Here is a 122,921-nt window from a genome sequence, read left to right on the forward strand (position 1 = left end):
GACTCTGACCTATGGGGCTCTTCCCTCTCACTACGCTCTGGTGGGGAAGCTGGCCCTGATTTCCAGCTACTGCTTTGGGAGTCTCTGCTGGCCCCCTGCTTCTGGTGTGTCCCCCCTGGGACCCCCCTTGCCCTGACCATCGGCGCCCCCTTCTGGGAATCTTCTGATTCACTGGAGAGGCTCATGGAATCTCTCGGGTCACTGTCATTCTGCCCTCCGCTGCCCTCAGATTCTTCCCCTTCGCTCTCCATTTCCTCTCTCCCCTGCGCCTCTGCTCCTGAGCCCCTGACAGTGGGTTAAAGGAGCAGTGGACTCAAAAAGGCTGAAAACCTCTGGTCTAGAGGCAGGAGTTTTAATGCTACATTTTGTCATGTAAGAAGACCACAGGAGGTGATGAAATGGTGTACCTGCTGGCTGCCCAAATATCCTTCTGCTAAGGAACAAGAACCCTGTCCTTTGGCACTTGCCACTGCATTAAAGTGTCGCCTTTCTCTGTATCTGAAAATTAGGCGCTTTGTTTGCTTGATGTAAAATTCTCTGTACCCTGATAGGCCTGCACACATCTCCCGCATCAGAGTTGGTCCCCAGAAAAATGCTGTGGCTAATTGATGTCAGTGGCACGCTGTCTCCTGCAGGGGGTGCTGCAACCCAGCTCTCAGGAGGCTTTGTTCACAGGGCAGCTTTGATGGAGGTGGCGCAGTTCGCTCTCTGGGATTGCAGCACACACAGAATGATGCTCCTCTTATAACATGCATGGCTAAGAACCCGAAAGCGATGCTGGACTTGGATGAAATTCCTGAGAGGAGTGATGGGATCAACTTGGGAGATTTTATTAATGGAGTGAAATTAGGACCAGATAAACCATTTGTTATGCTTAACAATAGCAATCTCCCCAAATAATATACAATACGCATAGAGAATGCATACATTCAGATATATGCATTATCTGTCGAGCTGTTGGTTTTTTTAAAAAAAGTTTTATTTTGTAAACCACTCTAATATTTTTTTATAAAGAATAATACAGTATATAAGTTGAATCGATGATTCAGTGAGTGAATAAATAATCTCAGTAATGGACTGCTGGAAGGCCGTGGACTGCTTATCTATTATCTGCCTTTGCTGCTCAGTGGGTAGAGCATGAGACTCTTAATGTAAGGGTTATGGGTTCAAGCCCCATGTTGGGCAAAGTATTCCTGCATTGAAGGGGGGCGGACTCGGTGACCCTTTTGGTCCTTTCAACTCTACAATTTTATTATTCTATTATTCCTTTCGACGACCTTGTAAGGTAGGACTGCTTATCATTGTCTGTGTATTACAGGGAATGTGGGAAGACAGATACTAGCTTGCTTAATGGTGTGGTAGCAGCTCAGCTGAGATTCAAAGTGTGGATTCTTTCATGGCTCTTAATCAAAGCACTAAGTTTGTTGTTTATAGTAACAGTCAGGTTACAGACACTTCAGGTTACAGACTCCGCTAGCCCAGAAATAGTACCTTGGGTTAAGAACTTTGCTTCAGGATGAGAACAAAAATTGCGCAGTGGCAGCGGGAGGCCCCATTAGCTAAAGTGGTACCTCAGGTTAAGAACAGTTTGAGGTTAAGAACGGACCTGCAGAATGAATTACCGTAAGTTCTTAACCAAAGGTACCACTGTATGTCTTTCTTTCATAGAGCTTACAGTGGTGTTTTTAGCCTCACAATAACCCTGAGCAGTAGGCTCAGAAATAGTCTGTGGAATGTACACATGATGCATACAAACCATTATCAATCTGCACTTTTCATTTGAGCGCTAAAACATTATTTCTGCTTCTCAGGTGTGTTTGCGTATGACCCTTTTCCAAGATCATAACTGAAGAAGTGGAATATTCAGCAAACTCTTTTTTCTTTGCAGCTGCTGTAACCCCTCTTGTTCACAGGATATAGATTCTGGAGAAATAGAAATAATGTATTCAAGCTTGAATGAACAGGGCAAATGGACAATAAAATACTTATGGTAATATTTCATAATTTTTGTGTGCAGCAGCCTAGGTTACGTATATATGGTAGGTTAGGCAGCCCATGCTGAATGGAAGCCTTGCTGAAGTGTAATTATCTGACAGTGACAGTGACCCTTTGGCACTGGCAGCAGATGGCTTTTCCTCCCCTTCAAAAGTTTCTCCCATTTCAGAACTGGAGGCCTGACAGCTCTGATTGGCTGTGGGGGCAAAAGGAGGGAGAGGCGCCCAGCTCAATTCAAGCCATCATCTGGCACGGGATATTTTTACATACAAGGCACAAAGTGAGTAGAAGCCAATTCCCCTTACTAGATCCCCCTTTTTAATGCAATATAAACCAGTTGATATGACCTTCATATATATACAAAAACAAGGACAAGAGTGCCTGGTGTGCTCTGGTCCAGGGGGTCACGAAGAGTCGGGCACGACTAAACGACTAAACAACAAGGTGTTGTTCCTGTTCCTCCCCTTGGTTTGTGTGACTAAAGATGGGCTTTTCTGTTGTGATGGTGGTGGTGGCACAAGGGCATGGCTCACTTCCTACTCTGGCATTCTCTCCCTTTTGGAATTTCATCCTTAAGTTTCTTTTAGGAGTCAAAATCCAAATTACTCTATCAGATGCAGGATAATCTCCCCCTAAAAAAACAAAACAAAACCCACTTTGAGGCCGGTCTCCTGGCTCTCCTTGCTGGCAGACCCAAATGCTTGAATATTCGTGGGGGAAAGAGAAGGCAACCAGGAACTGCAGCTGTAAATCTTTTGATGTGGCCATGGGGAAGAGCTCAGAACTACCTGGGGTCTTGTAGGAAATGTGGACAGTCTTCTGTCCTTGAGAAAGGCCATTCAGTAGCACACACGTGACCTTCCCCCAGAGTGAGTAACCCTCCCTGACTGCTGCTGTGCTTACTGTTGCAGCAAAGCTTGTAAATTGACTTGACCGTGACAAGTACAAATCTCCCAAGCAGATTCAAGACTTGGGACACCTAATGTATAAGACAGCCTGCAGAACTTGGGACCCTCTTGGTTGCCCTCCTCTGCACACTTTCCAGCTTGTCAATATCCTTCTTAAATTGTGGTGCCCAGAACTGGACACAGGACTCCAGTCAACTTCTGATCAAGGCAGAATACTTCCCTTGATCAGGACACCAGACTTCTGTTGACGCAGCCTAGAATAGCATTAGCTTTTTTTTGTTGCTGCATCACACTGTTGGCTCATGTTAAGTTTGTGGTCCACTAAGGCACCTAGATCCTTGTCACATGTACTACTGGCAATCTAGGTGTTCCCCATCATATTTGTGCATCTGGTTCTTCCTGCTTAAGTGCATTTGTCCCTTTTAAAATTCATTTTGTTAGTTTGGGCCTAGTTCTCCAATCTGTTAAGGTCATATTGAATCCCAATTGTGTCTGCTGTGGCATTAGCTACCCCTCCCAGTTTGGTGTCATCTGCAAATTGGATGATCATCCTCTCAATTCCTTCATCCAAGTCGTTTATAAAGAGCTTTGGCCAGCCTGACATTCACCCTGCAACTATTGGCTTCTTCCTTTGTGATTTTTCCTTTCTTCCATTTCTTATACATTCTGGTTCTGGGAGGAGGGAGGCAAGACACAGAGATGAGTCTGGCTGGTGAAGAGTCACAGGTATCCCCCCTCCTGCTGTGACAGGCTCCCCCCCCCCAAGGGACTGAAACAGGTGGAGCAGCAACAGGCTGCCTGCAGCAGGGTTCAGCAACCTTTTTCAGTCATGGGCCAGTCCACTGTCCCTCAGACCTTGGGCGGGAGCGGACTATATTTGGGTGTGTGTGTGAAATGAACGACTTCCTATGCCCCACAAATAACCCAGAGATGCATTTTAAATAAAAGGACACATTCTACTCATGTAAAAACACGCTGAATCCTGGGCCAGATTGAGAAGGTGATTGGGCCGCATCTGGCCCACGGGCCTTAGGTTGCCTACCCCTGCAGGCACACAGTCTCTTATTGCTTGGAAAAAGAACTGGAGAGGAAGATGCATAGAGGGCTGGGGTCTTTCAGTCTCAGCAACTGAGTTCATAGAGTAAGACCTACAGGGAATGAGCTGCTGTGCTTATTAGGCTAAACACCCAACCAAGTCTGTGAAGATAGGTTTGGGTTTTTTGCTAATAAAGTGTTTCTAACTTTGGATGGTGTGATTTACTGGCTAGCTTGCTCTGTGACAACAGGCATGCACTTCACCTCTCCCCTACTTCAGACATCGCTGGTCCTCCTCTCCCATCATCCCTGCTGCCCATGGACCCTGCTGGCCGGAGATATTGGGAGCTAGAATCCAACAGCATCTTGGCTGCTCTTGCTATAGTAGATTCTCTGCTCTCTCTGCCATCCTGTTTCCCTAATGAAGGCAGCTGGGGGGGAGATGCTAATAAAACTAATGTGAATAACAAAACAATGGTAAGCAAAAGGGGGGGGGGGAATCAGAAACAGGAGACTTGGATGCCTGACAACCACATACTGGGCAAGAACTGCAGGGAATGGATCTTGGCACCAGGTCTCCTTTGTGAAATTCCCCATGGCATCCCTGTTGTTTCTTTTGGAAGACAAAATGCTGAACGGAGTGGCCCGCTAGTCTAATCCAGCAGGGCAGTTTTTTTAATCTTCTGGTGAGCTCTTTGTTTTTTTCTTTTCGCAAATGTTTTTTTATTGTGCACGTTAAGCAAATTTGGGGACACGGTGGCTCCAGTTAGGTCCTAGTGCAGGAGGACAAGAACCCCTCAGAATTTGTATCAAAGTTGCTCCTCGCTTAAGAGTACCAGTGATCCTGTTTCCGTCAGCTGGGCTGTCAAGAAATATTTGGTGATGAGCTGACCTCTGATTGACAGGCCTGTTATATGTACATATATGTGTGCTTATATGTACATAGAAGTGTGGATATTGTGTGGATAAAGGGGTCATGGCTCACTTTCCCTGCTTTCCTGAGCAACCTCTGAGGCAGGAAATCCATGCCTGGGATAGCTGAGATAGAGGCAGCTGAGGGGAATGGGTCAACTAAAGAGTCAAGCTAGCAATGAAGAGCAAAGAGGGATCGTTGCTGAGGTTTCTGGGAAATCCAGGTCAAGGGGTAACGGGTGGGAAACACTTTACTTGACAAAAGATACTGAGTGCCTTCAGCTCCACTTTCCCTGAAGGCTGACGTTCCCCTTCTGTGTGATAGGGTGCTGACTTTTCTGCCAGCCTCTGTGCTTGTGCCCTTTACCTGCAGCAATGTGCAGGTGATAATGCTCACCTCCTTTGCTGATGTGAAGAGCTTCATCCACTGTTTAAGGCCACAGCTATAGAACTAAAATGTCTGCAGCTGCAGCACATTGGAGTTGGCAGCACAACCTTTTTATTGAGCATTCATGCTGATTTGGTTGCGGGACTTTTGTTCATCCTGCACTTTTCAAGGCGCTTTCCTGTCACTTTCCTTACAGCAGAAAGTCCCTTTTAAAAGAAAAGGAAAGCAGAGCACTTCCGTCTACTTTAATTGTGCCTAATTTAATTTAATTAATCTAATTTAATTAATACCTAAAATTACAAGATGTGTTTGATTCCCTCCTGCAAAATACTGACAGTGTGGAGACAGTCATAGAGTAAGCGACAGAAAGGAGAAGGACTTCTGCGAAGAGCCAGATCAACTCTGGGAAAAGCCCAGAGCTGCAGAAGCAAGCAGTCCATCCTTTAAAAGGTAAAGGTAAAGGGACCCCTGACCGTTAGGTCCAGTCACAGACGACTCTGGGGATGCGGCTCTCATCTCGCTTTATTGGCTGAGAGAGTCGGCATACAGCTTCCGGGTCATGTGGCCAGCATGACTAAGCCGATTCTGGCGAACCAGAGCAGTGCACGGAAACGCCGTTTACCTTCCCGCCGGAGCGGTACCTATTTATCTACTTGCACTTTTGACATGCTTTCGAACTGCTAGGTTGGCAGGAGCAGGGACTGAGCAACGGGAGCTCACCCCGTCATGGGGATTCGAACCGCCGACCTTCTGATCAGCAAGTCCTAGGCTCTGTGGTGTAACCCACAGCGCCACCCGCATCCAGGCCTGCTAATCACATGTCATGACTCAGCAGGTATCTAGAGCAGCCTTTCCCCAGGCTGGCATCTTCCAGATGTTGTTGGACTCCCATCAGTCCTATCCAGTATGGCCAGTGGGCAGGCAGGGTAGAACCTGTGTCAGCCAGCAACATCTGGAGAGCAGGATGCTGGGGAAGACTGAAGGCTCATACACACTTCTGCTTGCCTCTGGGAAAGCCCTGACTCTAGAGACAGACATATAATTTTTTTGTACCAGAAACAAAAAATCAAAATGACATGAATTCAACCTTGTAAATAAGTTTTGATGGATGTAATGATGGAATACTGAATGGTATAGTTTTTGTAAAATATGCAGGGATTTATGATTTGTAAAATGAACCATGGAAAGAGAAGAAGGGAAGTCATTGATACCTTAAGGATGTAAAATGCGTATTTTAAATTGTAAAACAGAAATCTCCCTCCCTCCCTTCCTCTCTCTCTCTCTCTCTCTCTCTCTCTCTCTCTCTCTCTAAATGATACACCCAGCCACACATAAATGACACCAGCTTTTAATTTTTCTCTCAGAACAGCTAAGCATTCTGTATATGAACTTTTGCATGAATTTCCCTACTTCTGCACATTTTTGCAAGCAATTTCCCTGAATGTAATATGCTTTGGTATGTTATATTTACTAATATCTGCTGCTTTCAATTTAAATATAGACATTTTTGTACATATCATTTGGTTGGAGAACAGCATTACAAAATTTGGAGCGGTGTGGATTTTGAAAAATAGCTGTGTTTTGGTTCACATACTGTTCCAGGGAGTGTGAACCAGAGACTTCCACGTTAACATGTTCCCTATCCCTAGGTGGGAGGGAGGGGAATTAAATGCAAAAAGAGCAAACAGTTATTACTACCTGAATGCAAAATAATTACAGCAATTAACATGGCAGAATTAGGGGAACATCCTGGCTTTGGTGTGCTAATTAACACATGTAGTGCAATTTTAAAAAAGGAAGATTGATTTGCTGATGACAATTCTTCTGATGACGGTGCTATGGGAGCCATTTAGCCTGTACTGCAACACACTTAGCATAACAGTTAATCCAGCCCTGGCCATGTCTAAAGATCCTTTTCATTGCACAGGCTACTTTCTGCTTCTCGCCCTCTCCTTCTTTTCCATCTTGCTGCTTTTCAGCTGAAGAGCTCTTGTGACGCAGGAACCAGTTCCAGCAAGGTCTTCAAGGGCCACTTTGGTTGGGGGTACTCAGGCCATCAATTTGCTCCTCTGTTAATTGGGATTGCTTTACCCAGCTCCACACATATCAAGGCAGCGGTTTTAAAGGGGCACGTTTCTTCATCCACTGTAAGAATGGCTTTGCCCCACTGATAAAAATAAGTAAACCCAAAATAAACAAACTGGTTGTTGTGCCAAGGATTTGATTCTGTCTGGCAGTGATCTCCTAGTACATGCTACTTTTCGGATGGCTAAAAGGTTCCCCTGTGCCATATCTGCAGCCTGGCAGACTGAGCAGGGTTTGGGGAGTGCTTTGTACAGTCATAGAACTGTAGAGTTGGAAGGGACCTTGAGGATCATCTAGTCCAGCCCCTTGCAATGCCAGAACATGCAGCTGTCCCTTACGAGCTATTTTAAGACCAGGTGTGCATAATTATTCCCCCCCCCCCAATGTGCTTGTGTCCAATGAAGTCACACAGGGATATCGCAGAGTTGCTCTTGGTTTGGCTTCCTGCAATGCAGGGCTTGTGCCGCTGCAACAGCAGTGGGAGGGAAGTTGTTAAACGGAAATAATTAAATGGAAATAACTGTACATAGGCTTTGTTTCCCCACAATGGGTGATCAAAGGCCCACAGGCACCACCCGGCCCTCCGCACCTCTCCCTCTCCTGCTCTGGAACATCAGGAAATGGGAGGAGTGGTTGCAATGTACTTGGAGCTGGGGGCCACCATTGCACTGCATGGAACCGCTCTCTGCATTGAGCTATGGGAGCCTTTCTCTATGGGCAGCACATGGTGCTTTGTGGAGGGAAATGGATTTCAGTGGCCCTGGCCACCGATAAGCCATATGCCAATACAGTGGTACCTCTGGATTCAAACGGGATCCATTCCGGAGCCCCGTTTGCATCCTGAAGCGAATGCAACCCGCGTCTGCGCAGGTCACGATTCGCTGCTTCCGCACATGCATGTGACGTCATTTTGAACGTCTGTGCCTGCGCGAGCGGCGAAACCCGGAAGTAACATGTTCCGTTATTTCTGGGCCGCCGCGGAGCGTAACCCGAAAACGCTCAACCCGAAGCTACTTCAACCCAAGGTATCACTGTAGCTGCTAGCTGACAGGAGCAGGCCAGAAGAGCGATTTCAACACAGAACGATTTGGTGCTAACTCTTTATTAGCAAAAACAGGATCTGCACAGGAGCGTCAGGTCTAATGAGCGCAGCAACTCATCCCCAGTAGGTCCCTAAGAAGCAGTTGCTGAGGCTGAATGTCCCTGCCTCCCCACAGCTGCCTAAGCCCCCTCCTCTCCAGGGTTTGTTCCAAGCAATCGGAGACTAAATCTATATGTCACCAATCTCTCTTCCACCCTTTTCATGTCTCTTCTGGTTCTGGGAGACAAGGAGGGAGGGGAGCCCATCAGAGCAGAAGGGGAGACGTCTCTGCCTCTTCACCAGTCGGATTCATCTCTGCCTCATGGCCACCCTCCTCTCCTGCTTCAGCTTCTGCCTCTGAGTCTGGGCTGCTCTCTGCCACAGACTCCCCTTGCTCACTAAGCTCTGTTACCTCTTCCGACACCTCCTCTTCCCAGTCTTCTCCCTGTGACCACTCATTGCCATCTTCTCCTGGGCTCTGAGCCTTCTTCCCTTGGGGTTTCCTACCTGGATCCTCTCACCATTCCTCGTGTGTCCAGGCAGTCTGTGACACTAGCCTCAGGCGGTTGATTGAATGGTAGCAGAATCATTTGATGGGGTGACAGGGACCCATTTCAAAAGAAAGAAATCTGTTGCCAAGTCTCCATTCCCTATGGTAGGTGGCTTCCCTAAGGCTGTAAGCCGCAAAGGGAACTAAGGTTACGTGGAATGGGCAGGTTACAGGTTTGAAGAGGCGATGTAGAGGTTAGAGCAGAGTTCCCAAACTTGGGTCTCCCAACTGTTTTTGGACTACAACTAGCAAGAACAGCGATCAGGGATGATGGGAACTGTAGTTCAAAACAGCTGGAGAGCATTTGGCTGGGGCCTGGAGAAGCCTTTTGCAACAGGCATTACAAATGGAAAGCTTAAAACTGGACTGGCGAACCTGCGGCCCTCCAGACATTGATGCGATGTGACATTTCTGTGATGAAAATAGGGATGTTCTATATAATAATAATAATAATAATAATAATAATAATAATAATAATAATACCCAACCCATAATAATTATACCTCACCCATCTGACTGGGTTGCCCCAGGCACTCTGGGCAGCTTCCAGCATATAAAAACAAATTAAAAAACTTCCCTATGCACAACTGACTTCAGATGTCTTCTCAAGGTTGTATAGTTACCGTATTTTTCGCCCTATAGGACGCACTTTTTCCCCTCCAAAAATGAAGGGGAAATGTGTGCGCGTCCTATGGGGCGAATGCAGGCTTTCGCTGAAGCCTGGAGAGCGAGAGGGGTCGGTGCGCACTGACCCCTCTCGTTCTCCAGGCTTCGCGCAGCTCTCCGCAAGGCGCGGGAGCCCGGCACCGGGCTCCCACAGCTTGCGGAGAGTTGCCTGTTCTGGGGGCTGGGGTGGGGGGAAGCTTGGGCTTCCCCCGCCCCAGCCCTGCAGCTGGGGGGGGGGAAATAAATCCCCCCCTTTATTTCCCCCCCAAAAAACTAGGTGCGCCTATAGGGCGAAAAATACGGTATTTATCTCTTTGGCTTAGGGGGGGGGGTTGCAAAGCTCCATACCCTTCAACATTTCTCTGATGAAAATAGGGACGTCCTGAGGAAAATCGGGACGGCTTCTTTAAATCCAGAACTGTCCCTGGAAAATAGGGACACTTGGATGGACTTCAACTCCCATTATTATTTACCCATGGCTGCTGGGAGTTGTAGTCCTGCAACATCGACAAATGTGAGAAGAGCCTTCTGGCCCACTTAGGCCAGCATCCTGTTCTCACAGCGACTGACCACAAGCAGGAGCCCTCCCATGGATAGATAGCCTTCTCCTCCACAAATTCATTGAATCCTCTTCCTGTGGGAGCGAGTGGGGGCCACAGAATCCCCACCCCCACTATAGATTAAGAAATAGAATATGGAATCGTTCAGTTGGATGGGACCCGGAGGGTCATCTGTCCCAACCTTCTGCAATGCAGGAACCTCAACTGCAGCATCCATGACAGATGGGCAAGTACCTTCTAACACATAACTTACATTAGCTTGTGTCAAGGCTTCCTGTTTTCCTAATAACTTCCTATTAATAGTTTTCTTTTGATTGAGCCATGGAAGAATCATAACCCTCAGAACTTGGGAGGTTCCCTCCCCCCTTTCCCTCCCCACCCCCCCTTTCCACTACCCATTTCTGCAGGGTTCTTTTAACCTCCTTGCAAAGGGTCTCCATCAGGAGCCCTGGCTTTGCCCCAGCTCTGTTGCTATTTATATCTGCTCTCTGGCTGTCCCATTGGACATTTTTGACAAATGGCCTTGCCTTATGACTTTCAGGCTATTGTAAGGAAAGATAGGCAGGCAGCTGCTTGCTTGTCGAAGGGTGTTTAACAAGTGAGGTGGTGGGGGAGTGTGACAATGAGGGGTCAGGAGGCCAGGGAGGGGCTGCAGAGCGGAGAAAGGCTTACGTGCTGAGACTGGACTCCGGGGCACCGAGCGGAGGCCCGGATGGGCTGCCCAGGAGGAGAGGACAGGATGGACCTGCCACTTACTTCCCACCTCGTCCCTCTCCATTCCCAGAGCTGGCAAGCGCTCCTTGGCCGCAGACTCCAGCAGCTGGCAACAGAAGAGTTCCTTTGAACTGATTAAAGAGCCCATTGTGTCTCTTTGGTGGGTTAAGTTTCTCCAAATGGAATCTGAGCTTACCAGGAAAAGAAAAAAAAAAAAGTGATAGTTGTGGGCCAAGGCAGCAAACTCCCAGCACAGAAAGGGCTTCTCTGCTCTAACCATTAAGCACAATTATTTATTTCCATCAGCACTGGCACATGGTTGATCACATGCAGTCAAGGGGCCACATACAGCCACCAGGGATTTCAGGAGGGCCTCATCTTTTGTCTCTTAGAAATCAATTAATGCTGCACCATAACTTTAAAGCACATGGCTTCACCCAAAGAATCCTGGGAGCTGTAGTTCGCTCCTCACAGAGCCACAGTTCCCAGCACCATGATTCTTCAGGGGAAGGCTTGCATTTTCAATGTGCTTTAAAAGTATGGCAGGTGTGGAGCTCCAGTTCACTTTAACATAATGGAACAAAAGGAGCTGCAGTTAGATGTGCCCATCTCATTTCTCACAGGGAAAAGCCACTTGCAGAAAAATACATTTCAGAAGACTCCTGAAGGTTTTAAAAAGGCAAAAGTCAGTGTGTGTGTGTGTGTGTGTGTGTGCGTGCGCGCGCGCACTAAATGGAAGCTGTGCTGTAGCAGAGCGGTGCCAAGAGAGGTCCAAACAGTAATTGGGTTTGCATGGAGTGAATGTGACTAGACAAACAGTATGAGGGTGTTTCTCCCTCTGTCCACCCTATGGAAAAGAACTACTCTCAGTAGACTAGGGAAACTATGGCCCTAATAGGAGCCGACTTCTAGGGGCCAAGGTCCCTTCGTACTCCCCAATAAAATATTTGAGGGGGCTGGTCCCCCCAAAATTGATAGGCATTGCAATTCAAATGGTGTGGGTGTGCCCTGTCATGTGATCAATTATTCGGGGCTGGGCTTACCTGCCCCCCAGTATTTTATTCTTGTTGGCACCCTGATGGCCCTCCAGATGTCATGAACTGGCAGGACTTCGGGGAGGAGGAAGAGGCTCCCAGCAAGGGGTGCAGCTGAGACTGGGTCACATAGGGGCAAGCTGGGGATGGGGAAGGAGAGGTTGGTGTAGGTAGTACTTGCAGGGGGCAGAGGATGACGAGGGGTCAGTGGCCAGTGCACACGAAGCCAAGCAACAGGACCCCTCACCAGACCCAGAGAGGCCCCTGTCCCCATGAACACGGTGAGTCCTGAGATATAGGGAACAGTGGGCGGGCGCTCCAGGAAGCGGGCCAGGGCCTGCAGCCCAGTTCACTAGCTGGCCAGGTGGGGAAGGAGGCATGTGATTCCTCAGCTGAGCAGGTGAGAGTCACAGGGCTTATCAAGGCCAGATGCTGCAATCAGCAGGCACAGTGTCAGAAGGCAGCAGGGCTGAGGGGCTGTGTCTGCTCAACTGCCCTCATTGAGGAACCTCGTTTTGGACACTCCTGGACCTCCATGAGTTTTACTTTGGGCATGACTCTGGACTGCATCCTGACTTTGGACTTGGATTGACCCTGAACCTCATTTTCTGACTTTCGGCCTTCGACTTTGGATCTCAGACCGTGGACTTTGCGGATGCTTATCGACCCTCAGATTTTGGTCTTGGTCTTGGCACACTGTTGGGCTGCCAGGTAGGTCAGGGGATCAGGACATCAGGTGTTCCTGGACTACAACTCCCATCATCCCTGACCACTGACAAGTTGGGGCTGACAAGATTTGCATTTGTACATCTGGAGGGCCATGGGTGTCTCAACCCTGCAGTAGAAGAAAGACCAAAGACCTTTTGGGGATAACCTCAGAGCTGGCCCAGACGTGCTTTTCCATCCCTTGACAGTGGCAGCGTTAGGGGGCCATGACATGCATGTTGCAAGAAGGCGTCATAGATCTGCCCCACAGTCAGACAGCACTTCTGTAGCTAACGCAACGCTTGCCAGTGATTCAGACCACACATTCCGCTGCCAGCCATCAAGTGCTAAATAATAATCGAGTGATGTCCTTGCATGTGATAATCAGCCCTCGCCTGACCGTACATATACCTAACACTGTTTCCCCTTTGTTCTCATAAATGCAACATAAACATGCTGTCCATTTCTCAATGTGTTTCTCAGGGGGGCTGTGAGGTTGAACCTACCAGGCCGACGCAGCGCGACACCCCCCTAGGAACCACCGCAGCCTATTCTGGCCTCTGCGTCGCGTGTTTGGGCCAGCTTCCTGCCCTCGGACAATGGCCCTGGGAGGGGGAATGAAGACGACACCCAAGTCCAGGCCCAGCGCTCCACACCCCACGGTCACCCTGGCAGGCTGCGAGCTGCCAGCTGGCCAGGAGCCAAGGCTAATCCTCGGAGGCCCATCCAAAAACACAAAAACCCATCCGGGAGTGATCCTCCCCGCAAAACAATGAGAGACTGAGAGGGAGCTCCCTGCGGTGGGATTCGGGACTCAGGCTGACAGGACGTGCAGAGCCAGCAGGCCAGGCAGCCAGCCGCCGAGATAAGACGCCACTGGGAACAATAGAAGGAATTGGGAAGGCTGCAGGCTGGGGCAAGCACCACCCAGACTTTGAAGAATGAGCCTTCTTGGCGCTGGAAGCTAAGTGGCCGAAGCAGGCTGGGGCTGGAGATTTGCTAGTGGCAAAGGACGGTGGCAGTGGCGTGGCCACGGCAGCCGGCCACACCTGGGCAGCTGCACAGAGCAGCACTTTTGCAGGAGCATTGCTGGGGGGGGGGGGGGGTGCGGAAGCAGCTCTTGGAGAACCAAGCCACACTGGGGACATAGAAACTTAGAAAGCTGGGTATGTCTAGCATAATGACTAGTGGAGTCTCTCCAGGTGTTGCTGTCTCCAGCTGTGGAGGTCAGCATAGTTGTCATGGCTAGTAGCCATCCATAGGCCTCTCCTCCATGAATTGGTTTTAAAGCCAGCCAGGATGCTGCCCATCGTTGCCTCCTGGGGACGCAGGATGGAGATGCCGGGGCCTGAACCCGGGACCTGCATGCAAAGGAGATGCTGTGTCACAAGCTGGTTGAACTTCAGGCTGGGGAAGCAGCCCATGCTTCACTGCTGTTAGGTGAAGAAAGGAAACACACACAGTTGTGCAGTACAGTAGAGCAAGAACTGAGTCTGGCTGTGTACACATTGTAGCTTTAAATCGCATTTGAAGCACATTCGTTTCCTCAGAGAATTGTGAGCGTGTCAGTTTCAACAGCTTACAGTGAGGTATGAGTGAAGCGGTGCCAGGAGTATTCGTGGGACTGCGCCCGACTCATTTCAGATCAGCTTCTGGGGTGGGCAGGTGAGGGGGACTTGCCTTCGCCTGCATTGGTTGGAGGGAGAGGGGCAACATGAAAACCAGGAGGAGTGCACCTGGCAGTTGGTGGGTGACATGCATTAGTTGAAGCAAGGGTTGAGGAACAAAATGCATGTATGGTTTGGGCTGCAGACTGGAGACAGGTGCCAGTGTGGACCTGGTGCACCTCCAGTCCCATTCCAACAGTTCATTCCTCTGCTGTGGATAAATAATAATACTGTAGTGAAAAAAGTACTGAGAGAGGCAACAAGCAGGAGGCGCCTGGTTTAGTACTTAGAGGCTAGGAGTGTATCTTCCATGATTCCTCCCCCCGCCCTTCTACCATCACCATGTCCCCTTAAAGAGCCTTGTCGGGAAGGCTTGAGCTTGGGAGAGGGGGGTGGCGCCATCGGCTGGCGCCGTTTAGCTGTTCTGTCTGCTCCCCTGCTTCTCTCCTGCTGGACCCCAGCAGCTTACCAGTGCTGTGTGCCCTCAGCTTGCACCCACGCAAATAATAGTTGCTGTGTTTGGTGTGGTGGAGCTAAGAGAGAAAGCTGGAGGGGGGGGGCGGGGAGAGAAGCAGAAAACCTGGAGTCAGAGCCTGTGCTGAGCTGGGACTATGGGCTGCCCAAAAAAAGCATTTATTTTGATAGCAGCTCTTGGCCCAAGATGCTGCTTCAGCGAGAAGGTTCTGTTTATAGAAAGGGATTTTGCTCTGGTGCAGGTTACGCAAAGGCCAGGCTATCCTGCAGGAGACAAAACAAGTCTGTAAGGGCAAATGTGGGGACTCAGGTTAAACATGCTGCCAAGGGAGTTTGGTCTCTACGAAAAAAGAAGAGAAAAAGAGCCACCGTTTGTTTTTGTTATAATAGAGCATGTTTGAAATCACTTATCATGAGTTCCATACCCCCTCCATTCATTTTGACCACCCTGTAGTACTCACAGCTCAAGAGTGGGAAAGAGGAGGTTTATTTCTACTCTGGGACGTAGTAAGATACCTGATATTGAAGTCAGACCACTGGCCCATGTGGCTTAGGGCTGTCTCCTCTGATTGGCAGTGGCGTTCTAGAGTTTCAGAGAGGGAATCTTTTCTGGCCTTGTTTGAAAATGCCAGGAGTCAAACCTGGGACCTTCTGCATGCAAGGCAGACGCTCTGCTCCTGAGCTCAGACCCTTCCCTGATGGGACAGGGGAGAGCTGCACTCTTGGTTCTGTGATTGTGAATTAGGAATTGGGGGTGCAAGCTCAAATATCCTTTTATGCCAGGGCTGGGAACCTCCAGCCCATGGGACAATTCCTGCCTGCCGGGGGTCCAAGTTAGCCCAGGAGGCCTGTTCCTGCAAACCATGCTCATCTGTGAAACAGCAGGTGTCAACGGGGGTTCATTCACACTTCCAAGCTTTCTAAGTCTCAGCGGTTTCACCCATGCCCTGCTCCCTTCCTAGGGAAACCCCACTCTTTTGTGCTAAATCGGAGCAAACATCAATCCAGAGAAAACCCAAATTGTCATTTGCTCTGATTGAGCACTAAAGAGCAGTTTTCTCCAGGTGGGGTGGGGTGGGGGAAGTAGTGGGAGAAGAGGAAGTGTTGATAAACCCTGATGGACCAGGAGGCAAGGTTAAATTCTGCTAAGTTCTGCTTTGCCGGCACATTCCCCGTGCAAAACACGCTGGCAAAGCAGACACTTGCAGCCAGCAGATTGAACTCTCTGCTCACCAGCTGAGAGTAGACCCCCCTCCCCACATTTCTGTTACTTTACTGCGCATTCATTCTGATTCATTTGTGGGGCACTTTCATCCTGCATTCTTCTTGATTTCTGGGGTGTTTATACATCTTCCAATTAATTTGTTTGTTCATCCCACACATTTCAGTGCCTTTCCCTGTCACTTTCCTAACTGCAAAAAGTCTGGGTTTTAAAAACTGAATTTGTTAGGATCATTGAATTGTAGAGTTGGAAAGGACCCCGAGGGTCATCTAGTCCAACCCCCTGCAGTGCAGGAATCTCACCTAAATCATACATGACCGATGGCCATTGAACTTCTGCTTAAAAACCTTCAAGGAAGGAGAGTCCACACCCTCCTGGGGGAGACGGTTCCACTGTCAAACAGCTCTTACTGTCAGAAAGTTCTTCCTGATGTTTAGCCAGAATCTCCTTTCCTGCAACTTGAAGTCACTGGTTCGAGTCCTACTCTCCAGTGCAGGAGAAAACAAGCTTGCTCCATCTTCCATGTGCAAGCCCTCAAGATATTTGAAGATGGCTATCATATCTCCTCTCAGAAGAGTGAGCATTAACCCCCAAATCTTCCTTTCTAAGAAGTGGGATTTGGCAGCCAGCTAGTGAGGAGTTGTGCTTTTCCAGGGATGGTCAATGTGGTGCCCTTCAGGTACTTTTGGACTATGACTCCCAGCAGCCATAGCCAGTGTTCAGGGCTGATGCTAGAGCAGCAGAGTAGTTTAATCCACCTTAGGTGCACAAACCTGAGTTTCTCAGCATGCGCTTGCATCCATCCAAGGTGCAGAAGCCTTGCACTCCTTTTCACATGGCCATCCTGCAGGGAGCTTTTGGTTGTGCCACCTCCACAGGTGAGTGGACCTCAGCAGGTGCCTAGCTTTGCCACCCCCTGATGCCAGTTCTGATTTAAAGTAAGTGAAAGTACATTCTTGGACAGAGTTGCTTCCTACTATTTTATAGCATGGTTATGTGCATATTTTGGAAAATGGGATCATTTCTTACAAGAATTTAGTTGCAAACTGCTCCCCAAAATGCCACCAGCTCCCCCAGCTCACTGAGCCCGGTTACCTCTTCAGCTTCTGACACCTTCTCCCCCCAGTCTCTCCCTCTGACCGCTCATCATTGTCCCGCCACCATTCCCTGGCCTTGGTGATTCTGCAGCTGGTCCCTTCCACCATTCCTCTGCGTCCAACCAGTCTGTGACACACATACTTGCATGATGCTGAGACACCCCATGTCTCCACCAATGTCTCCCAATGTGTACCATTAAAGGGAGGGCTTCCTCCTAGATTGCCCCCAGCAGCAACAAGCATTTCACAACCATGAACTGCTTCAGCAGCTGCCACTGCCTCCAGCCCAGCACTCTGTCTGCTGCATTGGCTTGCCAGGTGTCCCAAAGAAGTTCGTGAGCACAGAAGGTCCCTGTCTGAGGCCATGCCCAGGACCCAACAATCTTCTGCATGCTACCTCTGCTCTTGCCTGCTCCTATCTTAACACCAGTCATTGATGAATCTACATTCCTTGACTTTATCTCATCCTTTGGAAAAGCCACGTGCTAGACCTTATCGCAACATCCTATAGTGATGGATTCCATGGGTTAATTGCATATTGTGAAGGAATACTTCCTTTGGTCTGTCCAGCTGACCTCTGTTGAGAGCTAGTACAGGGCAGATGTGCAGAGAGGATGATAGACTTGGACTGGGTGGGGTGACTTGGGCTGAAATCTCTGCTCACTGGGTGTCCTTGGGCAAACCTCTGTCCCTCCAAGACACTTCACAGGTTAGTTGGGGAGATAAAATGGAACAGTATGTTCTACGTATGTTCTTGTAGGAAGGGCAGGATGCAAACATGATACATACATAAAATACTGCTAATCGCTTCAGTTGGATGACGCTGAATTTGCAGAGAGAATAATCTCTCTCCATTCATGCCCCGTGATTATACTCTGTCAAGACCTACCTAGAAGTGACATGAGAGATCCCATCCTTGTTGGTTCTTCTATTTTGCATGAATGCTGCTATGTGGGTTCTTGGTTTGGATCTGAGCTGCGGTGGTCATGGAGTGTCTCTTGGGGGTTCAAAGGGACCTGGGCTACTTTCAGCTTTTGAGGCCCCAAGGTATAACAAAAAAATTAAAATGACGACACACAAAAACAAGCAGAGGCATTTTAAATTATTTAATATGACAAAAATCTGTATCAGTATCCAGAATTGGGAGGGGGCAGATGGATTCAACTAGCCTGTTCCATGAATGGAATCCAGAGCAAGGTGCAATGGAACTTCCCTCTCTCATCCCCCCACCTGCACTCTGCACCTCACCAAATCTGTCCTGGAGGGTTGGGAGAACCCCTGAGGATCAATCTCCTTAGTGCTACGTTGCAGCCCACCCCAGGTCTTTCCCCTAACCACCTCTTATGTGCTTAAACTTGCAGGCCACATTTTCGTCTGGTGCACATAAAAACAAGTTGCAAAACTTATCAGATGCCAAAAAATAAACAAGTGTCTACGTCTGAGACCCCCTTTGAGCTTGTGGCTCAGGCCAAATCCCTCTGCCCACAAGTAAGTGGCCAGGGCGTGACAGTTTTCCCAATGCTGTTTCCTTGATTTCAATCCCTGCTTTCCAAAACTACTTGTAGCCAAAGGGGTAGGGAAGTCAGGGACGGTCTGGTGCCTAGCTTTGCCCCTCTGCACGGCTAATAGCAGCTTCAAGTAATGGCTTAGATTTCGTTTAGGTGTATGGTATGAAATTATTACTATTTTTTGATACTCATTTCTTGATCCTCCGTTGTATGAAGGGACATAGTTTTCAAACGGGCCTTGGCTTGTTTTGTTTTTTCTTCTCTTTCACCCCCCACCCCCCACTAAAACAGACAGACAGACAAACAAACAAACAACCCATGGTCCGCTTAGGAACAGGAGCTCATGCTGGAAAACCAAGGGAAATGGAAAGATAACAAAGGACAGTTTACTATATTGTTCCAACTAGGGAAGCGTCTGGTAATCAGGGATGTCTAAGGGGGTGGGAAAGCCGTCCTCATGCATGACTCAGAGGGCACCTAGAGCCTCGGTGCCCTGCACCTGACCCTTAGCACCCTGAGCTTCCGCCCCCTTCCTGCCCCGACCCACATTCTGCTTCCCAGAGGGAGGAGAATCCCAGCTCCCCAAGCCTTGCGATTGGCCAGAGAAGTCAAGCCCAGCCAGGGATAAAAGGTGACTGTGAGCATCCTGCCTGCTTGCCTGCAGCCCATGTCAACATGAGCAACCTGGCCTTGTACCGTGGCATCTACACTGAGGAGCGCTTCCAGCAGCTTTATGGGACGCCCCCAGAGCCAGAGGGCAGCCTGGCAGGGACGCTGAAGGGCAAGCTGGCCCAGGGGTGCCGCTGCTCCAGGGCTGCAGCCTCACACTTGCTCCGAAGCAGGCTTCCCATTGCAAGCTGGCTGCCCAAGTACCAGCCTAGGAAGTGGCTCCTGGGGGACGTGGTGGCAGGGCTGACCGTGGGCATTGTGCACATCCCACAAGGTGAGTTTGTGTGTGAGAGAGCATGTGTAGGGAACGCTGCTGAACTGAATGTCAGTGGTGATCCTGGAAGACATAGCACAGCAGCCAGAGGCTGAAGGGAAGCCTCTTCCTTTTCTGCACAGAGGTTTGTTGCAGAACATACGGCGGTGGTGGGCATTCTTCCCTTCCAGAAGTATCCAAGGAGATGGGGCAGTGGTAGAGATGAGACGCTTTGGAAGGGGGCAAACCTGGGCACCATCATCCTTTCTCCTTTCTCTATCATCTCCCCTTCCCCATGAAAGTCTCCAAGGATTTCTGATCTTTACTGGTGTGGATCCTCCTCCTCCTTCTCCTCCTCTCAAGTCCTACCTAATTTCTTCTCCTCACCTGGAAGATCTTCAAAGATCCTTCACCCTGGAGGCTCTGCTTGCTGACTTGATGCCCCTGCTCTCTATGCAACTGTTAAGCATTTCTGTTTCCTAAACCTTCCAGGGGATTTACTCTCAGTGCCCCTTATGCTTTACTCTCAGTCTCCCTTATATTTTTGTCTGCCCCCTTCCACACACACCACAAGAGTACTGACCTCTTAGCCACTTCCTCAAGCCCTCTCCCCGGTTCACATACTTTTTTAAAAATCTGTGACCAGCTTTGCATCTTCCTTGTTTGAACAACAAGTCTTTTGTTTTCTGGTTTTAGTCTGGGATTTCTAAGGCTGCGCAGTCTGTGCACACTTACCTGGGGAGTGAGCCCCATCCATTGGAGCTGGCTCTGAAGTAAACACGCAAGGGTGGGGGGCTGGCAGCCTGTCTTGCTTCAGGAGCTGTTTCTCACTAATCTCTGAGGCTGTGTGGTGGAATGGCAGGGGGGTGGGAGTCAACTCCTGGATGTCTTTCCGCCCTGGAGGCCCCAGGTTGGACTCGTGCCCTGCCTGTCCTTGTTAAGGTGGCGCTTCCCTTTCCTCCAGCGGCAGCCCAGGCGTAAGCAACTGGGGTTAATGGAGTGTGCATCAAGGGGTTTCTGGTCAGGGCTGTTCCTCCTCCAGATTTTGACAGTGGAAAAGAAGGAAGGTACAAAGAGCATTGGAGGGAATGATTTCAAAAATGTACGCAGATATGTTGGACAGCCTATTTTCTTGCTGAGAGGTGGCGTTTTCAAAATTCTATTTCTTCTAAAAATTAATTCCGAGGGGTGGCTGTGTTTGTGTCAAGACCCTGACAACAAAACAGTCACGTGACACCTTAAAGACTTGGCAGATTTATTGTACAGTAGTGCAAAGCTTTGGTGGATTGGAGCCCAGCTCATCAGAGGGATGACATGCTGACATGCTTGTCACTCATGCTGCTGACTAGGAAAGTGAATCCTAGTGCATGAACCCTATTGAGCATTCATCCCGATTGAGCATTCATCCCGATTTGTTTGCAAGGGGGTCAGATGATGTTGTGCCACAGCAAGGGTTTTCGCACACTTTCCAGTTGTTCCTTATTGCAAAAAGTCTGTTCCTTTGGGGGAGTGGGCTTGTTGCACAAAATTTCCTAAACAACTGTAATTGTGCAGCCTAAGTGGCATTCCCCCCAGAATTCCTAATTTCATAAATGCTCTAGTGGCAGTGTGAGATATGGGATGTTTCTGGACTGGATTTTTGGGTGGGATACAATCACATGCTGGCAAATTCAAGTTTGCACAAGTAAAGTTGATTGGTGAGAAAATACACTGGAAACAAATCAGAATGGATGCTGATGTCATCTAATCTCCTGCAGACAAATCAGCATAAAAGCTCAGTAAACAGACCACCTGAAAGGGTGCATTCCCATACCTTCCTGCAAAATACCGACAGTCTGGAGGTGCTCTGAGAGGGAGGGTGAGGTTTACATGTTAGTGAGGCAGACACACTTCATGTGTGCTCAAAGAGAGCTGGACTCTGGGTTCCAACAAAGCCCTGAGAGGGCCCCTGACCCTTTCAAGGATACCATCCCACTAATTCTGGGGTAGATCCTACATTATTTGAATAGCATCATTACCACTTCCATGTGGCTACTGAGCTAGAACTGACCATTGTCAGTTCTAGTGGCTCCTAGGCACCAGTGACATTGTCAGTCCTTCGGCAGGGGAAGCGGGGCCTACCAGTTACAGGTTGTGCTTCCGAACGTTAGAACTCTTGTCCCAGCCGCTTGTTTGCACTTGGCCTCCCAGCCGGTGGGGATTTTGTATAGCTCGCTCTGTTTGTTCTTCCTGCAGGAATGGCCTTTGCTCTGCTCACCTCAGTAGCACCAGTCTATGGGCTCTACACTTCATTCTTCCCTGCCCTGCTGTACATGCTGTTTGGTACGGGGCGCCATGTGTCCACAGGTAAGTGTGCTGCATGGCGGAGTCAGGATGCAGTCGCCATAGACGGGCACCTGGGGCACTGCTCTTGGGCTCCGTGACTTAACGTCCTCCGGGCAGATCTATTATTATTATTATTGTTGTTGTTGTTGTTGTTGTTGTTGTGATTTATTTATATAATTTATGAGCCCTGACCCTATGAACTATCTTGAAGTGATGTCACAATACAGTGTATATATATATATATATATATATATATATATATATATATATATATCCATACAGTAAAAAGTTAAAGCAATTGCATATATAAAAACAAATTGAAACCTAGTTCAGATAACATTTGAGATAAAGCCTTGTTGAAAGAGGAAAGGCAGACACAGAAAAGGCAACTAAGATTACAGTTATATCTGCACCAGTATACTATTACTGATACTACTATAATGGATTATATACAATGTTAGTCATACTCAGAGTAGACCCATTCAAATTAATGGACACAGCTAAACTAGGCCCATTCATCCCAATGGGTCTGCTCTGAGTAGAACTTTGCTAAATATAATTAAATGTGCTTCAGATCTGGCACCTTTTTAAAGAAGTGGCTAAGCCAAATAAGGAGAGGAAGAAGGCTAAGGACAGGATAACTTGAGGAAATAATTTCTGCCCTGTCTGATTTCTCTCTCTGTATGAAAATGTGCATCTGTGCGCTATAATATATTACACACATAACAAACCCATACATGCCGGTTTCCAAGATCCTGTCACACAATGCAGTGGTTATGCAGATGAAGAGAGGGCCAGCCCTGCTTCTTAACCAACTGGGGCTGCCAGGGCAGGTTTAGGCCCACTGGGTGGCATCCCTGAAGGCAACGTGTTACTGTCTCCGCTCCGATATAAGTGCATGGTCACTATTCATTTTTGCAAAGGAAAATAATGTGCTGCCTTTGGAGATCTTGTGGTGGTGAGGACAAAACTTCACCCTTGATTCTTGGACCAGTCCTCTCACACATCAATCCTGTAGAGCAGCTTTCATCAACTTGCCCTCCGGATATACAATTCCTTTTCATCACACATGCACACACTTCCAGGCTACCTGTTATGATAGTGGCTGCATTGCTTGTTCATAATTTAAAATTTAAATTTAAATTATTTAAATTGGGTACATTTATAAATAATGAATTTCAAATGTTTGATATATACCCATATTTTTCCGTCTATAAGATGCCCCTATCTATAAAAAGGTAAAGGTACCCCTGCCCGTACGGGCCAGTCTTGACAGACTCTAGGGTTGTGCGCCCATCTCACTTAAGAGGCCAGGGGCCAGCGCTGTCCGCAGACACTTCCGGGTCACGTGGCCAGCGTGACATCGCTGCTCTGGCGAGCCAGAGCCGCACACGGAAACGCTGTTTACCTTCCCGCTAGTAAGCGGTCCCTATTTATCTACTTGCACCCGGAGGTGCTTTCGAACTGCTAGGTTGGCAGGCGCTGGGACCGAACAACGGGAGCGCACCCCGCCGCGGGGATTTGAACCGCCGACCTTTCGATCGGCAAGCCCTAGGCGCTGAGGCTTTTACCCACAGCGCCACCCGCGTCCCTGCCCCTATCTATAAGATGCCCCTTATTTTTGGGGACTCGGATTTAAGAAAATGGGGGGGATCTATAAGTATAAGACGCTCCCAAACTTTGGACACTGTTTTTTAGGGGAAAAACCTAGTCTTATACATGGGAAAAAACGGTATATTCTGCAACATTTGAAATGTAAGAATGCCCCTCAAGCTGTGTTTGCTTTTAAAGCTCACGTACTGGTGCATTGGACTGAAAATTGAGTTTACTAGCATGCCACGTGGGTGTGGGGGAGAGAGAGAGATCCTTCCACTGCCATAAAGCTCACTGTGTGGTCTTTGTCATTGTTTGTCAGCCTATTCTGTTCCACCCATCCAAGACCCGTAGGCTGCAAATGGAGATTTTTCAGCTTTCTGAATGTAGAGAGAGATCCAGTGTATTGTTCAGGCGGAAAGTAGGAATTGCTGCCACCAGAATCATGAATGAATGTCAGTCACAATGCCATGTAACCGAGGTCGCTATTTTTGGGTGGGATTCCGTTACATACTGGCAGTTATAACTGATTTGGAAGTACAGTGGTGCCCCGCAAGACGAATGCCTCGCAAGACGAAAAACTCGCTAGACGAAAGGGTTTTCCGTTTTTTGAGTCGTTCCGCAAGATGAATTTCCCTATGGGCTTGCTTCGCAAGAGGAAACGTCTTGCGAGTTCCTGCGAGTTTGTTTCCTTTTTCTTAAAGCCGCTAAGCCGTTAATAGCCGCTAAGCCGTTAATAGCCGCTAAGCCGCTAATAGCCGCTAAGCCGCTAATAGCCGCTAAGCCGCTAATAGCCATGCTTCGCAAGACGAAAAACCGCAAGACGAAGAGACTCGCGGAACGGATTAATTTCGTCTTGCGAGGCACCACTGTACTGTATATTTGCAACAAACTTGCTTCCACAAAAGAACAGGCAATGGGAAATGTACTGCGATAACACTTGCTTTGATGCAATGGCATCTAACTGCCCCGTGAACAAATCAGAATGAATGCTCACTAAATAGCCAATGTTGTCCAGCTTCCCTGCAAACAAATCAGGATGAATGCTGAATAAAAAGGAGACCTGGAAGCACCCCCAGTATACTGTTGAGGGGGAAATAGGAATGGGTGGTACTGAGTGCCATGGTGTCATTGTTGCCCAGGATGGGACATGCAGAGATTTCATTTGTTCCTCTCTTCCTGCTCTCCCAAGGCACCTTTGCTGTGGTCAGTCTGATGACGGGCTCCGTGGTGGAGCGCTTGGTTCCTGAGCCCCTGCAGTCCAATGGCACCATCCCTGCAGAAGCAGCTTTGCTGGAGGCGCAGCGCATTGGTGTGGCGGCCGCTATGGCCTTCCTTGTAGGGCTGCTCATGGTGAGTCAAAGGGAGACGCTGGGGCAAAGGGGCTCCTTTGGGAAGGCTGAGCACATCACAAAGGGGCCAGAGCCTTGGAACAGTGCTATGGCTGTCGTTCTGGGAAGATTTTGGGGCTGCCCTTGGCTAATAGGAAGGGCTGATAAACTAGGGGTTTATGAACATGGAGGCTTCGGTCTTAGCTATAGAACCATAGAATTGTAGAGGTGGAAGGGACCCTGAGGGTCATCTAGTCCAACCCCCTGCAATGCAGGAACCCTTTGCCCAATGTGGGGCTCAAACCCGCGACCCTGAGATTAAGAGTCTCCTGCTCTCCTGACTGAGCTATCCCAGCTCTCTTGGCTAATAGCTTTTCTCATATCTCTCCTCCAGCAAGCTCACTTGATCCCCCCCCACCAAAACCCTTTAAAATCCTTTTTAAAAATCCAGTATTTGTCTAATCCCCTTGAAGAGCCATCTGCTCTAAAGTCCATCACCACCTCTTGTGGCAATGAATTCCATGCTAATTGTTTATTGTGCTGAGAACAATTTTCTTTTGTCTGTGTTGTGCTCCTGATGGCACCGTGTTATATGGCCTCTGGAAAGCTTCCTTGGCAGCTCCTCTGGCTTTTGAGATTTTGGTAGGCCTAGCCCACACATTTTCTGGCATACTTCCACAATTATAAGGACTAGAAACTTGCTTTCTTAAAAGAATGAAAGCTGAGGAGGCTCGCTTCTGCACCCAGCACCACAATCTGTGTTTTTTCTGCCTGTCTCAGCAAACACACAATTCACGCAGCTACTACTGCCACCTTCCCTTCTTCCCCAGACAGGGATGTTTACGCTTCACCTGGGCTTCCTTTCCACCTACCTCTCGGAGCCTGTCGTCAAGGCCTTTACCTGTGGTGCTGCTTTGCACGTGGTGGTGTCTCAGCTCCAGAGCCTCCTGGGCTTGCCATTACCACGTCCCGCTGGGTGCTTCGCCATCTTCAAGGTATGTGGATCCACATTCAGGGGGTGGGGGTGCAGACATCTCTGCTTATGAAGCCACCAGAAATGTAAATGCAGGAATTCTCATTCCTAGACATCTGCTCCTGGATGCAATCCATAAGATATTTTGTTCCTCTGAGCTAATATGAGTGTCCTTGTTTTCTTCACTGCTTCTCTCTCACACTCCATGGTGCTTTCACCAGTTTGAGTGGGGCAAATGGGGCGCTGCCCCACCAACCTCAGCCTGGCTTCAGCCAGCCCCTCACTTACCTGCCTTCTTGCAACCATTCTAGAGTGTGTCACTGGCTGCCAGTTTAGTTCCAGTGCTGCCCTTGCAGAGGGAGGAGAAGACTGGGGACAAAGCTAGAATTAGTTGACTTATGGTTGGCCACTGTGAGGACAGAATGCTGGACTAGAGGGACAATTGGTCTCATGAGGTGACCAGGCAGCAGAATCCACAGGGCCAGCAGATCCCAATATAGATATTTATTCCCCTCTTTTTCTGATGTAGATCTTCCCTCACCTCTTCTTCCCTGGTGGGGAGACAGACATTGTTTCGTGGTTCACCTCAGGGGCCAAAATATCTTGGGCCAGCCCTGAATTTGACCTACATTCTTATGGCTTTGTCACTGTCTCTGGCTTCACCTGCTGTTGATCTTCCTGCCACTGGCCCTGCCAATTCCACTGCACACCGGCCACCCCCTGGTTTGCTGAAACAGGCTGCCGATGAGTTTTGATAGCTGCTAGAAGGTTCCAATAAGCCTAGCTGCTTCCTCCTCCCCCCAGGCTGCTAAAAGCATTCCAGTCCACCCCTCGGACGGAAGACCTGGCTGCCCTTTGTGAATGCCACGCCAGATGTCCGTGTTTCTGCATTTCCCCCTAGACACTGGCATCTGTTGCGGAAGCCTTGCCCTTAACCAACACAGCGGAACTGCTCATCTCCGGCTTCTGCTTGGCTGTGTTGGTGCCCATCAAAGAGATCAACAACCGCTACCGGAGTCGGCTGTGGGTCCCCATCCCGGGAGAGATCATCATGGTACGTTTGAAGTCTTCGTCAAGGCTGTCTTTTGTCATTCAGACACCTGGTGACTCCCTGCAAAGGAAAGTCACATTTTAACACTTACAAAGAATGTAATTTCAGCTAATTTGCTCATACTTCCTTTTTTTCCCTTTCACTCCAGATCTTTTTATTTTAACAGTGTTCCAAGATACAAAACAAAACAAAAAAACCCCCCAAAACGTAGTATCTAAAGAACTCATCACTTTCTTACCAACTGTGGCAAGGCGGTCCATTGTCCAACCCTGGAAATATTTTGATAACTATACAATTGTATAGGTTGTGTGCAACACAAACACAATTGCAACACAAAATGTGTGAAACACTGCAGTTTCAGTACAAATAACATTTAGTTTTAAATTAAGCTCAGCCACTTGCTTCCAGGTCATTCCGCAAGAGGCCCTGATTCTTCATCGTCCGCCATCGGTCCTTGATCGCCAAAGGCGTCCGGTTCTTCAAGGGGAATGCCTTGCAGATGGCTTTCCACCTCCCTTCCCCAAACCTCTTCACACCTTCCTTAATCCACTGAGACTCCTCTGAAGTCCAGATCTTCTTTTTAGAACCCAAGAGGGAAGTGCTGCTGCTGCTGCTGCTGCTTTTTTCCTTCGATCCCTTTGTTTATTTCTTCTTCCAAGTCTGAGGTCATCAAAAGATTTGGATGGGTGGGTAGAGCAGGGATGAAGAGTGGTGAAGAATAAAGTGTAGATGAGGCAAGGAAAGGCATGGATGCTGAAGATAGGTGGGGGGGGGGGGAGAGATATAATTGTGGCCGGGGGGGGGGGGGGACAGGAGCTGAGCAGGGCACTGTGGATGAAGGGCTAAATTAGATCTGTCATTACATGCATATTTTAATTCAACATGCACATTTTTTAAAAGAAAATACAAATAGCAGTCAATGGAAGAGGTGATTGATAATTATTCAGATTGTAGCCAGCGAGTTCAAATCTTTCATTCTATTCTGTAGTGCTGAAGAAAATACTTCTTCATAGTGATTATATGCTTTGGGAGAAAATTTCCATCAGGATAACAGCAGAAGAGGATAGGCTTAAACAGGCCTGCCCCACCTGCTGCAATCCGTGGTAATTATCCCCACCCCAGCTGTAGATATTTGAATTTAAGCAAACAAAGCAAAATATGTAGGAAGATGCTCTTTAGCATCCTGTTTAGTTTTGCCCTGATTCTGTGGCCCTTGGAATGACTGTTCAGAATCATTTTTATACTTTTGGTGGTCATTGCCAGTGTATTCAAAAGCTTTTTTCACAGCCATGAGGGCTAAAAACTTGGTTTTTAATTGACAGACAGAGGAGATTTTCACAATGCATCGTTCTGTCGGACAGTAGTTGTCTTGCAATAAATAAGGAACCACACAGAGTCAAAATGCAGAGTCAAAGATTCACAGCAAAGGCAGAAAACTTTACTGAGGCAAACAAACAAACTTTATTAAAGCACTGTGCAAGCGAAAGTGAGCAAAGTAAGAGAGAGCGCGCAGCAGGTATTTATCTCTCCTGGCTCAGCGTAACCTTTACGTAGTCAAAACAATATTTGCATAAGAAGTGAACCTGCTAGAATTTTCCAGCACTTTCCTGCTTCTGCTCTCAAAGACCTTAGTCGCTATGACACATTCTGATATTAAATACGGTACCATGTTACTTGCTTGTGCAACACATGTGAGTTACAAAATATGCAAAACCTGGGCCAATGTAGTTCAGTCAAATAGCTAAAAAGGGATTTCAGCATACATGTTCCAAACTGGCCTGACCTCCTGTTTTCTTACCTGTACCAGGATAATAATCCCATGACTGGTCCTGCTCCGCTTGGTATAGAAAATCCCCCCTTGCTAATTCACTCAGACCTTAATTCTTGCAATATTTGGAGACTTTTGACCAACGTGAGATGTCCCTTCACAGTGAAGTATATCTGAAATACATGAGGACACACTTTGTGGAGATTTAATATTTGGAGCACCTAGCGGGACAGCGGCTATAGCAGAAGTTCTTAAAGGCAAATGAGGAGGTTGTTTTTAAAAGCCACACAGCTTACAGGGCTTTACACTGGCGCTGAGTCTGTTTGTCATTTTTTGGCAGGTACTGCTGGCTACTGGGATCTGTTTTGCTTCCTCCCTAAACACTCACTACAAGGTGCAGGTTGTTGGACACCTCCCTGCAGGGTAAGACCCCCTTTCTCTCTCTCTCTGTCCTCCCCATTCTCTATGCCGGCTGAGGGTCAAGTCACCGCTGCCCTGCTGGCATGGCAACAGAAGTGCGGCTTCCAAACTCGGCCTGACCCTGGTTGTTGGGGAAGGGCAGGGCATGGTCTCTGTCCCCGGGGCACACGGTGACTCCCATTCCCCCATTCTTTCATGCAGGTTCCCACAGCCCCAGCTCCCAGCCCTGCATCTGCTGCCCCAAGTGCTGGGTGACACGGTGGCCCTCACGTTTGTGGCCTACGCCATCTCGGTGTCATTGGCCATGATCTACGCTGAGAAGCACCACTACGTCATTGACCCCAACCAGGTGTGTGTCCAGCCTGGAGAGCTCAGGGTCCCCTCAGGGTGGGGAGGCAGGACCTGGACACATTCAGTCATGGAGACTCTTCCCTTTGCTTGCCAAGCCGCCAGGCTCCCTAGCACCTCCTGTTGTGTGGGAAACAGAGTGCTAGGTTAGACGGGCCTTTGGGTCTGATCCGGAAGGGGCCTTCTTATGTTCCTGTGACTCTCCAGCTTAAAAATTGTCTTTGTTTGTAGTGGAGACTCAGCTTGAGAGTTCTTCATTTCTTGCTGGAGGCCAGGGATAGTGAACCCCTAGTCTTCCAGATGTTGCTGAACCACAGCACCTATCATCCCTGACCATTGACTGTGCTGATAGGAGTAGGGGATCCAACAACATTTGGGGAGCCACTGGTTCCCCATCCCTGCTCTGGATACACCCGCCCACCCCTTGCTTCAAGTTCAGCCGGCTAAGACCCTGCTCTCACTTTGCCTTCCTCTGCCCTCCTACAGGAACTGCTGGCTCATGGCCTCTCAAACCTGGTCTCCTCCCTGTTCACCTGTTTCCCCAGTTCAGCCACGCTGGCTACAACCAACATCTTGGAAAGTGCTGGTGGACGCACACAGGTATAAGGCTGATGTTTCGGGAGCACTTTGGAGAGAGGTGGAGAACCTGCGCTCCTCTGGATGTTGTCTGGACTCCAGCTCCCATCATCTCTGACCATTGGCCATGCTGGTTAGGGTGGACGGAGGTTCAGCAACATCTAGAGGGTCACAGGCTCCCCATCCTTGGGCTACAAATGGCCTTTCTTACCACCATGCCACTACATTTACATTTGTTGCTTGGAAATGGCAGGGAGCAAAGGGCTGGCTGCTCTAGAAAGAAAAGTGGAAGGCAAGACTGTTTCCAGCAACAGTGGGAAGGAGAGGGTTAGCTCAGTCGCTGGTTCCAAAGCATTGTCAGCCACAGTGGTCCATTGGGATGAAAGCACCCTTTTTTCCTGATAGGGCTCCTTTGCCTTTTATAACTACACAGCAAGCAGATACGGATTTGCCTGCTGTTAAATGAGACTTTTCCAGAATAAATAATAATAACATACGCGCCAACATTTCTCCGGTGAAAATAGGGACGTCCTATTCAATGATGAACGGGACGCGGGTGGCGCTGTGGGTAAAACCTCAGCGCCTAGGACTTGCCAATTGCATGGTCGGCGGTTCGAATCCCCGCGGCGGGGTGTGCTCCCGTTGCTCGGTCCCAGCGCCTGCTCACCTAGCAGTTTGAAAGCACCCTTAAGTGCAAGTAGATAAATAGGTACCGCTTTATAGCAGGAAGGTAAACGGCGTTCCGTGTGCTGCTCTGGTGCCGGCTCGCCAGAGCAGCTTCGTCATGCTGGCCAAGTGACCCGGAAGTGTCTGCGAACAGCGCCGGCTCACGGCCTCTAGAGTGAGATGAGCGCACAACCCTAGAGTCTGTCAAGACTGGCCCGTAAGGGGAGGGGTACCTTTACCTTTTTATTCAATGATGATGATGAGGAGGAGGAAGATAACTACTTTATTATTTATACCCTGACTGGGCAACTTCCAACATATATAAAAACATAATAAAATATTAAACATTTTTTTTAAAAAAAACTTCCTTATATAGAGCTGTCTTCAGATGTCTTCTAAAAGTTTTATAGTTTCTTATCTCCTGGGCTTGGGGATTGCATAACTCCATACCCTCCAACATTTCTCCGATGAAAACAGGGACATCCTAAGGAAAAGCAGGACATTCTGGGATCAAATCAGAAACCAGGACGGCTTCTGCAAATCCAGGACTGTCCCTGGAAAATTAGGGACACTTGGAGGGTCTGTAATAATTAACAAATGTATTTTGTGAGCTGGAGGTTTAAACTAGGATAAAGTGTGAATAAAAATGCATACATTAGTGAAAATGGTGTATGAAATGCAATATAAGGGGAAATTGTGTTGCAAAATTGTGTGTATTAGGCAAAATTGCATACAAAATCATGTATATCAGAAGAAATCACATGAAAATTTTGGTGAATTTTCACGAGGACATTTTTTTAAAAAAAACATGCAAACAGATGTGGAAATGTAGAGAACTGAACTTAAATGGGGAATTCCTATTCATTATACTCATGTATCTAAGGCTCACCTGGGTAGCTGGAGGTCCACTCTTTAGAGTGCTCATCATTATGGGGAATACAGGTGTTTATTTGGTACCACTGCTATACTAAGGCAGAACAATGTCCCTTGGTGGACTTTAAAGTCCCTTCCGTTATCTTGGCTGCAACTAACCAGCCTTCCTTGCTCACAGCTCTCTGGCCTCTTCACCAGCGCTGTTGTCCTGGTGGTCTTGCTATGGATTGGACCTCTCTTCTACTACTTACCCAAGGTGAGCTAGTTGATACTATGTGTTGTGGGGAGGATAGGGGTTTATTCAAAGGGTAGCTCGTTATGCTCAGCCAATCCTGATACAAAATTAAATCATGTGCTCTAGGCATCATTGATATATCTTGGTACCATATTTTACACATATTTTGGGTCCCCTGGGCATCTTCATCTACTTGCTCTTAGCACAAAGGCTTGACTCACATGCCATATATTATAAGCACATCTCCCATCAAAGAATCCTGGGAACTGTATTTAAAGGGTGCTGGGAATTGTAGTTCTATGAGAGGTAAACTACATTTCCCAGCTGTATTCTTTTGTTCGGTGTTCAGAAGAGACACGCTTTAAACATACGGTGTGTGCAGTCATACACTCTTGCTACACATTTTGTTTCCATGCCAGCTGTTCAGCCTGGAATTTACCTCCTTAGTTTTTATAGAGAATCAGGTGGCTATAAGTTATTGTTGCCAACCCATTTCTTCCCACTGATCTCTGCAAAATGGTAATGTACACTTGCAGCACCAGCCTGTCCAATGTGGACTAAGAGCATGCTATGGAAGCTGTTCAACGCTATTTGGCCTGTACAGTGGACACTTGTGTTACGAACGAGATCCGTGCAAGGATGCATGTTTGAAATCTGCAGCGTTCGCAACCCGCAGCGGCGCATCTGCACACACGGGGGTTGCGATTCAGCGCTTCTGCGCACGTGCAAAGTGCGATTTAGCGCTTCTTTGCATGCACGACCGCCGAAACCCGGAAGTAACCCATTCTGGTACTTCTGGGTTTTGGTGTGGCTGTAACCTGAAAGAAACGCAACCTGATTCGTCTGTAACCCGAGGTATGAGTGTAATGAGAAACTTCTTCCCTGCAGCTTCTGCCTCCTGTTCAGTGTGACTGCTCCTTAATTGTTTTATCAGTTCTTGGTGAGCTAAAACTATCAATTCTTGGTGAGCTAGCACTATTTCACAATAAAACATAAGAAAGGAAACATAAGATAGGAAACTGGTAATTAAAGCTCCCCCCCCCCCCAGTGAAGGGAACAGGAATTAGGGCTTTATTTTTTAAACAGTCAAATGTTATGTAAATGTCATTAATTAAATTATTATATATACTGAAGGACCAATTAAGGAGGTCAGCAGTGCTGCATCCCTGCTGAACAGCAAGCAGGCCCAGGGTAGAAGGAGAAAGCTTCTAATGAAAGTTGTAAGGGGGCTTTACTGAACTGAATTTTAATTCTGTTTTGAACTAATCACAGAAAAACAGTGCCTCCGTGGTGCTCAAGAGCCGTGGTATGGAAGTAGGACAGTATGTTAAAGAGACCCCTCATTTCACACCTCTTTTCTCTCTCATGTCTAGGCTGTCCTGGCCTGCATCAATGTCACCAGCCTTCGGCAGATGTTTCTGCAGTTCCAGGACCTGCCCGAGCTGTGGAGGATCAGCCCCATTGACTTCGTAAGCCATGACAGCATCTGAGAATGGACCAGTTTCTAATCTAGTAGTTGGAAATTAAGAACTGAATATGTTCCTCCCCTATCAAAAATGTTTACATTGCTACCAGGCTTTTGCAATTGGAATGGATAGGTCCACAGTTTTCAGTAATGGCCAATAGTAGGGATGAATAATCTTTTTTTCTCCCCCACCCATATTTTGTTGAACTACAACTCCCATCATCCCTGACCATTGGTCATACAGACTGGGCTGATGGGAGTTGGAGTCCAGCAACATCTGGAGGGCCACAGGTTAGTCACCCCTGTCATATTGGCAGAGCCTGTGGCCCCCATCATGCCAAACAGCCATGGCACTGGGGAGCTTAATCTGAAGGCCATACGAGCCTGTCTGTTACCTTGCACAGTGAACTGGTGTGAAACTGCCTTGTGAAAGGGTCCAGTCCTTAGCCATTGTAGCTCCAGTTTTCTGAGAGGTCCTCCTGGCCTACTGTAATAGTTCCTTGCATTAGGCCAGTTTCCACCCGGACTTCACCAAGCCTGCCAGAAGTGTGTGCTTATGTGAATCAGACCTGAGTCAGCAGAGGGCAGGAGGAAAGGCTGAGCCAGTGAAGGACTGAACAGCAGGAGTTCCACGCTAAGTGTCAAAGCTGGTAGTCAAAGCCGAGCAGTGCTGGTTGCGCCTCAGATCTGTCGCCTCAGGTGCTCAGCTGCTCTCCTCTCAGGATTCCTTGTGATTCTGTCCCACCCTTTCTCATCCATTTCAGACGTTGTGGGTGGTCACGTGGCTTTCTGTGGTCGTGCTCAACGTGGACCTTGGCTTGGCGGTGGGGGTTGTGTTCTCCATGATGACTGTTGTTTGCCGCACACAGAGGTATTTGCTTGCCTGTCCTCTGCTTTCTCCTCTTGTTGAATGTTAGATCACGCCCAGCTGCTAGGATTAGGTCCCCTAGTTGGGATTGTGGGGGGAGCCTGCAAGGCTATAAGATTAGGGGGAGGAGCTTCTCTCTGCTGAGGGCTGCATTGCCAGTGGTGGGCAGAGTAGAGACCTAACAAGGCAGAGTCTGCAGCACTGAAAGGTTTCATACCATTCCTGCCCCCTCACTTGCTACCCCATCTCTCCCTCTCCACATCTCTCTGCTGGGGGCCACATGGAATTAAAGATGGGAAAGGGCTACGGCTCAGTGATAGGGCATCTTCTTTGCATGCAAAAGGTCCCAGACTCAGTCCTCAGCATCTCCAGGTAGGACAGGGAAAGACTTCCTATCTGACACCCTGGAGAGCTTCTGCAAGCCATTGTAGCCAGGATAAGGAGCCTGCGATCCGCCAGATGTTGCTGAACTACAACTCCCATCATCCCTTGCCATCTGCAGCTGATAGGAACTGCAGTTCGTCCACATCTGAAGTGCCTGAGGTTCCTCGCCCATAGTGTAGACCCTTCTGTCCCTCCCAGAAACTGGAGCAGTACTAGCACAGAGGGGGAACTGCAACGTGGGCTTCTGCCACGTGGCCTGAGGCTCCTGACATTACCCTGGTGGTGCATGAATGAGCCGTGTCACAGCAGCTCCCATGCAGCAAAGGTCCCACGAGAAGGAGCCTGCATTGGGGGCTGAGAGGGGGCCTATGGTTCCCTACAACCTTCTGCCTCCAACCATGTTTGCTGTATGTTGGGGGAGCTGTGTCCAGATGATTGCCCATTTGCCCTTCATGTCGCTTTGTCGTTCTTACAGGGCTGAGTGCTCAGTTCTGGGCAGGGCAGGGGACACAGAGATCTACAAGCCTGTCAAGCACAACAGCAAGGTAAGAGTCGTGAGGATTAAGAGGGAGCAAACAAACATAGGAACACACGCCACGTGCATGTCTGAAATTGCAGCCCCAAAGCACCCACTGCAGGGAGCATGAATCTCAGCATTGAGATTGGTGGGGCGACTCCAGTGCAAGGGTGCCCAATCCACACTAGTTGAACACACACATGCTAATCCCTTGATAGGCTATTTATGGCACAGGTGGGGCACCTGTGTCTCTCCAGAGGCAGCAGAACTACAACTCCTCTCATCCCTGACCATGGGTCATGCTGGCTTGGGGTGAAGGGAGCTGAAGTCCAGCAATATCAGAAGGCTTCCCACCCATGCTTTTGAAGGATCAGAACCTGCGGGTGGGTGTGAAGTGAGGACTCATCCCACTGCTTCCCCCCTGGAAAACCTGATTACTGTTAAATCAAAACAAACGTCACTCATTTATTCCACGGACTGAATTCAGCAGTAAACAGCAGATCTTCCCGGGGAAAGTGATGGGACAAATGAAAGCTCCGGACAAGTGGGAAACCTCTTGGACCCATGGTTTCTAGGAGAGGGAGCAAGCCTCACTGTACTCAAGGGGGCCTGCCTTTGAGGTGAGATGTGTAGGGATGTGGTGGCAACTTAGGCTGTCATTCAAACCCCACTACCTGTGTGTAAGCCCCGTTGAATTCAGTAGGACTTACTTCTGAGTAGGTTAGGTCTGTGGTTTAATAAGGATCAGAAATATTTATTACAACCATTTGTGCCCCACTTTTCACCTTTTTCGGGGAACAAATCCTTCCTAGGATTAAACAATATTAAAATACATTTTTAAAACACACTATGAACATTATCAACATATAAAAATCCACCAGGATCCTTCCCACAACTAGTGTTCAAATGAATGGCCCTGTGGCAAGGTAGTCCTGCTGTAGCAGCCCCTGGTGCCTTCTTTGCCTGGTTCCCTCTTTCTACGGGGATCCTTCCCAGAGTTTGTGGTCAATCACTCTAGTGGGTGGTGGGGTCACTGGAGCAGGCAAGGTGACACCAAAATTCAGCACACACACCCTGCCTCTCGCCTTCCATTCTACATCGTTCCTGGTGAGAGGGGCATGGCTTGGGCAGAGACCATGGAGGCTCCATGCCCTAATTTCACCTCTGCTGTTGCTTGTCTGGATGGAGGTCTGCCTATCCATGTGGGTGTATAAGTCTCTGTTTGCCTTACATTGCCTTTGTCCACAAAGGAAGGCAGCCCTTGGGCTGAAAGAGGTTCATCGCCTCTGCTTCAGCCAAAAATTTGAAAGATGATGGGGTTCGTATATTCATTTTAGGATGGGGTTAATTTTATTAACTTGGCCACCCTAGCCAGGCACAATGATGCATCTGTACCCCATTTATCCACCCATCCCTGCTTCTTAGTGCTTTGAGATCCCAGGTGTGAAGATTATAAGCTACCAGGCTCCCATCTACTATGGGAACCGCAGCTTCTTCCGCGACACTCTGAGCCAACTTGTGGGACTCAACCAAGACGGGGAGAAGCACGAGGACCAAGCTCCAGGCATCGAGCTCAAGATGGACATCAGCACTGTGGTAATGTGGCAACCCAGGGTGGGAGGGGGGCAGAAAAGAGGGAGGGAAGTAGAGTGGAAAATTGGGAGTGGAATTCAGAATTAGCCAAGAATTAGTGCCTAAGCTTGCTTGCATTTTTCCTCTTCCTTTTGTGTGGAGACTGGTCAACTGTGAGCCTGAAGGCAGGGACATCTTCTCACTGATATTCATAAGCCACTCTGGGAACGCTTTCCCAGCTGAAGAGCAGGATAAAAATATTAGTCATAAATAACAGAATCAAGTTAACACAATTCTTGCTAGTCAGAGTGGGAGCCAATGGAGTTGGCCTCCATCCGTCTTGGGAGATAATGGAGGAGTGTGCCTTTCGGGGAGAACTCAGACTGTTGCAAGGCTGCAGCACCTGCTGTGGCTGTAGAGACTTATACAGGACAAACATGTTTTGTTGCAGCTGGGGCAGATGAAGGCGTCCATTGATGTTGCTGCAAATGCACCATGGCGTTTCTTCTCTCTGCGCTTCTCTCAGCAGTCATTCCTCCTCTGGTCACTTCTATATCTCCATGACCTGTCTCCAGGCACTGTGGTCATCTGCAAGGGATTCCCACAGCATGGGGTTGATGTTGCCAGCCTTCATGCCACGTTTGCAGACATCTTTGTAACCCAGAGTTGTCCGCCAACAGGCCTAGTGCCGGAAGCCAGCTCCTTGGAAGGCAATTCTGTACTAGATACAGACCACTTGATTCAGTAGAAACAAAGAACTAAGCAAGGCCTATTGAGCCACGGACCAAACAAGGTTTTGCTCTAAAGCAGAGGTTTTAAAATAAATATAAATTAAATGAACAAACCCAAGGCTGGAGATGTTTTCACTTTGTCTGGAGTTTAAATTCTTCTCACCTAAGTGGAGATTAACTGCTGTTTTTCTTCCTAGGAGAGCAATGTCTCTGTCCTGGACAAAAAGCCTGGCTCAGGTAAGCAAAGGGCAATTGCCTTCCAGTTCCTGGTAAATCTTGCTTAGTCAACATGCATTTTGAACTCTGCAAAGTGGAAAGCTGCTTAACTGCCCCTTTCCTGTATTCTGCTGAGGATACTGAATGAGTGTGTGTGAAAGAGACTTGCCAGGAGTGTTTTTTCCTATGGAAGGACCAAGTTCCATTCACTTCTGGTACTCAGAACAAGTTCCTGGGTTCAGAATTCATTAGTGCTCTCTTCCTCTCTGTGTTTGTGTGTCTTGCACTTGGTTCTGGATAGTGGATCTTGGCGTTCCTGTAAAAATCAAATTACTTCTTGTAAGCCTTCAATCTTCCCACCTTTGAGCAAAATGCTGGATGTCGTGTTTAGCTACACTAGACTGGTGTGGCAGGAGTTGATAGGCAGGTTCTCTTCTGTGGACATAGAAAGATGCTTTACACTGAGTCAGACCACTGGCCCATCTGACTCAGTATTGTCTACACTGACTGTCCGCTGCTCTCCAAGGTATCAGATAATAGTTTCTTTTCAGCCGAATCGGGAGATGCCAGAGGACTGAACATGTTGGGCTGGGCTGAAGAAAACAGTTGTGATTGTGCAGCTGCAAAGTTTCCCATATGGAAAATGAGATTTATGTTTCCCCTGTGAAAACTGGTTGGAGATGGGAATGCTTCTGAGCATGTGCAGAGCAAATTGTCATTGATGCTGCTGGGCTCTGCCTGTTGGATTCATTGCAGATTGTGGTCTGTCTACTTTGCTCTTCCAGGCACGTCAGTACAGGCTGTCATTCTTGACTGCAGTGGAGTGTCCTTTGTGGACGCAGCTGGAGCCAATCTACTTATTCAGGTACAAAAGGACACATATGTATGCGTACAGGTAATGAAGTGGTGCACTTGCCATCAAAAAGTCTGGGTGCTGAGACTATCTGGAAGCCAAGCTCCCAGTCTAGATTGCCTGCCTTGTTTTATTTATTTCACCTGTATTCTGCTCTTCCTCCAAAGAGCTCAGGGCTTAACTTGACTGAATGTTAAAGGCATTTTATGCATTTAATGTGCAGGGTGTTCGATTGTTTTAAATGCAAACAGCATCCACCCAGGTAGTGGAGCTGTTATAATGTGGGCTAAAGAGGGAGCAACATAACCTTTCTGGCAATCCCTCCTAGTTGCATTAGGAGGAAATTATTCCATTAGTGCCAAGTCCAGTTTGACTCTTAGAGTAAGTTTCATCTGGCTGCCTTGTGACTTCCCACTTAGGAAATCTTTAGAAAGCTCAGGAAATGGACTGCTGCCTGAGCATAGGCGTAGTCAGGATTTATGTTGGGGGGGGGGATAGAACGAAGATATCTGTAATGCAATTGGTCAATTAGTTAAGTATTTAATTACTTGATCAGCTGCCCCCCCCTGCACCCACTAAGCTGCGTCCATGTGCCTCAAGCAAAGGGCAAGGTGGTTCCCCACCTCTGTCCTCATTCCTTGTACAGGAGTCAACCAGGCTGATAGTTCAAACTTACTGCAACATTGATGATGGAATAATATCCTCTACTCTGTCCAAGGGTAACAGGCTAGCTTAGGCAGCACAAGGTGGGCAAAAAGGCACATACAGCTCTGCCAACCAACATGTTGCCACTACTCTTTGCCTGTCAGCATTTGCTGCCTGAGGCAGCTGCCTCACTCTGCCTAATAGTAGGGCTGGCTCTGATCTGATCAATTTGTCAGCCAATGTTGTTGGGACCACAATTCTCGGTCAGTTCAAGCACAACCCTTGTTTAAGTTAGATCTTTAAACTTACAGGTAGGTGAACAAACTGTGAGCAGCCGTGTCCCTAAGGATCTGTATTGAGTCCAGTTATTATTTATGTAACTTACCAATGAACAATTTGGAGTCAAGATTTTCCATAATGGAATCAAAAACAGTAGCACAGACATGATACATCCCAAAATGGATTACAGAAATAGTTCCCCTGCCCCCCCCCAGTTGTGCAAATATCAGTAGCAAATTAGAAGATCACAGCATAGCACCAGGGACCGAGCTATAATCACCGAGGAAGCTTGCGGTTAAAAGGCAATGTTTGCAATTCTCCAGTAATGGCTTCCTGTGTCTTGCAGGTGTGTGTAGAATGCCAAAAGGCAGGCATGCAGATACATTTGGCTTCCTGTAATGGTAAGTGAAATTAAAGGTGCCACCAGACCTCTTTATTCCCCCATTGATTTCCCGTTGGTTGTTTTTAAAATGAAGTTGCACGTACCGTATTTTTCGCACCATAGGACGCACTTTTTCCCTCCTAAAAAGCAAGGGAAAATGTGTGTGCGTCCTATGGAGCGAATGCAGGCTTTCGCTGAAGCCTGGAGAGTGAGAGGGGTCGGTGCGCACCGACCCCTCTCGCTCTCCAGGCTTCAGGAAGCTATCCGCTAGCCGCGGCTAGCGGAGCGCTGCATTAATCCCGAAGCTTGGGGCGCGCGGAGCTCAGCGCGCCCCAAGCTTCTGGGTGCCGGCAAGGTCTCGCTAGCCCTGGGAGAGCCCCGCGACGTTGCGTGGCTCTCCCAGGGCTAGCGAAGCGCCGCGCTAATCCCGAAGCTTGGGGCGCGCGGAGCTCAGCGCGCCCCAAGCTTCTGGGTGCCGGCAAGGTCTCGCTAGCCCTGGGAGAGCCCCGCGACGTTGCGTGGCTCTCCCAGGGCTAGCGAGGCGCCGCGCTAATCCCGAAGCTTGGGGCGCGCGGAGCTCAGCGCGCCCCAAGCTTCTGGGTGCCGGCAAGGTCTCGCTAGCCCTGGGAGAGCCCCGCGACGTTGCGTGGCTCTCCCAGGGCTAGCGAAGCGCCGCGCTAATCCCGAAGCTTGGGGCTTCGGGATTAGCGCTCCGCTAGCCGTGTCTAGGCTGCGGATAGCAGCCTGCTTCCCGGAGCGCCGGGCGCCCTGAAAGCAGAGCTCCAGGCGCTTGGGGAACACATCCGCAGCGTGGGGAGGCTTGCAGGAGTTCCCCACAGGGCTCCCCACGCTGCGGATAGCAGCCTGCTGCCTGGCGGGTGGGGCGCCCTGAAGCAGAGCGCCCCTCGCGCCAGGCAGACATCCGCAGAGTGGGGAGCCTTGCAGGAGTTCCCCACAGGGCTCCCCACGCTGCGGATAGCAGCCTGCTGCCTGGCGGGTGGGGCGCCCTGAAGCAGAGCTCCCCGCCCGCCGGACAGACATCGGCCAGCCCCACAAGCTTGGGGGACAGCAGGGAGGCGCAGCGCCACTATCCCGCTGTTCCTCGACCTGGTTCGGTTTCCCTGACCTGCTTTTGGGGGGGGGGGAAATAAAGGGGAAAATTTTTTCCTTTATTTCCCCCCAAAAAAACTAGGTGCGTCCTATGGTCCGGTGCGTCCAATCGTGCGAAAAATACGGTATATAAAGAAAGAATGTGTGCTATGTTCTGTTCTGACGTATCTTAATATTGCATGGTTGTTATAATATAGAAAGATTAAAATCAATATATTTAAAAGGCAGATTGTCCCAATGCACACATTACCCAGAAGCAAGCCTGGGCTTACCACCAGCTGTACACTCAAGCAGGGAGCGGCCGATTGCAACCCCTGGAAAGTAATCTGAGATGTGCATCTGATGTGCTTTCTGTAGGAGTCCTTCTGCTGTCTCTTCCTCAATCAGCCACTTCAGCCTGCATGACTGAGGGCCAAACTAGAGGAGGCAACAGAGATATGTGATTGGGTCTCCTGTTTTCGTTTCTCTACATTTTTGTAAAAAACAGCAATGGGGGTACCCAATTCACATCAAAAACATAGCATGGCGGTAGCACTCCCTATGGGAGCAGACGACATGGGGGGGTTGTTGGGGGAAAAGTGCAGGGGAAATGGCCATTCCTGGTGCAGTAATTCTGCTCTGAATAGCTATGGGAAGGGACGAGCTTTTACAGAAATATAAAGAAATGGGAAATCCATCCACAGCTCTGTCATCATCCTGACATAGGCCACATCCATACCATGCATTTACAGCACATTGCTTCCCTCAAGGAATTTTGTGCCCTGTAGTTTACCCTTCAGAGCTGCAATTCATAGAAACGTAGAACTGTAGAGTTGGAAGGGACCTGGGGATCATCTAGTCCAACCCTCTGCAATGTAGGGATATGCAGCTGTCCCATACGGGGATCGAACGTGCAACCTTGACATTATCAGCACCTCCCTCTGACCAGCTGAGTTATCCATTCCTAGCAGCATAACAAATCACCATTGCCAGAATAACTTAGGGGAAGACACAGTTTAAAGGTTTGGTGTGGATGTGGCCATAGTTAGGCCCAAGACCCAAAGATCAGAAGTGCATGCTCCCCTCTTGACTTGCCACTGAATATGTGAACTGACTCAGTTGAGGAAGCCTTGCATACAAAATGAGAGGTAAATCCTGTTTGCAGTGGTTTTGAGGGGTGGTGTCTTCCTCACACATGCAGGTCACCCCTCGAGGAACATGCGCCTGTAGAATCAGACCTCACCCATATCCATTTATTTCCTCCTTTCCATTTAGCCGGTGTTTTACAGACCTTGAGGTCCTGTGGCCTTCTCCATCATCTTCCCCCACAGCAGATTTTTGTCACTGTTCACGATGCGGTTTCCTACCTTCAGCAGACTATGGTAAGAGGCTGAGGGTGCAGACAAACAATCGGTGAGCCTTTGCTCTTGCTGGCTGCAGGCCTGGCCCCTCTGGAACCAGCTTTGCAGCCCTGGGGAGGAGAGGGCCTTACTTGGGAAATAGCTCCGTTTTCCCCAACAGCAATTGTGGGGTCATGGCTGTACCCATTGAGACTGAAAGTATAAACTCTTATCGCTGAAATATTCCCAAGTGAAAAAGCTTTTTCTCCATGTCCAGCCTAGCCTTCTCTCTGGCATGGCCATTTTCTATGTGCAGGGAAATTATTTTTCTATGTGGGAGCATTCCATCAATTGAACCCCCCACCTAAATGGACTAATCCAGACACAGATTTACCACTGAGCCTTCCCCTGGGGGCTTCAATGGAGGTTTATTGTGGAATCAGTGCTGTCCACATATGCAAGTTTCCCACACTATCTACGTGGCCTTCCCATCATCAATACCTGTACTGTTTTTAAACATTTAATCTGGATTTTTCTCTGACTGCAGGAAATTTGTTAAGTAACATTATAAATCTACAGTCACCACTGGTGTGGAAACCCATCAATGAATTCCCTGCAATAAAAATGTGTGTAGGGTGATGTTGGGGTGGGGAGTCTCTATTGCCATACACCTGGAGCTATTTGCTCCTCACCTGAGCACAAGCTACCCACTCTTTCCAGTGGCCAAAATGATATTTGTATGCCTATTTTCAAGCATTTTCATGAAGGCATGTTGGAATTTCAACAACCCAGTTTACAGCAGCTATTCTCAAGATCCCCAAAAAAGATCTCATGGTGTGGGGGATTACCTGGGAGTCTGTATTATCAGGCATTTAAAAATTACTGTTTCAAACAGAGAGGTCTTAGGTAAGACCTCTTTATTAGAGTATCAGTATAGCTAAAATGTCATTATTGTGCAAGGCATGGGTAATAATTTTTAAAAACCCACCAAAATGGAAATGGGGCCCAGCCACCTCATCCCCCAAACACAAACCTCCATTGTGAAACATAGTAACTAAGGGGCGGGAATACTTGCTTGTGCACATTTTGTACCTTTTTTTTTTTTTAAGTACACATGCGAAGTATCTGAAAAGGTAGTGAAGCATTGGGGGGGGGGGCGCAGAACCAGCAGTGCGGAAACGTTTCTTCAGTGAGTGCCCATGCGTGTGGGCAGGAAGCAATGGAACACTTATGAAAAGCAGAAGAAAAAGTACAGAAGTGTGGCAACCACAAAATGAAAAAACAACAACCCACGTCTCAGCCACCCACTTAGTAGATATTGCACCAATCCAGATGCATACCCTTTTCAGGGGAAAGTGGCTTTGGCTGGATGACAGCTTGCTTTTCGTTTTGCAAGCTATTTGTTAAGAGGTACCTCTTGTAGTAACATTTAAAAAATGAGAGTTCTTTCTGGTCCCCATGCAATCCCACATCTGGGCTCTGTGTCCGTGCGGAGCTGGAGCTGGAGCCTTCTGTAACAGGAGCAGCCAAGAGGGGGTCCTCCAGCTGTTGCTGGACTACAAAATTCCTGACAGTGGGACATTCTGGTAGGGGATGATAGGAGCTGTCGTCCACATCAGGACAGCACACTGGCTATCCCCGTTCTGCAGAAATAGCAAGGGAGCTGGTGGTCTTTCTTCCATTCCTAAAGAGCATACACTGAGAAGTGTGTGGGTGCCTTCCCATTCCAGTCTCTTTCAATCCATGCGTTACAGGAGGGATAAGAACAGCCTCTATAAAGTCTGCTGCTCACTGCTTCACAATACCATTAATACAGCATGTTTAAGGTGTCCAAGGCACTTGACATACATTATCCCAATCCTTTCTGCAGCCATCATGCACCTATATTGCAGATAGGGGCTAAGGCAGAGACTAGTGAGCAAGGGTGCCTGGGAGAGTCCTGTTACACAGTATACAGCTTCATGCAGAATTCTTTCTTTTTTCTTTCCCTGCTCAGGAAAGTACGGAGATGAAGGACCCAACCATCTGGGTGTAACTGCCTCTGTATCAAATCAATCCATGCGTACCAGGACAAGGACTAGCTGAGATCACAGAAATGCTAGAGGCAGCTGGCTGCCTCGGAAACCAACAAGGCCCTGTCTGCTATAATGGAGGGCTGTCCTATCAGGAATGGACAGAGAGACAGAAGAGAGAGGAGGCAGCAGGACAAGACAGAAGCTCCTTCTCTTGCCAAGACCTCTTTGGCCAGTTGTGGTCTGTATTCATCTACCACCACACTAAAGGAGGGTTTGATTTGCACTCAATCCTATTCGATCTCCATCTCTTCTGGGCCCTTGTCAAAAAGTTTCGATACACCAACAACCAGAGATAATTTTTTTTGTTGAAAAAACCAACACCAAAAAAACCTTTATTCCCTTCCCCAAATTGTTTCCTTTATACAGGGAAAAAAACGTTTGAAGTAACCACAGGTAAAGTCATTGCCAACAGGAAAGGGACAATAAGCTCGTAAGATGAAAGGAAAGGAGCAGCCGCAAAACAGCAGGTGGCATCCAGCTATGTTTTACTCAAGAGTACACCCATGGAAATTTATGGGCCTAACTTCATCATGTTCTTTAACTTCAGTGAGTCTGCTCTGAGCAAAAGTTAGTGGACTTCTACTCAATGTGAGTGAAAGGGCTGTGCAGCCTGGAATGAGAGGTCTCATTATAGCTGCTGCAGCCCCCACAGCTGGAAGCAAACAGGACAGGAGGATGGGGAGGTTGGAAGATATTATTTCATGCAAAGGCTAACACCCCCCCCCAATGCTGCCACTGAAGAACTTGCTTGCCAAATCTATAGCTAGCCACCCTAAAGACTGATAAACTGCCTTTCCCTCCTCATGTGGTTGGGCAGTAAGGCAACACTGCAGGGCTGTTGGGAGAAAGTCAGGAATGGGGATGATGTTCACCTCCTGGGCAGCTTCCCTCAATGAGGAGGGGTTCTGCTTTTAGTTTTAATTCTCCTTCACATCAGTATAGTTGACTCTTCAGCCTAGTATCATGATCTGAATTCATGCCATGTGTACCAAACTAAGCATTTGCTTGTTTAGGCTGAATTAGGAACAGGCTGTAAGCTTTCCAGTAATAGTTCCAAATCAATATGTCAACATTTTGAAAATAACTCTTGCTGTATCTGAGAGTGTTGTGGGGTGGGAGAATGTGTAGGGGTTGAATCACTGCCCCATTTAATAAACAAACAAGCAAATAAATAAATAAGTGGCATGACAGCAAGAGAGAGAACCCATCTTATTTACATATCAATATGTAGGCTAAAACTAAAGGGGCTTCACCTGCCCTACCTTACATAGGGAGAGCAAGTGAAAGATTCAATGCCTTACCTTTTAGCATGTATTCTGCTGAATGGATAAACAGAGATGAGAGACTTGCTTCTGAGTTAACAGTTGTGCTGTAAGTCCCACTACGCTCAACAGGGCTTACTTCACCTTTGAATGGGACTTCAGCAGCCTCTGTTACAGCCAACTGACCAATCTAGCAAATGCCTTATTTGAGACCCAGTTCTATATTTGAATCTTTTTGAAACTAGCAACTCAGACATAATGCATCATCCTGGAACAAGAAGCAACTCTATAAAAAGCAAGAGAGCTAGGCTGGAGGGGGAAGGTAGGTAGAAGGAAAAAACTAAGCATCAATTCTTTACCTACTGAGGCCATTGCTTATCTGATGGTTGTGGCAGAAAAGCACAAGAACACTCTCAGGAAAGCAACATGTTCCCCCTTCTGAAGAAAAGCCATTTGCTCTGGGTCTATTGACATGACCAGAGGGAACCTTTAGGTCATGGAGAGAGCGAGAGAGAGTGTTTGGAGGAAGGGGGCGCTATGGTAGTACAACAAATATATTTGAACTTCACAGCTAAAGGGCAGTGATCATCAGTCCTGCTCCAACCACATTGACTCTTGCAATTTCCATCTCTGTCCCCTCAGCATCACTCTCCCTGCTGCAGAAGTGCTTCAGTGCCTAGAGCTGATTGGCTAGTGCTATGATTGCCTCTCTGTCTCAACACCTCTGCAGTCAGTTGCAGATGAGCACTTCGTAGCCAGGCTGCCAGGAAGGAGTGCACATCATATGGGGGATGGGGTGGGGAAAGCGTGTCATATAACAGAGTGGTCTTAATGGCTGCTGCTTACTTGCTGTAGGACCAATCCCATGCATTGGAAGTAAATATGCAGGAGAAACTAAACCCAGCCCTGCTTCATAAGCATTTCACACACCCCAAAACAAGCAGCAGCTGTAGGAAGAACAGTAATACCAATTACGCAATTGGGACCAAGAAGGCAAAAGGAAGCAGGGTTCAGGGATATGGGGGGAAAGACTTGTCAAATGGATTTTGTCTGAAATAAAAACATTGCAGTCTGTTGTACACAAGTCTGCCTTCTTCAGCATATAAAAATCCTGCCCCATTAGAAAATCAGCTCCCAGCTCCCACCCCACTGTCTATGAACACAGGCCACTTCTTCTGCAGGAGTGGACAAACCTGAACTTGTCTGGAGTTTTGAGTGTGCTGTTTTATGGCCCCTGCTGTCCTCCTTTTCTGTTGCTTTGCAGCAATTTATACCTCAAAGCTTCCCCCTGGTGGCTGCTTTCCATCACTGTAGTCTTTGGCACTTCAAAATGTCCCAGGATGGCACCAGCTTGAGGATGCGTGAGGGAAAGAAATTGGGAAGAAGGGAGCACAGATGTAAAGACTTGGCACAAAAAGTTGTGGCACTGGATAAAGTATTGTGTCTGTGTGTGGCGAGATGCAGGGGGAAGCCCAGAAAAAATTGTGGTTGCTTCCAACTAGGAAAGAAAGAAAGTTAACTTCCAGCGCTCTCAAGTATCACACCCCATCCAAGATTCTCCAGTTCAGAGACATAACAGGGCGAAACAAACACAGGAACAGGTCACATCCTCCTGACCACTAAGGCTCAGAATCAAGCAATAGCACAGTCTCTCCATCCTGCTAGAAAAGACATTTTTTCTTTTTTTAAAAAAGTGGTCATGGCTGCCCATTTCCCAAACTGCTCTTTAAGCCTGAGGCTGCTGAGGCCACCCTGAGTTCTGGGGGTTTGGCTAGCTGACAGACAAGGCCATTTGCCTGGGGCTCTGGCCAATTGCCAGAGCAGGCTGCCTGAGATTGGTAAACCCAATTGCCTGAGGACAAAGCCAGTTGTCAGGGGTGAAGCTAAACTCATTAGCACCAGAGACTAGTTGCCGGTCATGCATTTGAAACGGTTCTTGAAGTAAAAGAAGCTCTGTTTGGTGGTCAGGCTGTTGTCACTTGAGTTGGGATAGCGGAATTTGGCATACTGCTTCTCACTGTCTGTCTTTAGCCATGGCAGCTTAAGCTTTGAGGCGTGGTCCACCACCACATCGGAACAGGAACCGACATGCAGAATACCCAGGCCATCAATGAAGAATTCTGGAGAGAGAGAGAGAGAGAGAGAGAGAGAGAGAGAGGAGGAGGAGGAGGAGGATTAGCACGGTCTTCTGGATTTTAGCCAGGAAGCCCTCATGCGGCCAAAAAAACAGCTTAGTCCAGATATGGTCACTGGTCCTAAATTATGCTCCAAGCACCCACTGCACTCACAAGGGGTCCCGAGTACATCACTTGACTTGTACACTGCATACACTTTCCCCCGCCGCCTTGTACAAAAATGCCACCCCTAGAGTTAAGCCAATGCTCCTTGCCTACACATGCGTAGCACCACTTGGACTGTGCCAGCATGACTCACCGAGGTGGGCAACACGACTGAGGCGAGGGTCAAAGCCAACCTGCAGAACCTTCTCGGTGCGTGCCAGGAAGAAGTTGATCACACCATCAGTAACCACGCAGTCAGGAAAACCTTCAATGACGTGATGGTAACCCTGGCGGATGTGCAGACAATCTCCATCTTCACCACCAGCTTGCACGCTGATCTGCTGGCGGTATGTGGTGGTGTAGCTGGTGATCTCTCGCACTGCTCCACCCACCTGTGAGGCACAAGAGAGGACATTTGGGATAGATGCAGAGATGGAACAGGGTTTGGGCCAGACATACAAGGGACAGTCTCTATTGGCACAGACGTGTGGATTTACGCAAGAATTGGCCTTGAGGGTCTTAGACCAAATGCTGTCTCCAACAGCAGCCAGCCAGCCTGCTTCCCAGAGGTGCAAAAATGGCAACCAAAATTATCAAGGAATAGAGAAGTTCCCCCATGGTCCCCCTCAAGACCATAGAAACAATTGTGCTGGATCAGACCAAATGCCCATGTAGTCCATCATCCTCTTCTCAACCAGATGCTATGGAAGCCCACAAGCAAGACAGGAGCACAACAGCACTCTCCCCACTTGGCTTCTCCAGAAACCAGTATTCAGAGGCATACTGCCTCCAATGCGGGAAGATCAGTAAACACACAAATGATTTAAAACACCTGAAAATATATAAAAACAATTCTTAATACAGATGCCGACTGGGAAAGATCTATACTTAAAAAGTTTGTTGGAAATAGGAGCCAACTTCAGCCTAATTTAGACTAGGTTCCTTCCTTACTGGCTCTCCCTACAAGCCTGATTTGGACGTCAGACTGTGACATGTCCCCAGCCCTGCCGCTGTCCCCACAGATCCCTTCAAGTGTCATGGCTGTCAAGGGGCCCCATTGCGAGCATCTTTCTCCAATTCTAGAAGCGGCATTTTGCTGCCATATTGTATAACAGGTATTAGAAGGTTTGGCTGGAGAGATGTCAGTCCGCCTCTTCAGACCAAGGATGGAGAACCTGTGGCCTTTCAGATGCTCCTGGATGCCCACTCTCATTATCCTGCTGGCACAGCTGATAGGAACAACATTTGGAGGGCCACATGTTTGTCACCCATGAAAGAAATGGGGAACAGGAAAAGCAACTACAGGAAAGGCACTCACCAGATCCAGGGTAGTTTTCTCAAGGACATCTACCAGCTTCTCCACTTTGGTGCGATGTGTGAAGATGAAATCATCATCCACCCACAGAACATATTTTGTGGTCACTTGGGAAATGGCAAGGTTTCTGCCGGCAAACCAGCCCTAGAAAAGGAGGGAAAGTTCTGCAAGCACCGTTCGCAACACTGCTAATGTCACTCCCCTTGCCCCAAAGTGAAACATAGCCATCTTGCTTTGCCATGAAGCATCTTATTATTTAATATCATGAGCTCAATCACTGGGCACCATGCTTCTCCTTGGGCTCCAGGAACCCAAGTGTTGCTTCTCCCTCCCTAGACCCCTGGCTAGTAAATAGCTTTTCATTCTACATTGGCAACTAGGGGGTCAGGTGGTTCCCTACAGAGTCCCAGATGAGACTTGTAGGTCTCCAGTTGCTGATCCCCATACTGTTCTCTACCAACTTTCTCCAGCCTGGGGTTACCTCAGCATTGTGGCCTTATTCAGCCACTACTCCACTCCAGTCACCATGTACCATGAATACAATACTGCATTCTTGTATTCCATTTTCTAGTAATTCACATTGCTACCCCAATGTTGTAATCATTAATGTGGAGTAGGCTCACGTACAAGAATACATTTAAACTCTTTACTCATCCTGATTGTTAGTGTAGATACAGTTAATGTGCGATGAGGAGTTAACTGAACTGGTGAGAGGATTCCCACTCATCCCCCATCATGAATTCTGGAACACAGAAAAGTGAAATTCCCCAAGGGAAAGTGACAGTGGAGTTTTCCCTTCTTAGTAGGTGTCAATTAGCCCCATTCCACCCCCATCTCTACTTCAGGAGCCTGACCCCAGAGCTGGTTGCCCTTAGATAGCACATCCCAATGGAACCCAGCAGAGATTCAGAAATGTGCCTGAGCCTTCCCACAGCTAGTCTCCACACCTTGCCAAAGGGCATAAAGTACTGTTCAATGTGGGGTCCCTGCACATGTTCAGGGGTCTCGCTGTCATCAGCAATGATGATGGTGACGGTGGGATAAAACTTGCGGATGCTGCTGATCAGTGTCCGCAGCTTGTCATAGCGCAAAAAGGTCTTCGTTGCTATGGTGACCAGGGCACTGATGTCGTATTCTGCAGAGGAAACACAACACAGGAGAGGTTGGAAAGGTTCTGCTGAGGGATGGCTCAGAGGGAGTGGCTTGAGAAGCCTGGGGCAGAAATGGATATCCTTCACGGTTTCCAATGTTGAGATTAAAAGAACAACTCATCCAGCAGCTATCTGCTCATTTAGAGGACTTCTATATCACCTTACAACAATGCTTCCAGGTTGGTTTCCAAGGAAGAAGGCACCAAAAAGAAAGATAGAAATGAAACAGCAAGGGCACCAGGTGAACCACTCAGGAGAGAGAATTCCACAAGGGCGGCACCACAGCTGAACAAGCACCATGGGATCCAACTCTGTTGCAGTGGGTTCTTGGGCTACTAGAGAGCAAGAGATACCTTGAAAAGACATGCTCCTAAACACAATGCTTACTATGAACCAGGATTACTATAAACTAGTTACATGACTCCTGAGCATGGTTACCGCTGCTCTAAGCTGTTGCCCTTATCATATAGCACACAAATGGGGGTGGCACGCAGGTGGCAGTGGTGGCATGCAGCCCTGTGCAGGGCTTCATCTGAGCTCTCCCCTCAAGGCCCGTGGTGAAAATCAGAACTTAATCCTGGAACAATTTGAGACCAAAAAAGACGAGAGAACCTCTAAGGATGTGATGAGGACAAAGACTGGGGTGGGGTAGAGTGTTGGGGAAAGGAAAGACTCTTACTTCTGATCATCCCAGTCTGAAGTTGGACACAGCAGATGGGCTCAAAGGCCAGGCCTTCCCTTGGAACATTTGTCTGCTAGACACCTCATGTGTAGTACTCACCGCCACTTGCTCCTCTACTGGAGGGTCCTGGATTGTAGAGCTTGGGCGTAGGCGCATGGCGGATGCGGATGATGAAAGATGCATGGTGCTCATCGGTAGAAAACTGCACTGGAAAACAGAGGAAGGAGCAGAACACCAGTCTAGAGCTGTAAGCACTTGAAAACGATGCTAACACCACTGGACGTGTTTCTGTCCTGGGAGCTCTGGTGCAGTAAGCTAATTTTAGACTGAGCTTAATGTTCTTTAGATGATAATGTGCATTACTCCAAAATGTGGCAAGCTAGCCCTGCTGCACTTGAGGGGCCCTTCTGAGTGGGACTCTAGACTTCAAAGACTCTCTGCTACAAAGGCCTTTTCTGTGTGAGTCACTGGCTGTGGGCTGATATTTCTCTACCATTCACACACATAGTACGAACTGGTACATTCTAAGGACCAAGAGTTTGAGGTGGCCAGACCCAGATTTTAAAAATCTCACCTCAGCAATGACCTTGGTGGCTGCCTTTATCCAAACCACTGTCTCTCCTCAGCACTCACCCTTCAACTATAATATGGGGATAACAGTTTAGGTCTGAAGTTTCTGTTGACAGGAGCAGCCTGTGAGTAGAGTTCTGTTTACATTATGCTCCCATCAGCAGAAAGGGGGAAAGGTGTGTTTTGCTGATCTCCCCTTTCCTCTGAAGCCCTTCTACATACTGAAAATCTGCTCTGGAAGTTTGGGGAATCTTCTAGAGCAGCATAAGAGATGGTGAAGGGACAGGGAAGAGTGGTGAAAAAGCCCCCCCCCCCTCTTCTGTACTCCCCTCCCCCCAGACATCTCTACTGGATTTCCATTTCTTCCATGAGGGCTGGTAAGAATAAAGGACATTACTACGAGTCTACTTTGCAGTGCTGCTGCAATTATTCCAGAGATAATGTATATAGAGTGCTTGAAATGTGCTATATGAATGCTAAGTAGTATTATAATCAAGGCTGCAATGGGGAATGGGGTGGTTATTGGACACCATCTCCCAGCAGCCTCAGCCAGAAAGGCCAACAGTCATAAGAGCTGTAGTCCAGCAACATCTGGAGCACCAAAGGCTCCCGGATCCCTGCTATAGATACTGACCTGGGAGTGAGTCCCATTGAATTTAACCAGACATCTAAATAGACATAGATAATGCCTAGGAGTGTGTTTTAAGCCAGGGGCTGGCAAACCTCAGGCTTGCAAAATTCGCTTTTTGACTGGAACTTTGAGGTACACCAGGCAGAGCCAGGTGCAAAATATCAGCAATCCGTGAGAAGACGCTTATGCAGATTCCAGCTTGCACAGTTTATTAATTTCCACAGTTGTCAGCCTAGCAAAATCACACATCCCCTGTAGCAATCTGGCAATATCTTTCAGAAACATGGCATTTCTTCATTTTTTTTAATAGCGTCATTCCTTGAGCTACTATGCTGCCCTATCCCTGGGGCCACAGGGTATTATACTATTAAACAGAACAAAAACAAAAAATAAAATGAATTTCAATTACCCCCCCCCCTCCTCTAACATACACTACTTAAGTAACTACAGCCCCCAAATGCCTGGTCAGACTGAAAGGCATTGCATTGCCTAAAATTGTATATTTTATTGTTGTAACCCGCCCTGGGAACATATGGCAAAGAACAGGTAAGAAATCTAATCAAATCAATAAATGCATACACTAGTCAATTTTTGAGAGTGGGGAAGGCAGAATTCCAATCATAGCAACAACAGTCTCTACGCTCCCCTCCATGTATTCAGAGCACTTCACCAGAGAACTGCCACAACAGGAACAGAGCTGGAAGAGACCCCCAGGGTCTTCCAGTCCAATAGGATAATGCCTCACAAGCAACTTAACCTTTTGCACATTTGCCACATTTGCCAGCAATTGTGAGAACACCTGCTTGCACCTGACATGCCGACCTTCACCTTTATCTGTCCTTGTCCCCTCAAGGCCCCACAATCCTTACTTGGGGGGGGAAGTGGGAGCACTAGCAGCAGGAGCAGTGGGAACTGGCATTATAGTGCCATCTTTTTTGCAACCCCAAGTTCTCCCCTTGGTGAAAATGAACATTCAGCTTGAGAGCTCCTTCACCCACCCTACTTGCCCCTGCAGCCACAGGTACGTTGTTGGATCCTTGGGAAGAAAGTGGGGGTGATGAGTACTCAGTGTCTGAATTAGGAGTGTAACTCTGAGGTTACGAGTGTGACCAGGCTCAACTCCCAGGTATCTGCAAGGAGTCTGCTTCTTACAGCATCCCAATTATTTCTCCTATATAGCAGACAGAAGGACTGGGTCTGAGGGAGTCACCTAATAGCAGAGGCATGACTTGAACCGGAGACTAGTTAGCTCTTAGCTCACATTCTTAGTGCCCATTTTAGACAGTAGCTCAAAGGATGTATCTGATACACCCTGTCAAAAAATAGGCCTACCACAAAGCCTTTGTTCATATTTCCCATTTTGTTCATTTTTTTCTCATTTGTGCTGCCTTGTGACAAGATTTCCTTGGTTCTGTGCTGTGCCATCCTGTGCCTTTCCCCCTGTTCTCTGCAGTGACACCCCAGTGCTTTGAAATGCAATGAATGCCCCTTCTGCACCCACCTGTATCTGCTGTGTTGGGATGGAAGAGTGTGTTGGTGTAGGTGACAAACTGCATTTGCCGATTGAGGTTGTCCAGTTGGGATCCTGACATGATGAGTTGCATGCCCCCCTCCCCTTCCACTTTGACCCCTTCCACTTCTGCAGCCACATCGAAAGTGCCCATAGTAGCTGTCAAGTTGACCTGTCAAAGGGAAAAAAGCAGGGTCAAGAATGAAGGAAGCCAGCTTGTGACTTTCCAACAGGGATGGGAAACAGAGATGGCCCTCTATCTTGCTTAGACTACAATTCCCATTACTCCTAGCCATCGGCCAAGCTGGCTGGGGCAGATGCAGTCTAGGGCTGTCATATACCTGGGATTTCCTGGACACATCCGGTTTTGGGGGGCCAGCAACCCCATTTGGGTGGATTTTTGCATTTTGGATTAAATGTCTGGGTTGGGGGGGTGTTGTTTTTTATTTTTATGTTTTATTTTATTATTATTTTTTGTGGAGCATGCCCATGTTCAGAAGGCACTGTGCCCAGGAACAGAAGGCAGGCATCTGGTGGCCTGGAGCAGCCTGCTGGGGGTCGGGCTAGGCCTGGTGTTGTTCCTGGCTGCACTAGGCCCCGCGCTGGTCCCAGCAGTTGCCTGGCCTTGTGTGACCTTCCCGGGGCCGCTCAGCCTCCCATCGTGAGCAGGAAGCCAAAGACAGCAAAGAGAGGGGAGGGAAGAAGGGGGGAGCAGGCAGGAGAGGAAGGGGTTAGCGGCAGGGAGGGGCGAGCAAGGGAGATGCACACTGGTGAGGGGTGCCCCGATGGTGGTGGGGTGTCTGGGTTTTTGATCCCTGGAATATGGCTACCCTAATGGAGTCCCCAAACATGTAGAGCGTCACAGGTTCCCCACCTTTTCTTTAGGATCTCTCTGGTAAAATGGTGTGCTGGGAACAGAATGGAAAACTTTATAGGATGTTCCATGAATCAAAATCTAACGAGACCGGTTTATACAGCATGTTTTCTGCAAAGTACAAATTTGGTTACATGCAAATAAATTATAGGTACACAGAGCAATCCTAGATCATTTGCATGAACCTGCCGCAAGGTTTCGTTTTTGCAATCAAGATAAGGACGGTTCTCTCGGTGGTCACACCCAGTAGTTGCTGTGACACATGAAGTTTGCTTAATCCCACATCCTTTGCTACTTTCCATTGATTGTGAAAACATTTCTGTTCTGGCAAGCTTTTTTCAAGCTGGGCAGATGGAATTTAATATGGTGACTACTAATTAGTCCCTTTATTTTAAAATTTGTGTTTTATTGATTTTTAGTTACAAATGAGAATATATATATATATATATATATATGCAGGTTTTGGTGTCCTCGGGTGTCTTCCCGTGTAAAAGTTGGGGTGTCTAGGCGACGTTTCGACGAGGTCTCACTCGTCATCTTCAGGCTGGTGCTTTCGGCTTCTTGTTACTGGAACAGAGCAGGATCTCAGTGTTTGAGTTCCTATAAATACTGTTGAGGAGGTGTGGTGTATAGCCTCCAATGTTCTGGGCAGAGAGGAAGTTCCCAGGCTAGTGTGCCTTTTCTTCTTTTGTTCCTTAATTGCTTGAGGGATATCTTGAGTGATTTCTTGAGTGATATCCTGAGTACCACTTAGGTGGGTCATTAGGTGTGGATTAGTTGCTAAAGCCTTTGTGTCTTGACCTCTTGAACTTTGTGAAGAGTTTTTCTGAGAAGATGGCTGTACTGCACTTAGTTGTGCTCTGGCTTGACTTCGTGTATAGGGGCGAGCTGTGGTTTTGTGGCCTGTGCCGGGATTGCAGGGGGGTGCAGCATCCGGAGGTGCCACCATGGTTTGGCTACTGGATGGTGTCTGTAATTTATCTGTGGAGAGGGTCTGGGTTTGGGTCTGGTGTGGTTGATTGGTGATGGCGTTCTGTGTGCCTCTGGATCTGGTGTCAGTTTTTGTGGGGAGGGCTAATTTCCAGATGTCTGGCAAGCGGGATGTGTCGTCACGCTTGTTCATGTTGTGAGGGTGTTTCTCTATCTCGATGGCTTCCATGATTATTCTCTTGTGGTGATGTTCCATGTTAGAGAGCAATTTGGAATCTGCAAAATTAATTTCGTGTCCTGTTTCTTTCATGTGTTGGAAAAGAGAGGAGAAACACCCCCCAAAAACCAAGACACAGAAGAAAACAATGGCATGGCCCTCCTTCCTTATATCAAGGGCACTACAGATAAAATTAGCAAAATCCTCCATAAACACAATATCAAAACAGCCTTTTGCGCCAACCAAAAAATAGCCAATATCCTCAGAAACCCCAAGGATAAAATCCAGTTGGAAAACCAAGGGGTCTATGAAATACCCTGCAAAGTCTGCCCAGCCACGTACATTGGACAAACAAACAGACGAATAAATGCACGTATCGCAGAACACAAGAATGCCGTCAAAAAAGAAGAAAAAACTTCCTCTCTTTTCCAACACATGAAAGAAACAGGACACGAAATTAATTTTGCAGATTCCAAATTGCTCTCTAACATGGAACATCACCACAAGAGAATAATCATGGAAGCCATCGAGATAGAGAAACACCCTCACAACATGAACAAGCGTGACGACACATCCCGCTTGCCAGACATCTGGAAATTAGCCCTCCCCACAAAAACTGACACCAGATCCAGAGGCACACAGAACGCCATCACCAATCAACCACACCAGACCCAAACCCAGACCCTCTCCACAGATAAATTACAGACACCATCCAGTAGCCAAACCATGGTGGCACCTCCGGATGCTGCACCCCCCTGCAATCCCGGCACAGGCCACAAAACCACAGCTCGCCCCTATACACGAAGTCAAGCCAGAGCACAACTAAGTGCAGTACAGCCATCTTCTCAGAAAAACTCTTCACAAAGTTCAAGAGGTCAAGACACAAAGGCTTTAGCAACTAATCCACACCTAATGACCCACCTAAGTGGTACTCAGGATATCACTCAAGAAATCACTCAAGATATCCCTCAAGCAATTAAGGAACAAAAGAAGAAAAGGCACACTAGCCTGGGAACTTCCTCTCTGCCCAGAACATTGGAGGCTATACACCACACCTCCTCAACAGTATTTATAGGAACTCAAACACTGAGATCCTGCTCTGTTCCAGTAACAAGAAGCCGAAAGCACCAGCCTGAAGATGACGAGTGAGACCTCGTCGAAACGTCGCCTAGACACCCCAACTTTTACACGGGAAGACACCCGAGGACACCAAAACCTGCATTCCTGTACCCGTGAAAATCTACGAAAGCATATATATATATATATATATATATATATATATATATATATATATAAAAATTTGTAAATGTTTGATTGCTTTAAGTTATTGTTTTTATTTTATTATATTCATTATTTATTTCAGGATTTATGAACCACTCTACATTCAGAGAATGCCCAAGCAGTGTGCCAAAGTAACATATATATTAAAAATACAGATCATAAAAGAGTCTTAAAACATAAAAACCAACTGCAGAAAAAAATACTCATTTGGAAAGCCTTGGGGAGGGGAATTAAAGTTTTCAGCAAACGTAAAAAATATAACGGTGCTGGGACTTTCTTTGCTGCTACAGGAAGAGAATTCCAGAGGACTGGAAATATCATGGCTTGCAGTACTTGGGCTGATGCCTGACTCTCTGAGGAATGTGATTGCAAAAGAAGGGTAGGGCATAAATCTTTGAACAAAGAAATGAGTGTTCGCATTTCTTCAGAACTTGACATTGTGCAACAAGAAGTGGTGCCAAGAGGAAACAGTTAGAAAAGGGAGGGACAACAGGAAGGCAAGAGGGCTGGGAAACACAGGAAGAGCTCATCCATACTTGCCTTTTGCTTTGCTCTTCCCAGGGCCATGCTTAAAAGCTCAGTGCCTGAGCATTTTTTAATTCCTTTGTTATTGTTTCCCCCAGAACTTTCCCCACAAAACCTACTGTTTAGCACACATTTGGAGCAAACGTCAATTCAGGTTTCCCGCAGATTGAAAATGCATACTGCTCAACCATGCTGATTTCAGCGGGACACCCCCAAATTACAGAAGCCTTCTGATTGGATCCCAGAATGTCCTGTGTTTTTTTGGTCTGGTGCTCTGGCACGAACCAACTGGCTCCCGTGAGAGGAATGGACCCAAAAACGAGTGTCCTGATTTTGACTAGCGGGATGTTGGAGGTTTTTCCACAGGGAATGCTCCGGGGGGCAGGGGGGGGGGCGTCCACATCTAGTGCAGTGCTGCTCACACCCTCCCAAGTGACACCCCCTTCACCAGCCCCACTCTGCACCCTCCGCAAATCTTTTTGCCTGGCTGGAATGAGTCCTTGTTCTCTGATAATGTTTATTGCTTTCCTGGGTGAAGAGTAAAGGGGTTTGTGTATAAACTAGCCTACTGTATAAAGATAAAATTCACATGCAATGCTCCACCCACTTCTAATAAATAATAATAAAATAAAATAATAATAATATTTGTGCCTTGCCCATCTGACTGGGTTGCCCCAGCCACTCTGGCCCTGCCCACCATTGGCACGGGGCCTCCAGACGTTTGTGCAGAAGGGAGTGTGGCCCCTGGGCTGAAAAAGGTTCCCCACCTGTATTAAAGTGATAATCAACACTTAGAATTGAATCCCAGAAACCCACCGGAAGCCCCCCAAACCGGTTGAAGAGAGGAGTCACACGCTCCAAACAACCAGCTCATAACTGCAACTGTATACAGTGGTACCATAATGTGTTCCGGAGGACTGGTTGTAAACCAAAACAGGTTGTAACCCAAGGTGCACTTTTGCCAATGGCCCACCCCAGTTGTTTGTAATCCAAAAAAAGGGGCACGCACTTCCAGGTTTGACGTGGTTGTAATCCAAAGCGGTTGCAAACCAATGTAAAAGGTAAAGGTAAAGGTACCCCTTCCTGTACGGGCCAGTCATGTCCGACTCTAGGGTTGCGTGCTCATCTCGCTCTAGAGGCCATGAGCCGGCGCCGTCTGAAGACACTTCTGGGTCACGTGGCCAGTGTGACAAAGCTGCATCTGGCGAGCCAGCACCAGCGCAGCACACGGAAACGCCGTTTAGCAAACCAATGTACCACCGTAATATATAAGACAAGCAATCATCACACACAGAGAGACACAAGATCCCCCGGTGGCTTCATGGCCTCAGATTATCTAAGAACACCCACACTATAACACACACTAGCCATTTGTCAAAGAAACAGGACCAGTTTATACATTTAGCAGAATCAAGCAGTAACCGTTTTTCCGGCCTGCACCATTTCAGGCTATAGGTGGGAAAATCTGTGCTTGAATGCATTCAAACATGCAACTTCACCTGCTGCCTCAACAGAAAATTCAAACATGCAACTCCATGTGCAATTTAAGTGGTACAACCAGCCTTCCTTTTTGCAAGGATACAGGGATGTTAGAAACTAATCAGGCTGAGAAACCGTCACCTAATCCCTGCAATCAGATCTCTGTGTCCCAAATACCTTACCTGGTACAGAGCTCTTTCAGCTGCTTGTAGACTCAGACCTGAGGAATAAAAATGCACAAGGAGGTTCATGAATTTTCTCCTTTCCCTGTTCCACAATAAGAAGTCTCCGTGCCAAGCCCACCACCTTCCGCAACAGCACGGTCCCCTGTCCCCCAGACCTGCCACCCCCATAGTTGTTTCCTTCGAGACGCAAGTGGAGGGGAAGAGACTTGCCTGGGATGAGGATGGTCTGGAGGGGCCGAACTTCCACTCCTTGGGCTGGATACTCTAGAGGTGAGTTGGCTCGGACAATGAGGAGCTGGTCAGATGGAGAATGGGACCTTGGAGAATGGAAGGAAGAAGGTTTAGGGATGCCAGCCTCTGGCTTTGACAAGGTGCTCCTATATCTTCATCCATCGATAAAAATATTTGTAGCCCACAATTTCATTTTAAAAATCAAAGTGGATTACAGTGATTTTAATGCAGTAGAAATCAAACAAAAATTAAAACAGATCACCAGCTGACTACTTAATTTTAAGAACTAAGTGGAAGGGAATTCCAGTAAGCACACACTCCCTCAAAGCGGTGCCTGACAAACATCTCCATTCTGTGTCAAAGGAAGACACAGGAAGTTGATCCTTCACCTTCATTTGCTGCTTTGACTCTCAGTAGCTCGCTGGTGGCTAAAATTCCCACAGAAGTAAATCCCACTGAGTTCACAAGTCTTCCACGTGAGATTGCTTAGGATTGCAGCTGCCCAGAGTGAGCCTTAGGAAATGTGCTTAGGACTGCAGCCACAGATTGCAATCCTGTGTTTACTCAGAAATTTGTCCTGCCAAATTCAGGGGGTTTACTTTACGTGGCTGATGAGTTAAATTCTGAAGTGCAGGTGCTCTTTGGGACAACCCCCATAGCCACATCCCTTCTAGGATTATACTAGAAAAATAAATGCTTGCCCTGCAGACATTATGGCATCAATGCAAAGTCAGCTTTTTCCTCACCTTCTTCTGCTTTTCTAAACATCCAGCCTTGTGAAGAGTTCTGGTGGTCTCAAAAGCTTGCTCACCATTTTGTGACATTTCCATTGATCAGAACAAAGAGGCTATGGATTCACACCCCCCAAAAATAAATGTGGCAGTCTAACCCTAAGCCATGCATGCTAAAGTAACCTGCCTCTGCCTAGCATATTTGGCAGGTTTCTATCCAAAAAAGGGGATTTGTATTGATTTTGATTGATTTAGGGAGGCAGCTGACACCCCCACCGGCTACGTCGATGATGTACCACCCCTCAAGCTGAGAGGAGGCACCAAACAACTGGCCCTTCACTCCGCTGTGGTACTGACCAGTGGAGGTGACAGAGTACGAGGCCAGCTTTCTGCCGAGGTGCATTTCTGCTCAAGCAAGGCAGCAGCTATGGAATCTGCAGGAGTCTATCTAACATGAGCTGTGTGCCCATGTGAGGAAACATGGAGGACGATGGAGGCTACATGCCAAGTCAACCACACACTGGAGGTGTGGAGGTACTGAAATAATTAAAATCATTTAGTTAAGTTGTCTTGAAGAGAAACTGCTGGGTGGAAAGAAAGCAAGGCCATATTTGATGTGATGGAAATGGAAGAGTTTGGATTTGATATCCTGCCTTTCACTCCCTTTAAGGAGTCTCAAAGCGGCTAACATTCTCCTTTCCCTTCCTCCCCGACAACAATCACTCTGTGAGGTGTGGGGCTGAGAGACTTCAAGGAAGTGTGACTGGCCCAAGGTCACCCAGCAGCTGCAAGTGGAGGAGCGGAGACACGAACCCGGTTCCCCAGATTAGGAGACTACCGCTCTTAACCACTACACCACACTGAAATGGAGTAAGCAAGCCATGTTACAGATAAGGAAACATCAGGAGAATACAACAAATCACACTGTAGAAGCTTCAGAGAGAATTGCAGATCAAGCACTTTATGCGTAGCTGACGGCGCAAAATGGGCAGCAACAAAGGGGACTAGCTGCACATGTCAAAAGGTGTAAACTGGTGAGTGTCACTAGAAATAAGCTGTTGGTATTTACAGTGACAGTTAACATGTTATCTACTTAATGAGGCAGTACTATTTTAAAGTAACCATGTCAGCAAACAGTAATATCTTTGTTAAATACAGTAAATATATCTGAGTGGTTTGTACAATGTCTAGACCCCAGAGTTACCAGAGTTGTTGGTAAATTAAGGGTTTAAAGGGTATACGTGATATTAAATGGTTACAATAGTGCAGGGTTAGGAAAAACCACTGGAATGGAAGCTGGGTTTCGTTAACGGGATAAGCAAGGAAATATACCCAGCTTTCCCCTAAGTCTGGATAATATCTCTGGTCAGGAGTACCTTTTATGGTTTAATTCTCTGCTGATGGAACAGGAATCTGCTGCCATTCTATAAACCAAGCACCGCCCAATAGTTTCCGGTTCCCATGTGAGACTCCCCTGTTACCATCATCTGCGGTCCTGTACAAAAGGATGGCAGCAAGTAGCAGGGCCTTTCCAGCAGCTGCTCCTTTGCGACAGAACTCCCTACCAAGCGTGTGTGGCGTGATCAGGGAACCCACCGTGCCACAGGCGAAGCTCACCTTTGCTGGTAACTGCGGTACTCCTGTTTTCGCCTGCTGTTTATCTCTGGCAGTTCGGAAGGACTGAAGGCGTTTGCGAATTCCAGAGAATAGATGTGACCAAAGAGCTGTTTCTGAAGTGGGAAGTTCATACTAGGTTCCACCTCACACTTGCAGGAGTTCTTTGGAAGGAGCCTGGGAAGGGACAAGTACGTGTCAGTAAACATTGATGAGGGGTATTCTCGTTTTGTCAATGCTGAATACACTATGTGCAACAACAGCATGACTTACTTGGAAGAATATTTAATAATCTCCCCCCCCCCCCCAATGGAGATGGATGTTGCCCTCAGTAACATCAAGATAGGACTGTGGGACAGCAGCTCAGGACCCCACACAGAGGAATGAGCAGGACCCTGCCCCCTTCCAAAGCAGCAAGGCTACATTAACATCTAAAAGCAGGAGCGGAATAAGACCTATAAATCCAGAATCTAAATTTACATTACTGCACCACTGGCTGTTGCCTATTATAGTAGAGGTAAAAGTGAAACACATTTAGTATCTGGGGAAGCAGTGGCAGGAGGAATGGAAGCAAGGTACTAGCAACTGGAACACCTTTGGGGCTAGAGGTTTCTCTCCCTAGGCCACACCACTGACCTGCTCTGCTCCCTATGATGTGTAACATCATTTCAGCTGTTGAGTGGACAGCTGAATCTACAGTCCAGACATTCTTGCCCCACATGGCACCCCAGGTGGTCTCCTGAGTCTTAAATCCAGTCAGAGGAGCCAGCTTACAAGGGCGGGGGGGTGTCACATGTGCAACGTCCCACGTGTGACACCAGAATGTTGGGAGAAGCCATGGGTGGAGCCACACAGCTTCAATGGCTCCTCCTTCCCCTCCTCCTGGCATTGCTACTGGCAGGAGACTGCTCTGACCCTCCTTCCCCTCCATGGCAGGAGGAGGAGGAGTTGGCCACTGGAGCCACACCATAGTCAGCTCTATGTTTTGGGATATGAGTATTTACATGCATGCACATTAATGTCACAATGCATCCATTCCTATATTCAGATACTTATCTTCTCAATTGACTGTGTCCCCCCCCCCCCCACGCCTGGGAAGGGGGTTGAATGGAAACCTTGAGAATCCTACTGCAGATGTTCGGACACTATACCCTTTTAAAAGCACATATACAACACCTCCCCCACCCCCAAACAAAAAAGAAATAGCGCTTCATGAGGGCCTGGTACCCAAAAACAGGCACTGTCCTTGTTAAATAGGGATGGGCGCTTACTCCAGGATCTCCTCCTTAATCCGGAAAGCAATGTGTGCATATTTCTTCTCAGGCACCAGCAGATGGTCACTCAACAGCTGCTCTGGCGTTCGGCCTGGCCGGTGTCGCAGGTCCACCGTACTGTAGGGCTTCGGTGACCAGACATGAAGATAGAGAAAAGCCAGGGATGCCATCAGCACCATCAGCACACACAAGGACTTCTGGACTGGACGCATCCTGGAGCAAAGATGCAAGGAGAGAGAAGAAACCTTAGAAAGGCAGCAGCAGCCTGGATGGGGTGAGCAAGGAATGAGCTCTCAGCCAGGGAGTGGGGAGAAATTTCTTCCATTTGCACTTTAATGGGAAACTACCCAATTCACTCTTCCCAAACCAATATGTTAAACAACAATTGATGACCTCCTTCTACCGGTCCACAATAGAAAGTGTCCTCTCACATTGTATCACAGTGTGGTACGTTGGCTTGACAGCCACGGACAGAAAGTCTTTACAGAGGGTGGTGAACACAGCACATGGTATCATGGGCTGTCCCCTGAGCCCGCTAGAGAGCGAGAAAATTTCTCAGGGATGTTTCACACCCCGGCCAGCACCTCTTTAATCTTCTACCCTTGGGCAGGAGAAACAGAAGTATAATCAGTCAAACCAGCAGGCTAAAAAACAGTTTTTATCCGTGGGCTGTTAGGCTGCTCAAAGGAAAATACAGTAATATAGTGCAATACAGTAATATAGTGACTTTCGGGGTTGGTGTGTTGTGCGACAAGCGCACAGAGTGCAATGAGACGGAGTGTTTGGGGGGGGAGGGAGGCTCGGTTAATTTCATTGTACACAGCTTGTATATTGACAGTAAAGGTATTATTATTATGACAACAAAAACTGAGCTGCCCTTTGAAATTTGGATTCCTAATTTTGCAATGTAGTTCTCCAACAACAACAACAAAGGTAGCACAGAAATATTATGGGAAGGTAAGTGTTCAAGGGACGTGGGTGGCGCTGTGGTCTAAACCACTGAGCCTCTTGGGCTTGATCGGAAGGTCGGCGGTTTGAATCCCCGCGACGGGGTGAGCTCCCATTGCTTGGTCCCAGCTCCTAGCTGTTCAAAAGCACATCAAAGTGCAAGTAAATAGGTACTGCTCCGGCGGGAAGGTAAACGGCGTTTCCGTGCGCTGCTCTGATTTGCCAGAAGCGGCTTAGTCATGCTGGCCACATGACCCGGAAAAACTGTCTGCGGACAAAGGTCAGCTCCCTCGGCAAGTAAAGTGAGATGAGTGCCGCAACCCCAGAGTCGTTCGCGACTGGACTTAACTGTTAGGGGTCCTTTACCTTTTTTTAAAGTGTGTTCAAAATGTTTCTGCATTACCTTAGGAGAAATGCCTGTGCATTTTCGTATCATTTTTTAAAAAGGAAACTGAAGTGAAGATGGGGCAAACTGATCGTCAGAAAAATGAGAAGCCAAAATGGACAGATTTGTTTATTCCTACTCTTAAGCCCCAAAACCGTGGGTGACTTTGGGTGAGTAATGCCCTCTTTTTCTCTTCGCCTAACCTCGCTCACATGGTTGCTGCATAGATAAAGCATTTGTGGGTAGGGGAAGGCACACACCATTCTGTGCTTGTGATAATGATCATGAGAAGAGAAACAAGCAAATGAAGTGGTGGTTTCATCTCTGCAGATGTCTGTCTCCATCAGTTTTTGTAGCAGCTACAGTGTAGCTCTGAAGATTGGCAAAACCTGTAATTTTAGACTTGTAGGGTCTCATGCAGCACAGAATGCCATGGCTTTTTCCAAAAGACTAGCGAATTGGAATTTGGTTGCAAAAGTTTCAAAAGGAAGACTGAGCAACTTAACAGCAAATGAGAGGGGTGTATCTCTGCATCACAAACTGCACCATTCTTTTAGGACTACTGGCGTCAGGAACTGCCTAGGTGTTAAGGTGAGCTGGGTTGGATGGTGGAAAACATCTATAGGCGTTTCTGTTCCAGTTAAGCTATCCCTTCCCTTCAAGGGAAATCCTCCAGCAACTGCCCTGTGGGAAAGCAGGCAGGCAGCCAAAAAGAGAGACCTGAGCCTGTCCCTGCAGGATTGTCTCCTCCCTGCATTCCAAAGAGGACTCTCTATGCCACCCACTTGCCGATCGCATGGTCGGCGGTTCGAATCCCCACGGCAGGGTGAGCTCCCGTCTTTCGGTCCCAGCTCCTGCCCACCTAGCAGTTCGAAAGCACCCTTAAAGTGCAAGTAGATAAATAGGTACCGCTTTATAGCGGGAAGGTAAACGGCATTCCGTGTGTTGCACTGGTGCAGGCTCGCCAGAGCAGCGATGTCACACTGGCCACGTGACCCGGAAGTGTCTGCGGACAGCGCTGGCTCCTGGCCTCTAGAGTGAGATGAGCGCACAACCCTAGAGTCTGTCAAGACTGGCCCGTACGGACAGGGGTACCAGTACCTTTACCTTTATGCCACCCACTGCCCTGTGGGGAGGAATGTCAGGCGTCAACTCTCTGCTTTGTGGTTCTTGGTGTATCCATTTAGAGAGAAACTGTTCCCCGAGTCCCACTTTTCAAAATGAAGTTTAGATGTTTGTACTTTTTTATTTGTTGTTTTAATATTTCAGGGTCTGTGCTGCCTGATCTTTTTTTTTTTTTTTTAAACTGGAGATGCCCAGTGAGTTGTGTCCTTTCTCAAAGCTTTTCCTCCTCCCATTACAGAGCTCTTGCCAGTGAGAGTGTCAGTCCTATGGGGAAGAGTCACCTGCACTAACAGGGGCTGGGCAGGTCAGAAGCCTAGCAAGCTGCGAGGTGAAGGAGGAAGCGCCCCAGTTTCACTTGAAGTGCAGAAAAGGAAAATCCACACAGTGCCAAACCCAGGTTATGTCACGGAAGCGAAACAAGTTTGCATGCGGGGTTTTTTTCTTTTTCTTAGTGTGGGAGCTACTTTACTTTTCTCCTACATCTGAGATCTTCTAGAATGATATGGTAAATTTTGAAGTGCATGGGCTCATTGGGTCAATTCTCATCCACCATCTTGGTGTATCCATTTAAACAGAAGCTTCCCTCAGGCCCACTTTTAAAATGAAGTTTAGATCTTTGCACTTCTTCTTTTATTATTACTTCAGGGTCTCTGGAACTCCATAACTCAATAACCCCCAGAAAGCTTTAAAAATGTCTGAGAGGCATGGTCTAATAGGCTGCAGCTTGAGATTGACACTAAAGCCCCAACTCCACTTTCCCTTAAGGCCATACCTCTTGGCGCTGTTTTCAATTTGTTCTCTCACTCCTATCTTCATACATAATCTTATCTTTATGCCACCTTACCACAGTTCAAACTGTTATGGACATGGGGGGGAGGTCTACCCAACCAACGTATCAGAAGCGTTGGCCTCCTGAGCTTGAGTGCTACGCTGTAGGGATTTGACAAAGCCACAGCTCCAAAACAGAAGGGTTGGTTCCGCTGCACAACATTGCATACACACCACTGCTAATTTCAATACATTTCCCTCCATTAGGCAACCTCTACTGGGTTCCCAGTGCCGTAATAAGGCAAGGAAACCCCACTTTCTGAAACATTCCCCAAAAAGTAGCCAAATAGATGGTTTTATTTAGTTCCAAGGGTGGAGTTGACCCGACCCATGGCATGAATGGAACAAGGACACCATAATCCTTCAGATGTGCTACCGCGTATACCAAGCACCGCTCTAAATTATCGGAGCTGTTATTACCAGTCCTGACAGAAACCACAAAAGAATGTGCCCTTTGTTCTGGGCTTCTCCCATGTTTTGCTTGGGAGTTGGAACCTTGTAGCAATAACAAATGATCCAGCTTTCTTCTAGCCACTGTTTTGCTTCCATTTTGCCTGGCAGAGATCTCTTGCTTGAACCTGATCGATTCTGAACCTGCAAAGCTAGACCCTAGTGAAGTTTAAGTGAAGATTTAAGTACCATAGCCCAAAATTTTGTCCTTATCAATTTGGCATACATTTGCATTCTGTAAATGCAAGCCATTTTCTTGTCAAAAAAGTCAAATATAAATCTATTAAATAGGTAGACTTATCAGTCTAAACTGGAACCAAACCAGTCATATTTGAACCAGAACCAAACCAAAAAATTGAATGAGCTAGCTAGCTCCCTGGCCATGCTTAGACAGAGAGACTGAAGCATCTGAGCTTTTGAGTTGCATGAAGTTGGTGCAGGGGTTAGCCTGTTGGGAAGACCCAGACAGAATTCTCCACTCATCCATGGAGCATATTGAGCCAGTCGCTTTCTCTGCTTAACTCACATCAAAGGGTTATCGTCATGATAAAATAGGGGAGGGGAAGAACAACCATATATGCTACCCTGAGCTCATTGTTAGGAAGGGCCAAATGCAAATAATAATAATAATAAATAATAATAATAATAATAATAATAATAATAATAATAATAATAATATCAACTCACTTTCAGATCATTGCACAAAAGGATGCTATGAAATTACTGTACAGAAAAGACAAATATTTACATTGACCAGCTTGGTTTTAAAGCCCAGGGGCTGGATGCATGACTATTATTTGCATTTATAGTTTTCAAAAGGAACTTTTTAAGGCCACAAACGGGGAATTAGCAAAACCATATTAAATATGTTAAATGCTATTTAGAAGGTAACTCAGACACTTAATAACCATTCAGTTCACATAAACATGTTCAATAACTCCAGACAAATGTGCTTTCTAGCCCTGACTAGCTATAGCTCTCCAAGATGGAGGAGGTATTTCCTAATCCTGCTACACAGTATCCTTTTCTGCTGCCTGAGGTCCCTTTAAGGGAAGATGCCATTTATCCTTGTGGATCAGTGGCACGGCATGGGTCGCCAGCACCCAGGGCAAATATAGCGCCTCCTAACCCGTGGACTGTTACCACTCCCTAAATCCCTTCCTCCAGTCCAGTATTGAACCCCGTCATTGTTACTAATGAACTTACAAAGTGAAAAAACTGGATGCCTAGTTTATTTCATCTCCATTTAAAGGCAAAAATTGGGTTTGTTAAAACTGGGTATTGCTCTCTTCCTGCTCAAAGCAGCACCTATAGGTTGCCCAGGCTTCCTCCCACTGGGGTAGTAGCAAGCTCAGACCTAGAAACCATTACATTAGGACTTGCAGTCCATTTGCTGGCTGTGCCTGAATTATTAGCAGGCACTGCTCAATTTTCAAGGCAGCCTGTTCTTTTTGAAAAAGTCTCATTTCAGTTCTCTTCCATGTTTGTTTCGGCAGGTACTAGTCATCTGCACCCATCTTTCATATACCGGTACCTTAGAGACCAACTAAGTTTGTTCTTGGTATAAGCTTTCGTGTGCATGCACACTGACCTCAATGGCACTTACTTCCAAGTAGACATGCTTGGGTTTGGGCTAGACAGGGGGGGGGGAGGAAAAAACACTAGCTAACTTTGTAAAGCCACAGTCACAGGTAGGTAGCCATGTTCGTCGGCCGTAGTCCAAACAAACAAACAAACAAAAAAATTCTTCCGGTAGCACCTTAGAGACCAACTAAGTTTGTTATTGCTATGAGCTTTTGTGTGCATGCACACTTAAATTGGTCTCTAAGGTGCTACTGGAAGAATTATTATTATTATTATTTATTTTGCAAAGCCATGCAGAGGCAGCTGCTCTCCCGTTGGCTGTAAGGCAACTGTTTTGCTGCAATGCTCCTCTGCCAAGCTGAAGAGACCTCGCCTGAGTGGTTTAATGGTCCCTCCTGCCCTTCTGGTCATGGGATTGGGGAGGGAGGGAGAGCCTGGGGAAAGAGCCTGGGTGAGCAGGAGCGTGGGCGGGCAACAGTAGAAGGCAAACTGAACAGGAAGGAGCACTTCATCACTTGCACAGGAGAGCCTCAAAGGCATTGAAAGCCAGCTGCAATTTTGCCTATGGCCCCATCTTAAACCAGGATTTCTCTGTTTAAGAACAAAGCAGATTTGCTTATTTTTTCCCGTGGGTGCCATGGCTAAAAAGTGGCATTTGGAGGCTATGCTATTATTTATTTCTTGAAATGATTACACTGCTTGATTGGCTTTTTTTAAAAAAAAAAACTAAAACTATCAAAGGAGTTTATTTTTCTTTCGAATTTTTGCTCCCCCCCCCTAATTTTGCACCCAGGGCAATAGCACCCTGGCTCCTGCCCCCCACATGCTATGCCACTGTTGTGGACCATTCCCTTTCAATGTGAGGTTCATATTTCTTTTCCATACCTGATAGGGAAGTCCCATTAGCCTCCCCCAAGATATTTCACAAACTATTTTGGCCTCCACCTAAAATCCGGGGGTAATTTCATTCAACAAGGAACCTCCAATTTCACTTTGAAATGTCACTTCAGGTCCCAACTCAAACGCCAGTCTTTTTTTATAGCTTTCATAATGTCACTTAAGGGAGGCTGAAAGGAGGTTGACGATATTTGTTAGCATGAGATATGGCATCAAATTTATCTTTCTTAGTACAAATGCTAGCCTTTGCTGTTCCACTTTCTCCATTATTCCACATACAGCCCCCGTCATCACTGGCTGTTCTTGCCATGCCACTCATTTCCCCCACCTTCTCTCTCTCTCTCTCTCTCTCTCTCTGCCTCATCTCCCTAGCTTCTTTTCTGAAAAAGTGTTACTTCTGCTGCTTGTGCCTTTTCAAAAACTTGCTTTCTAAATAATCACCAATTTAATAAACATAACTAATTCCTGCGTTCTCTGCAGAAGAAGGGAGGAGTGCAGAGAGAATAAACATCATTGTTCACCTGTAGCAGCAAAATCAGATACCTTTAGCTGTCCCACCGACAATAAAACACGTCTCTCCCATATCTGTCTCCACAGCCATAGCTGTAACTCTCTAATGATTTGACACTGAAAGTGCACCCTTCCATGTCTGCTGAGACAGATAGGTGCCAACAACTATGACTAACTCCTACGGTTCTCCTCTCAGTACTTTGCATCCTAGTCTTCTGTTCCAAAAAGGTGTACAATGACACATGTCATCACTGGTACAACCCCAAGTCAGAAACACAAACATATGTCTTATGCCAAATCAGACTATTTTTCATCAGACCAGAAGCAGTTTTCCAGGGTTTCAAATAGAGAAGCTTTCCGATCACCTGCTACCTTAGGGATGGGGAGTGTGTAGCTCTCCTCCAGATACTGCCAGACTACATCTCCCATCATCCCTGACCACTGGCCAAACTGCCTGAGACTGATGCAGTTGAGATTCCAAAGCAGGGCTACCCAATCTTTTTTAAAACCTGCAGATGCCAGGGATAGAACTAGAAATCCCTGGGTAGCTCACATGGTGCCCTACAGATGCTGTTTGTCTCCCTGTTCCCATCAGCCCCAGCCAGCATGGCCCATAGCCAGTGATGGTGGGAGTTGTAGCCAACAACATCAGGAGGGAACCAAGTTGGCCCAGCTCTGATCTGCATGAAAGAAAGCAATCTACCACTGAGATCTGGTCCCTCCCACACTTTGTTCCCTTCAGCCCTACCTTTTTCTGAAACAGAATGTTCTGCACCCTCTCATCCAAGTGAGTTGTGTGCTTTCTCGAAACATTCCTTGCACCAGTTGCACAGTCGTTACTAGAAGCAACGTGAGTCATATAGGGAAGAGCTAGAGTAATTAGTAATGATTTGGCACGTCATCAGTTGAGCAAGATGCATGGTGAGGATACAGCCATTCATGTTTTTGCCTGCACCACGGGATGTTGAAACCGTATTAAACAAGTTTGCACCACACCTTTGAAGAAAGTCCAAAAATGCAGGCAGCTGTATCAACTGATACATGTAAATTTATACATGCATACACACACCCCACTAAAGAACAGCAATCTGTGGCACAAAACCCATTTGATTATAATCAGCTGACAGTAATAAATTATGGGATAAATTCAACTTGTAGAAAACATTGACCTTTAACAAAAGGTATCAAGCCAGCTGAAATGCCATCTTTGGCTCTTTATTAGAAATACAAAACTGCAACACAAGCAGTCACTAACATGGTGACATTGCGCTCACTAATATCTCCTATGGTGTCCACGAAAGGTCTCAGTAGCTATTTCCTAAAATCCACAATATACAAGAAACTGTTTACTCATCCTGCTCAGTTTCTATTTGCACTGGCTCAGGAATGGGTGCTTACCCTCCCATCTGTTCTGAACAGAGGAGAGCTGCAAAGAGTGAATGTGGCAGTGGCTGATGTAGGTGCCATTCCACCCCACTGACGGACCATCTTGTGGCCCTGTCTCTTTTTCATATGGCAACCATTTTTTGCAACCATTTTGTAAAGGACACCCCTGTTGCTTCCTCAAGATACCATATGTGCCCAGTTGCCCATAGAGCTTAGTGGCGACTGCTGTAGTGTATTGTACAAAATTACATATATAATGACTACAATTCTAGGCAATCATACTTATTTAGTGGCAGAAGAAAGAAAGTAGCAGCTAAGACAGAGAAGGGGGGGGGAAAGCCGTCACCCCCCACCACCTTGTGTTGCTGGACTCTAGCTCCCATCAGCCCCCTGCCTTCATGGTCAGCTGTCAGGGATAATGGGAATTGCAGTCTAATGCACAGCGATCATGAGTGAAAATAAAGCACAAGGTTGTGCAATATCTTAATATTTTGAGTTACAATGGTTTTTAAACTCCATAGTTCTATCAATTTACTTGTGCATTGCAACCTTCTTCTCGTCTTTTATGGTCATAAAAGCTATCTCCCAAACATTATCATACCATTGCATTACTGTACTACTAAAGTTGGGGGATTTCCAACTGACAGCAATTGCTCATATGACTGCTGTCAAGAAGGAAGCTATGGGCCAGATTGAACTAACCCAGTACACTAACAGAAGCCGACACAAGGGCTCCTGTGAGCACACCAGGGCAGGGCGGCTTCTTCCACTCTCCTTCTCCCGATCTGCTCTGGAAAACCTCCAGAACAGCACACTGGTGGAGGAAAGGAGAGGTCATTCTGTCAGGCAAGCAGAAATGCTTGCACTAATGGAATGATAATAACCGCGCAACACTGAATTCTTCTGGATATGTTCCAAATCTCTTTCAGCAACAATTCTTTATGAGTCCAAGAAGGGCCCTCTTTCGTAAATGATTTGGCAAATTTCTAAATAAGTAGAAGAAATGCAAACTTCAAAAAGGAAGTGTTACCATTTCAGCTGCTAGAGTAAGGTAGGAACACAATCAAAGACAAAAGCCTCTGCTTGATTATTAGCCTCACTCGATTCCATAAGCAAGGACCGCCAATCAGGGCTTGTCCACACTTCTGTTTGTACCTGCCTCTCCCTCCAGGGAAAACATCACCACTTAATCAGAGCAAATGTCAATCAACTGAAGCAAACGTCAAGTTTTCTGTGGATTGAGGTTTGCTCTGATTTTTCTAGGCACGGGACAAGCAAAGTGTGGGTGCACCCTCATTTACCCTCTTTTTCATTAGACATCACATTGACATCACTCCTGCTCTTAAAAAAAGTCCCCGTCTCCTACACCCGGCCCTGGGCGAAGAGGCATTAATTCCCATCCTTGGGGGAGAAAGCAAAGTTGCAGCACTGTGCCAACTGTCCCCAAAATACTGCCAACAATGCCTCACATTTAGGAAATTAACATGGAGGAACACCAGTACAAGCACTAGAGAAATGGCAGTGATCCCTTTAACAGAGTTCTCAGAGTGCCTGTGGGCCTCCTACTGCTGACACATAAAAGCAACACAAGACCATTCATTATGTGCTACTGTAGAGTCAGAAAAGTTTCAGCAAAGGGCAAACTACATGACTGCGAAGCTAGACCTGGGGCCTCCATAAAGTTGAATGTTAGAAGACTGAGGTCAAAAGGAAATACTTCGTCGCACAGCAGGTAGTTAAAACTAGGGAATTCACTTGTATAGTATACAGAAATGGCCACTAACTTGGATTGCTTAAAAAAGATGACAAATTAGACTAATTCATAAAGCTATCCATGACCACTTGCCATGAGAATGCATATTATCTACCAGTATTGGAGAGCCCAGGACCTCCCATTGCCTTAAAATAATCTTACCCAGGGGTGTTTTCCCTTCTTGGGAGTGGGGCACCTTTCACACATTATTATTCTGTCCTGGAAGCAGCCTTGTCCTGCTTTCTCATCAGATTTTGCCTAAACTTCTGGTGCATCTGAAAGCTCATACTTTTTTCTTTTCTTGAAAATCCTGTTAAGTGCATGAAATATTCCTTCTTAACTAACATCCACAGCACTGAATCAAAGACAGTTCTAGCACACAAAGTATAATGTGGTTATTACATAATTTGAATGTAGAACCTACAGCAGCCAAGAAATATATCTGCACTACAGAAAACAGCCTTTGGCAGGGAGAAAACAAGGATTCAACAAAGATTCCTGTCATAGTGACCTGGTTTCACACATCCTAGTGAGCCTAACCATGGCTTAGCACGCTCTCCAGAAAGGAGAATGTGGCTACTGTACTTTGCTCCTCCTTGGTTATTCTGCAACTGAGCCATCCCAAGCCATGGTTTGGCTTAGTGTGTCATCTGAACCAGACCTAGTGAGAGAAAGATACTGGGGCACTTCAGCTGGTCCACAGATTTGCGTGGCTGAATCACAGTGTAAGCTAGATTGGCCTTCTTTAGTAAGGCGAGGTCTTCGACCTCCCTGCTTTATTTCAAGCAAGTGATGCTGCAGGTGAACTGTGAATGGGAAGGTCACACAATCTTTCCTGGAAAACTTTACCTCAATTCCAGGTATGTGGATGCAAACTGTGGTTACTGAAAAGGGGAAGAAAAGAACACTCTGTGGTGCTCGCTTCGGCAGCACATATACAAAAAGAACACTCTGTGCATGATCACAGGCACCGTTTTCTCTGACATGATTCACACCTTCCAAGTTCAAGACCTGTAATTAAGAAAGAAATTCTAGGCAAGATCTAGCCCAAATTGATCAGAAAGTTATCAAAAGTTTGTATTCTATGCCTGAACTCCCACCATTCATCTTATCAGTGATCTCTGCTCACAAAGTCGGTTATCTCTTCAAATGCAGAGATGCTTGTCGTTATTTTACCACATCCTGCCCCAGCTTTGTGCAAAGCAGCTCTAGCCCTTTGAAGCCAACAACCCTGCCCAGCTCCACCAGAAAGTCACACACCAGCAACATACAACCCTCCTGCCTTGGAAAAATACAATCAAGAAGTGGGATGTAAATGTTTGAAATAAAGTAAATAAATAGAGGGGACATGAAAAAAATACACATGCTGCTCCTTAGATAGGTCCATTTTAAACTTGGGAAATTGTGGCAACAGACCAAGGATGAGAACTCAAACTCCCATCAGCCCCAGCCAGCATGGACAAAGGTCAGAGTCAGAGATGATGAAAGTTGTAGTCCAACAACATCCAAAGAGTCTCAGGTTCTCCATCTCTGCAACAGAAGGTGCTGGTGCTAATTCAATCATCTCTGGTTTGTTCTAGGGTAGCATGTGACCTGATTCACCAAACACATTTCCCCTAAACTTTTTACAGGTAACCAGGCTGGGTCTGGTTAACAGATAAATAAACAGGCACATGTACACAGTGATGGACCTCAGACTCCTCCTCTCCTCATCCCTTCCAGAAATGCAACAGGCTCTGACACTGACCCATGGAACCCAGGATGTGCTCAAGGAAGAGAGAAAGGCACTCTGCCCATGCTCAAAGGTCATTTAATCGCCAATTGTTTCATGAGTTTCCTGGGCACAACTTGGAACCAGGTTCCAGGTCTAAGAGCCAATTCATACATATCGCTTAAGTTGCCACCATAGTCTTAAAAAAATGATCTTAACTTCCTTTCTTCATTCAAAATCTACATTAGAAAATACCTTTCTCAAGCAATGTTAAAAATGTTTGAAAGAAAACAGTGTGCAAGCTTTTGCCTTCTCCAGAACTATTACAGTATTCAGTAGACAGAAAGGGGGACGCGAAATGACTGGTGTTGAAATCATGCATGGAGTCTGAATTTAGTCAGAAAGACCGTGGAAGGAGGTTGCAATATTCAAATGAGGTTCTATTAGGTGCTTTGCAGGGCTTCTGGGAAAAAGAAGCATACAATGGTTGACACTCCAATTTTTAGAAATATAAGATCCAGCTGTTAATCACAAGTGTATCATTTTTTACTTTTGCAAAATACACAGGTTTCCTCTCACCAGTCTTGGTTTTTTTATCATCTAGATAATACCTGTATAGGAGAACTCAGAAGCTGGCATGCTACTTGTAGTATCTTGGTTGGCCTAATAAGGGTATTGCCCTAATGTGGATTTTGGATTTTCTTCTTGTGGGTCAACACAACTACATTTGCAAGAACGGTGTTGGAGGAGCAGAGAAGAATTTGCCATGCAATGAGCATTCTGTCCAAACTTCAGCTTCACATTTGCATTGCAAAGCATTACAAAGAGTCTTGCGTTGAAAAGCAGGGTGGGAGGGACCTGCAAAAAGACAATTTGCTTTGGAGAATGCTACATTGATGCTACATTTCTACATTTAGAACAGGAGCCTGTTTGTTCAATCCATCCTTTCCTTCAAATATTTTTCTTTCTCTTCCTTTCTTCCTTCCGCAAAGAAAACCACCAACTCTGTTGGGCAACTACTGTACAAGTCTTTCTCTATCCCGGGGAATATTATTTTGGCAATCAGGGATACTGAGGTTCCAGACCACTTTCCCCCACAAAAACAGAGTACCAGCCATCAGGAATGTTATCCAGGATGCTGGACCACATATAGCTACCCAAGTTTTGCCACTTGGTCCTCAAACACCATTATTTCAAAAAGACAGGTAAATGGGCAACACAGTATGCAAACATATCCATGGCTATTTTAGAACAACACTTACTTCTGCTTCTGCCCACAAACACCTCCCCCAAGTTATATTGAGATGACATCTTCATCATCTGGACCCACGGGCAGGAGACTGTACAGTACTGTACAGTTGTACCTCGACTCCTGAACACCTTGGGAGTCAAACGTTCTGGCTCCCAAATGATCAAAAACCTGCAATGAATTTTCCGGGGTTTTGACATTCTTTTGGAAGCCGAACATCCAACGAGGCTTCCATGGCTTCCGATTGGCTACAGGAGCTTCCTCAGCCAATCAAAAGCTGCGCTTTGGAAATCTAACATTTCAGAAGTCAAATGGACTTCCGGAATGGATTCTGTTTGACTTCCGAGGTATGACTGTACACTAGGACTAGTGAAAAAATATTCACCTCACCATCAATCCAAGCATAGACCTGTCCACATGCAGGTTCATTTTATGGATGATACTGCAAAACTGCATAGTAGACAAATAGGCACCAGCATATAATAGAAACCAGCTGACTGCAAAACATATTTGCACACTTCTTGCTTCCATCCAGAGCATAACACAAGATCTTCGATCTATACCCAAGTCCTGAATTCAGCCACATTTGTTCCAGCTTGTTGGATGGGGATGTGCACTTGAAGGATTTATATTAGACATTTGCTACAATGAGACACCACTTAGGCAACAACATTAGAGGATGTTAACAGGGTATGGACTTTCTTCTTGACTAACCCAATCCCTTGACTAACCTAAAAGAAAATGAACTGAACAATTGGTTAACTGAGGGAGTTGCTGAAGAAATGTAAAAACAAGGATGCAGAAAAGGGGAGGCATGGGGAAGTCCGGGAAGTAAGGTTTATGAAAAGAAGGTTATGAAATTATACATGTTTAATGTTTCAGTTACAGATGGGTAGCCGTGTTGGTCTGCCATAGTCAAAACAAAAAAAATTCCTTGCAGTAGCACCTTAAAGACCAACTAAGTTAGTTCTTGGTATGAGCTTTCGTGTGCATGGTATGAGCTTTTCATGTGTATCTGAAGAAGTGTGCATGCACACGAAAGCTCATACCAAGAACTAACTTAGTTGGTCTTTAAGGTGCTACTGCAAGGAATTTTTTTTGTTATGTTTAATGTTTGTTTGTTTGTTTATGTATTGTGTATTGTTTGTGTTTATTTTGTGTTTGAAAAACTAATAAAAATTTTATTAAAAAAAAACAGAATGAGACAGGTTTAACATTGGTTAAGAAAGTGAAATACCTGGGGATTAACATGACAGCTAAAAATGGGAATTTATTTAAAGATAACTATGAAAAATGTTGGTCAGAAGTGAAAAAGGACTTAGAAATATGGTCAAATTTGAAGCTTTCCTTGTTGGGTCGAATTGCTGCTATAAAGATGAATGTATTGCCAAGAATGTTGTTTTTGTTTCAATCACTACAAATTCTGGACAAAATGGACTGTTTCAAGAAGTGGCAGAGAGACATTTCTAGATTTGTCTGGCAGGGCAAGAAGCCCAGAATAAAATTTCAAATACTAACTGATGCAAAGGAAAGAGGTGGATTTGCCCTGCCAGACCTTAAACTTTATTATGAATCAGCAGCATTCTGCTGGTTGAAAGAGTGGCTGCTTCTTGAGAACACAGACATTTTGTATCTAGGTTTTAATAATGTTTTTGGGTGGCATGCATACTTGTGGTATGACAAGGTTAAAGCACATAAAGCATTTAAAAACCATATTGTCAGGAAAGCATTGTTTAGTGTCTGGATAAGGTATAAAGACTTACTTGAGAACAAAACCCCAAGGTGGTTGTCACCGATGGAAGCAAAGGCTCAGAAAAAGCTCAATATGGAGGCCAAGTGGCCGAAATATTGGGAAATTTTGGAGCAAGAAGGAGACATATTGAGACTGCAGAGTTTTGAGAAATTAAAAGACAAAGTGCGAGACTGGCTTCATTATTATCAAATAAGAGAGGCTTATAATTTGGATAAAAAAATTAGCTTCCAGGTGGAAAAATCAAAATTGGAAACAGAACTGTTAGATCCCAAAACTAAGATACTTTCAAGAATGTATAACTTGCTGTTAAAATGGAACACTCAGGATGAGACGGTTAAATCTGCTATGATTAAATGGGCACAGGATATTGGACATAACATTATGTTTGCTGACTGGGAACAGTTGTGGACCACAGGTATGAAATTTACGGCATGTAATGCCTTAAGGACATTCTTGCTTAATTTGAACTTGCTTAATATTGAACTTGCTTAATATTGAACTTGCTTAATATTGAACTTGCTTAATATTGAACTTGCTTAATATTGAACTTGCTTAAGGACAGTGAGCTTTGCAATTGAACTTGTTTAAGGACATTCTCCGTGTTTCTTGCTGGAAGGGGGATTTTGGAAGTATCGAGAAAGAGTTTCCTTTGTAACACCATTGACTGTGATTGATACTGTGTCCCCCCCTAGAGGAGCTTGGAAAATTGCTACAATTGGTAGAGGAATTTTCCGCTTGTAGTCAGCCTGGGAGTTTCCACTACAATAACAAAGTGTGTGGGTCTGACCTTGGTTCTCAGACAAAGGGAGATAGATGATTAAATGGGCACAGGATATAGGACATAACATTATGTTTGCTGACTGGGAACGGTTGTGGACCACAGGTATGAAATTTACGGCATGTAATGCCTTAAGAGAGAATATTATGAAAATGATCTACAGGTGGTACGGTACATGACACCAGTCAAGCTTGCAAAAATCTATCATTTGCCCGATAATAAATGTTGGAAATGTAAAGAAACTGAAGGTACATTCTTTCACCTTTGGTGCACGTGCCCAAGGATTAAGGCTTTATGGGAGATGATCTATAATGAAATGAAAAAGGTATTTAAATATACCTTCCTGAAGAAACCAGAGGCCTTTCTCTTGGGCATAGTCGGCCAATTGGTGCCAAAGAAGGATAGAACTTTTTTTATGTATGCAACAACAGCAGCAAGGATACTGATTGCAAAGTATTGGAAGACACAAGATTTACCCACACTGGAAGAGTGGCAGACGAAGGTGATCGAATATATGGAATTGGCAGAAATGACTGGCAGAATCCGAGACCAGGGAGAAGAGTCGGTGGAAGAAGATTGGAAGAAATTTAAAGACTATTTGCAGAAATACTGTAAAATTAATGAATGTTAAAATGATGTTGGATTGAAAATAAGTGGTATTGGCTACAAGATTAATAAGAACATGTAAATACGGATGGATAATGGATGAAAATATACAGTTATAATAAGTTAAGATATAGAGTAAAGATAAATGAAAGAGGGTAAGGATTTGCTGAAATGTTTTTGTAAATGGGAATACAAAAAGGGGAGGTGTGAGGAGGTCAAGGAAACAAGTAAATGAGCCCAAAGATATTGAAAAATGGATATATTTTCTTTTTAAATTTCTTCTTTTCAGCTAACTGTTTTTTTGTATTTTGTACCTTTTTTATTCTTTTTCCTATGTGTGTTTTTTAGTTTGTTAATTGTTGTTATAATTTTAGTTTGTTAATTGTTGTTATAATTTTCTCTATTTTGTAAACTTACGTTTTCTTTTTGTAAAACTTGAATAAATATTTCTTTTAAAAAAAAAAATACTGACCTTGTTCCAGAACCCTGGGATCTTCCTATTGTTTGGGTCATCACCCACCCTTGGTTAAGGACATGACTACAGTTCAGGGCAGTGTGAACAAACATCATGTGTGAACGTGCAGTGAGTAGGGCCTCATGACAGCCTGCCAGAAAAAAATTACCACATCATCAGGAGTTCACTCACCGGCTTATTTGCCAAAGGGATACATGCCATCAACAATTGCCTTCAGGCCTTTACGGACTTCCGGGGGCGGCGCCAACGACTAATGGCGGATTCCCTCTAGCTTAGAGGGGAGAGCTCCGCGGAACTCGGGTCTACTGCTGCGGCGAAGCGGGGACCCCTTTGAAACTCACAGGCGGGAGAAGCCTGTGATCGTGGGACTTGGCGGGCACCTTCAGCGCCCCCCGAACCGTGAGGGAACCCCGTAAGGGGGTCTGGACCGCAACGGGGGTGAGCGGCGCGGTGCTGAGAGTCGATCGCTTTGTCCGTGGAGTGAAGCCGTGCAGCTGTTGTCGGAGAGCGCTGACCTTTTTCCTGTGACAATTTGGCTATTAAACAACAACCCGTAAGTAGGTGAAGCTTTGAAGATTGGGACTAAAAGGGGGGGGAAAATATTGATTTGGCACTGAAACGGCAAGGCGCAAACAGGAAGTCCGTCTTCCGTTCTTGTACAAAGATCAAAGCAAAGACTTTCTAAGCTGAGACCTTTAAAGCTGTACTTTAACGTCTTAAATCCGAATGTCAAAACGTGAGAATCCCCCCTCTTTATTGCAGGAGAAGGGGGGGAGAAGGAAAGAAACTTTTTTTTAGCCTGCAGAGGAAGGTACAAAAGAATAAAGACCACCTCTCAATCCTGGGGAAGGGCTGCCAGGATTGCTAGAATTGCCGCATTGAGAGTCGCACTACTTAAAAGACATTGTAACTTGATGGACAGTAAGCATTGCAATTGAACTTGCTTAAGGACATTCTTGCTTAATTTGAACTTGCTTAATATTGAACTTGCTTAATATTGAACTTGCTTAATATTGAACTTGCTTAATATTGAACTTGCTTAAGGACAGTGAGCTTTGCAATTGAACTTGTTTAAGGACATTCTCCGTGTTTGTTGCTGGAGGGGGGATTTTGGAAGTATCGAGAAAGAGTTTCCTTTGTAACACCATTGACTGTGATTGATACTGTGTCCCCCTAGAGGAGCTTGGAAAATTGCTACAATTGGTAGAGGAATTTTCCACTTGTAGTCAGCCTGGGAGTTTCCACTACAATAACAAAGTGTGTGGGTCTGACCTTGGTTCTCAGACAAAGGGAGATGGATGATTAAATGGGCACAGGATATAGGACATAACATTATGTTTGCTGACTGGGAACGGTTGTGGACCACTGGTATGAAATTTACGGCATGTAATGCCTTAAGAGAAAATATTATGAAAATGATATATAGTTGGTACATGACACCAGTCAAGCTCGCAAAAATCTATCATTTGCCCGATAATAAATGTTGGAAATGTAAAGAAATGTAAAGGTACATTCTTTCACCTTTGGTGGACGTGCCCAAAGATTAAGGCTTTCTGGGAGATGATATATAATGAAATGAAAAAGGTACTTAGGTACACCTTTCTGAAGAAACCAGAGGCCTTTCTCTGGGCAGTCGGCCAATTGGTGTCAAAGAAGGATAGAACTTTCTTTATGTATGCGACAACAGCAGCAAGAATACTGATTGCAAAGTATTGGAAGACGCAAGAGTTACCCACTCTGGAAGAACGGCAGATGAAGTTGATGGATTTTATGGAACTGGCTGAAATGACTGGCAGAATCCGTGACCTGGGAGAAGAGTCGGTGGAAGAAGAGTGGAAGAAATTCAAGGATTATTTGCAGAAATATTGTAAAATTATTGAATGTTAATTTGACATTGGATTGAAAATAAGAGGTGTTAGCAACAAAGTTAAAAAGAATATGTTAAAAATAGATTGACAAGGGATGAAAATATTCATTTATAAATATGTTAAGATAAAGAGTTAAGATAAAGGAAATAGGCAAAGGATTTGCTGAATTGATTAGGTAAATGGGAATAAAAAAGGGGAGGCGGGTGGAAGTCAAGGAAACTAGTAATTGAAGCAAAAGGCATAAAAATGGATCTATTCATTTTCTAATTTTTTCTTCTTTTTCTCTTTTCTTTTAATTATGTGTTTTTACTTTTTCGATTATTGTATTTTTCTTTTCTGTGTTTTATTTTTATTTTTCTTTGTAAACTCTTGTCTATTTTTTGTAAAATCTCAATAAATATCTTATTTAAAAAAACCAACAACAATTGCCTTCAGTACGGGACTTCCAGGTTAGCGCCATCGCCGAATGGCGGATTCCCTCCGAGCTCCGGAGGGAATCTGCTCAGCAGGGATCGGGTCCTGCCGCGCCGGCGACGCGGGGACCCTCAAAAACCACGGGCGCGGAAGCCCGTGGACCTGGTGACTCGGCAGGCACCGTTAGCGCCCTTCCCGACCCGCGAAGGAGCCTTTTTAAAGGCTACGGAACGGGGGACGGGGAGCGGCATGGTGCTGAGAGTCTTCTGCTTCCCCTGCTGAGCGAAGCCGCAAGCCATTCGACGGAGAGCGCTGACTTCTTCTTCTGAACATTTGGACTAAAAATTACAACCCATGAGTAATACGGTAATCGGACTTAAAATGGAAATTTTTCTTTTTTCCCCTTGAAATTCGGCACGAGCGGGGGAGGTGCAAAGAGGAAGTCCGTCTCCCCCTCATTGTAAACAATTTAAAGCAAGGATTTGACAACTAAGGTCGAGAGAAGAGCCTTTTCTTTATTGGGTAAAAGTTATTAATTCCACGAGTTGAAATTACAAGTAATTGTGCTGGAGGATAAGAGTGGACTGAGAGTTAAAGTGCAACCCCCCCCCCCCCCGGAACCGGGAGTAATCCGCGAGAGAGCCTGGTGAAGAGATACAGAGATTTTGACAGCTGTCAAAGTAGCTGTCAAAGTTGGAGAATAAAAAGAAAACTTTGTTTCTGTGACTTTGCTGGTTAGATTTGTTACAATTTGGATATAAAGTGTTGAAAACAAGGAACAACAAGTTAGTTTGACTTTTGGTTTGGATTTGGAAGGAAACTAAGTAACCATAACCCCTCTAGAGGGGGTTTTGGGACATTACAAGAATGGCTGTAAGTGGAAAAATACTGATGGAGTTGAACAGGACTTTTTATCTCCTGGGAAAGCTTCAAGAACAGAGTACTGTTTTGTCTACAGGAGTATCTATACTGAAGGAGACAATAGACATATCTATTGAAAATGGAAGGGACTTGACGCAAGTTTTGGTTCCTGAACAAAAAGCTCCTGTAGCGAAATTGGAAATACTTACAGCTGAACAGGAAAAGAAACTTGAGAAATGTGATGGGAGGGAACAGGAGATCTATGATGATCTGGAAGGGAACGAAGGAGGAGTTACACCACCGCAGAAGACCAAGGAAGGCCAAGGGCCTGTTAGGAAGGACATAAAGGACATAAAGGAAAACAGGAATTGGATCATGGAAATTTGGCTTGAACTGGACAAGGAAGACTGGAGAGATCTCCTGACGTGGAGATCTGAAGACCTATGGAGTACAAACTTGAGCAAGATGGAAGTTGGAGCATTTGGGACATTCAGGCCTAAAAGGATTAAGAAACAAGATTGGAGCTTTACTTTTAAATATAGAGGCCTGGATGTAAGAAAAATGGACATCTTTGAGACAGAGCTTCTACGAGATTGGGTGTCTGATATAAAAGACTATCAAAAAAACCGGCAAAGAGGAGCGGAGAGAGAATTAAGAGCCTCGGATGTGAGGTCTCCAGGCTGATACCAGATAGACTGATGGATTTTGGGGATTGAAACCGGGAAAGAGGGGAGGGAGATTGGGAATCCAAATGGTGTATAATTATATTTTGAATCTTTCTTTTTTTCCCGATGTTGGTTTTGATATGAGTATAAAAAAGGGGAATTCGTGGAAGGGAACTGGGGTCGACCTTAGAAAAGAGATATTAATGTTTAAAGACTGTGGAATATAAAGGGAAAGAGGTTATTTAAAATGAACTAAACTGAATAATGGGCCAAATACGATAAGGTTAAAAAGTTGGGATAAGAACTTGTTGATCTAAATAAATGGAAATGGAATACAAGAAGGGGAGGGGTGGGGAAGTCCTGGAAAGATGTTACTGAAAGTGAGGTTTTAAATGTAAATGTTTTTTATTTTATTTTATTTTATTTTTTTTGTCTTTTTGGAAATTTTTTTTTTTGGAAACTTCAATAAATATGATTAAAAAACAACAACAATTGCCTTCAGTACGGTCACAAATCTGATGCAATAAATTGCAACATCCAGAAACAGTGGGATTACATTTCAGCTTTATGCGACAGTATACTGCTTTCTTGGGAAGTGCCTTTCTGCAACAAAGGCATTGTGAAAGGAGACTGCAATGTAATAATAATAATAAGCCGCCCATCTGGCTGGGTTTCCCCAGCCACTCTGGGCAGCTCCCAACATGCTAAAGCATCAAACATTTAAAATTTCCAAAACAGGGTGAAATAGCTGAATTAGAAAGTTATCAAGACATTTGGCTCTATCAGCTGGGTTTGAATCACAATAACTGTTTCCTGTCGCACTAAAGGTAGGGATAAGAATAGCAAAACTGGGGCGATTATCACCAAACTACCGCTGAATGGTAGCTTTGCCTATCATAAATTTTATACAGAATTATCAGAGACAGCACTTTTTGCATCTCATGGTCATTTGGTCCCATTTTCATGCACACCCCAGTATGCCCACGTGAGTCCGAGTGTGGGAGCAGGATGGAGGGAGAAATGTTTATGCTAGGATGAGTCTGCTAGTTTTTTCCAGGTGTTTCATGGCTGTTATAATTATTGTAATGGACTAACACAGCCAACTCCACTGGAAGATGTGGGATCCAATGTTTGTAGCAACATTAGATCTGGCTGTGATTACATCATAGCTTTCACTGCGCATGATTCTACCCCTATCTGGTGTCCCAAGTATATGGCTATGCCTGTCTGTCCTCACTTCTGAGTGACAAGCTGTTTCATAGGTACATGCCCCACTAAAAGTTCTGTTTCCTTTGGAGGTAGGTCACAAAAGGTTTGTGGCACCTTGCTGCCTAGAAACAAACATCAGAATCTTTTGGCACCTTAAAGACCAATGAATACAACATAGCATAAACTTTCACAAACAATAGTGCACTTCAACAGATGCATGAAATGTTATCCTGAGTGATAGACTTTTGTAATGCTTTTTCTAACACCCTCACTTTGTTAATAGACTGCACTGCACAACTAATGAAAGCTCAAGATAGCAAATTCATTCCTAATTTGAATTTAACAGCCTTTGTATTGCAACATTACACTAGAAAGTTAATTAGCGGTTAAAGCTGCAAGTTGCCTTGTTTTCAGATCTGGTGTACTTGTCTCACCAAGAAATCGCCTGAAAATCCTAGCCAGTGGCCATGCAATTGCAAAATTACAGAAGTCATTCCAGAGAGAAATCACTGCAGTGATCTCCTGCTCTCAGAATAAGCCAACCAGAAATTGACAGGGTGCAAATCAGATTCGTAGCAACGGAGAGCACATCATCACCAGCAATATTGTGAAATGGACAGCAAGTCAGAAGCCCATTAGAGTCACATCTGATTTAATAGCAAACACAGCTAGAAAGAAGATGTGCGTATTTAAAGGAGCTAGGGAACTTCTAAAGTATTAAATAATTGTTGTTATGCACTCACAGAATCCCAGTTTGGGATCTAAACCAGACATGCAACAAAGCCAATCTCAATCACTTCCCTGCTATTAGGATATGATAGTCTCCAAACAGCCTCATTTAGCCTCTAGCTGAGCTCCAATCATTACTCCGACCCAGGCCTGCTCAACATCTGACCCACAGAGCAGAACACGGTCTCCAGCCAGATATTTTTGCCCACCAGATGCTTCTCTCTCCCCCAAAAGGTTTAAGGCATTTCAGTCAGTGGCAAAGTCAGGTTTACCACATGTCACCAAAACATGATTATACAAGAAACCCTCAAAGCAGTTGACAAAAAGATAAAAGAAAAAATACAATACATTATTGACACCATGATTTTAGGATAAATACGACCCCCCTTGTCCCCCTCCCCAAAGCTACATGCCACTGGAGGGGGGGAGGGGGAGGGGGCTGGATCAGGACACTTTAACCCTTTCATCTGCCATCATTTCCCCACTCTGAATTGCCCTCCCCATGTAGCTCCTATTTGCCCTGCAGGAAGGAAATGGTTTGACCCCAAGTCCCTAACAGGTCACCATACAGGTCTGGTGAATAGTGTTCACTTTGGTCAGCTGCTGCAAATTCCTACCTTGCTTACTTTTTGTTTTGGAGTTTTGTTTTCCCTCTCTTTTCCAAAAATTCCAATCAAAACTCAAACATCATAGTTTTGGGTCTTCTCTCAGCCTCCCCATCCCCATACCACTTCCTAGAACAAGAATGTAAGTGAGTTACCAAGGGTCTTGTAAATGAACAGTCAATCAAACAGCCAGGACAGAGTGCAGCAGTTATATTTACATGGGCTTGGCAGGGTGATTGTGGAACAACTCCTAAATAAGCCCCACTTCATCCTTTTTACTGCACATTCATGGTGATCTGTGCTTGTGAGGCCATCGTGGTTGTCACACGTGATCCCACTTCCAAAGCTATTTGCACCTGCAAACAATAATTTGGGGCAACGGCAGCACCAGATTTAAGGTGGTGCAGGCACAGGGTGCCAAGCCAAAGGGGGCACAAAACTGAGAAGATCCATTTGGGGGCATAAAATTTTGGGCTCGAACATGGTGGAATATTACGAAAAATTACCATAGCCCACCCCTGGGGGCAGGTATATTATTTCACATGCTCAATGAGTGCATATCCTGTCACTTTCTCTAACACAAATGTTCCTTGTTTATTCTTGTTCTGTTTTGGTTGCACTACAGCTCCTCCAGCCAGCAGTAATGTGGTAGCATTGGGGAAGCATCACAGAACAAGCCAAGCAGTATAAATCCAGAACTAGAACATGTTGCAGAACACACACACCGTTGAACGGGGGGGGGGGGGGGGGGAGGAGCTGTAGGACTGCCACCTCACCCACCAGAGATCCTATCTATAGCCTTAGGTTCTGAGGCAATGGGAGAAGATTCTGTCGCACTCCCCATTCTGTTCCTTCACTAGCCCCTCTGCCTTCCCTCTTCCCCTCCACCTGTTGCAAGAAGATGTCCTTGAGGAAGTTGAGCAAGGGGACCAGTGGAGAAGCAGCAGTTACATCATTCATTGCTTCCTCATAACTATTATACCTACAGCCAGGATAAGGAAATCACACTAGCGATTGCCTGAGCAGATAATGATATTGTGACATACCTGTAAAAGAAAAATAAATTTACTCTAGGATCTTGAGAACAAGGAAACTGACAACTCATGGAGAGGAGTGGGACTGAGGGAAAGTCCTTCCTGGAAAGTGATGCAACTCATAAACTACATGCTTAAATAAACTTCCTCCAGGTGAAATCATTCTAGCCTCAGCCCTTCCATCAGAAATCTCTGGGTGAAGCCAAACATTTGAGTCATGTTAGTTATCCCATCCTAGGGATAGAGAATTGGGAACCTCAGAGGTTCAATCTGGCTCCCAGGTGCTTCCCATGCCAAGGCTATATCTTCTTACCCTCTCCTCCAATGCCAAGACCACCTTCCCTAATAACATTCCCTGGATGAATTCTAAGAGCCCGCATCTCCGACTGAGCTGGGTAGGGAGAAGGCTCTAAAGCCCAACTCTGCTGCCATTTACTATGGGAAGTAAGGCATAAACAAACCCTTTGCCTCTGTGTCCTGGGCTCACATGGGAGTCTGGGGGCTCATCCACATCGCCATTTGCTCCGCTGCTTCCCCTCCCCCCGGGGAAACCTGATCTTCAGCCCTGAATCGGAACAAACAGCAACAACTTAACAGCTTGATTGTATAAAACCTCTCAGCAGTTTACAAAAAAAAGATACAACATACAATTCTGAATAAAAAAGTAACAATAATAATTTAAGGCCAATGCATACAGAAAGCCATCAACTGTCTCCACAATAATTCATCACAAATCTGCAAGAGTAGAATATGGTGATTTGAGGTTCTTTCAGGATTTAATACGATATCTATCGAGATTCGTTATCTGTGTGGGGTGTGCATGCATGTGTAGATGTACATACTTTGCTCTCAAGAAGCAGAAAGAGAACAGGTTGCTACAGATTGTAGAGGTTACTTTGCACACAAAAATAGTAATAATGGGAAAATTACTGCGTATACTGAGAAACTACAATTAAGTGATGCTTAATTTAGCAATAAAGTCAAAATATGGCTCAACTTTGGTCACCTCCCACTGTTCTCAGAATGGCCAAGGCATCAGACTCGACTCCTTTGAACATTGCACAAACTATGACACTTTTTGACATTGCAATACAGCAGTGACATCTTGGCAAACTGAATATTGCTTTGTCTTTTCTGAGACAGATTTCATTAAGTTCCACTATATAAGAAGTCAAAACACAGAAACCTTTTGAATATAAAAATTGCTAACCTTGAGCTCCAGTACTCGTCAAATAACCAAATTGTTGTTACATTTTTAGTTAATAAAACATTTAAAATACCTGGGATGAAAATCTGCACTGGTTCAGTCACAAAAACGATGCACAACAATGCTGGAAGCTGTAGTCCAGAAACATCTGGAAGCCATCACATTAGACACCCCTGATCTGGAAGAAACCACCGCAACATTGAAGACTATTCAGAAGCTTCAGCTGGTGCAGAATTTGGTGACCAGGTTGCTCATTGGAGCAAGGCAGTTTGAGCATATTACACCAATCCTGGTTGAACTGCACTAGCTGCCAATTAGTTTCTGGGTTCAGTTCAAAGTCTTAACTGTCTCAGGACTGCAATAGCTCAAGGTCTGCCTCTCCCCATATGAACCTGCCTGTACGCTATGATCATCCCCTGAGGCCCTTCAAGAGCCTCCTCCATACGAAATCCAGAGGATCAGTGGTGTAGCATGGGTTGCCAGCCCCTGGGGCACGGCCCCTTCCTGCAATCCAGTATTGAACCCCATCATTGTTACTAATGAACTTACAAAGTAGAAAAAACCTGCATGCCTAGTTCATTTCATCTCCATTTAAGAGAGAGTTGGTGTTGTTTGAAAGTCAGTTGAGAGTTGGGAGTTGGAGAAGGAAGGTTGAGTCTGTGGGTTGGTCCAGTTGTGTGGTGAGAGAGTGAGAGGAGCTGTTAGGTGGAGTCAGATAGATAGTTGGGATAATCAGTTTGAAGTTGTTAGTTGTTCGTGCCTATAAAAATAAACATGATTAACAACTGTCTGGACTCCGTGTATACCCACGGGTTGGTGGCAGCCAAGAGGCAATCACAGTGGTGGCACAGGGATCAATAGACCGTCAAACGTCCGGGGACCCTGTGTGATCGCCACAGTCGGTTTCATTTGTTGAGACATTAGTGTTACATTAGGGGGGGAAGGGGAAAAGAGGTGGAGTGGGTGAGGGTGGGGTATCAGCCTGTTCTTTTTTGGAAAAGTCTCATTTCACTTCTCTTCCATGTTTGTTTCAGCAGGTACTAGTCATCCGCACCCTTTCTTTCATATAATCACTAATAACCCCCTCCTCCCCCCCACGTGCACTAAGAACCCCACATACACACCCTCTGACTCCATCCATATGCTTGCATACATGGTTCAAACTGTACATGGTTCAAAATGTAAGATCCACCAAGTTCAAATACAATTGTGTCCAAGCCTGAAATCTTTGGTCACCTCCCACTGTTCTCAGAATGGCCAAGGCATCAGACTCGACTCCTTTGAACATTGCACAAACTATGACACTTTTTGACATTGCAATACAGCAGTGACATCTTGGCAAACTGATTATTGCTTTGTCTTTTCTGAGACAGATTTCATTAAGTTCCACTATATTAGAAGTCAAAACACAGAAACCTTTTGAATATAAAAATTGCTAACCTTGAGCTCCAGTACTCGTCAAATAACCAAATTGTTGTTACATTTTTCGTTAATAAAACATTTAAAATACCTGGGATGAAAATCTGCACTGGTTCAGTCACAAAAACGATGCACAACAATGCTGGAAGCTGTAGTCCAGAAACATCTGGAAGCCATCACATTAGACACCCCTGATCTGGAAGAATCCACCGCAACACTGAAGACTATTCAGAAGCTTCAGCTGGTGCAGAATTTGGTGACCAGGTTGCTCATTGGAGCAAGGCAGTTTGAGCATATTACACCAATCCTGGTTGAACTGCACTAGCTGCCAATTAGTTTCTGGGTTCAGTTCAAAGTCTTAACTGTCTCAGGACTGCAATAGCTCAAGGTCTGCCTCTCCCCATATGAACCTGCCTGTACGCTATGATCATCCCCTGAGGCCCTTCAAGAGCCTCCTCCATGCGAAATCCGGAGGATCAGTGGTGTAGCATGGGTTGCCAGCCCCTGGGGCACGGCCCCTTCCTGCAATCCAGTATTGAACCCCGTCATTGTTACTAATGAACTTACAAAGTAGAAAAAACCTGCATGCCTAGTTCATTTCATCTCCATTTAAGAGAGAGTTGGTGTTGTTTGAAAGTCAGTTGAGAGTTGGGAGTTGGAGAAGGAAGGTTGAGTCTGTGGGTTGGTCCAGTTGTGTGGTGAGAGAGTGAGAGGAGCTGTTAGGTGGAGTCAGATAGATAGTTGGGATAATCAGTTTGAAGTTGTTAGTTGTTCGTGCCTATAAAAATAAACATGATTAACAACTGTCTGGACTCCGTGTATACCCACGGGTTGGTGGCAGCCAAGAGGCAATCACAGTGGTGGCACAGGGATCAATAGACCGTCAAACGTCCGGGGACCCTGTGTGATCGCCACAGTCGGTTTCATTTGTTGAGACATTAGTGTTACATTAGGGGGGGAAGGGGAAAAGAGGTGGAGTGGGTGAGGGTGGGGTATCAGCCTGTTCTTTTTTGGAAAAGTCTCATTTCACTTCTCTTCCATGTTTGTTTCAGCAGGTACTAGTCATCCGCACCCTTTCTTTCATATAATCACTAATAACCCCCTCCCCCCCCCACGTGCACTAAGAACTCCACATACACACCCTCTGACTCCATCCATATGCTTGCATACATAGTTCAAACTGTACATGGTTCAAAATGTAAGATCCACCAAGTTCAAATACAATTGTGTCCAAGCCTGAAATCTTTGGTCACCTCCCACTGTTCTCAGAATGGCCAAGGCATCAGACTCGACTCCTTTGAACATTGCATAAACTATGACACTTTTTGACATTGCAATACAGCAGTGACATCTTGGCAAACTGATTGCTGCTTTGTCTTTTCTGAGACAGATTTCATTAAGTTCCACTATATTAGAAGTCAAAACACAGAAACCTTTTGAATATAAAAATTGCTAACCTTGAGCTCCAGTACTCGTCAAATAACCAAATTGTTGTTACATTTTTCGTTAATAAAACATTTAAAATACCTGGGATGAAAATCTGCACTGGTTCAGTCACAAAAACGATGCACAACAATGCTGGAAGCTGTAGTCCAGAAACATCTGGAAGCCATCACATTAGACACCCCTGATCTGGAAGAATCCACCGCAACATTGAAGACTATTCAGAAGCTTCAGCTGGTGCAGAATTTGGTGACCAGGTTGCTCATTGGAGCAAGGCAGTTTGAGCATATTACACCAATCCTGGTTGAACTGCACTAGCTGCCAATTAGTTTCTGGGTTCAGTTCAAAGTCTTAACTGTCTCAGGACTGCAATAGCTCAAGGTCTGCCTCTCCCCATATGAACCTGCCTGTACGCTATGATCATCCCCTGAGGCCCTTCAAGAGCCTCCTCCATGCGAAATCCGGAGGATCAGTGGTGTAGCATGGGTTGCCAGCCCCTGGGGCACGGCCCCTTCCTGCAATCCAGTATTGAACCCCGTCATTGTTACTAATGAACTTACAAAGTAGAAAAAAACTGCATGCCTAGTTCATTTCATCTCCATTTAAAGGCAGAAATGGTATTTGTTAAAATTGTGTATTGCTCTCTTCGTGCTCAAAGCAGCACCTATGGGATGCCCAGGCTTCCTCCCACTGGGGTAGTAGCAAGCTCAGACCTGCTTAGTTCCATAAAAACAATTACATTAGGACTTGCAGTCCATTTGCTGGCCGTGCCTGAATTATTAGCAGGCACTGCTCAATTCTCAAGGCACCCTGTTCTTTTTTAAAAAATGTATTTTTTATTAAAGATGTCTTGTTTACAATGTATGTGCAATGTCTCTTTATTCAAGGAACATTTTCTACAGGTCGGTGTGGCGTTTGCCTCCTAGGTGGGTCATAAGGAAAGGGTTAAATGAGTGTGATGTGATTGGCCAGTGAGAACCCGAGGGGAGGAGGTGGAGTTAGAGAGTTGGTGTTGTTTGAAAGTCAGTTGAGAGTTGGGAGTTGGAGAAGGAAGGTTGAGTCTGTGGGTTGGTCCAGTTGTGTGGTGAGAGAGTGAGAGGAGCTGTTAGGTGGAGTCAGATAGATAGTTGGGATAATCAGTTTGAAGTTGTTAGTTGTTCGTGCCTATAAAAATAAACATGATTAACAACTGTCTGGACTCCGTGTATACCCAAGAGAAACGGGTTGGTGGCAGCCAAGAGGCAATCACAGTGGTGGCACAGGGATCAATAGACCGTCAAACGTCCGGGGACCCTGTGTGATCGCCACAGTCGGTTTCATTTGTTGAGACATTAGTGTTACATTAGGGGGGGAAGGGGAAAAGAGGTGGAGTGGGCGAGGGTGGGGTATCAGCCTGTTCTTTTTTGAAAAAGTCTCATTTCACTTCTCTTCCATGTTTGTTTCAGCAGGTACTAGTCATCCGCACCCATTCTTTCATATAATCACTAATAACCCCCTCCCCCCCCCACGTGCACTAAGAACCCCACATACACACCCTCTGACTCCATCCATATGCTTGCACACATGATTCAAACTGTACATGGTTCAAAATGTAAGCTCCACCAAGTTCAAATACAATTGTGTCCAAGCCTGAAATCTTATACAAATTCAAGTCAGTGACAGCACACAAAGGGATCCACAACAACCCCTTTAAGCAATTAAAAGTGGGAATTTAAATCCCATAGGCTTCCAAGGGATAACACTCAAAATGTTGGTTCTTCTGACCTGCTGGATTTCTGCCTGTCATACATCGGTTAAAGGTACATAAACTCTGCCAGGGGGGAAAAGGTGCCAGTCTTTATGCTCAAGGTTACCTTACATATACATGATGGCACACATACACAGCACCCTCAGACTCAATGCCTTGCAGGGCTTTAAAAGCCTAACTGATCTGGGAGAATCCACTGCAGCATTGCTGAAGCTAAGCGGGTGCAGTTGAGTTCAGATCAGTCCCCTGGGTGGAAGATCACAGGAGCCCAGTTCAAAAGTTACACAATACCAACCTAAGTTCCCTTGGGTAGAAAGAGCAGAGATAATAACAAGAACATCTGCAAGGAGCTGCTATCCCATGCCCCAATTTCTCATGCATGTCCCAGGCTGCACCACCTGGTGTCCTCAGGCACAGTGATGCATGCCAAAAGATACACACCTAACAGACTTTCACCAGAGGGCAGACATGCATTGTATTAAGGGCGTGGCTACTTGGCTTGGCTCCACACATGAATTTGTCTTACGAATAGGGCTAGGGGAGCCCAGCTTGGGTATGAGCAAGGTATTCTCATCTGTTTCTCTGCTTTACTGGATTTATGAGCCCCAGTATCATTACTGGGACTGGTCCGGATTCTTTTCTTGCCTCTGGGTGCCTTTTTAGGTTCAAAGCTAAGTTAAAATCTCAACAATTACTGTGTCAAGTTCAGTCACCTTCCACCCTTCCACTTGATAAACGGGATCCTGACAGAACAGATAAGCTCCAAGTTTGTTAATTTTTGCTTATCTCACAGTTCACATTCTTCCGCTCTCCAGCTTCCAGGTTAAAATAACAGTTAATAAAACAGTTAATAAAACGCTTGGTTTAAAACAAGTTAAAATCAATTAAAACTCGGGTGAAATCTGTGGAGCTCTGGAGCTGCCTGCCCTTTCAGGGACTGAGCAAGGTATTAATGTTTGCGGAAAAGCAACAGCTATGGGGCCGTGCATCTGCTTTGCATGCAAAGGCCTTGGGTTCCATCCCTGGTATCTCCAGGCAGGGCTGTAACGCTCCACTCTCTGAAACCCTCGGAGCACTTCGGTTAGTCAGTCTCAACCGTCCTAAACTTGAGATATTTAAGGCAGCTTCCTGTTTAATGAACAAAAATATTTTCTAGTCTGTTGTTGACATCAGAAAGGTGAAAGTTATTTATAAATGATGGAAGTTTGAGGTTGCATGTAGGAATTTGAGATATAGCGGTTAAGATTGTCTGAAGAAAGAAGAAAGAAAATTCAGAGTCCTTGTCTCACACAGAAAGTGGTGAACCCTCCCAGCTCTCACCTGGGAGCTTTCGTTTCTTCTTCCAGTTTCTCACTCAGGGTCCCTCCATCCGTCCACCACCTTCATGTGTGTGTAATCCTGGAACCCAGTAACGGCCCAGAGCAGAGGACACCAAAGGAAAACAAAAGAAAAGAGAAGAAATAAGATAAAAAGGAGGGACATATATATGAGAAAAGAAACAAAGGGAAAATAAAAATAAAACAGGACTTTCGAATTTTTGCTTGTGAGTTGCCCCCCAAAAAACTATTCAAAACATTCACTCCGTTAAGCAATACTTCCCCAATCTTCAGACTCACAAATATCAGCAATGAATTTTCTGTAATCAAACCTATCAGCTATGTCAGGGACAGTCCCAGAATTACGAAAGCCATCTCAGCTTCTCATTTGATCCCAGAATGTCCCTATTTCATCCATGAGTGCCGCTGCTGCCGAGCTCAAAAAAGAGGAAGATCCGGCACTTGTCCAGAGCAGCCGAGAAGGCAAGGGAGCCCCTGTAGCCTCTCCATGGCCGCTGCTACTGCCCCACTTCCTTGGGCAGCTCATAGCAGCTGCTAGAGAGCAGACGAGAAGAGGCTGCCACTGCCAAGGCCCAGCCCTGTGTGAAGTGCTGGCTCTGAGGGGCAGGCAGAGGGCAAGGGCCGCCCTGGGAAGGAAGGAAGGGGGAGCAGAACGGAGAGCAAGGAGTCTTGATTAAAAAAACAACAACTTTGTGCATCTACGTCTAATCTTGCCCCTTTGCCCAGCATGGACAAAGGTCAGAGTCAGAGATGATGGAAGTTGTAGTCCAACAACATCCAAAGAGTCTCAGGTTCTCCATCTCTGCAACAGAAGGTGCTGGTGCTAATTCAAACATCTCTGGTTTGTTCTAGGGTAGCATGTGACCTGATTCACCAAACACATTTCCCCTAAACTTTTTACAGGTAACCAGGCTGGGTCTGGTTAACAGATAAATAAACAGGCACATGTACACAGTGATGGACCTCAGACTCCTCCTCTCCTCATCCCTTCCAGAAATGCAACAGGCTCTGACACTGACCCATGGAACCCAGGATGTGCTCAAGGAAGAGAGAAAGGCACTCTGCCCATGCTCAAAGGTCATTTAATCGCCAATTGTTTCATGAGTTTCCTGGGCACAACTTGGAACCAGGTTCCAGGTCTAAGAGCCAATTCATACATGTGGCTTAAGTTGCCACCATAGTCTTAAAAAAATGATCTTAACTTCCTTTCTTCATTCAAAATCTACATTACAAAATACCTTTCTCAAGCAATGTTAAAGATGTTAGAAAGAAAACAGTGTGCAAGCTTTTGCCTTCTCCAGAACTATTATTCAGCAGACAGAAAGGGGGCAGCGAAATGACTGGTGTTGAAATCATGCATGGAGTCTGCATTTAGTAAGCCTTCAGAAAGAACAGGAAGAAAGAGGGAACAGAATGGATCTTGATTTAAAAAACAAAACTTGGTGCGTCTACATCGAATATTGCCCCTTTCTAAAAATAAATAAATTTCTGGGTATTTCTTTTTGTAAATCTACCAAGTAATAAAATAAAAATAAAATAAAATAAAATAAAGGGGTTTTCTCAGGACGGGGGAGGGCATGTCTGCTATGTCCCATTAGGGAGGTGGTGGTTCCCACCCATCTTCTGATGGGAAATGCTCTGCAAGGGGGGGGGTACAAAAATGGGGGTTCAAGGAGGGTCAGTTGAGAGGAGTGAGAAATGTCCCTATTTTCATCTGAGGAATGTTGGAGGGTATGCATACATTTAAGCACTCTTACCACTTAGTCATGGAGAATCCTGGAAATTGTCATTTGTTAAGGGTGCTGAGAAGTGTAAATCTGAGAAGTCAGCAACTTTAAACTACAGTTCCCAGGATTCATGGACTGTTAAGATTGCTTAACATGTTTGGTGTGGATGTGATTGCTGTTTGCTTCATCCACACTATACATTAACACACATTTAAAACACATGACTTTCCCTAAAGAATCCTGAAACCTTAACAAGCTACAGTTCCCAAGATTTCGGAGGGGGAGCCATGTGTCCTTGGAAGGTGGTGGACTCTCCTTCCTTGGAGGTTTTCAAGCAGAGGTTGGGTGGCCTACTGTCATGGATGCTTTAGCTGAGATTCCTGCATTGCAGGGGGTTGGACTAGATGGCCCTTGGGGTCCCTTCCAACTCTATCATTCTGTGATTCTATGACTGTACAGGTCAGCAATGCAGCTGAAGAATGGAGGTCAACCACCAACTCCAAATAAATGGCAGCAACATCCTCCAAAGTTCAGGATCCACTAAAATTAAAAAGAACACATACAAATGAAAGTAACCCATTACCAAGTTTGGGGTCCCAGCTGATTAAAATATCAGAGGTGGGAGGAAGAAAATAAAACACTGAGATCCAGTTAGGAGAATAGCAAGAACACCAGTCAAGCTTGCAAAAATCTATCATTTGCCTGATAATAAATGTTGGAAATGTAAAGAAAATGAAGGTATATTCTTTCACCTTTGGTGGACGTGCCCAAAGATTAAGGCTTTCTGGGAGATGATCTATAATGAAATGGAAAAGGTATTTAAATATACCTTCCAGAAGAAGCCAGAGGCCTTTCTTTTGGGCATAGTCGGCCAATTGGTGCCAAAGAAGGATAGAACTTTCTTTATGTATGCAACAACAGCAGCAAGGATACTGATTGCAAAGTATTGGAAGACACAAGATTTACCCACCCTGGAACAGTGGCAGATGAAGGTGGTGGACTATATGGAATTGGCAGAAATGACTGGCAGAATCCGAGACCAGGGAGAAGAGTTGGTGGAAGAAGACTGGAAGAAATTTAAAGACTATTTGCAGAAATACTGTAAAATTAATGAATGTTAAAATGATGTTGGATTGAAAATAAGTGGTATTGGTAATAAGATTAATAAGAACATGTAAATACGGATGGATAATGGATGAAAATATATAGTTATAATAGGTTAAGATATAGAGTAAAGATAAATGAAAGAGGGTAAGGATTTGCTGAAATGTTTTTTTAAACGGGAGTACAAAAAGGGGAGGTGTGAGGAGGTCAAGGAAATAAGTAAACGAGTCTAAAGATATTGAAAAATGGATTTATTTTTTAAATTTTTCCTTTTTAGCTATTAGTTTTTTCCTTGCACTTTGTATCTCTCTTTTTTTCTCTCTTTCCTATGTGTGTTTCCTAGTTTGTTAATTTTTGTTTTAATTTTCTATGGTTTTTTTTTTTTGTAAAACTTTATTCTGTAAACTTATGTTGTTTTTTTGTAAAACCTTGAATATTTAATAATAATAAATATTTCTTTTAAAAAAAGAGAGAATAACAAGAACAGATAACTGCAGTATAGAAATGGGAAGAGCATGCCTCATAGCTGCAAAAATAACCAAGGGTTCACTATATGAAAATTTGGCTATATGAAAAGAATAATGAGAGGAAATGCGCAGTTCGAACTTCCCTTTCCTTTGCAGAAATAGGCTCTGGAACTGGGTAAATTAAGGAAGCTTGTTCAAAGAGTCCTTCCAACCTCCCACCCATGCTCATCAAGAAGTCACTGGGCTGTGTGACAGCCCCTCCACCAACCTGAGAAGTTGCTGAGGATTGTCCTATCGGCCAGCCCTTGGGTCTTCATCTGCTGTTGCTGAACGCCACGTAGGCTCTGAGCAAGACCTCCCTCAACCAGGATGTGATTGTGGATGAGGAGGCTGATTTGGCTTTGTTTCACTGAGAATCAAACAGCCAGGACAGAGTGCAGCAGTTATATTTACATGGGCTTAGCAGGGTGGTTGTGGAACAACTCCTAAATAAGCACCACCTCATCCTTTTCACTGCACATAGAAGCCTAACAAACGTTTATTTGCAACCTCAAACCCGTTTTGCAGGTCTCTTCTCTGTAGGCAGCCTGGCACCTCCCCGGCTATACCTGGGAGTAAATCCCCCTGAACTTAATAGACTTCCAAATCGACTTGCTTGGGATTGGGCAAAAGGGGAGTGGGGGGGGGGGGAGAGAGAGGAACCTTAGCTAACTTTGCAAAGCCTTGCAGAGGCAGCTGCATGCACCTTTGCATTTTGTGGAGGATGGCAGCACTAGAACGGGGCTTTTCTGCAGTGGCTCCCCATTTGTGAAATGCTCTCCCCAGGGAGGCTTGCCTGGCACCTTAATTGCATATCTTTAGGCACCAGGCAAAGACCTTTGTCTTCAACCAGGCCTTCAGCTGATTAACATTCTATGGCTTTTAAAATGTGTTTGTGGGATGGGAGTTATTGATTTGTTTCTGTTTCTGTTAGATAAAGGAATCTTTATAATAATATAAAAGTGTATAAGCATATATCATCCTGATATTAATCATCCCAAAATTAAACAATGAACAGTTACAAATGGAAAGGCCTGGGAGGGTGGAAAAACCAGGGCAGACCAGGTATTCCCCCCCCCCCCCAATCTTTCAAGTTGTTTTCATATTTGTTTCCATAAAATTGGGGAATACAGAAACTTTGAGGGGGGATATAGTTACCCCCAGTTTATACCCCCTCTGGACTTCCAATCGCTATGAACAGTTCCAAAAATGTGTTTGGTTGCCTATTACAAGCCATTTTATAATACGCTAATTTGATTATTATGAAAGTTCTGATTATTACACACTACTATTATTGTTGGCAGGGCAACTCACATCTTGTGGTTTCATTAATTATTTGTAATATAATTACAAATAAGTTTGACTCAATCTGCTATTCTGTTCACATAAACTTCCTTCCACAGTTCACAATCTGACCTGTTAGAAGGAAGGATCAAGAACAAAGTTCTCTGATTAGGATAATATGGTGGCCTAAAGTGACAAGATAAGGCAAGGCAGCTAACAGGCCTTGAGGGAAGGCAGTGGGTTAAGGAATCTCTGTGCCAAGATCACTCACTCTCTGTTTATGCTTAGGAGGCCTCACCCAGTGTCTGGCTGTTTGTTATATGGAGCTAACCCCTCCTCCCCCCCCCAGGTAGGCAGGATGGGAGTCGGGGAGGGGGATGCAAATTCTGACAATCCAGAAGAGACTAGGTGATTACAAGATGGAATGGTTGCCATGTGCAGAGCAAAATTAGAAGGTCTGTGGTGAATGTACTCAGCCATGAAGTTTACCAACACCACATATACAAGATTAGAATTAACACACAGGAATGGAATTAACTCCAATCCCAATTCCATGTTAGATAGAAACCTACTTCACTGTAAGCATGAACTGAAAAGATGTGCACGTGTATACACAGCCACATTTTTTATTTACAACAATCCTATATTTATTTACAGTGATCCTATATTTGCCAACTCAGAAGCAAATCCCACCAAGTTCAATAGGACTAAGGCTGCAATGCTAACCTCACTTGCCTGAAGTACTACTGAATTCAATAGGTCTTACTTCTGAGGAGACACAGCTAGAACTGCAGCCTGAGTGTGCAAAGAAACACAATATGGAGCTGCAATCTGACAAGCACATAGCTGAACAAAGGTCTCACTAGACACCGTGATTTCTGAGTACAAAGACATAGGCTTGGGTTACAAGTCAGTCTAACTTATGTGACAGTTGGTTATTGCTTTTTTTAAAAAAATAAAGAAATTGCACACACCCAGAAATGCAGTAGGAATAAGAATCCAAACCCAGTTTCCTAATCTAAGTCATGCCCATACGGCACATGTGCTCTGAAACAGGCAACTGGCCTTGGACCATGAGCCTTATGTAAACCTTGTTAACAGCAGCTGTGCAATTCCTCTAGCCATCCCTGGGTCTGGTTTCTGGCAGATCAGAGATATACCTGTGCCATTCAGACAAAAGGCAGTTCCCACCTCACCTTCGCTTTCTAGGCAGGTCGCCCCACTATTGAAGCACATTCAATCCTGGACTGGAAGGGAAGAGAATCCCTTTCCGAACATGACTGCATCCTGGGGCCTGTTCCCAGGGCTTCCCTTTGGTTGGTAATTCAATTAACAAGCTCTCTTTGGAATAAATCCCAGGCATAAATGAGACGGTAAATTCTATCGTGGGAGGCGGGGGAGAGCCAGAAAGCTAAAAGAAATGCCAGCTGCACTTAGGACTCGCCCCCTCCCCACATTACCTAACATGACCAAATAAATAAACCCCGGTGATATTATAAAGAATTAACCCATTCAGGTGACAGGGGGAGGCGAAAGCTCTTGTCTCCTGTACCTATAAAACGCCATTGGGAACGAAATAATTGGCTCCACACCATCCGCATCTGTCCTCCATCGGGACCGGATCCAGGCCTGCTGTTGCCACCACTCAGGCCCAATTGTGACAGACTCGTCTATCCCCGCACCAAAAGACTGCAATGATGAGAGAGAGATATAAAATCTCTTTTTAAAAACCTGCCCAGCCAATCAATGCAGTCGATTGGCTGGGCTCCGGCCCCCACCCCCGCCAGCCCCACCTAGCTACAAATCACAAAAGCCAGGCTGGTCCGGGCATCGGAGCGCCGAGACGCCGGCTAGCTCTCCGCGGACGCGGGCAGAGACGGTACCTTGGTCCCGAGGAGGAGGAGGAGGAGGAGGATGCGATATAAATCGGAGGAGCTGCACGCTCAGCGCTGCAGCATCTGCCTCGCCCCCGTCTCCCGTGCCATTTTCACATCGCCGCCGCGCGTCCTCCTCTCTGACCTCAGGGAAATCTTCCGGCTTCCAGATTTCACGTGTGGCAGGTTTTCGTTTTGCTGTAAAGGAATAACAGGTACCCTGCTAGCAGAAAACCACTCGCCCCTCCGCCCAAGGAAGCGAGAGCAGGCGGGGAGCAGCCAGGGGAGCAGCTCCGCCCCGCCCCTAGCGGCCGAGCCGGGAATCGGAGCAGGAGGAGTCTGCGCGGCAACAACCGCGACCCGGAGTTCACACGTGGCGCGCGTTGTGGGTGGGTGCAGAAACGGTTCCCACTCACCCACTTGCATGCATGCATGCATCCACATATGGGCGTGTCTCGGGCGCTCTAGCGGGGAGGTTTAACGACTAAGAACAAAAGATAAAGGCTTCCTCACGCCTCAAGAGTTAACATCTAAACTTTCAGCGTTAATAGAAGCATAGAATTGTAGAGTTCGACTTCACCCCCAAATCGTCTCCCAAGAGTGATATATGCGAACCAATAAGATCAATAACAGAACCATGGAATTATAGGGACAAGAGGCATCTAGTCCAGCCCCCTGCAATGCAAGTCTCTTTGGCCCAGGGCTGGATTTAGGTACTCTATAAGCTTAACAAGCTATAGCTTAGGGCCCCAAAAAATTCAAAGGAAAAAAACCTGGATGTACATTTCCAAAATATAACATAAAAAACAAATAAAATAAAACCTACATACAGCAACAGGGTTTTGTGTTGTGTAGGCTCCTATGATGTAAGTACAGTGGTACCTCAGGTTACAAACACCTCGGGTTACAAACACTTCAGGTTACAGACTCCGCTAACCCGGAAGTAGTACCTCGGGTTAAAAACTTTATCTCAGGACAGTGGCGTAGCGTGGGTTGTCAGCACCCGGGGCAAGGCAAGTAATTTGCACCCCCTAACCCGTGGATTTTAGCACTCGAGTGCGAGCGTGCCCCCCCCCCAAGATGTTGCGCCCGGCCCCCCTGCACCCCCACGCTACGCCACTGCTTCAGGCCCCCCAATAAAACATTTGAGGGGGCCAGTCCCCCAGTTGATGGGCACTGCCAATGTGATCAACTATGCAGGGCGGGGTTTACTTGCCTCCCCCTCCCCAATATCATACTGTATTCACGTTGGCACCCCGGATGAACTCAGCGGGGCTTATGTAAGAGGGTGAAGGTCAGGCTGGCAGCGCAAATAAGGGCCCCGCTGCTGAAGGCCTCGCCCGCCATGACCTCCTGGTCCACGGGCAGGGCAAGAGAGTGCCTTTTCCTTGTGGGGGGGAGTCTTAAATTTCAAACCATTATTATTATTATTATTATTATTATTATTATTATTATTATTATGAATATCTAATGTGCGTGGTTTCTCTACCTCCACCGACGACTCGCCACGTGCGAGGAGGAAGGTGGGCTCCCTTCACCTCCCCGTCCCCTCAAGGGAAAGGGAAAACGACGTGAGGAAAAGCGACGCGGGACAGCGAACGAGCTTCTCCTCAGAGCCTTTTCCCGCCGCCCCCTCGCAAGATAGCCCTGAAGCCGAGCGCGGAGTGAGGGGCGGGGCCCGGCGGAGTCTCGCTGCCCCCCAACGCCTCTCGAGGCAGCATGAGGGGCGCCGCGTCAAGGGCGCCCACGGGCACAGCGGCGGCTCCTGTCAGGGCACGAGGCGGGCCCGGCGCCTCTCCCCCACCCACCCCGTCCGCCCACCCATATCCCGCTCAGGAGGGGCCGGTGGGCTGGCAAGCGCCTCACAGCAGCAGCACCAGAGAGGGAGAGAAGTCCGCCTCCCGCCGCCTCTTCATCCCCAGCAGCAACTTCCCTGCCCGGCTCCCCGCCACTGCCGCCTCCTTCTCTCCCTGCTTTGCAGTAGCAGCCGCCGCCGCCGCCACCGCTCCTCCTCTCCTCCCGGGGACGATGCTCTGGCTCCTCTGCGGCAGCTCCCGAGCCGTGTCCCCGCGGCGCCTCCGCTCCCCCGGGCTCCCCTTCGTCGCCTGGCTCCTGCTGCACTACCTGGGGGCAGCGCCCATGGCCGGGGCTTCCTCCTTCCCGAGACATGGGGCTCTGCTATAGCCTGTGCCCGAGGCTCTTCGGCGACTCCGGAGGCGGCAAGCGCCCCCCCAGATGTTGCGCCCGGTGCGGCCAGCCCCCCCCCCCCGCACCCCCCACACTACGCCACTGCCTCAGGATGAGTGCGCACTGGCGGTGCGGCGGCAGTGGGAGGCCCCATTAGCTAAAGTGGTACCTCAGGTTAAGAACAGTTTCAGGTTAAGAACAGACCTCCGGAACGAATTAAGTTCGTAACCAGAGGTACCATTGTAATGGGCCCCGCCTGCTAGCCTGCTCCCTAAAATACCACTGGTTTGCTCATTTCTATATATAGGGTGCATACATTCTGCATGGATTGGTTGCATGACAACATGTTCAAATGGCTCTGGATACCTGTTAGGTCCATAAATTACCATATAGCATATATTCAACACAAAAAACAGCGACAATTTGTTGTTGACAAAGGACAGCTGAACATATAAAGGGCCCCATTACCTTCAGGAGCTTAGGGCCTCATCAAACCTAAATCTGGCCCTGGGCAGACACAACATGGGGCTTGAACCCACAACCCTGAGATTAAGAGCATGCGGTGGCGATCACCTTGGTGAGGCTTTAGCATACATCGCTCCTTCCCTGCTTCCTTGACATTTAAGTCACAACACCAGAGATGAGGGATCTCTTTTGGTTCAAGGGGTGCATTACCTCAAGGGAAATTACATACCAGTGACGGGCAGTTCCAGAGGCAAAACATGGGGGGGGGAGAGAAACAAATATGCCTCTTAAGGTTTGTACCATAAGCCAAAGTCAGAGGTCTTGATAGATACAGATCTCCTGCATAAGTAGTTAAGGAGGAGAGTGCAGGGCTGGGCCATTAAACACGGGACCTCAGGAAAGTCCTGGAGGGCAGGCAAAGAAACTTGGTGAGGTTATTTGGCCCCCCTAGGCCTGAGGCTCCCCACCTCAGCTCTCCATACTTCTTTCTGAGTACATAGGATTATACTGTGAATTCCTGTTTGCCATGCAGCTGTTAAAAGCACAGGAGCCCTGTCAGGAAAAAGAGTTGGCAACTTCCCCCTTTTCGCTTAGAGAACAGGAATCATAGCAGACTGCCTGTTATAAAGAGAAAATAGAGCGAAGATTGCAAAGCATTTTATGTACTAGATCGGTATATAAAAGAGGGGTGTTATAAGCTTGGGGCTGTTATGCCAGTTTTCTAAACTTGCTTTTTAACTGCAGCCTGACACACACAAGTAGGTGGTGCTTCTGTGGTGATACAGGGATGGGGCTCAGCTGCCCAGCTTCCGGGGTTGAGATGTGGAGGCACATGGAGAAGGGCCTCAGAAAATGAGAAGTAGAGCTGTGTGTCATCCGCGTATTGCTGCAACGTACTCTAAACCATCAGCGGTTTCAAGTAGATGTTATACAGCAGAGGGGATAAAACTCAACCCCAATGAAGGCTCCACGGGCCTGAAGCAACACCCAAGGTTATCATGACCATCCAAGTAGGACTGGAACCGCTGCAAAGCTGCGTCACCCACCCCTACTTCAGACAGCCACTCCAGAAGGATACCATGGTCAACGGTAGCAAAAGCTGCTGAGAGGCTGAGGAGAATTAACAGGGACACATTTCCCCTTTCTCTCTCCTGACAGAGCTCATCATACATAGCGACCACAGCAGTTTCTATGCCAAAACTGGGCCTAAACCACGATTGAAATGGTTTTAGAAAATCAGTTTCCTCAGAGAGCACCTGGATCTGGTCTGTGATGAGTGCTTTTTTCCCCTAGAAAAAATATTGCTATTTTTCAATAAAATGAGGTGCCAGAACTCACCATAAACACCTCCCTTGTTCTCATACCTTGGGTTAAAGTCGCTCCAGGTTTTTGTGAGGATAAAATGAGGGGGGAGAGGAGAACTCCTTGACCTCCTTGCAGGAAATGGGGGCTATAAATGTAATTATGTGATTTGTACGTGTGATAGGAATGTTATGGTCTTAGATATATGGTAATCTTCATAAGTGTACCAACCAAGCACATACATAGATCAGCACAGGAAGACCGACCTGAAGCCATTTTGATTCCTAAACTGAGCAAATGTTTTCTCTGCAAGGCCAAAGTGGGAAACCTCCCCATTGTCTCTTTCCTCACAAATCCTGCCTTAAGGGCACATTTAAGATATGAATAGGGTGTGAGCCTGTGACCTGGCCCAGGAACTAAGTATTTATCATTACAAAAGACTAGCCAGGCTCCCCAGGCAATCCAATCAAGTAACCTGCCAGACAGGAGATAAACAACGACAGGAGAAAAACAACATTAAAATTTCTGTTTTAAGACTGCCTTTTTTGTGATGTAGGTATGATGTATCTGACGGGTGGTCTTAGGTTACACCCTTTCTGTGATGGATGGATGGATGGATGGATGGATGGATGTATGATGTTTCTGGGAGTGGTCTTGATCTACAGGGTGGCAATTTCAAAAGTCTTTATAAGGCCTTGCACGCCATTTTTCAGGGTTCCTCTTCCTCTCCTGCGGGTGGGGGGAGCACCCTGTTGCAACAGTTCAATAAAGATCAGGCTTACTAGCTGCTTTGCTTCTCAATATTCTCTGGTTGGCCTCTGTTATTCTCTCCTACCAATAGGGAACCTATGTAAGGACTCTATATGGGCTCTTGGATACCCCATAAGGGTAAAGGGCAATTTTTGTTTACAACATACCCCACCGATCTAACTGGGTTGCCCCAACCACTCTGGGTGGCTTCCAACACATATAAAAACATAATAAAACTGTTAAATAGTGGGTGAACATATCAAACGACACAGCGATTCTCCAAAGCAGCTCTTTATTTGTAAGCTGGAACAGAACTGAACAGCAAACAGCTCAGCTGGCCTGGTTTTATAGGCAGCCGGCTGTCAACCTTGTAGCAACAACAACCCAGGGTTTCCCGCCTAAAGGTTTTTTTTTTTAATAAAATTTTTATTAGGGTTTTTAGAAAAAGAAAATAGAAAAAATACAAAATAAAAGTAGTTAAAAACAATCAATCTTTTCATCACATTATTTTTCATTTACTTGTTTCCCGGACCTCCTCATACCTCCCTTTTTTGTATTCCAGTTCAATTTATTAGCTCAGCAGTTTCTTTCCCTCTTTATTCTACCCTGATCTTTAATCTTATGTTATTATAACATTAAATTTTTACTTATAAAAAAACCATTTTTTCATATTCTTTTATACCATTACAGCTAGAAACCACTTAATTTCAATCCAACATCATTCTAACATTCATTAATTTTACAATATCTCTGTAAATAGTCTTTAAATTTCTTCCAATCTTCTTCCATCGACTCTTCTCCCTGGTCTCGGATTCTGCCAGTCATTTCCGCCAATTCCATGTAGTCCATCACCTTCATCTGCCATTCTTCCAGAGTGGGTAAATCTTGTGTCTTCCAATACTTTGCAATAAGTATTCTTGCTGCTGTTGTAGCGTACATAAAGAAAGTTCTATCCTTCTTTAACACCGATTGGCCGACTATGCCCAGGAGAAAGGCATCTGGTTTCTTCAAGAGGGTATATTTAAATACCTTTTTCAATTCATTATATATCGTCTCCCAGAAAGCCTTAATCCTTGGGCACGTCCACCAAAGGTGAAAGAATGTACCTTCAGTTTCTTTACATTTCCAACATTTAGAGAATTGCTGACGGACCTCAGGAAGCCCAAATAATATACTTATTAAACCCTTGCAGTCGCTAGATACCTGATTAATGTTTTATTTCAAAAGAGGAGAAATGGATCACTGTATGACTCTGACAGCTTAGCTAAACTTAAGAACCATCAATAAGTGCCAGAACTAAGACGCATACCCCCCAAAATCTGATGGATTTGAATTGCGGTTTACATAGAGGGAGCTTATTGTGTATAGTGCTTACTTAACTGAAGTAAAATTGGTTTTATATGGGTGTTTTAACTTGTAACTGTTTAAATTGTATTGTTTATGGATAAATTCTGATGTATTGTTTTCGATATGGGCCAATGGCCACAATAAATTTATCTATCTATCTATCTATCTATCTATCTATCTTCCAACATTTATTATCGGGCAAGTGATAGATTTTTGCAAGCTTGACTGGGGTCATGTACCACCTGTATATCATTTTCATAATATTCTCTCTTAGGGCATTGCATGCCGTAAACTTCATACCTGTGGTCCATAACTGTTCCCAGTCAGCAAACATAATATTGTGTCCAACATCTTGTGCCCATTTAATCATAACAGATTTCACCGTTTCATCCTGAGTATTCCATTTCAACAGCAAGTTGTACATCCTTGACAAAATCTTAGTTTTGGGTTCTAACAGTTCTGTTTCTAATTTTGATTTTTCCACCTGGAAGCCAATTTTCTTGTCCAAATTATATGCCTCCATTATCTGATAATAATGAAGCCAGTCTCGCACTTTGTTCTTTAGTTTCTCAAAACTCTGCAGTTTTAGTCTATCTCCATCTTGTTCCAAAATTTCCCAATATTTCGGCCATTTAACCTCCATATTGAGCTTTTTCTGAGCTTTCGCTTCCATCGGTGACAACCACCTTGGGGTTTTATTTTCCAATAAATCCTTATATCTTATCCAAACATTAAACAATGCTTTCCTAACAATATGGTTTTTAAATGCTTTATGCGCTTTGACCTTATCATACCACACATATGCATGCCATCCAAATACATTGTTAAAACCTTCCAAATCCAAAATGTCTGTGTTTTCAAGAAGTAGCCATTCTTTCAACCAGCAAAAAGCTGCTGATTCATAATAAAGTTTAAAGTCTGGCAGGGCAAATCCACCTCTTTCCTTTGCATCTGTTAATATTTTAAATTTTATTCTAGGCTTCTTGCCCTGCCAGACAAATCTTGAAATATCTCTCTGCCACTTCTTGAAACAGTCCACCTTGTCCACAAAAACAACATTCTAGGCAATACATTCATTTTTATAGCAGCAATACGGCCCAGCAATGAAAGCTTCAAATTTGACCATATTTCTAAATCTTTTTTCACTTCAACCCAGCATTTTTCATAGTTATCTTTGAATAAATTCCCATTTTTTGCTGTCATATTGATCCCCAAGTATTTAACTTTCTTAACCACTGTTAAACCTGTCATGTTCTGAAACCTCTCTCTCTCAATTGGTGTTAAATTTTTCTCTAAAACCTTGGTTTCTGACTTATTCAGTTTAAACCCTGCGACCTGACCAAATTCTTGAATCAGTTCTAAAACCCTTTTAGTACTAGATTCTGGCTCCTGTAACGTCAATACTAAATCATCTGCAAATGCTCTCAGTTTGTACTGTTTGGCTCCGATCTGTATACCTCTTTCAAAGGTTGTACTAACCATTCCTTTAAAGATCTGTAGTATCTAGAAGTCAGTCCATCCAGTCCTGGAGATTTACCCAATTGCATATTCTGAATGGCACCTTCTATCGACTTCCGGGTTGGCGCGTCTGGCTAATGGCGGATTCCCTCCGAGCTCCGGAGGGAATCGGCCCAGCAGGGGATCGGGTCTTACCGTGCCGGCGACACGGGGACCCTCAGAAACCACGTACACGGGGTACGTGGACATGGTGACTCGGCGGGCATCGTAAGCGCCCCTCCGACCCGTGAAAGAGCCTTTTTAAAGGCTAAGGATCGGGTGCCAGGAGACGGCGTGGTGCTGTGAGTCTTCCGCTACCCCTGCCGGGCGAAGCCGCATGCCATTCTCCAGTCAGCGCTGACTTCTTCCTGCTAAATTCGGACTTAAAACAAAGAGCAACAACCCGTGAGTAATTTGAACATTGGATTACAAATTTTTCGATTTGAATTTGGTACGAACGGAGGAGATGAAAAAGGGAAGTCCGCCTCCTCCATATTGTTAACAGCGCAAGCAAGGATTTGACAGCTAAAGTTGCGGGACAATTTGTAACTGGATAAAAGATACTAATCTCACAGATTTAAAAGAGCTAAGCTAAGGTGCTGGAGGACAAGAGACTATTTTGTTTGAAACTAAGTATCACCCTACTCAAGCCCGGGAGCAACCCGAGTTAAGAGCCTGCCTAGACATAGATACTTTTGACAGCTGTCAAATTAGCTGTCAAAGTTGAAAGAATTGGAAATTGAAACTTTAGCCGATTAAATTGCCATAAAATATCACAAACAAGGAAAGATCGACACAAACAAGTTTGACTTTTGGATCGGAGAGGGAAAGATCATTAAAATCAGAATCCCTCTAGAGGGGACTTCTGGACATTGCAAGAATGGATTTAAAACAAGGAATACAGGAAATACGTGCTGACCTGAAAGAGCTGATCTCCTTTGTGGGAAAACTGATACAGAAGAATGAGAAAGGCCTTGTTTTGTCTATGAGCCCACCAGACCCGAAGCTATCTGAAAGTACACTAATCGACTTGAAAAGGGACTCATTGTGCAAAACACAGGCAGCTGGACAAAGGAAAAAACCCAAGACTGAGGAGGAAAAGACATCTGCCAAGCAAAAAGAGCTGAAGGAAGGGAAGGCTGAGACATTATATAAAAGAGAGGAGAGACCAAGATCTGCCAAGAAGAAATCCAAACTGACCAAGGTGAAAACAGGCCTATTCGGGACATATAGATTCATGAAACAGTGTTGGAATATGGAATACAAGCAAACAGGCCTAACTGAAAGAATTATTGCCAACACTAAGAATAAAAGTCTTCGATCCTGGGAGTTAAGCATGAGAGATTCTCGAAGAAATCGGCTTAAAGGAACTGTGAAAGATTTACGTGCCTCGGACGTGAGATCACCAGGCTAGAAAGATGGATTAAATGTACTTTGATTAAGGATTGAAACCGGGGGAGAAGGGTGGGACCTAACAGTCTGAAGGGGGTTGAAGTTCTTTTTCTACTTTTATTTTTATTTTTTTTATAGAATGAAGAATATTGGACAAGAATGGGGAATCTGTGGGAGGGAAAGGGTGGCAACTTTAGGAAAGATATCTTTCTTTTTTTTTCTTAGAAATATGCTTATATTTTTGTCTGTTCTATTATTTCGATATAGAGGATTAAGGGATATATGTTAATGCTAGCATAACAATGAACTAAAGTATAATTTTATAATTAAAATGATTTTAATCAAACTAGGGTTAAGTAATCTTAATAAAATAAGGTTTAGAATGTTCAGGGGAAAAACTTGCTAGAACAAATAAAATGGAGTTGGGAAACAATAGGAGGAGACGTGGGGAAGTCCTGAAAAGAAGTTATTGAAATTAAGTATGAAGAGGAGAATCTCTTTTTCCTTTCTTTTTTTCTCTTTCTTTTTCTTTTTTGGGTATATGTCTCTATGTTCCTGAGTTTTGATCTTCAATGTAACCTTTTTTGGAAAATTAATAAAGATTATCTTAAAAAAAAAAAATAAAGGCAAAAACACTGCCTACTATAACCAAAATAAAGTCACTAAAAAAAAAAATAATAAAAAAAATGAATGGCACCTTCTATCTCCTGTTCAGTTATTTTATAGCTCAACATTAATTTATTTTCTTGAGAGATTTTTTGTAATCCATTTTTTTCCAAAAATCGGTCTACATCGGTTTCTTTCTGTGGCCCTTGTGTGTATAGTTGTTTGAAGTACCTCTGGAAGCAATTTCTAATCTCAGCTGGGTTCTGTATGTTCCTTCCTTCCACTTCTAAATTAGTGATTATATTTAGTTTTTGTCTTTTTTTCATTTGCCAAGCCAACAGTTTCCCACATTTATTAGCCGACTCAAATGTCTTTTGTCTCATTTGTTTAATTTTCCATTCAATCTCTTGGTTCATCATTTTCATCAATTGTACTTGATATAACTTTATTTCTCTCAAGATCTCCTGCGACTTGGGTTTTGCTCTCAATTTTTTTTCCACCTTCCTTTATGTTCTCCAGAATTTTATCCTTCTTCTCATTCTGGATTCTCTTTTTTAGTGCGTTCTGTTGTATCAAGAACCCTCTCATAACAGCCTTACTAGCGTCCCAGATTACTCTTTTTTCCACATTGGTGTTCATATTTATCTCAAAGTAGTCTCTCAAGGTTTTTTGGGCCTTCTTTAACACTTCTTCATCTCTAAATAAGGTGTCATTCATCCTCCATCTGAAGGAACCAGTTGGTATTAGTTTCATTTCCATCTTGACAGCGTTATGGTCGGAGCAGGTTTTTGGGCAGATTTCCACTTTTCTAGTCTTTGGTGCCATTCCTCTAGTTACCCATAGTTACCCATATTTGGTCAATTCTAGTCCATGGACTGACATGGGACTGGCTTCCTAGCAAGACACGGGCTACTGGCCTTGCGGATTTCCTGGGCGGAGAGTTTAGCAGCTTCTGAGGCCACGGCCTCCTCAATGGTTTTCTGCAGCATGAGGTCTGGCTTGGCGAGGAGACGCCGTCGCAGACGGATGTCCCGGACCCCGCAGATGATTCAATCCATCAGGGCATCGTCTAAGTCTCAGAACTCGCAGTGCATTGCAGCCTGTCGGTGGGCAGCAGTGTAGTTGTTAATTGACTCCCCCTCTGCCTGGTTCCGGTGGTAGAACACATGGCAGACAGCAATCTTGGATGGCTTTGGCACGTAGTGGTTGCGGAGCTTCTCTTGAATCATGTCCCACGGCTCTGCCTGGACTGCTAGAGGCGCAACCAATTCTCGGGCCATCGCAAACACTTCGGGGCCACAAAGGCTGAGGAAGAGGCCCCGCTTCTGCTCTACAGACCCTCTTGTCAGCTGATTTGCTTGGAGGTAGCAGTCAAACCGAGCGAGGTAGAAGTCCCATGTTTCAGAGGCTGGGGCAAATGGCGGTAGAGGCACGACTGAAGCCATGGTTCCGGTACCGACGTGGAGGGCGATGGATGGAACACAGTGCTCTAGCCAGAACAGTCAGCTCTGAATTGGTTCTGCTCCATGATTTCGCTCAGTGTTTCAGCTCCGTGATTCAGCTCAGCTCAGAGGGTGGCCGCGTCTGGCTGTGCTCTGATGTCCATTGATCCCACCTTCATCGCCAGTGTTAAATAGTGGGTGAACATATCAGACAACACAGCGATTCTTCAAAGAGCTCGTTTATTCACAGGCCAGAACAGAACTGAACAGCAAACAGCTCAGCCGGCCTGCTTTTATAGGCAGCCGGCTGTCAACATTGTAGCAACAACAACCCAGGGTTTCCCGCCTAAAGTAACTGACGTGGACCTGAGTGAAAACTACATACATGATACTCCTGGTGGCTAGGGTAAAAACATTAAAAGCCTCCCTATACAGGGCTGCCTTGAGAGGTTTTATAGTCGCTCGTCACCTGTAGGGAGGGCATTCCACAAGGAGGCTGCCACCACCGAGAAGGCCCTCTGCCTGGTTCCCTGCAACCTTACTTCTCTCAGTGAGGGAACCACCAGAAGACCCTTGGAGGTGGACCTCAGTGTCTGGGCTGAATGATGGAAGTGAAAACACACCTTCAGGTATACTGGGCTGAGGCCATTTAGGGCTTTTAAGGTCAGCACCAACATGGAATGGTGCTCAGAAACATACTGGAAGCCAATCAATCAATCAATTGGGAAAGAGCATGGATAGGGAATATCAGGCTCGCAGGTTGTGAGTCCGTGATCTCCTCACAATAAGAAGGACTGAAGCCTTCCCCTCTCCCACTGCAGTTTCATGGCTGGCTGGAGGAGACACCCTCCCAGTTAACTGAGGGACAGGCCACCCGCAACCTGGGGCTCTCAGGTTTTGGGGGCTCTTAATCTCAGTCATGGGGGACGCGGGTGGCGCTGTGGGTAAAAGCCTCAGCACCTAGGGCTTGCCGATCGAAAGGTCGGCGGTTCGAATCCCCGCGGCGGGGTGCGCTCCCGTTGCTCGGTCCCAGCGCCTGCCAACCTAGCAGTTCGAAAGCACCCCCGGGTGCAAGTAGATAAATAGGGACCGCTTACTGGCGGGAAGGTAAATGGCGTTTCCGTGTGCTGCGCTGGCTCGCCAGGTGCAGCTTTATCACGCTGGCCACGTGACCCGGAAGTGTCTGCGGACAGCGCTGACCCCCGGCCTCTTGAGTGAGATGGGCGCACAACCCTAGAGTCTGTCAAGACTGGCCCATACGGGCAGGGGTACCTTTACCTTTAATCTCAGTCATAGTGGCTGAGGCCGATGGGAGCTGACAGTGAACACACACACACACCATGCTGGGATTAGAGATGTAGGAAGGGGGAGCAGGGGGGCAAAGTGCCCCGGGTGTCATCACTGAGGGGGGTGATATTCGGTGCACTGCCTGCCCGTGACTCCCAAGCCTACCCCAACCCGTCAGTGTCGGGGGGGGGCTCTGTCCCCTATACTTCCTGCTTTGGACTGGTCAATAAATCTTAAAGGGGACATGCAGCAACCTAGGAATATAGGTCCCTTAATAAATTTGGCCCTAGAATTGGCCTTGGCAGAGGACATAAACAAGGCCAATTTGAGAAGTAAATTGGGGCAAACCGATGAGCTTATACAGAGGCGTTCTTTTGAGCTCAGTAAAAGCCAGCCCAGACAACAAGGCATTTCTAAAGGCACACAAACAGAGGAGAGAGACACTGACCTCCAGGATTTGCTTCATATGGTTTGCTTAGAATTAACCCTCATCAAAAACTTTCTTAGAGTAAGCAATGGGCTGCTTACAACATTGGTGGAAAATTTTACAACTCAAGAGAGAGCTTTAGAGCCAAAAGATACTGAAAGGACATCTAGACAAACCCAGCTGGTTATCACTGTCCTCCGCCCAACCTTGAGGCCGATGGATTCCTCCTCACCTGTTGCTCAAAAGATCAGAAATCAAACTCCGCAGGCCTCTGCTTGGTATTTAGGCGAAACATTTTAAATGGTGCCCTTGAAAGTGACTACCCAGCTGAATTCGCCTACCTATCTGGCTCCAGAATGAGTGCTACAGCCTATATAACTGTTTCTATGGATCTTCTTCCTTATGCTAAGACCCTAGAAGTTATGCCTAAATTTGACAGTGATCACTTCCCAATTCTCCTTCAGCCAAAATCCTTCATTCAAGAGATACATACTGAGGACTGTTACCAACCCTTCCTAATGCCAAATGATCTAAACCAAATGATAACTGAACTACTGGCCTCAAATTGCTTACAGTGCCTTTGGTCTGCCCTAATAAGGGTGGCGCTGTGGGTTAAACCACAGAGCCTAGGACTTGCCGATTAGAAGGTCGGCGGTTCGAATCCTCGTGATGGGGTGAGCTCCTGTTGCTCGGTCCCTGCTCCTGCCAACCTAGCAGTTCGAAAGCACATCAAAGTGCAAGTAGATAAATAGGTACCGCTCCGGCGGGAAGGTAAACGGCATTTCCGTGCGCTGCTCTGGTTCGCCAGAAGCTGGTCATGCTGGCCACATGACCCGGAAGCTGTACGCTGGCTCCCTCGGCCAATAAAGCGAGATGAGCACCGCAACCCCAGAGTCGGCCACAACTGGACCTAACGGTCAGGGGTCCCTTTACCTTTAAATACCTGCTGAGTCTCCTGATGCACTTTTGGAGAACTATAACACCCTTATGCAAGAGCTCCACCAACACCTAACCTGGAATAACAGTGCACCCTTGAGGCAACAACAGCAACACTCCAAGCCAAGGTTTGACAAGGACTGTGTTAATGCCAAAAAAGTTATTGCTTATGTATCCAAGACCAAGCCAACAGCTGCAATAGACCTCCTCCAACAGAAGAGATACTACAAGCATCTGCTGGCATGCAAGAAAAGGGAAGTCATGAAGAACACCTGGACATGACTTATCCAGGCAGCCAGATCCAATGATTCAGCCACATTTTGGCATATTACATCTAGCCCACAAACCAATGGCCCAACCATGATGGACTGTCACATCCCCCCAGGGACCTGGGAGGCTCACTTTCAGGAACTCTACTCGGAAACCTCTGCCCACATAGGCAGATTCTCTATAGTTTGACTAGTCCAGGCTCCCCCAACCTTTGGCCCTCCAGATGTTTTGAGACTACAATTCCCATCATCCCTGACCACTGGTCCTGTTAGCTAGGGAACATGGGACTTGTAGGCCAAAACATCTGGAGGGCCACAGGTTGGGGGTGCCTGCTCTAGTCAAACTATAGAGAATCTGCCTATGTGGGCACTAGTGACGGTGACAGAGATTAAGAACCAGCTAAGACTGGGGAAGGCCCCAGGGGAATACCTAATTCCTCCAGAGGCCATTAAAAACAATATGGACTTCTGGGCCCCTATTCTGGCCTCACTCTTCACTTGCATTGACACCTATGGCTGAGCCCCCAAGGACTGGGGGATTGCAATCATTGCCCCTATATATAAAAAAGGAAAAAGGGATGATCCTGCAAACTACAGACCGATTAGTCTCCTTAACATAATTAGCAAACTTTACACAAGACACCTACAATGAAAATTTCACGACTGGATGGAACAAGAAAATATACTTGCAGAGGAGCAATCTGGCTTTAGGGAAGGTCAATCCACTATTGACCAGTGCCTAGTACTCCATCATCTCATTGAGAAGTGCTCCTCCCACAACACAACCTCCTTTTATGCTGCTTTTATACCTCTCAAAGCAGCTTTTGATTCCATACACCATCGCCATCGTGCTGCTGCCGCTGCCACTGTTGTTGTTGTTGCACCGGCTTACTGGAGATTCTGTAGCTGTCCGAGGGGCCCTGCTCCAGTTCCTTTTTTTAGGAACTAGATGCAGGGGTTGGAGGAGGGAATAGCAGAATCGTAGAGGTGGAAAATACTATGAGGGTCACCGCAAGATTTGGGGGGGGGGAAGGTGCTGGTACTGCATACCATTGAGTACTGCCAGAAAAAAAGCACTGTCCACAAGAACCCGCTCAAGAACCAGGGAAGGGAGATTAGCAACTGGCTGGTAGTTACTTAGATTTTCCAAATCTAGGGAGGGTTTCTTGAGGAGTGGTTTTACCACTGCCTTCTTCAAACAGGCAGGGACCACCCACTATCATAAAGGGGCATGAACTACCTCCCTGGCTCAACCAGCTGTCCCCTCTCTGCTAACTTCTATCAACCAAGAGGAGAAAGGGTCCAGAGTGCAAGTGGTCGCTCTGACCAATCCAAGTACCTTGTCCACATCCTCAAGCCTTGCTAACTGAAGCTCATCAGATATATCATATCTACTCTCTCCTCTTTTCCAGGCTAAACATACCCATCTCCCTCAACCGTTCCTCATGAGATTTGGTTTCCAGACCCTTGATCATCTGGGTTGCCCTTCTTGCACATGTTCCAGCTTGTCAATATCCTTCTTAAATTGTGGCACCCAGAATTGGACGCAGTACTCCAGGTGTGGTCTGACCAAAGCAGAAAGAGTGGTACTCTTATTTCCCTTGATCTGGACAGTGTACTTCTGTTGAGGCAGTATTAGCATTTTTTATTTTTTGTTTTGCTGCTGCTGCATCACACTGTTGACTCAAGTTAAGCTCATGATCTACGAAGACCCCTAGATCCTTTTCATATGTCTTACTGGCAAGCCAGGTGTTCCCCAGCTTATATTTGTGCAACTGGTTATTCCTGGCAAAGTGCAGAACCTTACATTTGTCCCTATTGAATTCATTTTGTTAGTTTGGGCCCAATTTTCCATTCAGTTAAGGTCATCTTGAATCCTGATTCTGTCTTCTGTGGCAAAAGAACCTCCCAGTTTTGTGTCATCTGCAAATTTGGTGATCATGTCTTCAATTCCTTCATCCAAGTCGTTTATAAAGATGTTGAACAGGCGCAGCACAGAAACTTGTGGCATTAATGAGTGCTCTTTGGCTTCAGTCAGTCAACCAGCTACAAATCCACCTAACAGTTACCTTGTTCAACCCACATTTTACCAGCTTCCTCGCAAGTGTTACTCAAGCCTACACTGTAGAACAATATATGCATGATAAGACTTGATTTATTTAAGCATTTCTCTTCCGCCTTTCAACATCACATTCCAAAGTCACTTTACATAATCACTTAATCACAACTATAACAGAATGAATGAATGTGCCTAGAGGCTAATTGGTTTATTTGCTGCATGACTGGCAGAAATTCAGCAGGTGCAGATACAGAGATGTAGAAAGCTGTCTGTCAGGGGAGTGCAAACGGCTAGAGAGCCAAGGGGGAAGACCAGCACTTATAGAGAGCCGAAAGAGCTAATTAGCTCATCTGACAGCGAAGAAGAGACAGGGAGGGGGGGATGCTGAGTCCGGAACTAGCAGAGGAAGTATTGAGCAGAGGAAGTAGGAGGCGGGGCTTCCGACGATTAGCCTGCTGGGGAAGACGGAGTAAGAAAAAAAAAATCGAGGCATCTAATGAGACAGGGACGGACATGCTTTGAAGCTCTGGAAACCGTTTGAACTTTGTAAATAAATCTAAAAGGCAGAAATTGGCGGCGAGCCTGGAGTTTTATCTATGCTGGCTTTGGCAGCACTCACCTCTTACACTGTCATTCTTTGTCCCTGCCAAGAAGTTATTAATGAGCTTCTGTTGGGAGGAAAGAGGGTGAGAACTGTGCTTAGGGCATGAGTTTTGTTGGGTGTCTGTCTGTTTCATCATACACAGAGAGATACCATGAAATAGTCCCTAAGGTGCTATTGGTTTTGCTGCTATACAAGCCTAATAGAGAATTATTATTTTTTTAATTTGGCATGATAAAAAAGAATCAAAGAATTGTAGAGTTGGAAGGGACCTCCAACCCCCTCCCATGCAGGAATATGCAGCTGTTCCGTGCAGGAGCCTTCATTTGGGAATCTGCAGAGCTGAAGGCTGTTTATCGACAATAATGCCGTCAAAGCATGACCACCAAATACAGTTTGTCAAAACTGGTTTATAGCATTTATATTCCAGCTTTTCCCCAAAGAGCTCAAAGTGGCATACGCCACCCAACAGCATACAAATGAATATGGCTAATCTGACCCAATAATCCCCCATCACATACAAACAAACAAACCACATTGCAACCAACCAAATACAACCAGCCACGCTCTGAACCTTCCAATCTCTTGCAATGCCAACAAATATGTATCTATATGATCTACTCATGTGACACTGACAAAAAACCCCTGAACAAACCCTATGCAATAGAACAAAATATCATTATGCCCCCAATATCTCCCTCCCTCTCTTTCCCCCCAATGTCTATGACAATAGTGTCTCATACTAAATATAAACTGTGAAAAATACTCTATGAAGTGAGAGTGAAGACACTATATGTATTTTTCCTTGTTTATTTGTTTGTTTTGTAACACAAAAAGAAAAATCCTTTAATAAAAACTAATTTTAAAAGTGGCATATACCATTCTTCCCCTTTCCCCCATATTTTATCCTCACAACAAACCTGTGAGGCAGGATAGGCTGAGAGATAGTGACTGGTCCAAGGTAGTAACAGTAATCATCAACATCATCGTCAATTTGTACTCCTCATTTTTCCCTGACAGGGACTCAAGGCAGCTTACAGATAAAAATAAGATCAGCTAAAAACATAGAAAAAACAGCAATTAAAAACAAATAAACATTGATACAATTAAAACTATATGCTGTATATACATATAGAATTTTATTAAAACCATACAAACTATAAAAAACAGCACAGCACTCACCCTTTCATTAAAAGCAATCAGTTCCCAAAAGCCTGTGGGAACAAGAACGTCAACTGCCAGTGGAAAGACAAGGAGGGAGCCAGTCTAGCTTCTCCAGGGAGGAAGTTCCAGAGTCTGGGAGCAATCACTGAGAAGGCATATGCACACTGATGCTGATTTCCTCCCTGCTAGCACAGTCACCTTTTCACAGGGATCAGTCCTGTGCTTTTCACAGCAACCCAACATGCAGAAATTTTAGCATGCAATCCATTTTCTGAGATGACGCTAAACTGGTGCCTTCAAGGCTTAGTAGGAATTTGAACCCTGGCCTCTCAGATCACCCAGTCCTAACTGCACTGCTGCCGGTAACATTGGCTCCTGTTAGCGTTGCAAGTGAAGTGGTAACACCAAGAAGCTGTGTTGCCAACTTTTCCTTCTCTTGTGCCTTTAACAGTAGCTTGAACAGTAGTAACGCTTGTCACCCTATGGTAAAAGCTTCACTTGTTTCCCAGGACTTGTGAGCAGGGACTACACAAGTGAAGATCCCAACACACTTGGTATGGTCAAAGAGCTACTGAAATGAGGAATCAGCAAGTAAAGTTCTTCAAGGTATAGAGAGGTTATCATCTGCTGATCTCTGCAGATCAAGCTACAGTTAATGCCACAAATGCTAGCCTGGTTGATTTCGTCTCCCCGCTCCACCCCCAAACTGTAGGCAACCCTACTCAGAATAATGTTGCCATTGCATCACTCTTCAAAAGTAAAACAAGAAAAGGAAAGGAAAGGAAACACTAGGGTTAGCCTATATGGCGGCCTGATTAGAGCTCCCATCGCCCCTGATTACTATGTGGGCTGGGAGTCATGGGAGTTGTAGTCAAGAACATCTGGAAACCATCACGCTGCCTACCACTGCTGTACCCACTGGTTCAGATACGCCATTATAGACCTGGTGTTATGAGAAGGGGTTCTCTTGTAACTTCTAGGTTAGATTACTGCAACACCTTATATATGGGGCTGCCTCTGAAGACTGTTCAGAAACTTCAACTGTTTCCAGGCCCAAATCAAAGTGATGGTTTTGATCTATAAAGCCTTTAATGGCTAAGGACAACAATACCTCAAGGACGGTTGCCTCTCTCCCTATGAACAGACCCAGAGTTTCTGATCATCCTCTTTGTGTGCCTCCCACACATGAGGTTCAGAGGTGTTAACATGAGAACGGGCCTTTTCTGTGGTGGCTCCCTGCTTCGGGAATGCTCTCCCCAGAGAAGCTTGCCTGGTACCTTCATTACATATCTTTAGAGGCCAGGCAAAAATATTCCTCTTATCCCAGGCCTTTAGCTAATTGTTTAATCTAAGGCCTTTTAAACTTTTTGTGGCGGGGTGGCGGCATTGTTGTTGTTCTTGTTACTATGGTATATATTTTTGTGTTTTTATATTGTAAACTGCCCTGTGATCCTCAGGTGAAGGGTGGTATAGAAATTTAATACAGAAAGGATTCACATGCTTAAGCTATATTCTGTCCTTTCACCTCTTAGTCAATAAACATAGGCCAATTGAGGCAATGAATGCATAATCCAGATCTAGTCTCTCTCATCCATCTGAAAGACTCTGGCTGCAGCACATCTTTAGTAGCATAAATGTGCAGCCTAGAAAACAGTATGTGCTGCTTTGAGATAGTACAAAGCTTTCCATTATCTTATTGGCTGGACTCCTAGTGGAGCTGTTGTGTGTGTAGGAAAAGTTCTTGGGTCCTGCCCCAAACACAATGCCTGATTCACAGAGCAAGCAAGTAGCTCTAACTTCAAAGGTCACAGAGGCTCAAGAGCTTGGGCTCCTTTCACATTGATTCCCACAGAATTTCAATAGGACATGCAACCTGGGTCAGGCAAGTAGTCCAGTCACTGCTTGATTTTACATTACAGAAGTTTCAGGGCTCAAGCCAACCACCTGAGTTTGTGGGGAGGTTTAATCAGTACCCTGGAATAAGGGGAGTGGAGAAGGAAATTTTTGGGAGAGTGTAACACATTTTGCCACCCAAAATGTCTGCAGTGTGCACAGTCCGGAGAGATGGGGGAGGGATATTCCATAAAATATATACAGGAACTGCCCATCTCAGGATAGTGCTCTCTCCTTTCCTTTCAAGGGGAAATCTCACCTATGCAGGAGTCACTGCAGGAGAATCCGCCTCAACCAATAGTGGCCTTGGCTACTCAGGAGCTGTCTTTGTTAGCAGCTCTGGAGCACAGGGTCAGTCAGTGCATGGGAGGTGTCAGTATGGGCACAGAGGAAAGCAGCACCCCCTGGAGTCACCCCCAGACCTTGCAGTTTCATCCCCAGGGACAGGGAAGCCACAATCAGTGGCGTAGCGTGGGGGGTGCCAGGGGGGCCGGCTGCACCGGGCGCAACATGGGCGGGGGGCGCGCTCGCACTAGCAGCTCTCTGCCCCTACTAAAATCCACAGGTTAGGGAGCCCGCGCTCGCTCGGCTTGGCGAGGAGGTCGCGGAAGGGGGAGAGCGAAGCCTTCTGCCGCGGGCCAAAAAAGGAGAGGAAGCCGGGCGGGCGGGCGGGCTGGCTGGCGGGGGTCTGGCTGCGCCTGCTGCTGCCGTTGCCGCTGCTGCCAGGCTTTGACAGCTTGGCGAAGCAGAGGGAGAGGAGCTTTATGGTAATTGCTGCTCTCTCTCCACTGGCCGCCTGGGTAGTGAGCCGAGCTGAGCAGGGAGTCTGGCGAGGGGGCGGGAAGAGACTTTCCCCCCTTTTTTCAACCTCGCCTGGTCAAAAAGGAGAGCGGAGTCTCCTCAGGGCGCCCTCAAGCAGGGCAGGGCAAGGCAAGCAGAGCGAGGAGGAGAGAGAGGGGAGGGGGGGGGGAAGCAGCCAGGAAACGCCGCGGTGTGGAGGAGGAATCAATTAAGGAGAGAAAGCGAAAAGCCTTGGAGAAAGGGAAAAAAGGAAAGAAAAGAGGCAGCTCCAGGAGAGCGCGGGGAAAAGAGAAGCCTCGCTGCTGCTGCTTGGGAGAGTAAATTACTGTACTTGCCTTGCCCCGGGTTAGGGGGCGCAAATTACTTGCCTTGCCCTGGGTGCTGATAACCCACGCTACGCCGCTGGCCACAATCCCATGTGATCTGGACAGCACCAGCAATCCTATGAGGGAAACAGAGGGGGGGGCAGATGGGCAGAGCACCACCAATCTGTCAACATAGAGCCAATCCTGTACCCACAGAATGCCAAGTCAGCCACCAGCAAACTTAGGGTACAACTAAGAAACATGAGGGGAGGACAAACAGTGTTTGGGCCGACTAGTTTACTGCAAATTATGAGTCCAAAGAAGTTGCCAGAGAAACAAATGGGTGGGTCTTCCACACACTCTCACCTGGCTGGAGGTAACAGGACAATAACCAGAGTTGTATGTGAAAGTAAGCTGAAAGCAGACTGGAAGCTGGAGACAAAGAGAGATGTTTGCTCTCTGCTGGACTGTGAGGCTTTGCTGGAAATATAATGGACACAATATATGCTGGAGTGTTACTGTTGTGAACCCCTCCATCCTATGTTCATCTTGTATGCATGTGAAAATAAAATCATATATCTTGGACACCGCAGTCTCCACTGACCTTTATTCCAAAGGAAACCAAACCCTGGGTAAGCACATGGAGTCCAGAGTCTCTCACCACTTAGAGATTGGAGTGGCATGTGACAATATTCTCCTTTTAGGGCTTCATGAGGACAACAGAAAAAGGGTCGCAGGGTGGGCAGCATAGGCCTCAGTTGTTACCACTGCTTGCTGCTGTGCTACTACCTGAGGTGGTGCTAACTTGGGGGTACCGGAAGGATCACGCCACTGCTCTCTTCACTGGATGTCTGGCACACCCTCTGCCTTCTTTGTGGGAACCCTCTTCTCCACAGGAGCTGCTGGGTCATTGTTGCTAACCTGGCTTTACTCTCTCTCATTCACAGGATCTGGCCGGAGTCGGTAGGAAAATCGCATGACACAAACACTAACCACCCTCATCCCAATCCCAGATGTTCTCTTGACAAGGTCCATGCCTCTTCCACACACTGTCTCCAATAGCACTTTGGAGCTGAACACCTTATTGCCTGGGTCCAGGGCACCAGACCAAAGCCTCTCCAAAGGACACACTCATCTAGAATGGTTCCCTCACACACCTGTGGATGACAAGATTAACTGAGATAAGGAGTTTGGCCAAGCCAAGAATTATCCTAACAACTGCAAAGCTATCCTGGCAAAAATGTCAGTGTTTAAAAGGAAATGTGTATGATTTTTCATAAAGCACAGACCTCCAGGATCCTGCAATAAACACACATCAGGAAGCACCCTATGAATCACTGAAAGCTGTGGAATGGCTTTTGCCTGATTCTGCGACTGCTATAAGACTAAGTCCCAAAATTCAAAGGGGTTTTACTGACACATAAGGGGAGAAAGGGCTTTTCTCATGGGTCTATTCATATTAATGTAGTCGTTTCAGTTCTGCCTGTAGTGATTTATTATAGATTCTGTTTTTAATATTTAATATTGCAATGTTGTAACCCACCCAAGGAATGTATGTTTGTGGACTGTTATATAGATCTAATTAATAATAATATGACAACTATTAATTGAATTAATGAGACATTATTAATAGGAAGGTTATTATTAATAGCAACAATAGAACAGCATTTTAGAAAAGGACAAATCCTGGGGCCCAGGAGACAACAGCCATTCCAAGTGAATTAAACGGGTCATGCAGCCTGCGTGCTCCAGCTTCAGGTAGGGCATCGGCTCACCGAATCCCTTCCACAGCTCTTGTCCAGGGTCACTGAATGTGGATTAATTACTCCTTGACATGTTTTCATTATGCTCTTGTGCTAATATTCAGGAAAGCTAAAGTAA

General features: G+C 46.1%; 2 protein-coding genes across 10 annotated transcripts; one reads left to right on the plus strand and one right to left on the minus strand.

Annotated features, from left to right (window-relative positions):
- The first annotated feature begins 19,219 nt into the window (after positions 1-19,219).
- On the plus strand, positions 19,220-45,292 carry SLC26A10P (Solute carrier family 26 member 10). Its single transcript, XM_028721328.2, has 18 exons — positions 19,220-19,544; positions 21,759-21,869; positions 24,634-24,794; positions 25,603-25,767; positions 26,647-26,799; positions 28,905-28,987; positions 29,186-29,333; positions 29,819-29,932; positions 31,626-31,703; positions 33,056-33,151; positions 33,912-34,018; positions 34,875-34,944; positions 36,342-36,512; positions 37,417-37,456; positions 38,221-38,300; positions 39,559-39,613; positions 41,959-42,065; positions 44,020-45,292. Exons 1-18 carry the CDS (start codon positions 19,277-19,279, stop codon positions 44,056-44,058), a joined length of 2,046 nt encoding a protein of 681 aa, XP_028577161.2. The 5' UTR covers positions 19,220-19,276; the 3' UTR covers positions 44,059-45,292.
- Positions 44,392-101,907, minus strand: B4GALNT1 (beta-1,4-N-acetyl-galactosaminyltransferase 1). Of its 9 annotated transcripts, XM_077923781.1 has the most exons (13): positions 101,800-101,907; positions 100,320-100,508; positions 99,989-100,125; positions 62,837-63,052; positions 61,569-61,742; positions 59,200-59,306; positions 58,987-59,024; positions 53,490-53,670; positions 50,887-50,994; positions 49,902-50,089; positions 48,958-49,098; positions 47,794-48,031; positions 44,392-47,480 (listed from the first exon to the last, which is right to left on the minus strand). In XM_077923781.1, exons 3-13 carry the CDS (start codon positions 100,000-100,002, stop codon positions 47,266-47,268), a joined length of 1,620 nt encoding a protein of 539 aa, XP_077779907.1. In that variant the 5' UTR covers positions 100,003-100,125; positions 100,320-100,508; positions 101,800-101,907; the 3' UTR covers positions 44,392-47,265. The 9 variants fall into 9 exon arrangements, with proteins under 9 accessions (XP_077779907.1, XP_028577169.1, XP_028577162.2 ...); XM_028721336.2 differs by lacking the exon at positions 101,800-101,907 and having other exon boundaries at positions 100,320-100,611; XM_028721329.2 differs by lacking the exons at positions 99,989-100,125; positions 101,800-101,907 and adding an exon at positions 93,799-93,876 and having other exon boundaries at positions 100,320-100,610.
- Between the last annotated feature and the right edge of the window lie 21,014 nt (positions 101,908-122,921).

Source organism: Podarcis muralis, chromosome 2 (genome assembly GCF_964188315.1).
Source record: "Podarcis muralis chromosome 2, rPodMur119.hap1.1, whole genome shotgun sequence".
In the NCBI taxonomy this organism is placed as follows: Eukaryota; Metazoa; Chordata; class Lepidosauria; order Squamata; family Lacertidae; genus Podarcis; species Podarcis muralis.

Coding starts and splice junctions, on each gene's coding strand:
- SLC26A10P (XM_028721328.2), top strand. CDS start 19,277: ATGAGCAACCTGGCCTTGTACCGTGGCATCTACACTGAGGAGCGCTTC. Junction 19,545..21,758: donor CATTGTGCACATCCCACAAG/GTGAGTTTGTGT, acceptor TTCTTCCTGCAG/GAATGGCCTTTGCTCTGCTC. Junction 36,513..37,416: donor AGATGGACATCAGCACTGTG/GTAATGTGGCAA, acceptor TTTTCTTCCTAG/GAGAGCAATGTCTCTGTCCT.
- B4GALNT1 (XM_077923781.1), bottom strand. Junction 59,307..61,568: donor TACCGCAGTTACCAGCAAAG/GTGAGCTTCGCC, acceptor CCATTCTCCAAG/GTCCCATTCTCCATCTGACC. Junction 50,090..50,886: donor CAGTAGAGGAGCAAGTGGCG/GTGAGTACTACA, acceptor TTTCCTCTGCAG/AATACGACATCAGTGCCCTG.